The sequence below is a fragment of the Biomphalaria glabrata genome, chromosome 11 (assembly GCF_947242115.1).
Source record: "Biomphalaria glabrata chromosome 11, xgBioGlab47.1, whole genome shotgun sequence".
NCBI classification, from domain to species: domain Eukaryota; kingdom Metazoa; phylum Mollusca; class Gastropoda; family Planorbidae; genus Biomphalaria; species Biomphalaria glabrata.
In genome coordinates, this window is record NC_074721.1 from 3,139,082 (window position 1) to 3,262,500 (window position 123,419).

A 123,419-nucleotide genomic window follows, 5' to 3' on the forward strand; every position below is an offset into this window, starting at 1 on the left:
GCGCATTAAGGAAGTTATAGTGGGGGTGGAGAACTCGTCAGGGCCGGGCTTAGGCATAGGCAAACTAGGCAGCCGCCTAAAGCTTTCGATGGACGGGGGCCTCGCACAGGACTCAAAAAAAAAATGTTTAGAGAAGAAATAGCGAAACTTGTGCCCAATGTTATTGTTGGAGTATTGCGCTATATTTTTTTTTTTCGCAGATTGTTTATTTTTTTATTTTTCTTTCTGTTGGGGCCTCTAATGACTTATGACCGGCCCTGAAGTTGTTGTATTAAAGCAAAGCTTAGAATAAAGAACTATGACATTAACATAAAGAACTATGACATTAACATAAAGAACTATGACATTAACATAAAGAACTATGACATTAACATAAAGAACTATGACATTAACATAAAGAACTATGACATTAACATAAAGAACTATGACATTAACATAAAGAACTATGACATTAACTTACTCCTTCCATCATCATCGACATCAAAGTGTTGAATTATTCAGCATACATGAGTTATTTAATTCTTTCTTCTTCTTCTTCTCCGTTCTCATTGTTATTTTGGGTTCCACGACAATTCGTTCACTGACATTTCGTTCAACGACAAATCGTTCACGACTTTTTCGTTCACGCGACTATTCGTTCACCAGACATTTCGTTCACCAGACAATTCGTTCACGCGACATATCGCTCACGGACTATTCGCTCACAGACAACTTGTTCATCGACAACTTGTTCACCGACAGTTGGTTCACGACAAATCGTTCACGCGACTAATCGTTCACGAACAATTCGTTCACAGACAAATTGTTCACAGACAAATCGTTCACTGGATATTTCCAAAAACAAAAAAATTGCTAGAGATCGGGCGTGATCCGAAATTCTTTGTCAATTTTTGTTTGTTTGTTGTTAATATTTTGTTAACGAGGACAGTATGTAATAAAAAATTATACTTAAAAGAAAAAAGAGATCTTACAAGCAAGCTGAAACATTTAAATGGGCCCTCACGTTACTATAGGTAACATTTTTACTTTCAACATGAAGGCCTTCTTTTACACTCATGTCCGTCATGTAGTCTTGTTCGACCTACCCATATTTGCTTATCTTCTTAATAGCGGTCCAGATGTTTAATTTACATACCCATTTTATTGATATCTTATTAACAAAAACAAATCTTATCTTATATAATACAGACGTTTCTTCAAAAAAGAAGATGATTACGTCCTACGCGTCATGCATTCTGCCAAGTCACTGGTTTTCCTGGCTAGCTCAGACACACTAGTATTTTTTCCACAATCCTTTCAGTGTTTTTACGAGAGATAATTTAGATTTTTAACAATGGTACTAGATTTGGTACAATATATGGTTTCACTGTTCAACTCTGAACGTCACATACTAGATACAGATCTAAGGTTAATACTTATCAATTAAGACATCTAAGAAAAAAAAAACTAATTACATATAGAACACTAGGAAATATTTTGGTTCCCTATCAAAAAAATTATAATTTATTGCAAAACAACAAAATAAAAATGTTTCAATAAATTTGTTATTGAAGTCAAAGCAATCAAATTAGTCTACCAATGATTGGTCACATATAGAAACAAGTTAACTAAAATAAAAATAAAATAAAACTTCTTTTAAACTTGATGGAAAGTACTATACTAGTGTCTAGTAGATATTTTCAATGTTAACAGATTGAACATGTGTATAGGCAATGTCCAATAAAGTTTTATGACTTCCAGAGGAGCCAGTCTGTCTAGCACTCAACTAGGTGTTAACTAGAGTATCCAGATGAATGGCTAGATTCCCGGTAGATGAAAAAAAAAAAAGGGGGTGTAAAGGTATATTAAAGGTGAAAGTAAAAATGTTACCTATAGGAAAGTGAGGGCCCGTTTACATTTTTCAGCTAGCTTAAATTGTAAGATCTCTTTTTTAATATTTTTTTTTATTTTAAGTATAATTTTTACCACATTCTGTCCTCATTAACAAAATATTAACAACAACAACGAAATTAAATAAACTCGGATTAGACTTGATCTCTAGAAATTTTTTGCATTTGGAAATAATAGCTAAAAAAGTTTTAATGTAAATAAATTAAACACGCGACGAGAATATAATATAATATAAACAATATGTTACTATCCAGTGAACGATTTGTCTGTGAACAATTTGTCCGTACCGTGAACGAATAGTCGCGTGAACGATTTGTCGTGAACCAACTGTCGGTGAACAAGTTGTCTGTGAGCGAATAGTCCGTGAGCGAATAGTCGTGTGAACGAATAGTCGGGTGAACGAAATGTCTGGTGAACGAATAGTCGCGTGAACGAAAAGTCGTGAACGATTTGTCGGTGAAGGAAATGTCAGTGAACGAATTGTCGTGTCCCCGTCCTACAGTTACGCTGCACAGGACACGTATCCCGTATGGGAGACGAACGTATGCCAAAGGCAGTCTTTTTTTAGTGAGCTAAAAGGTGGTCCACGCAACAGAGGCGCCCCACGGAAGACAAACGCAGACGGCGAAAAGAAACTCTAAATCGACCACCTGCGGACAATGATTATGCTTGCCCTGGATGTGGCAAAATATGTAGGTCACAGCTGGGGCTGCGCAGCCACGGGAAATACTGGATTCCTCACCAATCTTCGGACTCGAAGACAAGCCTTATTATTATTGGTTATATTAATGGAGAGCGAGACATAGTTAATTGGTAATATATGGACTTCACAGCATTTATTATGAGGAGTTAAAGACTTAGAGACTGCTCTTTCTCTCTCTAATAAATACACATATTAACTTGGACACTACTCGAAAATAAAAATTGCCCGCCCTTTCCTATCTCGAATGTTTTGGATACGCTTGTCCATTTTCTTATGGTGCATAAATTATAAAAAGCACTGTCTTCTTTTAGCCAGCTTTTTGCTGCTGGGCTGTAAGCTCTTTCTGCAGACTGCCAAGAAAGTAGTGTGCTGTTTTCTTCAGTTGTTCAGCACTGCCATGCAGAGTATTGGTTATGTTGGGCTGTAGTGGTAGTAGGATCTGCCTAAGGTGGATTAAGATGGGGCATTCAAAGAGGATGTAATTCATGTTTTATAAGTGTGGGCACAGTGTCTATAGAGGGATGTGTGTGGGGGATTTATATTGTCAAGGTGGTAATTTAAATGTATGTGTCCTGTTTTTAGTTGGAAGATTGTAGATTGCTCTTTGCTGGGGACGAAGTAAATATTGTGCAGTTTGTTTGGCATGATCATTTCTTTGTAAATAGCCCAGTCTATGTTTCCTGATACTCATTAGTTGATCCTCTCTTGACCTTAGGGCGAGGTAGCACTGGGGGGGGGGGTCATATTTTTTTTCTTCTCTTATTGGATACCTCAGGTTTGCTTGTGACATCAGTTGTCCAGCTGTTTCAATATTATGACCGTTACCACTGCAGGGTAGTAAATATTGTAAGTAGTTGAACTCTGTATGTAATTTTAAAATGGTTCTCTAATTATGCATAAAAATTGTAGTGATGCGCTCTTTCTAGTTTCTGGAATTGTAATGTCATATCATATAACTCTTATACTGATATGATTGTCTCAGTTTTCTCATAATGTCATTACACTCTCATACTGATAAGACTGCTATAATTATATTTTCATAATAATATTTTTTTTTTATAAAGCGCTGTTAACAAACAAAATGTAGGCTCAAGGCGCTGTGATAATATTGCAAACAAAAACACGAGAGCTAAGATGACAGTTAATCTAAAAAAAAGTTTTTAACAGGTATGTCTTAATGTTCTTCTTGAATGTAGTGTAGCATGTTGTCTGTCTGAGATCAATGGGGAGTGAGTTCCAAACCTTTGGTCGTGCACTGAAAAAGCCCGCAGACCGTAGCTTTTAAGAGAGAAACGTGGCACCACTAGAAGCGTTGAGTCCATTGAGCGCAGGACTCTTTGAGGGACATGTCATAAACTCTTATACTAATACGATTGTTACAGTTTTCTTAAAATGTCATATAGTTTTTATAAGCAGCTCACCACAACAAGTCTCGGTCTTGTTGTGGAACGATAGCTGGGACCATTGTAGCACAAGACGGGAAGTCTGTAAGGTTCTCAAACGCCCAAACAGAAAGGACAAATTGTGGCAGTTAGATAGAAAGGATCAGGGGATTTTAGCACCGTTTCGCACGGGACACTTTCCAATAAGAGCCTACTTTCCGGGAGAATCACCATCACGAGCCCAGATGTCGACACTGTCAGACTGTTTGTGCGTAAACAGAGGTGCCGTCAGGAAGCGCTATAACGATCAACCCTGACCCCATTTTGAACCATCCTCTACGAATGCAGGGTGCTCAGAAACACAATCGAAGATACTAGTCTTGGAACAGATAGAACTGGTGCATGCTGGGGTCTTGCCCTGTACGGAGACAGGCAAACCATACAGAACACTGCAAGATACCTGGACCGTGCTATAAGGGATTAATCCAGCACGGAGCGCTAGTGCATGGAGGCTTACAAAAGAGTCGGGCTGTAAAAAAACGTGGACAAAACTAAGAATGAACATTTTCTGATTTATATAACGTGATTCCAATTTTCAATACCGTCCAACCCATATCATACTCTCTAAACGACAATTACATAATCAATGTTTCACTCAATTTTGACCCTCTAGTTGCTGTCTAGTCGAGTGGTATGCGCTCTGGACTGTCGCCTCTATGATTGCGGGTTCGAACACGGCCGCCGTCCTGAGGAGGTTTTGGTTAAAAATGTACCAACTCTAAAGGAACACCCGAAGCCTGTAAAACAACAAAAGTAATTACAATAATAAAACACAGTTACATTTGTGAGTAAACAGACGTGCCGTCAGGAAGCGCCATGAAGATCAGCCCTGACGCCATTTTGACCTCAATTTCTGAAGACAGCCCTAAATAAGGATAACGTCCCCCCCCCCCTTTTCCGGCCAACAGCTTCTTTGTCTGCATCAAATGTGGCCAAATGTCAATTATGCAGGTCACAGCTGGGTTTGCTTTATCACGTCAATTGCTACTTTTTGTAGACCGGTCGTTGACTAGTAGCACCAAACAGCTTATCTTATCTTATCTTATATAATACAGACGTTACTTCAAAAAAAAATGATTACGTCCTACGCGTCATGCATTCAGTCATACATATTAACCAATGACTTAAATTCTGCCAAGTCACTGGTTTTCCTGGCTAGCTCAGGCAACCCATTCCATGCTCTAATAGCACTAGGGAAGAAGGAGCCTTTGTACAAATTTGTCCTAGCATATGGGACGAGGAATGTGCCTTTATCTTTGTGTCTTTCTGAGTATTTTATTAGATTTTGTTTTTGTATTTGAAGATTATGGTTCAGTGTTTTATGTATAATTGCTACTTTACTTTTGAGTCTTCTATCCTGAAGGCTTTCTAAATTTAGTGATTTTACTCTAGTCATATGTGAATATTCGTTTGTTATGAATCTCACTGCTCTATTTTGTATCTGTTTCTTAATGTTTTCTTGAGTTGAGGGGTCCCAAACAGAGGATGCATATTCTATTATTGGCCTAACCAAGTTTATAGACAACTAAACCGCTGTAGACATATTATTAAATTGTATCTTTAAAAATAAATTGAATAACTTCTTTTTTGGAATGAAACTAACTTTTACTATAATACAGACAAGTTTAACTTAAGATGAAATAGAATAAACTTAAATTTTAAATAAATCTAACTCACAAAATGAGTATATAAAAATACATTAAAAAAAAAAACAAAGCTTATATTAAGCGTAGGTCTGTTCGACGTGGCAACAAGCTATTGGTCTAAACTGCCCCACAGCTTGTGACGTTGCACGTCAGTGTTGAGGCCTTCTGTAACAAATGGTCTCGACTCGATACGATAATTATCACCCTCAAGCTACGGGAGGGTACACATCACAATGGTCTTGAGTCCTGGCCCACTTGAGCTTTGCCCAGCTACAAATACATTTAAAAGGATTACAATTTTGGTTGTAAAGATAGTGTACGTCCAATATCGTTCATTCCTATTCGATTTCACAAATAAATTTAAACTGATTTGAACAGTCATTAAGTGTATAATGGTATATACTGTAGTTTCTGTAAGAATTACATATGGTGGGATCTGTAGAAAACAAAACAAGCAACAAAATAAAACTATAAACTGACACCAAAAAAAAAAAACACATCTTAAGAAATGTAAATGTGTACAGACGGACAGACATACTACACAAAATCAATAATTTCTTTTTCCGTGGATTTAATATTTACAACGCACTAACGTATAAAGGTACTTAACATTAAAGAGACAGATTGATTACATATTGATCTTTACAGTCAGGCAGACACTAACCTAGCAGATGGCTAGGACGTGCGGTTCTCGCGATGGACTGTCGTTCGGATTTATCGATGGTCCCGGGTTCAAACCCTGCCCGCTCCCATCCCCCCCGTCGTCCTACGGGAGGTTTGGACTAGGAAGTAATTATCTTCAACTCTGAAGGAACATCCGAAACATTGAAAACATTTGACAAGAGAGAAACATTGAGTAAGAAAGTAAACATTGAGTAAGAAAGTAAACATTGAGTAAGAAAGTAAACATTGAGTAAGAAAGTAAACATTGAGTAAGAAAGTAAACATTGAGTAAGAAAGTAAACATTGAGTAAGAAAGTAAACATTGAGAAATAATAAACGGCCCCAAATCAACACCATAACAGTAAACTCAGGTGGTACCTCAAGGAACAGTATTAGGCCCACTACTGTCTCTAATTTACATAAATGTAATACCAAATTTGATTAGTTCAGGAACAAAAGTCATATTATTTGCACACGATTGCATAGTATAAAGAACACTAAAAACAACACAAGATACTGAAATTTTACCATAACAATTAGACGAATTACAGAAAAAGGGAATCAAATTGGAAAATGTCTCTCCATCCAAAAAATTACGATATACTAAGAGTAACAAAAAACTAAAAGAAATAAAAAACTACTTATTTTATTCATGATAACTCAGTTGCACAGACTAAAAACTCAAAATATCTAGGTGTAATAATAAATGAAACGTTATCATGAAATCAGGGGCGTAGCTAGGAATTTTCCATCATTTGGGGGCCCGGGGGGGGCTTGAACTTTTAGAGGGCCCCTGCATTTTGCGTAATATTTAATATTTAATTTAAAAAACATTCTTTTGGGAGCCCCCTTAAGTGGGGGCCCGGGGGGATTTTCAGATTTTCACCTCCCCCACCCTAGATACCCCACTGCATGAAATCCCCATATTGATGAAATTATTTAAAAAAAAAGGGTTTATTAGGTGAAATTGTTGCAATGAGATGGGAGATTGGTAGTAGAAACTAGAGAGATTGAAGATTGGTAGAAGATTGCTACATTAATATTTCTCAAATGGTTAATTTTGAAATATTTACCATTTCTATGGGTAATCCAATAATCTGTGACTTGGTCAAGTTTAGTCATTAGTTGTCTCCATTTCAAATCACTATTCACGTTGTACAATAGTGCCCCGAGATCTAAAAGCAGATTTGTATCAAAAACGTATTACAAATCAGCATTTACGTTTACTAGGACATGTTGTAAGCAAAACATCTAATTCATTTGAATCATCATCATCATCATCATCATCATCAAACTCCATTTGAGTGAGGGCTAGAGAGGCTCAAATCCTCTCTTGCGAAAGCCCTGGACAGAAACCTTGCTGTCTTGCGTAGTGCATAAATGTCATCATACAGGTCGAGAATTTTTGGGTTCCCAGACTTGTCGAGACAAAGATCAGCAAGTCTGGGGCAGTCAAACAAAATATGAGGCACGGTTTCCTCTTCTTCCCCGCAGCGAATCGAAATTTGGCCATAGCCGTGAAAAATATTAATAAATAAATATTATTAATTTGAATAAACACGGGAACATCATCATCTGTCCCATCATCATCTGTCCCTTGACTTTCATCGTAGGTGTTAAAGGAAAGATCACGTGACTGTATTCCTCCACTTCTACTGTACCTTGAAGGATGACTTTTGACAGCAGGGGCGGGGAGGGCATCAAAATCGGATTGTATAGAAATCCCCGGGTCGATTTATTTAACTCGAGATCATACAACAACTCCACCAAAACCAATAAGAATTGGTTTGTGACTGGACATGTGATCTCTAGGACTTGGAACATTGTTGTTGGTCCCTTTATAGATTCATCTGAATATACTCAACACTAACTTCGATCTCTATAAAGAAATAAACGTGTCTTGTTTATCGTTTAGTATGTTTAAGGAATTGACGTCTACTAGAAGCACTATATATGGATGTAGGGTATATACGACAGTGCTTTATTAGAATTTAAAGTGTATAAGATTTTCTGTTTGTTTGTTTTTTATCACTGTGCTCAAAGTGTTGCTTTTAAAGAGAATATTATAAAATCTTAAAACAATTTACCGGTGTTCATGCGGCCCTTTTGATGGCCCTACACCCAATTGGGAACCAGCCAACCGGGCATTTACCCGAATGCCCATAAAGCCAGTCGCCACTGTACATGATCAGCTTTCGTTTCTTCACAATATTAACCCTTAAAGTGCTGAGCTGTTAAGTGCATACAACATGAAATTACAATAAATAAACTACCACACGCGTTTTAAGGGTTAAGGAGTTCCACCTTTTTGCCAGCCATAGTGTTAACTCAATACTAAGTCAATTGTCTTCTTTTCCTGGTATCTGATACCCAGCATTTTTTTGTAGCATTTACTCTTAAACAGGGGTTCTCAACCTGTGGATCGCGACCCCTTTGGGGGTCGATTGACCATTTGCCAGGGGTCGCCTAAGACCATCGAAATTATGGATTGTTATTGTCTACTCTTCTATTGCTGTATGTATGTGTGTGTGTGTGTGGGTGGGGGTCGCGGCAGAGTGGGGGATTGATTAAAGGGGTCGCCGAACTTAAAAGGTTGAGAACCACTGCTATAAAAGGTTTGAATTCTTCTTTCAGCCTCAGCGTTCAGTGTCCTACTTTCACAACCATATAGGAGTATAGAGACTAGCAAAAAAGTAAAGAAAACTGTTTACCTCTACAGAGCGACTTGGCATCAGTATAATTTGCTACATCGTCAGAGATAAAGATACACACTTTGTCATTGCTATAATTGGAAACAATAAAATTTGAGAACGGGTCACAGTAGAATCCTTCATTGTAGTGAAGAACTCCAAGACCAGGATCAAGTGCTGAGATTGAAGGATACAGCCATGTACCTGGAGATGAAAGTTGTAATACGAGACTTTTGTTGGCTAGAAATTTACTAGGAGCGTATCATGTGCAGGCAGTGGCATCACTGTGTAGAGGGCCGACATGTAATGTCCCACTTTAACAATATTGTTTTTTTTTACAAAGCTTATATTAACTGACTCTGTCTGTAAAATGTTTGCACACATTATTTCTCCCAGACCCAAACTCAAGTTCTAAATCTAAAGATATATTAGTTTGCTCAAGAAGTTTACGGAGTTCGTTATTCCGTTTGTTTATTTGTTTAACAGGTTCAAATATTCATTTATATGTTCCTTTATATGTTCCTTTATATGTTCCTTCATATGTTCCGTCAGATGATCCTTCAGATGTTCCGTCAGATGATCCTTCAGATGTTCCTTCAGATGATCCTTCAGATGTTCCTTCATATGTTTCTTCAGTTGTTCCTTCAGATGTTCCTTCATATATCAAGATTATTACATACTAGTCCAAACTTTCTGCGGCATGGTAGAGGGGATGGCGTGTGAATGTTCGAACCCGGGACCATCGAGAGCATCGAAAGAGTCCAGAGCGCAAACCACACGACCAGGCAGCCTTGACTTTGCGAATAATATCACTAAACGGCGAAATAAAATGAAGAGAAGTCTCTGCAACCTCAGTTGCTTTGTCCACTACAAGGCTACTGTTCTATTCCTTAGTCATCTTTTACGATCTTTGGACATTTCTAAGTTATATTTTAATTTTTTTTTTAATAAAGAGGAACTACATACCTGGCGTACATTGCCCGTTTGCTTCGTTGAACAGTAGACTGTGACATGAACGTAGACTCTGTGAACACAGCAGGGCGCAGTGTAAAAGAGACGACGCCTGGACAGTTGGACCCTGAAATCCCATGGCGACATTTGGGTTGGACGTTGGGTTGGCTACAAACGTCCGTTCTCTTGTAGCTGGCGCTGCAGAGATTTATAATTGAATTGACCATTATTATAAAGCTATTATCTGTGCTAGTAAGTCGAAGAATAAATGTAGGCCCTAGGAGTTAAGTTGGGTTGGGTATCTGTTGGGACAGACTAAATCGTAAAACGTAATAGGCAGCCATTTTTTGCTCCTTACATGGTACACTGTAGTACTTCTGACTTCTAAGCGTGATAATAAAAGTAAAGTACCCCTTTCAGATCTATAGGGCAGATGATGCTAAGGTCATCTGTTTTTATGGCCAATGGTTAACGAGCAGGGTGTATTGGTTTTGTTTGGTTTTGGTTTTAGGCACATCGGCACAATTTTAGGCCATGTCGTGCCTCAGGGTGTATTGTGGCCAGCACAACAACCAACCGCCTTTACTTTCCCCAACTAAGGTCAGGTACCCATTAGAGTTGGGTGGACTCGGGGGCGCCCTAAAAATCCAGGAATTAAAAATCCCAGTCTTCACCGAGATTCGAACCCAGGACCCCAGGTTCGGAAGCCGAGCGCTTAACCACTCAGCTTGATAATGACGTTAAAAACTTTTGTTGCCATTTTGTAATCAGTAATCTGATATGAGCTTATAAGAAAAACGGCAAACAAAAAGTGCAGGAAAAAAAAATCGGGAAACATAATAGCAGCAAGTTAAGAGGTATACAACCTTGACAAACCAGTTCATCATTCCTGGCGTATCCGGTTTTACACAAGCAGACGTAGCCGCCTAAATAATTAAGACAGTTCTCCACATCAGCATTGCACTTGCCGTCTTCAGTACACTCATCAATATCTGCAAACAGTTTCATGGAATCATTGAATAAAAATATAAAATAAAAAGTTACAAAGACAATTTATGTGGAAACACAAACTCAAAATCGGCCCCCCGAAGTGGTCCACCCAGGCAGGAAACAAGGCAGGTTTCAATATTTTCAGAAGAATATCGGTATTAAATTCTATCAGAAGTGGTCCACCCAGGCAGATAAAAAGGTTAGTATATATTTTCAGAAAGAATACCATAATGAAATTCTAGCAAAAGCAAATGACATGGAGAAAAAAGGTTTACAGATTCTGTTTGGTACCCCAAAGGTCCAGCAGACCAAGGGATAGGTGAATGTGAAGTTAGATGTGAACCTGGCCTAACTTATAATGAGTATCTAATTGAACTAATTGTTTTCTAAAGGGTCAATCTCTTATTCAAAGGCTCAAGAAAACATTTCCGTAAAAAAAAATAAAAAATTCCTTTAGTTTTGTGTTTCACTGCGGCATAGGAGCTCTGCTGTTCACGCGATAATATGAAAAACTACATATTAATTGTTGCTTTAAATTATGTCCAACTTATATGCATAGTAAATATATTATTTCTCTTAAAAAAAACATTTTTTTTGTAAATGTAGGCCTATCTTTATCTTTTCAGGCTTGTAGAGCATTGTCATAATGAGACATTATATTTGAAAAGTGTTTTTTGTTTTCTTTATTAAAAAGGGGGGGGGGTGTGAGATTTATTACAAACGAATACTCACATTTGATTATATTAATATATTAGTTGATTCACTAAATTTAGTGACACTTCAGGACAGAAGATCAAAAAATACACATAAAGCACAAATACTCATTCTTCCATAGTGCTATTAGAGAATGGAATGGGATGCCTGAATCTGCCAGAAAAACCAACGACTTAGCAGAGTTTAAGTCACTAATTAACATGCATGACAAGAATTGCATTAGACTTAATTATCTTCTTTTTGAAGTAACACCTGTAATTTGTTTAATAAGATAAGATAAGATAAGATTTTAAAAAGACATGCAAAGACAACCTAATAAAATAGTCAGAAAGACGCATTCATAAAGGTATAGCTCTTATTCGACAAAGTCAAACAAGTGCTCGTTCTTTCCTTGTGTCATTGGAACAGGGAAAGGGTTGCCAGTATCAGCTTTAAAAAAATGAGTTAGCAGAGTACAAGTTTTATATTAATATGCACCATATCTAGATTAACTCTTGGATATGCGTAAGACGTAATTAGATCTAGGTTCTTCTTTGAAGAAATGTTTGTAATTTAGGTAAGTCTAAGGGGAAGAAAGTTCTAGACAATAATGCTAATTGCACAATTTTTGTTGAAATAAGTTTTGATTGTATAAAGTATAAAAGTATTACTAACCTTCGCAATTGCCATAAGAGTCTGGCTTGTAACCATTATTACATCCACAGATGAAATATAATTCTGTTAAAGAAATTTCAGTTCAGTCAAAGTATGTAGTTATCCATTATAAATATAAAGGCTAACAATATAGCAAAACAATGTTTGATATCACACAAAATCAAGCACCCCCTGGTCGGTCATACAGCAAGAACCATATTAATATTATTAATAAGATTAAAGTATGGTTACCTCTTATCATGTACACTCAGACCAATCTCCCTAGAAGGCCTGAACTCGTCGCAATATGTGGGCAGTGTAGACCAATAGCTGGAGGCGCGGTGGCTGAGCGGTAAAGCGCTTGACTCCCGAACCGAAGGTCCCGGGTTCGAATCCCGGTGAAGACTGGGATTTTCATTTCGGGATCTTTGGGCGCCTCTGGGTCAACCCAGCTCTAAATGGGTACCTGACATTCGTTGGGGAAAAGTAAAGAAAAGTAAAAGGCGGTTGGTCGTTGTGCTGGCCACATGACACCCTCGTTAACCGTAGGCCACAGAATCAGAAGACCTTTACATCTTCTGCCCTACAGACCACAAGGTCTGAAAGGAGAACTTTACTTTACTTTAGACCAATAGCTCTTTGCCAAGTCGTACAGACGTGGCAACGAGCTTTTCGTCTCCCCTGCCCACAGGTTGCGACGTCGCAAGTCAGTGTTAAGGCCTTCTATTACGAATGCCCAAAGAACGAGGTCCTGCTTCTCGTCTGTCTTGTCTGTATACGGCCAACGTGAACATTGCGTGATTTTCTACATGTAGAGATGGAGATTAAGAGCGACACTGGAGTTTTTGTCAGTGTGTGCTACTTACGGATGAAAAGCCGATTCGCCTCTTAATGGACATTGCATGGGTACTATGGGACATCCGTTCTATATTCTTGTCCAATAAGATTGAAGTACAGACTGTTTTTTTTTTTTTACTACATAGATCTAGACTACAAGGAATATTCAAGCCATGGACTTGTTTTTTATTGGTAACTCACAGTAGTAATAGTATTATCGTAAAGTAATAATAGTAGTTTAGTATTGTTCGCTATCAATGTAATTGCCAATATTCATATAGGGAACAGATTGGGCCATTACTGCGCCAGAGTGTGTATGTATATGGCTTTGTGCCCTTACGAGTCTGTTTATACGTACTTGGCCTATTAAATCTATGTTAAATAATTGGGTAACAATTTGTTACAATTTGGGTTATTATTTCTTAAAAAAAAAATGGATAAAGATCGAAGTTTTCTTTTAAATGTGAATATCACAAAAATAAACACTCATAAAGTAACGTAGCTAGGGTTTTGGGGCGTGGGGGGCCTTGCATTTTGACCTTCGACATCATGAGATCACGTGACAAAGCTCAATTCAAATCGTCGTGTTTTCTGTAAAATGTTTGTTTTAAAAATGTTGTAAAATGTTTTACATGTTTCGGATGTTCCTTCAAAGTTGAAGATAGTTTACTTCCTAGTCCAAACCTCCCGCAGGATGACGGGGGATGGGAGCGGGCAGGGTTTGAACCCTGGACCATCGATAAATCTGAACGACAGTCCAGCGCGCAAACCGCACGACCAGGCAGCCATTTCTGTGCATCAAAGGTCATCTATAGCATCAGTGCTGTCTAGTATTTTTGACTCTACCTGGCAGTGGCATAATATTTAATGTAAACAACAAATTAGGACATTCATTTGCCCCCCCCCCCCCTTCAAGTAATATAATCTGACCGAGTAAGGAACGAACGAGCTTTTGTACCGCTCGGTTCTAGTCTTGATTGATAGAAGTCGCTCACTTCGCGACGGCTTGATGTAGTTATGATGGAGCGTGTGGCTGTTGTCTTCCAAGATTTTGCATTCTGTTTGCCCCTTTGCGCTATACTGGAACATCGAAGTAAAGAAATAATTTTACAATTCCTTTATTCAGGTCGCACATTCATGGAAACAAATGTCAATCTTGAGGTGCTTCATGTCAGGCTTACATACACCAGTGCATCTTGTGTGGACGACCAGCAGCTCTCCTGCCTTCTATCAGACCAGCATTCAATATATCCAGTGGTAGCTGACTGTGACAAGAGGGACAATAAGGGTAGCTACTTTTGTTTTCAATAAGAGTTAGTCCCCTTTAATACTTACTTTAAGTCCCTGTTAACTGTTTACATTCGCCACTGTCTTGAGTCTTTGAGCTGACCAGTGTAGTTTGAACTAAATCTCTATAATGTTTAACTAATTCTTGTGTTGTTGTATTATTACTGTGTTACTCAAGAGGAGTGTGCCACTGTCATGGGGAGAGTGCTTCGATAATGAGCTAAGTAGACTTTATTTATTTGTTAGTAATAAGTTGGTTTATGTAAATATTATGTCTACTTAGTCTCTTATCCTTTCCTGTTAGTTTTTTTTTTTTTAAAATACATCTTTTGTTTTGATACGAGACACTAGTGTGTCTCATGGATGAAGTCCTTTCATTGTTAGTGTATGGATGATATTATTGTAAACCATCGTTTTGGTTTTTGATCTAAGACACTACTGTACCTCTTTGGTGGTGGTTCTTTAATCATGTAGACCTGAACCTGTTTTCCTACTTTGATTTGTTTCATTATTTCATTTTCTTTTGTGAGCCTTTATTTCCATCTATACATTCCATGATCTCTTTTCTTTTGTTTCTAAATAAACTCTATTTTTTTTTTTGATTGCAACTGAAATCTCACTATTATTACTTGTCTGTCTCAGTAATTTTGTATATCTAGAGGCTATAGTTAATAGCCTAGATAATATAATTTGGGACCACAAAGTACCACTGGACTAACTTGCCAGTACAGCAGAGGTCACTGGTCTGATGACCTATCCTAATACTAGTTAAGTCACTCTGACCCTTTGGAATTCCGTGTATTTTTAAAAAGCGACTTTTTAAAAAGAAAATGTGGATACATACTGAAAAGTTAAATGAACTACTTACCAAAACAAAGCGCTATTACAACCAAAGTGAGCGAAACTTGCTTAGGCTGATACATGTGTGTGATTAAGTCTTGAGACACGTTAGCGCCATGAAGAAAACAAAATAGAAAATGTCAAATTACAACTTTTATATGCTGAAACATTTACCGCAACGACGTAGACCACAAGGTATAAATAGCGTGATGTTTGTTTTTTAACGTAATTATAGACAAAATTAGATATTGCTGTTAAATTGTAGATTTTCATGTAAAATAAAACAATGTCAAGGAGACTAAATTGAACCTTATTGCTGTCCGCTACATTTTTAAAAATCAGCTGAATTTCGAAGTATAATTATGTAAATGAATGCACTAGCCCAGTGGTTCCCAAAGTGGTCAATTTAGACCTTCAGACGACCTCAATGGGGTCTACGAAAGTGAAAATTAATTGGGTATCCATGGGATGTAAACATGGGGTCTATGATAGTGGATCTTATTTAATAAGGTCAAGACTTTATTTACCATCAATGGAATTAACTCACACACACACACACACACGTATTTCGTCTTTAGTTAATCCTTTCAATTAAAGGCACATTCCTCGTCCCATATGCTAGGACAAATTTGTACAAATACTTCTTCTTCCCTAGTGCTATTAGAGCATGGAATGGGTTGCCTGAGCTAGCCAGGAAAACCAGTGACTTGGCAGAATTTAAGTCATTGGTTAATATGCATGACTAAATGCATGACGCGTAGGACGTAATCATCTTCTTTTTTGAAGTAACGTCTGTATTATATAAGATAAGATAAATTTTAAAGGGTCATTAAAAAAATATTTGGAAACCACTGCACTAGCTTATTATTTTAAGATGTACAATTATATCCGAGTGAATTTGTTTTTAGACACGTTCTTAGTTGCGCCACTGTCATAGAGTGAATGTCTATTTCTTCCTTTATCTTAACTTTTTCTCTCCGCAATTATTTACCACATTCTGGTGGAATCAACGCTGGTATCGTTGGTTAGGAGAGAAAGAGTTAAACTTATTTGGTGCTACAAACCAAAAAGCTATTTACAGTTTTTTTTTCCTCCATGTATCTTCAAATGAACAACGAATGAATGAACTGGTCGTCTGTACTAATACTTTGTAGGAAACGTAGCCTGTTAGATCTAATGAACAAACACATCTGTGCTGCTAATTAGGTTACTTACTCTCTTTGGTGTGAAAACAAAAAAAGATCTGTTTCTAGATAGTGTCGTTCTGACTACAGATTCTACTAACAAATGTCGCTTATCACTAAAATAACGAGGGACAAAGCTTTGGGGAGAAAAAAATGAGAAGCAGTCCCGTTTTCCTAAAAAAAAAAGGGGGGGGGGAGAGAGGAGGATAGAAACGAAGGGAGGTATATTTTGTCTTTAAAAAAATGTAATTGCTGTATTCCATTTCATTTTGGTGACTTCCGCCTAACCTTACAAATTTAGGTTCCACGAGTGCAAACGTAACAGAATCAATAGAAGAATGCTAGGCCTACTTGTTCAGACCAATAATTAGACTCTAGCCATTTCTCGTAAAAAGTGTACCGAGAACAGTAACAATTTACACCTTTGTAAAAATAAAAAAAATAAAAAAAAATTATACATCAGATTTTTTTGTTTGGTTTGGGTTTCATGTCATTCAAAAAATATTTAAAATTTGAGTCGCCGCTTTAACTATTAATTACTGTACACTGTTGGTAGACATTTTACTTCACGCTTCGCTGCATTCTTCGTTTAGATTTATAGCGAGTTCTGAGTTTCTGAGCTCATGCGTTTGCTATAGCCTAGGTCAGGATAAAGATGTCTCCATGGATATTTTTTTTTTTTTTAACCAATTTATAGAAAGAGCAAAAGAAAAATAACATTATGTTGACTACAAGGGGCCCCCAGTGCTCCAATACCTTAGGGCTTTACGTCAAGTCTAAATTCGATCTTGAGCGAGTTCTGTGTTGTAGTGACCATAGCATCCTTATCTTATCTTATGAAATACAGACGTTACTTCAAAACGTCCTAGCGTGTTTCTGGGTCAATTTAGTCATACGTGTAAAACAATTACTTTAATTTTGCCAAGTCATTCGTTTTTCCTGGCTAACTCAGGCAACCCTTGACCCACAGGAACAAAATATAGTTTGGTACTAGGAATTTAAATTGATCACATTTAAATGAAAAAATTATTCTCTTTAAGAAGTCATTACTGAATTAAGAGTACTTAGGCTATTACTTGATAACGTTATCATCTTCTTTTTTGAAGTAACGTCTGTATTATATAAGATAAAGGAATTTGCTTAAAGTGCTAAAAATAGATTTCTAGCTATTTAAGAGGATGTGCGTATTTAAATTAAGGGAATGACGGGAAGTGGGTTGGTCTTTTTTTTTTTTTTTTTTCAAATCAGCTTATTGTGTCTATTTTGTGAATCCACTTGGGAAATTAAATTAAATTAAAAATTAAATTAGATTGAATTATTTTGTGTAATTGAAGTGTGTGTTCAATATTTTCGTGATTCCAAGTTGTGGAATAAAAGTGTCTTTTTTAAAACACTGTGGATTTAAATAATTTTTCTTTACATTACGATAAAAGGACACACACACACACACACACACACACACACAAACCAACAATTTATAAAACAACAACAAATGTTTGAAGAAAACTTCTATGGCACTAAAAGAAAAAGGAACAAGAAACATTTAAAAAATACATTTTTTTTAAACAAAGCTTATATTAAAAATAATTGTATAAATTAGTTTGGATCAGACTGTAATTAAATTTGCAATACAAACTGAACAGTATTAACTTCCTCCCCCGCAAAGAACAATCTACAATTTTCCAACTAAGAACCGGACACACACCTCTATTAAATTACCATCTGAACAAAATAAACTCCATACAACTTCCCCTTTGCAGACACTGCTCCCACCCTTATGAAACCTTAAACCATATCCTCTTTGAATGCCCCTCCCTAATCCAGCTTAGGCAGACCCTACTTCCACTACAGCCCAATATAACCAACACCTTGTACGGCAGTGCTGAACAACGGAAGAAAACAGCACACTTTTTTTCCTTGGCACAGTCTGCAAAAGAGCTCACAGCTCAGCAGCAATAAAGCTGGCTAGATAAAGAAGATGAAGAAATTTGCAATAGATCTAAACTACCCAGCGTCTCCCGTATGGGAGACGAACGTATGCCAAAGGCAGTCTTTTTTGGTGAACTAAAAGGTGGTCGAGGTAACAGATATGCGCCCCACGGAAACGCTTCAAAGACCAGCTTAGGCGTCAACTTTCCTTGGCTGACATAGAAGAGAGCTCCTGGTTGCATGCGGCCTCAGAACGAGACAGCTGGAGGTCACTCACGAAGGCCGCGGGATATACATTTGAGACCTAAAGAAAATCTGCTGCCGAGGACAAACGCAGGCGGCGAAAAGAAAATCTCAATGGACCTCCTACGGACAATGGTTATGCTTGCGCTAGATGTGGCAAAATATGTAGGTCACAGATGGGGCTGCGCATCCACGGGAAATACTGCATTCCTCACTAATCTTCGGACTCGAAGAAAAGCCTTATTATTAGATCTAAACTAAAAATAATAAAACTGTGCGATTAGCAATATGTTTACCTATTGTTTGCGTTTAGCGCAATTTCATTGCCTTTAGCGTGTTCAATACGCTATGATCCTATCTCTTGTCTGGACCAGTTGGGAAAGAAGGTGGGGTAGGGTAAAGAAGGGTGTGTCTGGGTGAAGGTTAACGTGATATCTTTGCAGATGCATTTTATAAAAATAAAGTTGTACTGTACGACTTGAATTAGAAATTGACGACCAATCCTGCTCAAGCCAATGCACTAACCACTCGTGCCAATAAAGTGCTTATTAAAGTAGAGTTCATATCTATCTATTGTTAGTTTCAAACTTTTAAATATAAAGGGGAATAATTTTACTTATACCGCGCCACATCTATTAAGTACAATGTTTCTTTCCCTTGTTTGATACCAAACAAAATAATTAATGACCAATAGTCAGTTAACTAATTGGTTAATTTTTTAAATTGATTTTTTTTTGTCAGGTACCAATTAATAATTGTGCAAGAATCTCGTTCTGAACCTATATTGGGATGTGGCAGAAATAGCGTGTACAATATAATCTTTTTTTTTACCTAAACGTGACTTATAAGTTTTTAATCTTACGAAGGCCGCTTAAAGAACTCTTTAATATTAGATGCAGGTTTGTTTGAAACACTTTACTTTTTAAAGGCTGATTAAATCAGATTTTCTGACTATAGTGTTAAGGTTTCCTGGTTTGACTTACACTATAGGCGGAAAATGTATTTTACCAGCCGTTAAAAAGTATTATTTTTTTACACAGACGTTCATAGTATTTTCCCTCTGTGATGTGAAAGAGAAGATATTTATCCACTATGAGTTTCAATGTTTGAAAGTATTTCAAATCTGTATCTATTTTAGGCATGGCTATATCTCCAATGATCCTTCAGGTAAATTGGTTTCACAGCATAATAGGGGCATACACAAAACTTTGTTGTTTGTTTTGTACAATGTTTTAAATGTTTCGCATGTTCCTTTAGAGTTGAAGATAGTTTACTTCCTAGTCCAAACCTCCCGCAGGACGACGGAGGATGTGAGCGGGCAGGGTTTAAACCCAGGACCATTGATAAATCCAAACGACAGTCCAGCGCGCAAACCACACGACCAGGCAACCATCCTCGACGAGGCAACCATCCATGTTGCATAAAAGAGAGATAGGCAATTGTTTGTTCGATTAGAATGGAAAGAATTCAAATAATCAACACTGTACAGTTTACATATTTCTTTTTAGATTCGGCCATGCTCATTTTTAGTATACCTATAGGCATTTAAGCTATATTAACTCTTTTTCTCCGTAATTATTTACCACATTCTGGTGGAATCATCGCTGGTATCGTCAGTTAGGAGAGAAAGAGTTAGGTTATTAAAATTAAAGTTAACGAATGTTCATTCATATAACAAGAAAAGAATAACCTAAGGTGGAAATTAATGGGATATAAAAAAATTAAAGTTACGTCATGCTAAAAAAGAAATCTACTATCATGATCATCCGCTTACATCTCCCCTCAATTCACTTTTGTAGACCCTGTTATAGCCTAATCTTCGTAGACACCTTGGGGTCTATATAGATCGATCACTTTGGGAACCACTCATTTAATTGCTTTAATTAAAGTATGAAGACTTGTCATGATATCTTTTTTTTTTTTGTTCTAAAAATAATCTTATCTTATAAAATACGTCAGAAGTTACTTAGCCAATGACTTAAATTTTGCTTTGGCTCTGTCATTTATGATCCACTCTTTTCAATAGGAATTAAAGAAGAAAAAAATATTAAAAAAATGAATAATCTATCTAATATCGATATAGAGACTTCTAGACCTAAAATCTATGTTCAAATAAGATCGATCGGATCGGCTCGAAGGGGACGTGTAGCCAAAATAATACTAATTAGGATAATATGGATGCCGTGTGAATATATAGTCCGTCCATCGTGGTTCGATGATGACCACTTTGTCATCCAGGGGGCTGAGGGCTTTGCACTGGGGTTTTATGCCTCCTCATGTGGCTGGTGAGACCTATGTGAGCCCGGAATGTTCGGCCGCACACTGGGCAGGTTATTCCAGCTGGAGCTAGTGTCATTGGCCTTGCTTTTCTTTTCTGGCGTTTTTCTTCTGCCAGCGTTGTTCTTTTTTCCTCAGCAACCTGTGCGCCAGTTTTCACAGCGCGACGCCATGATGCTCTGTCATGTGCCTTTGTCTCCCAGTTGCCTGGGTCTATGCTGAACGCCTTCAGAGAAGCTTTGAGGGTGTCCCTAAAGCGCTTTCTTTGACCACCTTGCGAGCGCTTTCCTTCACTTAGTTGGCCATACAAGAGTCGTTTAGGGATGCGGTGGTCTTCCATTCTGTAGACGTGACCTGCCCATCGCAGCTGTGACTGCATCAGGATTGTGTGGATGCTTTGCAGACACGCTCTTCGAAGGACTTCTGTATCTCGGGGTCTATATAGATCGATCACTTTGGGAATCACTCATTTAAATGCTTTAATTAAAGTATGAAGACTTGTCATAAAATCTTTTCTTTTTTTTTTTATTCTAAAAATAATCTTATCTTATCTTATAAAATACAGAAGTTACTTTAAAAAAATAATAATAAAAGTTGATTAATGGGCCTACGTCCTACGCGTCATTCATCTGTTATATATATATGGCTCCTTTTGTCTCGAAAGGCAATGGATGCGCCCAAATGAGTCACTGGTTTTGGCTTAATCTTGAGACGGGGCAGAATCTGGTGTGGCTAATCAAGCCAATTCTAGAACGGCAGACTTTGCCACAATTCGTACATGTGTATGCCTCTGATTTAGGGCTAGCAGACAGGGCAGCTTTCTTTTTATCCCTCTTGATTAAAGCCGCTTCAATTCTTTTGTGATACTGATCATACTTTAGTGTCCTGCCGGACAAGACTGCTGCCAACTAAGATCCACACATCACAGGGAAAAAGAAAATCACGCCTGAATACTACTAGCACAAAAAATCCTGATCTTTGCACCGAATTTGAGAACAAATTAGAGGAAGCTTTTAAAAACTTCTCTGTGACTGAGGTAGAAAAAAGCTGGACGTTTATGCGTGATACAATCTACCAAACATCATCACTGGTCTTTGGAAACAAAACCAAGAAAAGCGAAGACTGGTTTGAACCTAGTCTACCAGAAATGGAAACTGCCACTACGAACAAGAGAGCAGCCATGCTAATCTACAAGAAGGATCCCACCCCAAGCAACTTAAAAAGGCTCAGAGCTGCACGTAACAATGCCCAAAGAGTAGCGAGACAATGTGCTAACAAATACTGGCAGGAGCTATGCGAAGATATTCAATCTTGTGCCGACTGTGGTAACATAAGAGGACTATATGAGGGCATGAGAAAAGCCTTTGGACCTCACACCAGCAAGTGTGCTCCGCTCAAGTCAAAAGATGGCTCAATCATCAGCGATCGAGCGCTGCAAATGGAACGATGGGTTGAACACTATGCAGAACTCTACCAGATTGAAAACGCCATCTCACCAAATGCTGTTTCCAACTTCCCATCACTTCCAGTTTTGACGGAATTAGACGAAACGCCCTCATCTGTTATACATGTTAGCCAATGACTTAAATTTTGCTATGGCTCTGTCATTTATGATCCACTCTTTTCAATAGGAATTAACGATGAAAAAAAATATTTTAATAAATGAATAATCTATCTAATATCGATAAAGAGACTTCTAGACCTAAAATCTATGTTCAAATAAGATCGATCGGATCTAAGAGGACGTGTCGTGTAGCCAAAATAATACTAATTAGGATAATATGGATGCCGTGTGAATAGCTGTTGTTAAAAGCGTGTGTCACGTGACCAAAACATTCTACAACAAAGCAAAACATTGCACGCAAGAGACGAGTAAATAAATCAAGATGTCCTCCCCATCTCTTGAATATCTAAACAATGTATGGCAATATCTCCCACAGGGCCACGAAAAACCCCTGAAGCAAGCATTTTATAATGCAGTGGCCAATATTTTCGTTGGATTGGCTGCCGCTGTTGCTGTTGCAGTCTACTTTATCCTAGCGCCTTTTATTAGACCGTTATACTGGGCTCTTTTGTGTGGCAATTTTTTATACCCGTTCAAACGAAGTTTGACCAACGTATTGCGGCAATGGCTCAAAGGTTTACAAACTTCTGGAACGCCGTTTGCTGTGGGATTGATTCTCCTACCATTTCAAATGGGAAATACTGTAGCAGAGTCAATGACGGTCGCTATCAAGACAAATTTCAAAGTCATATTAGGTCTCTTGGTGGCCATACCAGCTATTTATACTTTGTACCACTTTTTGCCCATGCATATCATGCTGTATCTTCTGACCGGCTCTTTCAGTATCTTCTGTGATATCATGGAATACTTTAATACAAATTGGGTAGGTCATATGGATAATTATCTTAAAAACCTATCTTAAAAATGTAACTTACAGGCTTTCCTTAAAAACAGATTATATTTATTTATTATATATATAATATAGATCTATAAAATCTATCTATATATATAGTAGATTCTTATATTAGGCACACCGTATTCGGGAACTATGTCAAATTTTTATTTTATTTTTTTATTTGGTGACGGTTTAACTTACAAAAAAACTGAAAGCAGATTCTTATTCTGCAACCAAAGGACTATAAAAATAGCTGTGTTTCTTTGAATTACCACTCATAGTCAAGATTTTATTTTAAAATAAATCAGGTCACTTCATGCTCCTATAATAAACGCAGTTTTTTGTGCTTTCTCCTTTAGCGCACATCGAGCACCGTTAGGAAACACCACTATATTATTGCTAATAAATTATATCTGTGTTAATTAAAAATTATTTAGATTGTATTAAAAGAAGTAGATTCACTTCTGCAATATGTATTTATAGTATTTTGTCTCTTTATATATGCCTACCTATATAATCTATGTGTAGAAACAGACAGAAATAAATCTCTATAAATCATAGATCTATAAATTAATTATTATAATTTAATAAACATGATATTTTCAACTAGGCTACATGTATTCTCTCTTTCTTTTAATTCCCATCCAAGGACCCTCTTCTTTTCATATTTTGGATGTTCGTTTTGTTACACCTTAACATCCCCTCCCTCCCATAGATGCTTATAATTCTTTTCATGACTCTCTCCCCCTTCCCTCGACTGCCTGTATGATAGGTTGTGACACTACACGCTTAGTGTATACCTCTCCTCACCACCAGCTCTCGCCTGGTGTGATCACCTGCAGTGGGCATGGTCTCTGGCTTCAAATTAGCAGCCCGCACTTCTTCTTTCATTCATAAATTATATATTCTAGATATCTCGATCTAGGTCACTTTTATTCATTGAAAAAATCATAGATTTATTAATCCCAGTAATATTTCTTATTACGATTTTGCCTTGTGCACTATAGGAGAATATGTTAAATTCATTATTAATGTTGAAACACCTCCTTTTTTAATTTTATTTAACAGCTTACGGAATAAATGTGATTGAAATGTCTTTCTTAAGATGTTTGGAAGCTTATTTTGATAGATCCACCAGCCTACGATCAAACAGGCTCATAATATAGCCTTCATCCCTTATATGGGTATGAATTGCCGGGGGAGGTTTATACAATAGCTTTACATACTTGGTTACCGAGAATGTAAAAAACTGCCATCTGCTTTGGAAAAGCGGAACAAAAATACAGGAACTTATCTTAAATTGGACATGCACTGTCCCGAAACATCGTTTTTAGCTCCAAACATAAAAATAAGTTAATTATAAACAAAAAAAGCGACATGTTTCTTAAAGGAGAATTTGATGAGCTGTGCCTAATATAAGAAGCTACTATATATATAAAAATATATAATATATATAAAAATAAAATTAGGTACTTTGACTAAAAATTCAAAATAAATATAGAATCTTGAACTATAACAACAGAAAGTATATAGTTATGTAGAGCTTGCTGAGAGGTTTACAATGATACCAAGTGTATCTTTCTATGTTTTATAGGAGCAAAGTTATGCCGTTTTATGTGTAGAAAAATGGACTAAAGAAAATGTAAAAAAAAAAATGAATTTTCGTCTTTATCTCATCATAACTTTATAACCAAAATTTGGAACACAGCTACTCCATTATATTATTTTTAATTTGATTGTTTCATCTCACATGCAGCTAACATTCATTCACAGCTAATCCAATTGTTTGTAAATTGACTTCGATTCTTTTTCTAGAATGCCGTTTGGTAGAAACTTCCTCAGCTTTATAATATTAATAAATATAATGTAAAATAACACCTTGATTGCATTCTCTCCACTAGGTTGATAAGCCATTAAACAATGCATAATAATCATTTATACTTCATATTATCAATGAGAATTGCTAATGTCTGGCTCCACATGTTGCTGCATTATGGAGTAACTTTATTTAACATTATCAGGATGAACCCAAACTTGCCCTATAAGCTGATTTCCTTTTATATTTTGTGTACTTAAGTATAGAAAAAAAAGATTTCTAACACCAATCTATAATAGAAATATTGATTTTAATACTATAGTCATAGATTGTTATGGTATATGATCATATGGTAGTTATAATTTTTCCACTTACCCATTTTAAAAAATAGCCTAATTTGGCATTATTTATAATTGATAACAGCATGTTAGGGTAAGTTTTTTTTTTATTTTGGAGGGCAATATTTCATTAGAAAATAATGAAATAACAAACTTAAAGAATAAATCTATTTCTAAATACAATAAAAAAATGTAATATAAAACAAGTTTGCTTAAAAATGATGGTAAATGCAAAAAATCATTCTTACCTACGACTTTACTGTAAATTTTCTAAATAAATACGACTTTCATTTGTTGACAATGTGGTATCATTCAAAAGCTTAGGAATCCTCCTTTAAGATTATCACAAGGGTTTTTAAAAAATGAAGCAAATGTAAAAACAACAATCAACTAACACCATGGGTTTGGAAGTCAAGCCATGCTGTCCTAGACTCTAGACTTAGACAGTCTAGGTCTAGAGTATAATATAATATATATCATATTTAGATCTATAATTCTATATTTATATATATGCATATTATATTCATGTAGATCTATAATTGTAGTATTACTAGTATTAGTATTAATTGAATTAGTCTAGTAGTGCTGCCAGCATATTGTCAAACAGGAATTTGTGGACAGAAGGGCCTTGTAAACAAATCTCAAAATCCCAGTCTTTACCAGAAATCAATATCAAGACCCCTTGGCTTGGAAGTCAATTGATTCACCATAAAAAAATAAATTATTTAAATATTTAAGACTCCTGTCTCAAACAACAATGGATTTGTCCAGATGAATTTTACTGGTTTTGGTTTCTTCTTGAATAGGTGCATCAACATTATCAAAACAGCAGTTATATATTATAAGTAAAGTAACATTTAATAAAATCACTAAATTTAGAAAGCCTTCAGGACAGAAGACTCAAAAGTAAAGTAGCAATTATACATAAGACACTGAACCATAATCTTCAAATACAAAAACAAAATTTAATAAAATACTCATAAAGACTCAAAGATAAAGACACATTCCTTATCCCTTATGCCAGGACAAATTTGTACAAATGCTATTAGAGCATGGAATGTGTTGCCTGAACTGGCCAGGAAAACCAGTGACTTGGCAGAATTTAAGTCATTGGTTAATATGCATGACAGAATGCAAGACGTGTAGGACGTAATTATCTTCTTTTTTGAAGTAACGTCTGTATTATATAAGATAAGTACAATTATATATAGAATTAAATGTGCTGTATTAAGTTTTCAGAAATAATTAGGCCTTCTTATAAGCAAAAAAATATCCAATTCTTAAACTATGATTTATGCTTACATAACTATATTTATTTTAAAATCATAACTGTATTTTAAATTATAGTAAACCTTTATACTCTTTTTCCCAGGTGTGGACCTTCGTCATTGGCTATTTGATTTGTGTGGTTTTTATGTGGAATAAAGTCTCAGGATGGATTCAGTACCTATCAGCACCAGTTTGGGCCTCTGTCCTTTTCTACTTGGCCAATCTGGCTGGGCCACTCAAAGTACCTTTTGTCATTCTTATGTTCCTCCTGGTCATGGTTGGAGCTTTTGTGCAGATGAACAGTTCTCCAGTAACTGGTATGTTTCTATTGAAAATAATTATCTGATTTAATTAAATACATTTGTTTAAAATATAAGTTTCGAATATACTTTTTGAATATTAATGCAGTATGCTGAAAAGGTTATTGAATGATTCACAAATGTAGATAATGCTCATTAGTATCAATTTTATCATTTAAATCTGGTTGAACTTACAAAGGGCAGTAATTTTCCATTGTAGGTTTTAGTCTAATGGTGTACAACTTAGATAAAAACTGGCCTATTAATTACCACACATTCTAATTAGTTTCATACAAACTGAATTATCTAGGTCAGTGTCAAGTCATTACTAGCTCTTACTTTTAAAACACAACCTCAACACATGTTTGAAACTAATGGCTAATGTAAAGTAAAGTTCCCCTTTCAGGCCTTGCGATCTATGGGGCAGATGCTGTAAAGGTCATCTGTCCAACCGCCTTAACTTTTCCCAAACTAAAGTCAGGTATCCATTAGAGCTGGGTGGACTCAGAGGCTACCAAAGATCCCAAAATAAAAAATTCCCAGTCTTCACCAGATTCGAACCAAGGACGCCTGGTTCAGAAGTCAAACATGTTACCGCTCAGCCACTGCGCCTCTACATTTTAGATAGCACATTCTATAAATATAATAAGTTCCTTTATAAGACCCAGCCAATAAATGGGCTGGATTCATCTTGAAAGATGTCATGTGGTTAACATAGTCATACAACACTTTTGCTATTTACATGAAGTATCAGGCACCATTTTTACGAAAGGGACAACCATGAATAAAGGGCTGAAATAAATGGTGAATTCTGACATCAGTCATATCATGTATTTATTGTTGTTTTTTTTCCTAAATATATTTATATTGAATTTTTTTCATGTATTTATTGACAAGTTTTTTTTTATGTACTTATTTAAAATTTGAAATTTTTGTGTGCACTCAGAGATACACCAAAGTTTGCCCTATAGATTTCAGCCTTCACTGAGGTTTAAACTAAAGAACTAAAAAAATGAAAACTAGATGAAAGTTGTTTCTACTTTGGAAGTATTTTCCCTACATCACTTTTAGATAAGACAAAGAAAATGGGGGCATTATCGTTTTTTGGCATTAATTATTTGTTTTCAATTTCATCTCACTCCATCTTTTATATTTATATCTAATTTTTCTTTTTTGAAGATCCCAAAAGGAAGTCTATTTGTTTTAGGGTATTGAACACAATGGGGATAGGCTTCATACATCCAGGTCATGATATTAAGGTAAGCAAATTTTTTTATACCTATAGAACGTAAGTAATGAAAAGAAGAATGATACAAGACATTTTTTTTTACATCTCAAATCTGTAAAGAATGTTAGCTTTCTGACAGATGTTCATGGTTTAAAATTCATATTTCCATAGCTAGCAGTTATTCTCATGCCCATTGCAATGTAAATTACAGACACTCATTCCAAAAAAAAAAAAAAAAAAAAAGCACTTGTATGAATTAGTCCTAGCATGTGGAATAAGAAATGTACCTTTATCTTTGTGTCTTTCTGAATATTTTATTAGTTTTTGTATTTGTAAGTAATGGTTCAGTGTTTTATGTAGTATTACTACTTTGTGTTGTTATAGTTATAAATTGATGTTTGAGTATTCACTAAGTAAATGTTTTGTCAGAAAAGTCACATTTCTGATGGCTGTTGTACAACCATACATTAATGACTTGGTTAGGCTAATAATAGAATATGCATCCTCTGTTTGGGACCCCTCAACTCAAGAAAACATTAAGATACTGGAACAGACACAAAATAGAGCAGTGAGATCCATTACAAATGAATATTCTCGTTTGACTAGAGTGACACCTTTGGTAAAGTCACTTAATTTAGTAAGCCTTCAGGACAGAAGACTCAAAAGTAAAGTATCAATTGTACATAAAACACTGAACCATAATCTTCAAATACAAAAACAAAAGGTGAAAGAAATTGACTTATATATATAACAGTTGAAAAGGAAATACATTTCAGAAAACGTTTTTTTTTTTAGTCTGAAAGCATGTCTGACTGTGCCATACTTCAAGAGGGCCCAGTCCTTGAATATAATCCTGAGCTTAAACCCTTGTTGAAACCTCAAAGTCTAACTCTCGCTCCATCTTCTGCTGTGGACAAGTCATCAAAATCAGTATGTATTCTGTTTTATTTCTTGAATGTTGAACACTGTAACTATTATGTTAGGAGTTGCAGGACTCAATTTTTAAAACATTGGTTCTACATTTGGGCGTAACAATTTTTTTTTTGTTTGTGTTATCAAAGCCCTATACTGAAATGCAAATAGCTCAGTACTTCTGAACAACCAAACTGGAGAAAGTTTTAGGACATCCATAGGAGTGCGGCATGGATGCATTCTCTCTCCAGCTCTTTGTTACTGGTTTTAGGACATCCATAGGAGTGCGGCATGGATGCATTCTCTCTCCAGCTCTTTGTTACTGGTTTCTGGAACATATTGTGATGGAAACTCTAGAAGTATTTACTCTTATCTTAACCATAAATGGGTACGAGATTATGCATACAGTTGAATGGCCAAACATTAGAAGAAGTGGACTCCTTTAAATACCTAGGGTGAGACATAGGAAAAGATAGAAAATCTGGAAGAGTAACATCAGCTTCCAAATCAAATTGAAACTGTATTCTTCACTAGTGGTCTCTGTACTTCTATACAGTTGTGAAAGTTGAACACTGGATGGTGAGGCTGAAAGAGGAATTCAAAACTTTGAGAGTAAATGCTACAGAAAAATGTTGGGTATCAGATGCCAGGAAAAGAAGACAGATGAGTTTGTGCTGTTACAAGTTAACACTCTGGCTGGCAAAATGGAGGAACTCCTCAATACTTTGAAGAGATGAAAGCTGAGTTGGTTTGGTCATATTGTAGGATATGACTCACTATCAAAAGTCACTCTTCAAGGTACAGTGGAGGAAGCATGAAGAAAGGGTTGTCCAAAGAAAAACTGCCTGGACAACATAAAAGAACAAACCTGCCTCTTTCTTGATATCCTACTAAAAACCACTGCTGACCAGGAAATTTTTTTTTCTAATTAGCTTTTGTATAGAACACTTTACATGCTTAATGTCACTCGGTAACCATCGCAGTAAAAAAAAATTCAGTTGTCTTTTTTTTTTTTTTTTTTTTTTTGACGCGCTAGGTATCATATACACTAGCCTAGGTACGTCACTTGATCTAGATCTAGATATTTAGATTTTTCTAGATCTTACTAGGTCCAATGACTAATCCCCACTAAGCATTACAAGAAGCCTAGGTCATAGAAAGGATCCATGTCTACGTTTTTCAAACAAACTTACCTACCACTGCCATTTAAGATTTAAAATAATATATACATTAAAATTCATTATTATTGTTGAATAATTTCTGATTCTAAGTATTGCTTTTTATCTTTTTATTTTTGCAAAAGAATTTTCCATAGATTCAAAAGCTTTCTCACAGTTACCTGTTTAAAGATTGTTTCAAATTTGTTTTATTGTTTAATAAAAGCAGTTGGTCGTTGTGCTGGCCACATGACACCATGCTCGTTAACCGTTGGCCAAAGAAATGGATGACCTTAACATCATCTGCCCTATAGATTGCAAGGTCTGAAAGGGGAACTTTACTAACTTAATAATCTTAAATCCACAGCTTACCCACAATTTTGTCTACTTATTTGTGTTATTTTCATGAAATCGGATCAAATATCAATCATAGATCTGTGGGATCACATGAAGATCTGTAGGGATAAATTGAGGATATGTGGGGATCACTTGAGGATCTGTGAGGATTGCTTAATGATCTGTAGACATCAAAAGAAGATAGGTGGGGTTCTGAGGATCACATTAAGATCTGTGGGAATCACTAGGTGAAATGAGGATCTGTGGGGATCACATTAGATTTGGAGATTGGAATGTAGCCTAACAATTATGAGATAAATCTTTTTCTATCTTGTCTGATTGAAGATTGATTTTAACTTTTTGTTTTCTTTGTATGTGTTTTCAACAGAAAGAGGGAGTATCCTTCAAGGATGAACCAGACTCCATACCTCCACCACCTCCCGTAAAGTCCATGGTAGATCGCTGTTTTCTAGCACTTTTTTGGGGTCATGTTATCGTGAGGCTGTGGATGCATGTCTGGATTGTACTGCTGTTGCTGCTGGTACCTTTGCTAAACCATGCTGTGAAAAAAATCAGTAAGTTTCTTCTTGCATAGTTTGTCAATTATGTGATTAAAACACCAGTGAAGATAAGCTTAATAAGACCAGTAGCAATGTATGCAAGTGAGACCTGGACATTGACAAAGACAACCGAAAATCTACTAAATAGATCTACTTGGGAACAAAAAATTCTTAAGAAAATCTATGATGCTATACAAAATGAAACGAGGTGGAGGAAACAAACTAATCATGAGATATATCAATTGTATAAAGAACCACCGATAATGACTGAAATAAAAAAGAACAGACTACGTAGTGCAGGTCACCTTAAAAGAATGTCAGATAACCAGAGGAGCGAAAATTGTATATCAGCAGAAACCAAAAGGCAGATGACCCAATATTTCCAAATTTTTATTGCGGCCAAAATTATCTTTAATATGTTCAATTAGTTGATCTGTCAAAACTTTTTCAGGTCTCCTTTTTAATGACTATGTTTTCTTTCTCAGTTCATCAATTCAAGAGAGGCGGAATGTTTCATGGTTATGTAGTCAATGCAAAAAGTGCAGCGCTGAAATGGTTTAACGCTAGGGAGAATGTGTTGCTGCCTCAGTGCATGAAAGGACTTGCGTCTCTCTACCTGAAAGGTGACTGCAAGGTGAGTTAAACTGCTAGGAATCTGTTGGGAGAAATTTATAGGCTCATGAAAAATTTCAGCTATATGAATCACTGTATAAACTTAGCCCATGGACAAAGGAAAAATAATGCACAAAAAAACATATACATTCATTCCTTGATGCTACGAACAAAGCAAAGACTTAAAAAAAAATGAAAATAATAACATAGGATAAACAAATGACTTGGTTGTGCGTTATTCCTGATGGACTGTCATTCAGCCATCTCAATGGTCCCAGGCTCCTGGGTTTGGACTAGGAAGTAGATTATCTTCAACTCTGAGGGAGGATTCAAAACTTGTAAAACCTTTTACAAATAAAACATTTTTACTGAAAAAAAAAAAGGAAAAATATTAGAGCATAAATTTAAAACGTTTACCCTTTTCTTGCTTTTACCAATAGTACATCGGTCTCCATTGTTTTGTGTCTATTATGTTTTTAAAGTACCAAGTACCCAATAGTTCGTTAGTTGATGGTGCTGTACAAATGAAATTATTATATTGTGTCTAATTTTTGTTTCCTGGCAGATAATTTCGGTCCTGGAGAAAAGTCTCGATCAAGCGACAAGTATACTGTTTATATTAATGCTTGTTGTTGGGACTTTTCTTGTCACTATTATTGGCACAGTTCAGGTAATCACATTTTGTATTTATTTTCATTTTTGTTTGTCCCCCTTTTTTTGTGTGTGTGATTGTTTTGAACTTTCTTAAAATCTATTTTTTGTGTTACCTCCCTGCCCGAATTTCTTACTGGAAATCCTCTTTTCCTTTTGTCTTGACCGAGATATCAAAATAATTCTGACCATATCCCTATCTCTTCTGTTGTTATCTCACTGTGTAATAAATTCACTGTTGATATTATTTAATTTTGAATTCTAGACTTTAGATGGAAATATAGTTTGAAGTACAGCTTTCAAAGGTTTATTAATGTTGAAATATGCTTTGGCCCTTATGATAATGAACCATTCATTAGTCAGTAGTTTCAAATGTGTTGAAGTCGTGTTTTTAACGTAAGAGCTAGTAATAACTTGACACTGACCTAGGTAATTTAGTTTGAATAAAACAAATTAGAATGTGGTAATTAATAAGCCAGTTTAAAAATAAATTTTAATATTTTGCATACCGTTTTTCTGCACCTCAGCTCATAGATATTTTACATCAAAGAACAGCTTTAGCTGGGGGTCTAAAAGTGGTCTTTTTTAAATAAAATTTACACTGCATTTTTTAGTTACATGCTTCTTTCCTGTCAGTAATAGGTCAACCAGCTACATTATCCAATTCATAAGTTGGTAAAGTCAAAGTGCAAAGTTGTTGTGAATGAAGATCTTGCATCTTAGTGGCGAAATTAAGTTTTTGAATAAAAATTATACCACAGGCTATAAGAAAGTCTGCTAGAGTAGTATTGTCCAGTTTTTGTAATTAAAGCATTTTTGATCGAGTCAGTCTTTTTTATTGAATAAATCAATACATGTATAATGGAGATACAGGCTTCCATACTCAGAGCACCATGGTCTTTTTTAACACAAGTAATAGGAGTTCTTAAATAAGTAATCATTGATCTTTAAGGGGAAGAATGTGCCCTTGGCATAATAATAACATCTTCTGCTAATGCCTCATCACAGTATTTCAGCCCCAAAGATGGTTAATAGAGTAGAGTAACCCATGTCTAGGATCTTGGGATGAAGACTAGCTTAAGAGAGAAGCCCATTTTTGTATAGCTTTTTATGCCGGGGGGGGGGGGGGCTGTTTTTAATCTTTGTAAGTTTCAACATGCAAATAAACAGTGTTTGTACAGATATCTTAATTGGTTTAAAAACAAGTTTTACTTATGCATTTTCATTGTCTAATGTTGAACTTAAGGATTTTCAGTTTTTGTACCACTTATTTCATGCACTTGCTTCTGTTAATGAAAGCCACTGTGATAGAGATGGTAATTGTTGATTAAGGTCATATCTTTTCTGATTGATGTTTGAGTCATTTGAACCTGATTAAATTTTATTTTATCCATCATGGTCTCATCATCCAGAGGGCTGAGAGTTTTAACAGCCGTTTTGAGTCTCCTCTCGTGAATGTTAGGCCTCCTCATGTGGCTGGTTAGACCTCCTCATGTGGCTGGTTAGACTTCCTCATGTGGCTGGTTAGACCTCATGTGGCTGGTTAGACCTCATCACATGACTGTTAGACCTCCTCATGTGGCTGGTTAGACCTTTGTGAGCCAGGAATGTTTGGCTGCATACTGGAACTGGTACATGTCATTTTCCTTGATTTTTTTTCTCTGGCACTTTCTTTCTTGCACTGTTCTCTTGTCATCTGCAATTTGTGCACCAGCTTTCACACCTCAATCATGTGATTCTGTCTCCCAGGTGGCAGTGTCAATGTTGAAGACTTTTAGAGATGCTTTGGAGTGTCCCTGAATTGTTTTCTTTGTCCACCTTGTGATGGCTTCCCTTCCTTTAATTGACGAGATGCGGGAGATTTTGCATACGTGGCCTGCCCATAGCATTTAAATGTGAATAGATATTAATCCAATGGGAGCTGAAACAGTTTAATGTTTACCAGCCATAGTAGGATCATACTTGGAACAGTAATTGTTCAATGTTTAACTTTTAGATTCTACTCTGTAACAATGATTTGATTTTTTTTTTGAACAGGTGCAGAGAGAAAGTATGTACATGATTACATCTTCTCAGGACATTCTGAACAAAACTGTCAACTCAGAACTGTCAGAGTAAGTCAATTCTAGTTAACTTGTCTGAACCAACAGAATCCATTTTGATGAGTAGTTTACACTGGGGGATAAGCATTTTTCTGTTGTTTTTTTTTTTTTTTTTTTTTTGTAATAAAGCAATCACAAATCTTAATATATATTTATGACTAAACAAATGTGAATTCAAATAGTTTAATTTGTTATATAAATACATAAGTAAAGTTTTGATTATTATTTTTTTTTTTTTTAGATTTACACTTTATTTTTGTTAATCATCAAAATTCCTTATCTTAAGGGTATTCACTGACAGTAAGATAGGCTGGTCAATACGGGACTTAAAAGAAACAATAACTATTAATATAAAAGTTTGTTTCTACATCAACAGGTGGATGCCAAATGCTGAAGAAATGAAGAAAACTATAAACCAGGTCCTGCAGAAAACTCATGAGCATGGACGCAATTTTATTGCTTCTAAGGTAGGAAATGTTTTTTTTCCTTTGAACTTGTTAATGAAAAGCTTGAGAGGTTCAAATCCTCTCTTGCTAAAGCCCTGGACAGAAACCCTGCCGTTTTGTTATGCTAGGCATGTATGTGTTTTTGTGATTTCCCAGACCTGTTGAGACAAAGTTTTGCCTGAGCCATGTGAAATATGAGCCAATAGGACAGTGGCCCATCCTGCACTGTGCTAGATTATCTTGTTCATACCTGGGCAGCCCTCATCACGGGTAGGCACGGTCATGTGCTTACAGATGCTGAAGATTTTTGGGGACTTGTCCCAGCACTCAAATCATTTTTCCTTTTCTTTTTTTTTATTCTTGCCAGAGCCCGCTTGGTAGTTGGTGTTAGCCCTCCCTGGTGGGCCAAAGGGTCTCCAATGGTGTTGCCAGTCACACCTATGTGACTCAGTACCCACTGCATTATTACCAGGGTGCCATAGCATCGTTTATATTGTGTGAGGCCAGGATAAAAGTGTTGATATTGGGGGGCCATGGTGAAGGGCTTTGCAGGCTCAGATTCAGTCACCACAGCAATCTGTGCTACCCTCAAATGTCCCTCGCGGGTTAATGACTTTTTAGGCCCGCTTTCGCATCAAAACTGCAACACTACCACATGGTTCAAAGTTTGTTTCTAATAGAAGTAGAAGCATTTAGTTAAACTTTGATAACACATTTTCTTTCTGACTGAACTTAAAATGTATACCACAGATTTTGTGCGCTATCCGAAATTGTAATTTATTTGTTTTTGGAGGAATTTTCATAAGTTATAAGACCGGCCTTTCTTAAACTGTGAGATGCTCCCCCTTAGTTAGTTTGAAGTCAGTCTTTTTTTTTTCCAAGGACCTATAATCTTTTGTATTTGTGATTATAAATTCATTAGTGAGCATTAATTATTACAAATGTTGAATACATTTCAATTAAAGTCTAAGTAAGACATTTCATACTCGTTTCATAAAGAGTAGAAATAGTGCCAGGGGAATTAATAATCGATGAAGTTCAGATTGCAGGGAACGCTCTGTTTATATATTTATATTTATATATTTTTGGCTACAGGTGGCACCACTTGTAAAAGTATGTGAAAAAATGCTGTGACCAGTTGTAACACCTGTATAAACTTGGATCTTTAAGTCTGTAAATATTAGCTGGGCTTCAGTTCTATAAAACAGTTTTGGATTTCATTTTCATGTCTTTAGCCTTTTTTAACATGAAATTAATTTGGCTTCTTTGTGAAGTTTCATACAGTCATATTTACAAAAGTACTGAGTATGGCGATGTATGGGCATAGTTTGAACTTTCAGTGAACCTGTATCTTTTGTCTAATTTCAAGAACATGAATGTCAGGGGTCCAGTAAACTAGCAAACATTTAATGCCTTAATGGTGCATTGTGTTTGGTATATTGTGTGTCATTCTTGTTCACTTAATTTGCAATTTACTCTTTGCATTCTTGGGTGGCTGCCTGGGCATATGGTACACGCTTTGAGCCTTTGTCATAATGGTACATGGTTTGAACCTGCCCACTGTCATCCCCTATCATCCTGCATGAGGCTGTTGACCTTATTAAATTACAGTTCTTTACTAACTTGACTATCGATATAAAGGAGAAAATATATCAATTTATTTTTTGTTGTTTTTTTTTTTCCTTTATAAAAACATCCACCATGTGTACTCTAGCTGCAAAGTGTTTTGTGTATCTGCCAAAAAATGTCAATGTTTCAGATGCGGAGCTTAGCTCTAAAACTTGCCATGTTATTGTGTTCATTTTCAGGTCAATGAATTCCTTCCTGTCGAAGGTCCTCAAGCTGATAGAGATGTGGTAGTCAAGCAAGTTTTGGAAGTTTGGGATGAGCTGTACGCCTCAATGTTTTCTATGAATGAAAAGGTAAATATTTCTATGAGCTCTATGTCTCACTAGGTGAACTGAACATTTTGTGCTTCAATCATTGTGAAAGCAACAATTTTTTTAACATATCACTCTGATTATCCAGTTGTAACGGGTACTTGAAATTTCTTTAGTTAAGTTTAAAGAATCCTTTGTGTCTTGACCCTTAATGACTTCTGGACAGGGTTACAAATAAACTTTAAAAATTTCTTTGTTTTAAAAGCATTCTTGTTACTGACTTTTATATCAAAGTGTGTGTTTGTCTTAGTCAACTACCAAATAACATGCTACACCACTTTTAAGAAGAACATTAAGACCTATCTATTTAAAACTTTTTTAGATTAATTGTCATTTTAGCTGTTGTGTTTGTGTTTGTAATGTTATTACAGCACCTTGTGCCTACATTTTGTTTGTTAACAGTGCTTTATAAATAAGACTATTATTTTTACCATCATAAACCATTGGCCTAAAACATGTATGAATCCTTTTTACCATGCATGACATGTGTTGACAAACTTCCCTTTTTCTGAAAAAAAATTCATAAAAAAAATAATTTTCAAATAAAATATATGAAAAACATCGTATTGTTCAAATGTTTTACTAATATTTAAATCTTTATGTTTGTTTCCTGTACATACAGCACAGTAAAGGTCCGGTGTTTCCTGCTGATATGAATTCTCTTTGGGAGACCATCAGTCAAGGCAAGAACATGCTTCGGATTTCGGCTATCATAGAATTTGCCAAGGCGAACTTAGGAATGCTTGTATCGGTAAGCCTGTATGTTTCTAGTACAACTTTATGTCACAGACGTTATATTTACTGGAAGCATGCAAACATATTTTTTGTGTCCTTCAGATAGCTATTTAATGAACATATTAAAAACTAAAAAATCAAAGAATAATATAAGATCCGTAAGTTATGTAACCTCTTGAGCTTTGGTCACATTCAAACAACTTATTTATATAATCATATGCAGATCACTATGTACTTACATAGAGTTTATTTAGGATTATATATTACCTTTACATAACATGTCTGTGAGTTTCACGAATTAAAATATCATAACTTAATTAACACTAATTTTTCCAGGTAATGGATTCTGTATGGCAGATCTTGAAAGGTAACCTGACCTTACTAATCACAGTAGTCACCTCTGTACTCTCTGCTCTGTTGGGAGGAGGTACAGCCATTCTCAACTTTCTCATCTCAGCAGTAAGTAATCACATTTGGGGCTTTGCAATAATACATTTTCTTTTTGTTTAGTGCTTCTTTCATGCTTATAACAATCCTAGTGAGCTCTGATCCTTTTCTTTTGTGGAAATATGGGGGAGGGGGTATCTGGCATACAGTTTCCTTGCTGCATTCGGGCATTCAACTGGAGTCAAATCTCAATTAAAATCTACATCTGTATTCAAACTTCCCCCCCCCATGCTGGAAAGCCAAGTGTTTTTACATCACTTAGCCACATATCACATTAGTCATTGATTCTTTAGAGTCGCCAAATTTGATATTCTGAGAATATTTGAATGTTTCTTTATTACCTACCTAGTTCCATAAAGAATAGCGTCCCTGTCATGAGACAGGGTGTAGTAGTGTTATTGTTTTCAAATTGAATGTGACACACATCATCATCACTCCTTTGAGCTCCTCATGGAACATAGGGCCTCGACAAAAAACACGCCACTCTCCACGGTCTCTTGCTAGCTTTTTGATGGTGTCCCAGCTCTTCCCGGTCCTCTCTGCTTCTTCAAGTACACTGCGTCGCCATGTTCTTTTTGGTCTTCCTCTGCGTCTTGTTCCCTGGGGGTTCCACTCTAAGGCCTGCCTAGCTCTGTTGCTGGTATCTTTTCTAAGGGTTGACCAATCCATCTCCACTTCCTCTGCGTCTTGTTCCCTGCGGGTTCCACTCTAAGGCCTGCCTAGCTCTGTTGCTGGTATCTTTTCTAAGGGTGTGACTAATCCATCTCCACTTCCTCTCTAAGATCTGCCCCTTTATATTTTTCTGCCCACTCATCTCCCACAGTTTGGTGTTTTCTACTTTGTCGTACCAGTGTATTTTTAGGATATTTCTCAGGCATCTGTTGATGAAGGTCTGTATTTTTTTGTTGTGGCTTCAGTTGTTCTCCATGTTTCAGAACCATACAGTAGGAATGTGACACTAGCTGGTAATAAATGCTCTTAAGCACATAAATAATAACTTGAATGATTATTAAACTTAAAACACTTCACAATCAAAATAACAGTCAATGCTAGTACAATAGTCTTAATGAAACACTGTAAAAATATTAGGGCCAGAAAACTGGCTACCTAATTATTCTCTTTTTATTCCTTTTTTCTAGACTAGTCCATGCATTTCCTATCTATATAGATACCAATATTTTAGTCAATGAAAAGTTGGGCATGTTTCCGGTTAGTTTTACTGTTCTAGAAATATTTTTGTTTCTTGTGTTACACCAGTTAAATCAGTCAACTCTTAAACTCTGCCACTTGACCCAAGTTTGTAAGCTCTTGCTCATCTATGTATTATTCGCTTACTTGTCTTAATCATTTTGACTCCCAGTGGAGCATAGGGCCACAACTTTACTTCATCATGTACTGGGCTATTCCCGTTATTTGGGTCCATGTCCATCCTGCCTGCCTTGCTTCATGGTCTACGTGTTTGCTAACGGCTGTGGTGTGCAGCTTTTCTATTTCCTGTGGGTTCAAGTCTTGGGCCTGTTTTGCAGTGTTTCCTGTTGTTTTTACAATGTGTGCCCAATTCATCCCCTTTAGTGTTGTTTGATTTCTTGCTCTAGTAGTGCTTGCTTGGTTGTTTCTCACAGGGTTTAATTTGAGATTTGTTTGGCCATCTGACACCAATTAAATGTCTCAAGCATTTATTGGTGAATGCCTGGAACGTGTCTGTATTTTTGTAATTTTTGTTGTTATTCTCCAAGTCTCTGTTCTATATAAAAGAACCGATTTGTCTTTAAAGATGCAGATTTTATTGTGTATATTTTTTGTTAATAAAGTTTGTGTAGATAAAATGTGGCTGTATATAAAACTTATTTAGATCTTTTGTTTTCCTTTAGATTATCTTCCTGACAACATTGTTCTATCTCCTGGCATCTAGTGGAGATATGTACAAACCTGCAGAGCTGTTTACTAACTTTAGTCCTGGAACAACTGGAAGTCGCTTTGGTCAAGCTGTAGAGAAAGCCATCAGGTAGATTTTCATTCTCTGCACAGGTGAAGGTTTGAAAGGCGCCTATCCTTCTTTTTAAAGTTCCTGCCAGTCTGGATCCTGCAACTATAGCAGTTGACATGAAAATTAGTGCTGAAAAAAGTGAAATGCTAGTTTGTGGTTGAAATAATACAAGATGCTACATACATTTGAATGGCCAAACATTAGCAAACATTAGAATTTTAAATATTTTTCAAATGCCTATGGTAAAATAGAACAAGAGATGGAGGATCATTTATATAAGAGAAAGGGTCGTCTAAAAATATCAACTGGTTGGACAATGTGAAAGAATGACCCCACACCTCCCTTGGTATTCTGATAAGAACAGCTGCTGATGAGAAACAATAGAGAGATTTGAGATTTGGTGACATAAACCATCACACTAAACTTATGATGCAAATCAAGAGACTAAAGATGAGATGAAAGACACAAAATAAAATTTTAATTGTAGTTACTAATTATGTATTTTATAATAATAATAATAATAATAATCTTTATTATCCGTAAGGAAATTTGTCTTACAATTTGTGCATTACACCAAACAAAAAACATTAACATTGTAACTATAAGAAACCAAAGTGTACATTCACACCAGACTCACTCATAATTTACATCTGCATAACTGATTACAAAATAACATTCAGTATACATCCAGCAAAGAAATAATAATGAATAATGAAAGCACAAATTGCATTTCGCCACAGTGCAGCGCCATTTTGAAAAAAAAATAGTCTAAGAGTTGGTGGCTTTCCTGACCTGTCATGTCAAAATGTATTTAGTTGGGGACATGGGATAAAGTCCTCCCTTCATCGGTATGAACTGAATTGAAGTTTGGTATGAAGTGTTTATATTTAAGAGTATTATTGGTTGATTCATGTTCCGCCTTTTGAGTGCAAAGTGGCATTAAATATGTTTGACAGCCACATTCTAGATCTGTTGTCTTTTTAAACTTACATCATTGATTCAAATTTCTCCTGTAACTACAAGCTTTATTTAGACAGTGGCCACATGAGGAGGCATAAAACCCCAGTGGAAAGCCCTCAGCCCCCTGGATGACAAAGTGGTCATCATCGAACCACGATGGACGAACTATATATTTAGACAGTAAATCTTTATTCTTTCTCTTTCATTCAGTGGTGTCTTCAAGGCGTCATTAAAAATGGCTACATTCTATGGCCTCTACACTTGGCTTGTTCATTTGGTGTTTGGTCTGGATGTTGTGTTTATTCCTTGTGGTAGGTTGGCTTTTTTTTATCGTTACCTTAGAATGTAAAAATTTTCCTAAAATAAAATATACCTAATTATTTCCTATTACCATTTTTTTTTGTCTTTAATATATATAAGTTAATCCAGTTATTTTTGTGACTGAGAGATTATGTTAGTGTAATGTCTTATGCCTACATTATGTTTCTTTGTATTGTATATAAATTGTGTTTTTTTTTCTTTTTATTAATAAAATTTTTTTGTCAATTTATAGCTTGCTCCTATATACATAAATGGAATATATTTTGAAAAAGTCTGTTGTTTTATAAGATGTTAACTTAACTTTGTATATTCTGTTTTAATGCTTTTGTTATTCTGTTTTAATTTTCTTATTTCAACTTTTATATTTTGTTTTAGTCTTTAGTTGTCAACTTTTTTTTTTTTTGCACACAAAAATTTATTTATTGGATGCCTTTTAATTGTTATCAAATAAAGAAAAAAAAGTTTTGCAATTTAGTTATATCTAAGTTATATTGTTATGTGGCATTAAGGTTCCCCTTTCAGAACTCGTGGTCTATAGGGCAGATGATGTAAAGGTCATCTGATTTTACGGTTAACGAGGGTGTCATGTGGCCAGCACAATGACCAACCGCCTTTACTTTTCCCCAACTAATGTCAGGTACCCATTAGAGCTGGGTGACTCAGAGGCGCCCAAAGATCCCAGTTTTAAAAATCCCAGAATTCGAACCCCGGGCCCAGGTTCGGAAGCCCAGCGCTTTACCGCTCAGCCACCGCGCCTCCTGTGCAATTTAGTTATATCAAATTTATATTATGTATCTGTGGCATGAGATTGTCTATTTTAAAAAGTCCAGACTTAGATTATACTTAGACCATCCAAATGCTTATATTTTGTTTGTTTGTCTCCAGTGCTTGCTGCTGTGTTTGCAGCCATACCTTTTCTTGGAACCTACTGGGCGGCAGTGCCGGCTGTCATCCATCTGTGGCTGGTACAGGACAAAGGTCTCAGTGCTCTTCTGCTGTTTGTTGCCCACAAGCTTCCGTCCTACGTGGTGGACACAGCTATTTACAATGAAATAGAAGGGTAGGCTTTCTTACAGTTTTTCTTTTTGCTTCTTATGTCATTTTGTGTTGTCCTTGTCAAATTTGCTGGCTGCCTGGTCACGTGGTACGTGCTTTGTTGGTTGGAGGTCTCAATGGCCCTGAGTTCGAAGACTGCCTGCTGCCATCCCCCATTGTCTTGTGGGAGGTTTGGGCTAGGATGAACTTCAAATATCCCCCATTGTCCTGTGGGAGGTTTGGGCTAGGATGAACTTCAAATATCCCCCATTGTCCTGTGGGAGGTTTGGGCTAGGATGAACTTTAAATATCCCCCATTTTCCTGTGGGAGGTTTGGGCTAGGATGAACTTTAAATATCTCCCATTGTCCTGTGGGAGGTTTGGGCTAGGATGAACTTTAAATATCCCCCATTTTCCTGTGGGAGGTTTGGGCTAGGATGAACTTCAAATATCCCCCATTGTCCTGTGGGAGGTTTGGGCTAGGATGAACTTTAAATATCCCCCATTGTCCTGTGGGAGGTTTGGGCTAGGATGAACTTTAAATATCCCCCATTGTCCTGTGGGAGGTTTGGGCTAGGATGAACTTTAAATATCCCCCATTGTCCTGTGGGAGGTTTGGGCTAGGATGAACTTCAAATATCCCCCATTGTCCTGTGGGAGGTTTGGGCTAGGATGAACTTTAAATATCCCCCATTTTCCTGTGGGAGGTTTGGGCTAGGATGAACTTTAAATATCTCCCATTGTCCTGTGGGAGGTTTGGGCTAGGATGAACTTCAAATATCCCCCATTGTCCTGTAGGAGGTTTGGGCTAGGATGAACTTCAAATATCCCCCATTGTCCTGTGGGAGGTTTGGGCTAGGATGAACTTCAAATATCCCCCATTGTCCTGTGGGAGATTTGGGCTAGGATGAACTTCAAATATCCCCCATTGTCCTTTGGGAGGTTTGGGCTAGGATGAACTTTAAATCTGAAGGAACATCTGAAACATGTAAAAAAATATTTTATTAACTTATCAGTTCAAACAGCCTTACATCTTTACTTGCTTTTCTTGATTTATCAGTTAGTTGGTTTTTGTTTTATAGTTTTCATTGTTTGTATAAATTTGTCTTTGAACCATGGAATCCAATTATCTGACACTGCTTAGGATTTTGAAACTCTTAAGTCACAATTTCTAGAGCTTTACCGAACATAAGCAACTTTATTTGTTACAGTATGCAGAACATGCACAATTCTACTTTACACAAGGTGGGAATCAGATCAGCAGAACATGTACAACTCTACAAAATGTATTGAATAAGCAGTGCAGCAAGAAAGATAACTATGCTGGACAGTATAGAAGCACTGCTTACCATTCGACAGCTGCTTTATTTTAAAATAAGAAGTCATGTTCCAGAAGTCTCCTAATGAAATTTCTCAGCTCCATAAATCAATATGAATGGCCAGCCCCTAAATGTGGACAACCTTCACTGTCTAGAGAAATAGACAACCATCTTGCTAAAGCCAACAGTACCATTGGTCAAATGAGATTATAGTGGGATAGGTCTCTTGGTCTACGAACAAAAAATCAGTGTCTATAATGCAGTGGTCTTCACCATTCTTGTATGGTTCTGAGACCTGGGCTCTCTAAAGGAGGCATCTAAGTGGGCCTCTAATAGAGACGGCTGGAGAGATCTCATGAAGGTGTCATGAAGGGTCACTGGACACACTTCTGAACCCAAAGAAAAGCTCTAGCTGAAGACAAGTGCTGAAGATGAAACGAGGACAAACATTGACCCCATGTGGACATTGCCTTTTCTGCATCAGATGTGGCAAAATATGTATGTCGCCACTGGGCATGCTTGGACTTGTAAAATACTGCACACTCATCATAAATTTTGGAATCAAAGACAATGCCTTATTAGTATATTAAACAGTATGCAGCTCTACTTTGCAAACTATGTGGAGCTTATATAGCTGGACATGAGCTGCATTATTAGTAGGCCTACATTGTTGAATAGTTTTCAAGAAATTGTTTTCTGAGAAAAGGTTAACATATTCACAGTTCTTTGACTAACGACACATATGTGTCTGGTTCAACTTTTAATGATTAAAAAATCTATCAGTGATGTTATTAAGTCTTTTTTTTACATGAATCATATAATGTAATTTATATATCAACAGGGGCCACCCCTATGTGACTGGCTTGGCTATTGCTGGTGGAATTCTATTCATGGGCCTAGAAGGGGCTATCATTGGGCCCATCATCTTGTGTTGTCTCATCGTTGTGGTCAATATGTATGGTAACATGCTGCAGAGCTACCCTTCAACACCAGCCCCAGGTTAGTAGTCATCGACTTTCTTACCTACATCTCAATTAGCTAATTTTAACCAATTTTACCTGATTGAAGGCATTGAGGGACACCATCGCTGGGCTATATTAAAACCATTGCCCTGTAATAAGTATACTTATACCCATTTTAAGTTAATCCCTAATGCATTTGGGATGTTAAATAATGAAATGAAAAGAAAGTTTATTTTTTATAACTATTTATTTATACATTCCAACAACGTGTCAATCTTTATGTTTTTGTCTTTCATTTGCTGAATAAGGATTATTTAATAATTATTCATCACTATTTATTTTGTTATATTTGACATGTCAGCAGACTTAACAGTCTACATGTCCTTGACATTCTTAGCTTCGATGTCCCCTTTTTTTTTTTTATTGACCATGGTTCCTGAATGTCTGCCTTTTTAATACTGAAACTAACTTTTGTTTTTAAACTGCCCTGGATTAGCCCAGCGCTTCATCCCTTACTACAAAGTCCCTGACCTTACGCCATTTTATCCTGAAACTAATGTTGTCAAAGTGTTAGCTACAATATTGTCAGGAGAATATTCTCACAGTAGCATTGGCTTCAAATTAAAGGTTGAAGATCTTTCTGTGCTTCGAGTTTTATTGTGTGTTTAAAAAAATGTGTACCTTAATTATGCTTTTAAGTAAAAGTTAATTTACATTTGTAGATGCAAGACACTTTAAGACAAATTCTCTTGTGTTGTTCCATAAGAAATTTTACCTCCTAAGAATGAAATGCACAGAAAAAATAACTAGCAAAGAAAAACATGTTAATCAGTACTCTGGAAATCATTAAATTTATCATTATAAAAAACAAACAAACACTGAACAAATTTTCACAGATGACTTTTTTTGTAATACAAAAAATGGACCAACTTTCACTTGGCAATGACATTTTATTGTAACTGATGTCCAAAACAGTTTCATTTTAATTTAAAGAAAATGTAAAAAATTTTGATTTAAAAAATTGAATTCCATTAGTTTGTTGAGAGCAGGCTTATAATGATTGTCTTTTTAAAAGTTGTCAACTAAGTTGCCAACTATGGAGCTTTTTTAGTTGAGCTTCTTTTCATACATATGTGCTTAAGAAATTTGTTATGTAAAATAAAAAGTAATATGACAATCAAATCATGTGGTCTTTCACTTTGAAACTTGAGAGAATAATGCCTTACCTATAAAAGACTGTTTGTCATGTTAAACAGTCTTGTTTCCAAACTGAAAAGAAGAATCATGTTATTGTTAAAGCAACAGAAAACGTTGAACAACTAATAACTTCTTTACTCTACACCACCTTGCTGAGCATTGTGTTAGCGCCACACATGGAATGCAACTCTCTCTTAGGTTTTAATTAGTGTTATTTCTTGTCTATCTCTTACAGTCATGTGGTCTAAGCGACTGAGGTTTTTATTTATTTTTTTTTTTAGAAATTGTTTTGTTTATTTTTCAGAGTTCTTTATTTTATTGCGTGGCTTTGTATGATTTTTTTTGAAGATTCATTTTGTTTTTTTTAACTTCTTTATGTTTTTCAGTCTTTAGGTTTTGGGTTTTTCAACCTGCCAATAAATCTGAAATAAGATACATTGGAAACAATAACTTTTTTGTGCGTAACAAATTTTCTATAGTAAAAAAAAAAAAAAAAAAGATACCCAAGCTTTAAAACTTAAAATTGTCGCAATACAGTTTATGTTAAACTAAATCTAGTTGTGAGCTGTAGACTGTACATACAAATTAAAATGTTTGCAATGAATTATTTTCTTTTTCTTGTGTGTTTGACTTAAGAGATCAATGACAAAATCTTTGACAGTAATTGCACTCCAAGTTCATGCAGAAATAAATGTGTCTTTAAGCAAAACAAATATTCTTGACAAAGTTCTACTTACTTGTGCGTCGTATATAAAATAATCTCTTTTTTAAAGTCTTCTTTCATCCTTTTTGTAGCTTTATTTTATTACAATCATAGTGTAACCAAATCAGACTGGATCTTAATAACATTATTATCTCTTATTTCTAAAACTTGATTTTAAACCATTATTTGTTACTAATTTGATTTCTCTATATATATATATACTACTATTCTAATAAAACTAACTGACTTACAATAAACTGAAATTATTTGGTCTCTGGTATTTCAAATTAAATTTATTTAATTCATTTACTAAAATTTAGCCTGAGAAAAATATCATATATATGTACCATTAGTTAAAGTGACATTATCACTAAGTCTGATCTAATAAAAACTTTGCAAATAAAGATATAATTTCATATTGTACTGTCCCTAAACAAAATTATGATCATTGGGTTTCGTGAGAAGTCACTCTTCAAGTAGAACATGCCTAGTCATTCCAAACATTCTTTCATCTACAAGTTTTACAACTTGGACAGGTGGCAGCGACCAAATGTTCTTAACGCATGTATCATTCTCAATTACAGCTCCCATAAATTTAAGCCTACAGAGTTATCTGATGAGAAAACAGCAAAGGGAGAGCGATAAAGGCACTCGGTGAATTTAGTGACGTTTTGAATATTGTTTTCACTTATTTACTATAAAAATATAACTGTTTCACTTTGTTGTTTTAGGCTTTATACCTGCCCTCCCCCGCTTATATCTTTCTCCAGAAATTATAATATGTGTTCAGCCTTTCAACCCTACGGTTAAAAAACATAAAAATTCTTAATTAAAATGTATGTTTTAAATGTTTTATTTGATACCATTTCCTTAAGCTTTTCAACCATTAAATGTGAAAATATTTTAAAGCCAGCATTAGAAGTTTGGTATCACCCAGTTATACATGTTTTTGTTGCTTGAATTCTAATCTATTGCTGGATTATTGGCTGTCACCTCCTAAACATTGATGTAACTGTTGTTCCATAGTTTTCTCTCTTATTTATCATTAATAACTAACAAACTTCTATACTTTTCTTTTTGTTTATAAATATTGAGTAGTCTATAGTTACTGAATGTCCATTAACTAATCATAAATCAATCTTAGTTAATTGGCTTTCTCCTTGGATGCAATAAGTTTAAATTTAAACATTTTTACGGTTGCTTTTTCTTTTTAGTATATTAATAGAGCATCCTTTTACAATGTTATTGATATCTATTTATGTTAGCTATTTCAATGATACACACATTTAATAATTTCACCGCTGTTTTGTTTCTGCTAGCTACATCCTTAGTATTATTTTGTTAAAAATTACTTTGTTTATAATCATGTATTATCAATTAATGTGCTTAATATTCTGTTGGCTTTATGCATGAAACATTTGTGTCTTTACTATTAACCATCCCCTCAAGTGATTAGTCTAAGTCATATTCCGAGCTAGGGATTTGGTACACAGAAGTAAATGAATTGATTATTCATTTGAGATTTGTGTGTCGACATCCTGAAGTAATAGAGCTTATTAGTACTTACTTGTATACTGCATAACTGTTCAAGTATGATTACAATTCATCATTATTTTTTAAATTTTTGTGCTATTTATTAACCTTGTATTTCTATTTCTTTTCAGGTCCGTAAGTTCCGATTCTCTTCATGTCCACTAACTCTTGTGACAGCGTAGATTACTTCCCTTCCTAACCTTCAACTAGTCCTGGACAGACCTAGTCATCTTTCTCCCAGCTGTCACTCGGCTCATCCCTGCGTAGGCTCAGTCTCCCAGCACTACAGAGTATACAAGTCATGCTGATGCTAAATGAATCTCAATATTTAGGACAAACTCAGTATTTAGGACAAACATGTGTATTAGATTGAATGCCCTTGCATAACTTCATCATAGTTTGTTTTGTTTTAGAAACCTTGAAAAGATTATGGTTAGGAATTGAGAGAAATAAGTTGACTGTGCAAACACATAATAATGCACTAGTTATGATGCAGTGTAGATTTACTATTTTTAATCCTAGATGTTATGTTTCTAGTAGCCAATATGAAGAGATTGGTATGTCTTTGTCTATAATCATATAAAACCTGTTATCATTATGTGAATCTTAGAGATTCAGTGTTGTCATTACTTGAATGGTAATTTTTTTTTTAATCTCTTCTGGGTAATCAACGTGTTCATTTTTATTTCCGACACAATCCTGTGTTCATTGATTTAGTGATAATACTTTATGTTTTTGTTTCTTATGTTGGATTCCCGCTAATCTCAAGTGTCAGAAAATACTCTTCAATTTAAGAGCATGGTAACTTTCCTTTGACAGAATACAAATATGCCAACTTTGAATTGAAACAATGATTGATGACTGCCATGGGCATCCGTTAAGTAAGGAGATGCAAACTGTGACATTAAATATCGATGCTGGCAGGCACAGCTTCATACCAACAAAAACAAAAGAATTGATAAAATCATTTCAATGGTCATTGTTCACATTATCACCATTATTATCTGCTCAGTGACTGAAAAAGCTGCTTGATTAATTGTATCACAAGTTGATCCTTTTTAAAAAGTTTTTAGTCCACCAAGTCATATATTGTGTGTGTATGCATACATGGAGATGTAATAGTGACAGAACCACTGTGACATTACTCTAACTTGTATATTTGAAACTTAAGCATATCCAGAGTACTTCCATCTCTGTACATCTTAGGTCACACATGGATTAGTATGCTATACTTTTTTTTTATTGAGATAAAATAAAATTATAAAAGTTTGTTTCTTTTTTAATTCATGTGCAAAATCTAATAAATGAAACATTTATCTAGCTCTAGATTTATCTGCCCCAGAGTAAAGGTACATTTTCTAGCTGTAAACAAAAACATTTTTAAAAGGTTTTAGTTTTTTAATTTATCATCATCAAACACATCTTGTATCTAGTAAAATTGATATTTATATACAATTTTTTAAATTGTCAGATTCTTTGATTTGTCATTACATTTTTTAGTCTGTTTTTGACAACAAAAGAATATGCCAAGAGCTAATGTCAAGTATAATTCTTTTGAGTTTTATCTAATTCCAATTCTGCATTCATTTGTATCACAATTTCCATTAGAAAGGCTCCAGGAAAGCACGTTGAACTAGTTCATTCTCTCGGTTCAACAATATCCTGGCCACTCTTACTTGAGCCTAACAGCTGTCAAGGTTGTTACCTTACAGTTAATATCAAGACATAGAAGTTTGACTCATGTGATAATGACGCTATAATATCATGCTCATGAATCTTGGTGCTTTATTTATTAAATCCTTTAGAGGTTTGTCTTGCTGTCAGATCACAGGTTTCTTTACTATCTGTACTTTGAAGAACTTTTTTGTTTTCTTTCCAACATCCTAGTTATCCTTTCATTTTTAAATTCTAATAGTTCTGCTTTTAAGTTATGCATAAATATTTGGATACAAAGTCTATGATAGAATTTTAAGGAAGCACTTTGTTGCTCAAGGGCCTTGACGATGTTATTTAACCTATATTGTTTTAATCAGATTATATTCCTACATGACAAAGTTTTTAAAATCTAGGAAAGAAGCGTACAGAAAGGAACTCGGATATCATTAGAAAAAACTATTGGCCAAACTGAAAGTCATCGGCTCAGTTCTTGATTGAGGCTTGTGTTTAATTTTTGTTCTAAGGATGTTTTCCAATCTGGCAGACTGAACAATTGGGGAAAGTATTTTACGTCATTTTGTGTGCTGCCCAATAACAGCAGAGAATCAGATAAGCTTTATTAGCACTAAGGCCTCTGAAAGAACTTACATTTTAACTTGTGTCTCCCTCAGTATTCATTGACTGGTATTTGACAAGCCCTATACATTGGATGTTTGTAAATAGTATAAACACTCATTTGGGCAGTAGCGATAGTAGATGTAATGATAATAATGTAAATATTCAATTTATAAGTAGTTTTGTATTTCTATAGTTGCCTAGCTGTAGCTTTAGCCAATCCTTCCATTAATGCTTTATGCTCAGGTTTGATTGCTATATAAATTATAAATGGTAATTTGGTGCTCAGTTAAAAAAAATTATCAGAAATTTTCATTGACTTTTTTTTGCAGTTTCATTTCTATTGTCCGTTTCACCAATCACCTCGTACACTTTCAGTTCAATTCTCATTTTTTTAAGATGTGTCCGTTGTGAAGGTCTCACTCTGCTGACAATGTCTGGTTGTGAATGTTTGTTGCGGCGCAGACACAATGTTTAAACACATGATTGTTTTGGTCATTTATTTTTTAAAAATCTGTCGATTCCTTAATCTTGTCTTTGTCGCCATCTCGACTTTGAGAGCTCTACGTGCAATATTATTTTAATATTTGAATTCTTCTCTCGCTGCAATCCTAGTCTTCATACAATCCTAATTGTACAATATTTTCTTCCTGAGGCCTACGTCTGAGGTCCTGTTCAATCTAAAATTGGTCTTTCTTCTCTCATTAGCTTCTCTTTTGAAGTAATGTCAGCCATTTATAAGATAATATAATTTTTAATATGTCCTTGATGTAATATATGAAATATGTAGTAGATCTTCACTCTGTCCCTTTATTTGTTTAAACACTTGACTACCTATTCCAACCTTAATGTGACACAGTTTTTGTCTTTTTCCTTTTCAGCGTATCAACATATTTTTGTTTTGGTCACTATAATTATCTGGCTCACCTAAAATAATTTTTGGAATATTTCTTCAATATTTTTTTTTTCTAAAATACTACAGTTTTTTATGAAGATTTATTTTGAATGATGACATGTTTGTGGACAGCAGTTCATTGCTGCACTATTTTTACTTCTCACTCTAATGATTGTGTGGCCTAGTAAGCCATGTTTTTTTTTTTATATTCTTTAGGTCTTTTGATTATTTTGATAGCATCATATCACTCATGCTTTTGTATTTGCTTTTCTGTGTTTGTATTCCTACTCTTATTTGTTATGATAGCTCAAGGAGTCATATGGAAATCAGCACAGCTAATATCTAGAAAGCTTTAAGCACCAAATGTTTTAAATTTTTCTTTTCTATGAATCATAATATATATATAAATCTTTTTTTTTTTTTTTTGCTTTTATCTTATACTTTTTTATATTAAAAAAAAAGGTTTGCTAGAATCTAATTAGTAATGAAATGACATATTTATTGTCAGTTTAAATAATGTATAGTGAGGCTGTTGGTCATGTGGTATGTGCTGTGGACTGTCGTCTCAATGACCCTGGGTTTGAGTGCTGTCCGCAGTCATACCCCCATCATCCTGGAAGGGGGGGGGGAGAGACTGGGCTAGGATGTAATAATCTTCAAATCAAATCTGTTGAACATCTGAAACATTAACAAGCAAATTGCTATTTTTTAAAATATATTAGAAACTATTACTGAAATCATAAGTTTAAATGATTTGAATTCTTCTAGGTTTTCTTAAATGACTTTTAATTAATTCTAGGGTTTTACACAAGCTCTCTATTCTAGGTTTATTTCCACCTATTTTCAGTAGATTTTAAATAATTTGAAGAGGCTTGTGAGACTAAACTTACTATCATTCTATAATTGTTCTCCCACCACTGTTAATTTAGTTTAGAGATGTGTTTTTTTTGGGATTTTTTATGCTGTCATGCTAGTTGTAAAGAGTATACTTAGCACTAACCTATATTGTTTTTCTTGGTTATGCTTTACACATAGACCTATAGAAAAGAGTTTGACTACACTATTTATTCTGTCTTTTATTGGATTTAGTTTTAAATTTAAATAGTAATAATGAGACTGTTTTTAAAGTTTACTAACAGTCCATTAGTTAAAAGTAGATTTATTTTGTTTGCATTGTTATCTGATTTTTTAGTCAAAGGCTCTCTGTTTAACTCAGGGGGTGTTTCTGTGTTTACCACACAGTGGACACTAGATTCTGAGAAATAGGAATTTTTAAAAATTTATTTAATCTTTGTTTCCGGTGTGTAGCTACATTTAAAAAAAACAAACTTGTGTACAATTTTTTCCTGCAATACTTTTCTTGATCTCATTTTTCATCTGGGCTTTCTGAATGTTTACGTAGAAGAAATATACAAGTACTTTCAAACAATCATGCATATGTTGTTGTTTATGTATTTGAATGACTGTTGACTCCCACATCAGCTCTGCCTACGTGTGAAATTAATACATTTCTTAAATTGTCCATTTACTCAAAGCAAACAGTGAATTTATTGGTGTGTATAGTCGAGTGAAAAGTCTAGCAGTAATAAGTAATGTTACAATGTAAGTTAAAAGTTAAGTACCTCTATCAGACCATGCTAAAGGGCTAGATCTATAGGGCAGATGATGTAAAGGTCATCTGTTTCTGTGGTCCACTTAACGAGGGTGTCATGTGGTCAGCATAACAACCAACCTCCTTAACTTTTTACCCCAACAAATGTCAGGTACCCATTAGAGCTGGGTGGACCTGGAGGCGCCCTGAAGATGCCGAAATAGAAATCCCAGTCTTCAACAGGATTTGAATCCGAAACCCTCTGGTTCTGAAGCTTAGTATTTAACCACTCAGCCACTGCGCCTCCTAATGTTGAGGTGGACACTCATTTTGTTTTTCTTGTCCTTCTTTTTATCTTCCTCTCTCTCTCTCTCATTACATCATCTCTCTCTCATTACATCATCTCTCTGTCTCGCTCTCTCTTTCTCTGTTACGTCCTTAGTACCCCAATATGATGCTTTCTTGGTGACCTGCAGTCGTAGAACCTGTTGAGATGAAAGCCTTGACATTGGTCGGAACTAATTCGCAAACACAACTCCCCCCCCCCTTTTTTCTCTTCCCACCACGCAACCGATGTGGCCAAAGTAACGGTTACTGCCAGATACAGTTTGAGATCAGTCGCAGGTTCTGACAGGATGTAAAAGCAAGCTGCCAAAAGTGTCACCGGCTCCAAATTGTTTTTTCAGAGTTGTCTCAAAGTCTTTCCATATTTAGGTAGACTTATAGCCGTACGGCAGCAGAGGTTTGAATTCAGAGTTTTCCTTCTCCAAGGTGGGTAACCAAGCAAGGCTAACAAGCTCCTCCTGCACGAAGCGTACTGCTTGTGTGTGTAGTGGAACAACGAAGTGCTTTTAAAAACAGCCGAAAGTGAATATGTTTTTGTTATGCAGTCGTAACAATTGAATGAATAAAAAAAGATTGGAGAAGTCTTCTGCCTTAATTACAATCTCACATATAGATTGAAGAAGTCTTCTGCTTTAATTACAATCTCACATATAGATTGTAGAAGTCTGCTTAAATTACAATCTCACATATAGATTGAAGAAGTCTTCTGCTTTAATTACAATCTCACATATAGATTGAAGAAGTCTTCTGCTTTAATTACAATCTCACATATAGATTGAAGAAGTCTTCTGCTTTAATTACAATCTCACATATAGATTGAAGAAGTCTTCTGCTTTTAATTACAATCTCACATATAGATTGTAGAAGTCTTCTGCTTTTAATTACAATCTCACATATAGATTAAAATAGTCTTCTGCTTTTAATTACAATCTCACATATAGATTGTAGAAGTCTTCTGCTTTTAATTAGAATCTCACATATAGATTGAAGAAGTCTTCTGCTTTTAATTACAATCTCACATATAGATTGAAGAAGTCTTCTGCTTTTAATTACAATCTCACATATAGATTGAAGAAGTCTTCTGCTTTAATTACAATCTCACATATAGATTGTAGAAGTCTTCTGCTTAAATTACAATCTCACATATAGATTGAAGAAGTCTTCTGCTTTAATTACAATCTCACATATAGATTGAAGAAGTCTTCTGCTTTAATTACAATCTCACATATAGATTGTAGAAGTCTTCTGCTTAAATTACAATCTCACATATAGATTGTAGAAGTCTTCTGCTTTAATTACAATCTCACATATAGATTGAAGAAGTCTTCTGCTTTTAATTACAATCTCACATATAGATTGAAGAAGTCTCCTGCTTTAATTACAATCTCACATATAGATTGAAGAAGTCTTCTGCTTTTAATTACAATCTCACATATAGATTGAAGAAGTCTTCTGCTTTAATTACAATCTCACATATAGATTGAAGAAGTCTTCTGCTTTAATTACAATCTCACATATAGATTGTAGAAGTCTGCTTAAATTACAATCTCACATATAGATTGAAGAAGTCTTCTGCTTTAATTACAATCTCACATATAGATTGAAGAAGTCTTCTGCTTTAATTACAATCTCACATATAGATTGAAGAAGTCTTCTGCTTTAATTACAATCTCACATATAGATTGAAGAAGTCTTCTGCTTTTAATTACAATCTCACATATAGATTGAAGAAGTCTCCTGCTTTAATTACAATCTCACATATAGATTGAAGAAGTCTTCTGCTTTTAATTACAATCTCACATATAGATTGAAGAAGTCTTCTGCTTTAATTACAATCTCACATATAGATTGAAGAAGTCTTCTGCTTTAATTACAATCTCACATATAGTGGAGTGTGTAGGGAAATAAAACTTGGGGGTTGAAATATAATAGAGTAGAAAATGTAAATTAGATCCACCTTTGCAACTAGCCAAACGAAAGCAGGAAATAGTTCCAGGGAAAAGTTTTAGAGGCAGGCAAAAGAAGCGATGGAATGAAAACCTATAAGGAATGGATAAACCTGTCAAAAGAGGTTGTCTACTTTTGTGGGGACCACACTGACCAAAAGACTAAATCACTAAGGTGAAGATGAAGTAATAGCTGACCCATCCAGACTTGTCAAACTTTGCAACTCACAACACTATCACGAATTTTTTTTTTGTCCTTTGGTTATCTCCCTTTCCAAACACATCATAATGAAACATGATTTTAGTATTCACAAAAAGATGAACTTTATGCACTGTCAGAGGCTCTATACCACAGCTTGTGGTTATAACTTGAAACAGGATCATTTAAATGTATTGGACTACAACAATATATAAAATATTGAAGTTTATATTTTCACGTAGTCAACATTTAATTTATCACTAATTTTTATCGTATAAATTACAAACGTTCCTTTAGAAGAATATCACAAATGCCACATTTTCAAAATAATAATAATAAAATGTGCACACTATAACATGTATCAACAAAGCTGATTTTTTTGTTTCTTTTTGAGACGGTTTACAGTAAACAAAAATTGATCTTAGAAAGAAGAAAAAAAAATAACTTTCAGGGTAAGTGTGTTGGCGATTCAAAGCTCAGATCACAAAGTGGATTAAAAAGACAAAAATAAGAGTTGGCTATTTCATTGTTCCAATATTAGATCTCTGTACTCCCTTACAAGTTCTGTAACAGAGAACAATAATTAGCACCATACAACATTTATTTTTAGAAAAGATAATCGAAGATGTACTTGAGGGCAATGAAGCATTGGAGGAAGAAAAATGACTAGCTTGGTGTTTGTGGATGACATAGATGGTCTGACAGAGACAGAAGAAGAATTAGCAGAATTGATGCCCATTGACAAGACCTCGGCAGCATATGGTATGCAAATCAATGCCAAAAAAAAACAAAAAAACACCAATTATGAATAATAGCCAACAGGGCTTTAAATATAAAAGGGACATCAGTCTTGGAGACGAAAAACTCACAAGTGGCAATAGTTTTAAAAACCAGGTAAATATTATCTCAGACGAGGGAATCAAACCTGAACTACTGACCAGAATTGCACAGTCCACAGCAGCAAAACTCAAAACAGTCTGGAAAGATAAAGGCTTAGCCCTCGACACTAAAATCAGACTGATGCTCTCCCTGGTCACATCCACATTTTTATGGCTTGCGAATCTTGGACGCTGCAGATCTCGAGAAGAAGATCCTGGCAATGGAACTTAGATGTTATAGAACAGTGATGCCCAAAATACGGCCCGCGGGCCAGATCCGGCCGGCGAAGTGGTTCCATCCGGCCCGCCAAAACGTCGGCACAAAGTGTAGAAAACCCCTCTCCAAAAAAAAAAAAAAAAAGGTTGAAAGATGAATCTTTACCTACGTTAGGGTCCTCATTTTTTCTCTAATGGGTTGGTACCATGACCTTTAGTAACATTTGCGTGCTTATGAAATGGGACTCTACCAGGAGAAGTGAATGTACCGTAACTTTTTTTGTGTGGAACATGATGATAGGCCAGCATGTTTGTTTCATAAGGAAAATTTGGCTGTCGATAAAAACAAAATATAAATGGCATTATAAAACAAATATGGCGGCATTCTTGATTTGAGCCGCGAATAAAAGATTGTTAAACTACGGGTACTACGTGTTTCTAATCAAATAATTTCAGGTAAATTATATTTAGTTTTTTTCTTTTTTTTTTTGTTGATGTGGCCCGCGACTCGAGTGTTGGAAATAAAATGGCCCGCATGTCGAGCAAGGTTGGGCATCACTGTTATAGAAAGATCCTAGTACCACTTACAAAGACCTCATCATAAATGAAAAGATTAGAAACAAAATTAATACAGCATTTGGACCCCACAATGACCTGCTAACAACTGTCAAAAATATAAACTTATAAACTCTATGACTACACCACAAGTTCCTCAGGGCTTGCAAAGACCTTCCTTCAAGGAACAGTACCAGGAAAAAGAAGAAGAGTTAGGCAGAGAAATCGACGGGAAGACAACGTAAAATAATGGACAGGCCTGCCATTGAATGAAATTCTATCACGGCGAAAGACAGAGAGGAATGGAGAAAGACTGTCAACAGATCTTGTATGATGCACGAGCTGTTTCCTATCACAATGGCCTACTGTCATGTAAAACATCAGATGTCTTATGTGCAATGCATCATTCAAATTAATTTGTAATTTGATCTGTTTCAAAATAAAAAAAATCAATAAACATCTCCCACTCTTGAAACACTTAAGTCGTAATTAAATTCATTGATTAGTGCAATCCAACCCCCCCCCCTTTTTTTTTAAATGTATGCCTCTACCCCCCCCCCCCCTTTCCGTTACATTTTAAAAACCTTCTTATACTTGTAACATCCCTTTCTACACACACACATACACACATACACACATACACGCAGACACACACACTCGCGCACGCACGCGGACACATACATATAATACTCATCATTCAATGAAGATCTCGTTTATTTTGATAATTATGTAATGGACTCAACAGAAATTATTGACGTTTTCAGATGCTATTTTTTGTTTTTGTTTTGTTTTAAGGATACTATTTCTGTGAAGTGGTTCCCATTTATCTTTGGCGATGTTATTTTATTAAACTTGGAGAAAAAGACTGAAATGGTTTTCATTTTTCAAGTTGTATTGTAGGTACAAGAAATAGTTGTTTTAAATTATTGACAAGGCGTGAGGGAGAAATAGAGTTAACAGGGGACTAAACCCAACAAATTTAGCCATATCTGTGACTACTGAAGTATTAGTTTCTCTTGTTGCTATTAAACAAATAATGAATTGCCAGTATAGTTTGTCCAACGTGGTTCGATGATGACCACTTTTGTCATCCAGGGGGCTGAGGGATTTGCACTTGGGTTTTATGCCTTCTCGTGTGGCTGGTGAGACCTATATAAGCCCAGAATGTTCGGCTGCACACTGGGCAGGTTATTTCAGCTGGAGCTAGTGTCATTGGCCTTGCTTTTCTTCTCTGGCGTTTTTCTTCTGCCAGCGCTGTTCTCTTTTCATCAGTAATTTGTGCGCCAGTTTTCACAGCGCGACGCCTAAATGCTGCTAGAAAGGCCATTGCCAACAAACAAACCACATTTGGCTAACTATTCGAAAAAACAAACATTTAAAAAATAAAAAGAACAGCCTTGATGTCACCTCCTTTATTCCCCTGGCAAAAAAAACCATTACACACAATATAACTATCTGATAAAAACATTTCACATTTAATGCTGTAGTGAAACTGGTCTGAACGTAGCCTTCGTTTATAACAATTTGTTATGTTAATCCACTAATAGTAAGACGAAATTCCTCACTCATACTAAAGATATCACTATTTCTATGTTCGAAGCTAACGAGTAGTCATTCTCTGGCTCTGCAAGGTTCAAGTTTCGTTAAAGAGAAACAAAATTCATCGTAGTCCATTTATCAGTGATGAATTTTCTGGCGATGTGGCAGGTCTGCAGCAGTACCACCTTCTGACAGGTAAACGATAATCTTCTTAAGAATGTTACCTGTCAGGCAACGATAATCTTCTTAAGAATGTTACCTGTCAGGCAACGATAATCTTCTTAAGAATGTTACCTGTCAGGCAACGATAATCTTCTTAAGAATGTTAACTGTCAGGCAACGATAATCTTCTTAAGAATGTTACCTGTCAGGCAACGATAATCTTCTTAAGAATGTTACCTGTCAGGCAACGATAATCTTCTTAAGAATGTTACCTGTCAGGCAACGATAATCTTCTTAAGAATGTTACCTGTCAGGCAACGATAATCTTCTTAAGAATGTTACCTTTCAGGCAGCGATAATCTTCTTAAGAATGTTAACTGTCAGGCAACGATAATCTTCTTAAGAATGTTAACTGTCAGGCAACGATAATCTTCTTAAGAATGTTACCTGTCAGGCAACGATAATATTCTTAAGAATGTTACCTGTCAGGCAACGATAATCTTCTTAAGAATGTTACCTGTCAGGCAACGATAATCTTCTTAAGAATGTTACCTGTCAGGCAACGATAATCTTCTTAAGAATGTTACCTTTCAGGCAGCGATAATCTTCTTAAGAATGTTAACTGTCAGGCAACGATAATCTTCTTAAGAATGTTAACTGTCAGGCAACGATAATCTTCTTAAGAATGTTACCTGTCAGGCAGCGATAATCTTCTTAAGAATGTTACCTGTCAGGCAACGATAATATTCTTAAGAATGTTACCTGTCAGGCAGCGATAATATTCTTAAGAATGTTACCTTTCAGGCAGCGATAATCTTCTTAAGAATGTTAACTGTCAGGCAACGATAATCTTCTTAAGAATGTTACCTGTCAGGCAGCGATAATATTCTTAAGAATGTTACCTGTCAGGCAACGATAATCTTCTTAAGAATGTTAACTGTCAGGCAACGATAATCTTCTTAAGAACGTTACCTGTCAGGCAACGATAATCTTCTTAAGAATGTTAACTGTCAGGCAACGATAATCTTCTTAAGAATGTTACCTGTCAGGCAACGATAATCTTCTTAAGAATGTTACCTTTCAGGCAGCGATAATCTTCTTAAGAATGTTACCTGTCAGGCAACGATAATCTTCTTAAGAATGCTACCTGCCAGGTCAGTTGTCATTATTATTATTTTTTCCAACTGGATTTTTCTTAAAACAATAAAAATTATAAAGTCTACACTAGTCTACAGTCATTTTGATGTCATCATTGCATATCAACAAATTTGGCCACTTCACAGATTTGTTTACGTGACGTTTCCCAAACAGGGAATCCTCATCTGAGTCAACAAGTACCGGTAGCCTCCCTTAGTTGTTGTTTTGGTTTGTATTTAAATTTAACCTTTCCATAAAACGATATTTAATAATTAATGGCAATACTGATTTGTTGTGATATTAATTAGCCCTATTAGTGTATTTTATCTTGCAATATGGGGGAACATCTTAAAAAAGTTTCATAAAATTATAGCGCATTTTGTTGTTTCAAATTGTTAATATTTCCTTCTGAAATGTAGATTAAAATAAGCCTACGTCATAGACAAACCTTCTGTAGGTCAGCAGAGGATGATACTGCCCAGGGTTCGGACTTGAGAGCAGTACAACAACAGTACGAAGCGCTTATTACAAGACCAGGTATCAATCATCGAAATATTTGAGTAATGGTTCTCTGAGAAATAAAAAAAATGTACCCATGCTCCAGTTTGAGAACCAAAAGTCAAGTCTTTACTTGTTTCAACCTAGCACACTTAAGACGTGCACTACATAGTCTGCTGAATTTTGTAAGACACGAGTCGATACTGTCGTGATCAGAGGACGTACCTTTGAGACAGGGTAAATTCATTTATCAGTATTAGCTTTCATCATGTCAGATATTGATGGTAACTAACATAGCACTTAATGTATACTGATACCAATATGGTTGTGGTAACATTTCCTTTTGTTATTCTGGACCAGATTAGTGATTTTGTTATTGATAGAGATTCTTTAAAAGAGCAACGTAAGTGCATTTTGTATGTATAGGCCTTGGTCTATCGCATACCTTTAGTAAAATCACTAAATTTAGAAAGCCTTCAGGATACAAGACTTAAAAGGGAAGTAGCAATTATACATAAAACACTAAATCATAATATTCAAATACAAAAACAAAATCTAATTAAAATACTCGGAAAGACAGAAAGATAAAAGCATTTTCCTCGTTTCATATGCTAGCACAAATTTGTACAAATGCTCCTTCTTCCCGAGTGCTATTAGAGCATGGAACGGGTTGCCTGAGCCAGCCAGGGAAACCAATGATTTGGCAGAACTTAAGTCATTGGTTAACAGGCGTAATCATCTTCTATTTTGAAGTAACATATGTGTATTTTTTATAAGATACGAAGATAGTATAGACGTAATAGCAGACTACTATATAAACTGGCCGACCAGGAAATTTTTACTGGGTCAACTTATCATGGGAAACGTGGTCGAGAGGCCAAGTGCGCTTGAACTTGGCTTGGTTTGGCTACCTAGAAGGCTCGAGGTTCGACACCCGACTCGGGCAGAGTTGGGTTTACTGAGCGCCTAAAGGCAGCACGGAAAACCAATTCCTAGATACCCCCTTCCCCCCCCCCCCCCACTGGTCCACAAATGAGATTGGACCAAAAGCGCCCTGAGCATGCTATAAGCATGAAAGTAGCGCTATATAAAAGCTATAAATATATAAATATATGACATCTAAATCGATAGTAAAGACAAAATGACCATCAAGGATTCGCTCTTCATCCAGATGAAATCTTGTGATGCTCAGCGTTAAGAATCTAAATTAAATATCCAAAACATCCCATTTCCCTCTCGATCGAAAATTAATAGTAAAAAAAAAATTTAATTTCCCCCCCCCCCCTTTCAGACCTTGAGATCTATGGGGGGCAGATAATGTAAAGGGTATCTGTTTGTGTGGCTCGCGGTTAACGAGGGTGTCATGTGGCCAGCACAATGACCTACAACCTTTTACTTTCCCCCAACTAATGTCAGGTACCCATTAGAGCTGGATGGACTCATAGGCGCCCCAAAGATCCCTAAAATTAACAAGGCTCTTTACCACTCAGCCAGCACGCCTACCGGACATTACTTATCAGTCACTGATTATCTTATATTATAAATTACAGACGTTAGGTCCCCCCCCCCCAAAAAAAAAAAGATGATTACGTCTTACGCGTGTCCTTAGGTCAATCTAGTCATAAATGCTAACTAATTACTTAAAATCTGCCAAGTCCTTGTTTTTCCTGGCTGACTCAGACAACCCATTCCATGATTGTTTGTGATCATTCTGTTCAAATTTTGCCAGCTCTTTAGTATCTCAAAAAAAAAAACACCTCTCCTTAATGTTTTTACAATACCTCTATTTAACTTGGTGGGTGGGCATGGATCTCAAAATCGGCTCTGACAATTTTCCTAGAAATGTAACAGTTGATTAATATCGCTGAGGTAAACATTGGCCACACTCGGAAAACTGTGGAAAAGAAATAAAATTTAAAATTTGGCTACAGAACGAGAAAAATATTTATCCTGAGCAGACTGCACGTCTTCGGGTATTTCCGCATTCATTGAAGAGTTTAATAAATTAATGTTCAGCGTATCGTCGTCTGGGTCTAGATCTATGGTCTTATCATTGGAATATTCTTATGTCTATTATGTATTCATTTAACCATGAGGCCCTGTATGTTGTGTAAAAGAGGTATTATTGTTTAAAAAAGTATTTTTGGGACCCCACAACTCAAGAAAACATTAAGAAACTGGAACAGACACAAAATAGAGCAGTGAGATTCATAACAAACGAATATTCACATTTGACTAGATTAACACCTTTAGTAAAATCACTAAATTTAGAAAGCCTTCAGGATAGAAGACCGTAAGGTAAAGTAGCAATTATACATAAAACACTGAACCATAATCTTCAAATACAAAAACAAAATTTAATAAAATACTCAGAAAGACACAAAAATACAGGCTCATTCTTCATCCCATATGCTAGGACAAATTTGTACAAATACTCCTTTTTCCCTAGTGCTATTAGAGCATGGAATGGGTTGCCTGAGCTAGCCATGAAAACCAGTGACTTGGCAGCATTTAAGTCATTGGTTAATATGCATGACTGAATGCATGGCTCGTAGGATGTAATCATCTTCTTTTTTGAAGTAACGTCTGTATCTATAAGTTAAGATAAGATAGGAAGTAACGTCTGTATTATATAAGATAAGAAGATTTTTAATGTTTTTCTTGTTATATTCCCGAAGAGCAAATCCAAGTATTCAAACTGATTTTAATTGAACTGGTTGTCATCGGTTCAGACGTTGACCACTTCACATCTCGTCATATGATGATCTCGTGAACAGCCACAGAAGGATGAACTTACAATCTTCCCATAGTTGGGTCTCAAAGGGACTCTATTCACTTTATCCAAAGATTTAAAAAAAAAAATCCAATAATGATTTTGAGTGATTCGCTTTGTACAGCAAAACATGAACTACTAACTTCCTGATTGACATTAATGTTAAAAGATAACTTGAATTCTCCCGTCATGTTCATAGTTCGTAAAAATCTTTAAATGTTCAGCATTGCTTTATCCATTTTTTAACAGACCCCTACGTGCATCTTTCATGTATGTAGTCACATTTGGCTAGCGTGTTCCACTCGTGAAATCAAAGGTTATTGATTCTACCACTTAAAATATCAATAAATAGTATACAAATCTGTGTGTGTGTGTTTTTATGAGCACACAGACCCAATTTATCTTATCTTATCTTATATAATACAGACGTTACTTCAAAAAAGAAGATGATTACGTCCTACGCGTCATGCATATATATATATATATAGGCATCAGTGAAAGTATGTGGGAAAACATAGCCAAAGACCGGAGTGCATGGAGACAGACTGTGCGTGCTGGGACAACCCTTGCTGAGAACAAAAGAATTGAAGCGACTTTAATCAAGAGGGAAAAAAAGAAAGCTGCCCTGTCTGCTAGCCCTAAATCAGAGGCATACACATGTACGAATTGTGGCAAAGTCTGCCGTTCTAGAATTGGCTTGATTAGCCACACCAGATTCTGCCCCGTCTCAAGATTAAGCCAAAACCAGTGACTCACTTGGGCGCATCCATTGCCTTTCGAGACAAAAGGAGCCATATATATATATATATATATATATATATAACTTAAATTCTTCCAAGTCATTAGTTTTCCTGGCTGGCTTAGGCAACCCATTCCATGCTCTAATCGAGTTTAAAAGTATTGTCCACACCAGAGGCGTAGTGGTAGTGGGGGGGGGGGGCAAAAGTGCAAGATGCCCCGGGCGCCACCCTCAGGAGTGGGAGGGGCGCCACACGCAGCCTAAGATGTAGGCTAATAATCTTTTATGAAGGAACATCCATGATGTAGGAAATTGTCGAAAGTGAAGTTATTACCGAGTAGCAAAGTTATTACTAATTATTATTTAGTGTTCAGTTGTTCAGATAACAACTTTTTCAGACCTCCAAATGAAAAAGTCTATATCTTGTAGAATCAATAATATTGCAATTACTTCTTCAATATATTCTAACGATACGGACCCTTGCAAGCATATATGTATTACCGACCCTGGCACTAGTCAGTAGGGATGTTGCTTCAGTGAATGGAATTTAAATACCTTGCGTGTTCCAAGATAAACTCCTTGTCGCTGATTGTAGGCCTAATCTTTCTACCCGGGTGTCACTGCCACGTCGCGGTCGAATAGCGCGGCCCCGGGGCCATAATAGTCACGAACATGAAAAGCCAACTTCACTTATAAAGTTTTCATTTAAAGAAAAGGTTTTATAAAACTATTTCCTTTACTCGGATTCATAAGACAAGTATTTATATCTTCGTTACATCTTACAGAAAACACGGCCCTTCACAATGATACCATCAAAAACAGTCAAACTATAGTTAGACTTACATCTGTGATACCCGCCATTATAACGACGCTATGACACAGAGAATGGCCAATCTTTTAGTCTGCATGATTAGTTTCTTAGTGTTGCATTTGGGATGCTGTCAATCAGGTGAGATAACATTGTCTCCTTCCAGCTCTTGTGACATTTTGAACAAATTGTGCTACGGATGGCTGCCTGGTCGTGCGGTTTGCGCGCTGGACTGTCGTTCAGATTTATCGATGGTCCAGGGTTCAAACCCTGCCCGCTCCCATACCCGTCGTCCTGCGGGAGGTTTGGACTAGGAACTAATTATCTTCATATTTGAAGGAACATCCGAAACATGTAAAACATTTCACAAAACATTTTTACGGATATGTACAGAACCAGGGCCGGTCTTAGGCATGGGTAAACTAGGCATCAGTCTTGGTCCTTCGACTGGTAGAAGCCTCGCACAGAAGTCTTAATATTTTTTTTAGAGAAGAAATAGCGAAACTTGTTTCAATGTTATTATTGGAGTGCACTTGCTTTTAATAAAATGCACTATCTTATTTTCCCTCTGGTTCTTTATTATTCTACTTCATTAGAGGTCATCAAATTTAATTTGCCTAGAAGGCCGGTCCTGACAATACTAACAATTATAGGATCATTTACTTAGTGGTATATATTCACAACAAACTAAAGAAAGCTCTGGACTTTGTTTTCTATTCTCACAGAAAGCTTTCTAAAAATGTACAGGAGTTAAGCATAGCCCTTTTGTGAGGCGCAGTGGCTAAGCGGTAATGCGCTTGGCTTTTGAACTGGGGGTTCCGGGTTCGAATCCTGCTGAAGACTGGGGGTTTTAATTTCGGGATCTTCGGGCGCCTATGAGTTCACCCAGCTCTAATGGGTACCTGACATTAGTTGGGAAAAAATTAAAGTGGTGGCCACATGACACCCTTGTTAACCGTAGGCGACAAAGACAGATGACCTTTACATCATCTGCCCTATAGACCAAAAGGTCAGAAAGGGGAACTTTACTCTTTTTTTTAAAGCTTAGCCCTTTACATGTACAGACTAGACCAATACACATTTCTCTATGACGATGGGCACAAGTCACAAACACACAGGCTGAGACATATACAAATTCCTATTTTCATGGCCTCGACTCGTTCATATGACATCTTCCCATTGGCCAACATTTGAGGACTGTTGTGTTTATAACAGAAGGAAAAGGGGGAGGAGAGGAATTCTATTAAAGTTTTTGTTACAAATCTTATATCAACTATGTCTGTCTGTTTTGTCTGTCTGGTACAAATCACGTTAATTCTTCCACTTCCTCTTCTCGGATCGAGTTCATACTTTGCACCATTACTTATTGTCGAAGAAAATAGAAACAAAATTAACCAATTAGTTAATTATTAGTAATTAATTAATTTAGTTATATATAGAAAAAGGGTGACAACTAGTATTTAGATATGTGACAGTAATTGTGCGGTTCTTTACGTTCTATATAATCTTTTTTTTTTAGTTTTTATTTTTATATTCTGCGTTTTTTTATTTTCAAAAAGCGATTCCATGTGCATTTATGAATCCACGTGTTCTGCTGAAAAGTTGTCCAGAAACGCTAAGGTTTAAAAAGTCACATCTGTATGTATATGGTTAGTATGGAGACTGAATGGGTGTTTCATTCCAAGAAATATATTTTTACTACTGCTAGCTGTGTAGTTGTTGATTTGAATGGAGAATTAACCTCTTGCAGTACAAGACACAGAATGCTCCAATTACCTGACAGAACCTTCTGGCGTCATCTTCAGCCCAAACTATCCGTTGAACTATAGTGTACTGTTGAACTGTTTCTGGTCGATAGAAGTTCCGGAAGATAACTTTGTCATTCTCAAGTAAGGTAGATTTCTTTATTGACTTATCTTGCAAATAACTGTAATACTTATTGTAACATTTAAACTATTAAAAAAAAGGTATTAACCTACTAAGTAAGTCAGGGTGACCAGGCTTAAAAGTATGAGTTTAATATTGTTGCAAATTGGCTAAAACTGACACATTTTAAATAGATGAGAGAGCTGAGCTACAGACTCTTGAAATGCTAGTCCAGCAAAAAAAGCTTCCTTTCGCCTGCATGACCGAACTATTGTTCTGTCTGGGAGAGGTCCAATCAAATATGAATAGATGACATCGCTAATTCCAGTGGCTCGAATCTCAAGATTCTCGGGGCTAGAGGTGAGACCAAAGGAATCCCCACCCTCTTCCTCCCATGTAGCACACTAACCAAGTCATAAAACATCCTTTAAGGAACGGCGTGTGGATATTGACAGGGTTGTTGGACTTTCAATACCCGACCAGAGCAACGAACAAAGCTCTTGGGCTCCCCAACGGGAGTCTTGTTTTCCTTCCCTATCGGTCTAGTCGCCCCTTATCACAACCGTGTCCACCCGGGCGCCACTTTGCGGCTGTGTAACGTAGCACGGGCGCCACGTCCCGATCACACAAGGACTAATGACATTGTGCATACGATTGATGTCAAACAGACTAGCGAATATACACCACGATACAATGGAACCGTTTTAGGGCACTTGGTTTAATAGTTATTCATATGAAAAAGTACAGACGTACGAACAAAGGGAAGTAATACAAAGAGAAACTGGGATGACGGATAAAGTACAGAAAAAAGGATTGTGGCCAGAAGATGTAGATCATTACTAAACAATTTAGCTTCAACCAAATCCTGCTTGCAGAAAATCATATTGAAAGATCACTGCTGCTAACTCTAAAGTCTGGAAAAATACAAACATTCTCTACATTTAGTACTGAAATGCCCACACAGTTTGTTTTTTTTAAATTGTTCGTTACACGTGGTCAAGAGGCTTAGTACGCTAGTACTTTACCTGGCTTGGCTACCTATGAAGGGGGTTCGAGGTTCGACACCCGACTCGAGCAGAGTTGTTTTAACTGAGCGCCTAAAGGCAGCAAGGAAAACCTTCTCCCAGATACCCCTCCCCCACCGGTCCACAAATGAGATTGGACCAAAGCGCTCTGAGCATGCTATAAGCATGAAAGTAACGCTATATAAATGCTAAAATTTAATTTATTCAATATTTCCGTATTCTGTAAACCAGGCACACTATAAAGCCTGCTATAAACATAATCTTCAAATACAAAAAAAAAAACAAAATCTAATAATATAGGCTACTTATGTACTCAAATGCCCCTTCTTCCCTAGTGCTATTAGAACATGGAATGGGTTGCCTGAGCCAGCCAGGAAAACCAATGACTTGGCAGAATTTAAGTCATAGGTTAACATGCATGATTAGATGCATGACGCATAGGACGTAATCATCTTCTTTTTTTTTGAAGTAACGTCTGTATTTTATAAGATAAGATATGATAATATTTTTTATAATATATAGCCTATATGTTGATTAGGGTCTATGTATTAGATTATAATAATAATTCTAATTTTAGAGTGGACAGGTCAACAAATGCCCTGGTTTAAAATTGTGTTCACTTGCTGTCCCAGCTTTACCTCCATCAGAACAGAATGTGGCTACGACTATGTCACCGTCTACGACGGCTCCGGAGCCCTGTTCCCGCAGCTGGGCTGGTTCTGTTACCAGCCGGACGGGATCGTGGTGAGGTCAACTTCCAACACCATGCACGTCACGTTCAGCTCGGACAGCGTGGTGACCGATCAGGGCTTCTACGCGACCTACACATCCATGGGTGAGTTACACATTTGTTTATCTTTCAGAGTGATACACGAGATCAAGGGTGATAAGTCATACATTCAAGACAGATTAGAAAAGATGTAAATGAGTTATAGCCCTTGCTTTTCCCCCTCTATATAGAAGACAATATTTTTTGTTTTGTTTTGTTTGTAGTTCTGTTTATGTTTGAACGTATACTAGGAGTGGCGGAAAAAATAGTAATGAAACTGATTTTTTTTATTTACAAAGGTAATTATTTTTCAAACACGAATGTTATCTCCCCTTCACTATAGTTTCCCATTGGGGGGGGGGGGGGCAGCTACACATTGGTGCAGCGGTTCTCAACCTTTTAAGCTTGGCGACCCCTTCTTTATAATCCCCCACCATGATACTACCCCCCCCCCAGCCGACACACACATACAGCAATAAAAGAGTAGGCAATAATAATCCATATTTTCGATGGTCTTAGGCGATCCCAGCCAAATGGTCAATCGGACCCCAAATGGGTCGCGATCCACATTGGTGGATCCTTATTTTTCACTTTTGGTAGCAGTGCTGTAGGCCTAAGTCTACAACCGATATTGTCTTTAGCATGTCCTTTTCATTCTTTTATTTGTTTTCCCGAAATGACGTCGTTTTTCAGTTTAGTAATAACACAAGGGTCACAAGGGCTGAGAAGAGATCAATCATTATAGAATGCCTGGACTTGAACCTACACCCCATCAACTTAGCACTTCTAATCTATTGTTTGTTTTTAAAAAAATATATATTATTTTTTATATTTCTTTTTCATGCATTTTTTTTTTGTTCAGCAATTATCATGTAACTATTAGAATAGCATTAAGTGATTGAGATTTAGTGTGTTCTTGAAGTAAGCCACGCACAATGTGTAGAAACGCTGAGTGATCTAGAGGGCAGCCTTCAAAGTCCATTCTATCCATTCAACTACACCAACAACCTACTCTGCACTTGGTTGATTCAAGTTCCGGATGAATACATTCTACAATTAAGGTAAAGTAGGGAAAATAACGGTTATCCTGGGTTTAATTTAAGCGTCAAAGTTAGCTTGGGTTTTTATCGGCAGCACAATCTGTTTCTATTACTAAACATGTGAAAAATTAATTTCAATAAATCTAATTTCGCGACAGGTTAGTCAAGAAATAATGAATAAACCAATTGGTTAATGACCTGTCCTGCACTGAACTATATTATTAAAAGCTGATTTTGTGTCGTCACTACTTTGTGGTTATTAGAGAAGTAGATCTAGCGACACTAACAGTATAGCGACACTAACGCTCTAGCGACACTAACAGTAGAGCGACACTAACAGTATAGCGACACTAACAGTATAGCGACAATAACACTCTAGCGACACTAACAGTATAGCGACACTAACAATATAGCGACGACACTAACAGTATAGCAACAATAACACTCTAGCGACACTAACGCTCTAGCGACACAAACAGTCTGGCGACACTAACACTATAGCGACACGAATACTCTAGCGTAATACGGGTTATTTTGATCAGAATTTGTTGAGGGCAAATCCCAATTAGAATACAGAATGCTTGAATCTTAGAATAAATGGACATGAAAGCGCTTAGCTCGAGGGATAGTACCAGCACCCAAGGCGGACCAAGAGTTAACATTAGTTTTGTCATTTAAACATATGTGATTCAGTAAATGCTGCAGCCTCAGTACATAGCTACGTTTAAACAATGCTACAATATACGTAAAATCACATTGAAAGTAATGATTGGCAATGTTTTCGATTCCGAAGCTAAAGGAGGAGTGCAGTGTTTCACATGACTACGCTAACCCAGTTGCGACCTGTATATTGTCCCGCAACTCATGCAGACAAAGCCGTTGTCCGAAGGTGGTCTATTTAAGTTTTCTTTTCGTCTTCTGTGTGTCCCTCGGCCTTTATGAGAACTCACGTCTCTCTGAGAGGCCATCTGCTGCCAGCTATTTTCCTCTGAGCAAGTGAGAGGAAACTGGCACTTTATTTGATCTTCATAGCGCTTACGAGGGAAGGGGGGGGGGGACCTCTGTTACGCCGTCCTCCTCTAAGCTCGCCAAAGAAGAATCCCTTTGGCTCGCGATTTTCTTCCAAGCGGGATAGGTGTCCGACCCAGTGCAGCTGTCGAGTGGTAATTAGTGTTTCTATTCTATCCACACCGACCTCCAGCAGAACATAGTTATTTGTAATGTAGTCTTGCCAGCGTATGTCCATTATGGATCGAAGACGCAAATGATGGAAGCGTTCGAGGAGTCTTAAATGCCTTCGATAGAGCACCCAGGTTATACACAAGCGTGTTGAGAACCACCAATTCTAATAAAACATTGAATAATCTTTCTTCATTTCACTCAAAACCTTTTTTTTTTGTTTTTTTCTTTCCAGATTTACTAAAATAGAAACTGAATGTTCACAAGATTTCGTCTATGTCTTTGACGGCAGTGATTCCGCGGCACAGCTCATGGGTCGATACTGTGACACGCCCAGCGAAATGGTCCTCGTGTCCACGGCTAACCTTTTGTATGTTGTGTTCACATCTGACACCGCCATAACTAAGCGAGGCTTCTACGCTAATTACACAGCATTGGGTAAGCGAACATTGAAAATAGCAGTGAAGGCATACACAGCACTGTGTTATGGAGTGTGTGTGTGTGTATAAAAAGTTTTGGGATGATGCAATAGCATGAGTTTAGAATGACTTTGTGGCGATTATATAAAGTAGTGCTCGAGTGGGGCTTATAACAGCGGTTCTCAACCTTTTAAGCTCGGCCACCCCTTTTTACAATATACCACTCTGCCGCGACCCCCCCCCCAATAGACAAACACAGCAGTAGAAGAATAGACAATAACAATCCTTATTTTTGATGATCTTAGGCGACCCCTGGCAAATCGTCAATCGACCCCCAACTTGCCCAAGGGATCGCGATCCACAGGTTGAGAACCCCTGGCTTATAAGGAAGGAGGAGCTGATGTAACAGAAGACGATTGTAAAGACGAAATGGATACAGCAAGTAGATTTTAGTGGGTTGAAGGTAGCAACTATATTTTTAAAATACTTAAAAGAAAAGTTTTCTTATCCAAGGGGAAGAACTCGAAATTTGCACCCATGTATCAATACCTTAGGATTATTTCCCTTTTCCATCTAAACTAAAATTAATAAATTAGCACTATTTATTTTACGAATTGTTTTTTTTTTAAATTCATTCGTGTGATCAAAGTGTCAACTTGATCCAAGACTGGAAAGTGAGAGAAATCACGTGTTCAAAATTTGCACGAGACAGACAGACAGAGTTGGTTTATATAAGCCTTGTAGAAATTTAATAACTTCTTGCATTCTAAAGAATATTTTCATAATTAATACACTGATATGGAATTCAAGTCATTGATTAACATACATGACTACATTGATCTAGGGATACGCGTTGGACGTAATCATCTCTTTTTTGAAGTAACGTCAGTATTTTAAAAAGATAACATCTCCAGAGTTTAAACCACTGAGTTTACTTTGAGGGACCAAAAAAACAATGGCAACAGAACGGATTGTGAGGGGAAAAGGGAGAGAACTCTAGCGTCTCTTTATTGCATCTCAAGCTCAAGCGGGCATGTTTGACGCTAGAATCCGATTTTTATGGACTACATGTGAGAAATTTCTGGTGTGGCCAAGAGGAAAAGGTGAGCGGATGTTTTGGTTGTGTAGGCTGAATACATTCTGATGAAATCACCAGGTGGTCTGTCCTAGTTCAAGTTAATATATACTGAATTAAAAGTTGAGAGGGTTACGAGCAAGTCAGGAGAGATAAAAAAAAAGTGTACTTTTAGTGAGTTATAACTTGTTTAAATGATCATTTCACATATCAACTTTCAAGTTCAATCTGTGTATATTTAAAAAAAAACAAGCAAAATAATAATAATAAAAAAAACCTTAAAAAATAAAGCTAATCTTAGGGGAATAATTCCGCACAATGTCTCTTTCTAAAATATAGAAGTTTGTTTTTTCCTTCAAACAAAATAATTAATTGAACTTATTGGTTAATGTTTTAATTGATTCATGTTTTGTTAGGTATAATGTATAGTTGTTTAAAGTTTCAAATTGATCCGATAATCGGTGTTAATTGGTTAATTTGTTTTATTGATACACGTCTTGTCTACGCATCTGAATAATTGTGCAAAGTTTCAGCCTGATCCGAGAATGTGTGTGGGAAAATTAACAAGTACAACAGGCAGAGTTGATATAAGCTTTGTAAATATATATTTTGTTTTGTTTCTACAAGATGCTTGTTTATCTTTATCTCAAGCTCTACATTAAGAATTAGATACGCCTTAATCAATTTAGTTGTACTAACTGATTGGCGCTACAAAGCAACGACCGAGTGTCAACACGACTTCATAACTTCTCTTGCCTGATTTTAAAAATCAAAAGGAAATCAATTAGATTAGATTACAGATCATTTAAAAAAAACCAACAGGTCATACTTTCTACCTTGCACTAAGAACTCTGTGATATAAAACTATACTTTAACTTTTACTTCAAATGGTCGAAAGCTAATTGATATATACTTGAGATATTAAATGTCAGTACTAAATATTTCTTGGAGGCGCGGTGGCTGAGCGCTAAAGCGCTTGGCTTCTGAACAGTGGATCCCGGGTTCGATCCTGGTGAAGAGTGGGATTTTTAATTTCGGGTGTGTTGTGTGTGAGATATGTCTATGGCAATCTTGTCAAATAAAGCAATGGTATTGGTAGTCTAGTAGTTGTTATCCCATTACAATTCGACAACACATCTCACACGACATTCCTTAACTACTATAAACACACACACACACGCACTGGACATGACCTTCTGATGCGCTGGACACACGCAGAATAAAACAACTCAGTTACACTACACTTTGGGCACCTCTGAGTCCACTCAGCTCTAATGGGCACCTGACATTAGTTGGAGAAAAGTAAAGGCGGTCGGTAGTTGTGCTGGCCACATGACACCCTCGTTAACAGTAGGCCACAGAAACAAATGTCCTTTACATCATCTGTCCTATAGACCACAAGGTCTGAAAGGGGAACTTAACTAAATATATCTCGGTGGCTCTTAGCTTAAGCTTGTATAGGTAAATCCGGTCCTGATTTTAACAACAGTTAAGGTTATAGTACCAAAATCAGACTGATGCGATCATTGGTTATGGCCACATTCGTATATGCTTGCAATTCATAGGCGCTGACTGCAAAACAACAGAGGAGGATCCTAGCAATGGAATTGAGATGCTACATCAAGATCTTAGGTATCACATACAAAGACCGCATCACATATGAGGATATTAGAGAAACGATTAGTACAGCAAACGGAACCCGCGATGACCTGCTACTAATGTAAAAAACAACAACGTAAACTAAAAATCTATGGCCATATTACAAGCGGGGCTCTTAAAGACCTTCCTTCAGGGAACAGTACCAGGAAAAAGAAGCAGACAGAGAAACCGAAGGGAAGACGACATTCAAGAATGGACGGGCCTGCCATTGAAAGAGATTCTATTTAAAGCAAAAAACAAAAACAAAACAGAGAGAAATAGAGAAAGAAAGTCGACAAATTTTATGTTCAACAGAATGAAGGGTGATAATGAAGAAGGGTTATCGACTATTTCTGAAAGTTCATAAAAATGATGAGTCTAGTTATATTAGATACTATAATATACTATCTTATCTTATGAAATACAGACGTTACTTCAAAAAAAGTGATTAAGTCCTACGTGTGTTCCTCTTATTAATAAATTAGTTTCAGTAAACTTATTGAACTTATTGACATGCTTTTAAAATCCATTTAGATCTAGCCTATATCTTTCTTCTTCTTTCTTTTTAAACTTTCAGGTAGAGTTGAGCCTTCGGCTCTTAGAACTCTAGGCCAGCAAAAGTGAACAAGAGCTCCCTCTCACCGGCCTGAACAGTGTACACTGTTCTGTCTGACGGGTGGGTCAGACTCGTGGCAAGAGACCGCGTACACTAATACCCCCGTCATTTTCCTTTTCTATACCAGGCTAACTGTGCGGGACACGCCATTTATGTAAGGGCCCCTTGAGGAACAGCGCTTGGATTGTGACAAGGTTGTGGGAGCTTTTTTTACAACTCCGCAAAGTGCAATGAGGATGCTCTCGCACCCCCTTAGGCACCCCCACAGGAGTCTTGTTTTGCTACCCTTTAGCCTAATCGTTTCCTCTTACGATCGTTTCCACCCGGGCGCCACTATGAGGCAGGGTAGCATGCCCGGGAGCCTATATCTAAGCCTATATCACGCCAAGACCCCAAAATGTATATCAGAGTCTATTTAGTTTTCTTGTTTCAGAAAAGATCTCCAGTTGTAATGAAGTCTTGACCAACTTGACTGGTGAGTTCACCAGTCCTTACTATCCAATGTACTACCCGAATCATGCTGATTGCTCCTGGCTCATTGAAGTCCCAGTTGGTTACTTTATATCTCTTAGGTAAATTACTTTGTTAAGGAGGAAAGTGTGTGCGTATGTGCTGGTGTGTCTATGTGCATGTGTGTCTCTGTGTATGATGTATTATGTGTACATGTGTACATGTGTGTATGATGTGTGTCTGTGTGTATGATGTTTTTCTGTGTGTATGATGTACGACGTGTGCATGTGTGTATGTGTGTATGATCTGTGCCTGTGTGTTTTTGTATATGATGTATAATGTGTGTTTGTGGGTATAATGTATGAAAAGTGTCTGTGTGCATGATGTGTGCATGTGTAACTTTGTGTATGATGTATTATGTGTGCATGTGTTTCTGTGGGTATGATGTATCATGTGTGCGTGTATGACGTGTGCATGTGTTTATGTGGGTATGATGTATGATGTGTGCGTGTATGACGTGTGCATGTATTTATGTGGGTATGATGTATGATGTGTATGACGTGTGCATGTGTTTATGTGGGTATGATGTATGATGTGTGCGTGTATGACGTGTGCATGTGTTTATGTGGGTATGATGTATGATGTGTATGACATGTGCATGTGTTTCTGTGGGTATGATGTATGATGTGTGCGTGTATGACGTGTGCATCTGTTTCTGTGGGCGTGATGTGTGTGCGTATGATGTGTGCATGTGTTTCTATGGGTATGATGCATGATGTGTGTGTGTATGATTGATGTGTGCATGTGTTTCTGTGGGTATGATGTGTGTGTGTATGATGTGTGCATGTGTGTCTGTGTGTATGATGTATGATGTGTGCATATGTTTATGTGAGTATGATGTGTGCATGTGTTTCTATGGGTATGATGCATGATGTGTGTGTGTATGATTGATGTGTGCATGTGTTTCTGTGGGTATGATGTGTGTGTGTGTATGATGTGTGCATGTGTGTCTGTGTGTATGATGTATGATGTGTGCATATGTTTATGTGAGTATGATGTGTGCTCCTCCTATACATTAAACTATTCACTCACTATTTAACTCCAATTCAAGTACCCCTGTTCCCTCACACCTCTTGCAAGAAATTTCCCACATTCCTAATTTCTCTGTTATTTGCTTTACAAGCACAAACCTCCCTGTGGGGGGAGGGGGGGAAGGCTGGCGGTGTTCGAACCAAGGACCGTTGGGTGACAGCTAAGAGCGCCTTCTACTTTATCTTAGATCCCCCATTAACTAGGCATTAGATATACAATACAAGACACTTGTGTGACTGTAAAGTGTTTTATAAGTGCTGATAACGTGAATGTTCCTTGTCTTACAGTAATACCTCTTCTGGTATTATTAGAATGTTCACGGTGTATTAATTAAATGTCCTTCCTCACGCTGAACTTGTTGTTGCGTATGTCTACTAGATCTACTGAGTAATATGACCTCAACATATGTATATTTAGAAACAGCTCTCTAGCAGCAGACGAAATATAATAAATCACATAAATGCATATCATACTCCAAAATAGAATTTCATTAAACACACAACTAGCAATACTTCAATACTTAAACATAAGACACGTCTGTCTTCCTTGTATTACATGGTGTAGAGTGTAGACTGCCTCTGACCATGTGGTCAAAAACCCATAATGCACTTTGTGACCCCTTGATTTCTCCGTGCGAGATCATATTTTCCATAAACCAGCATATCTCGTGATCCACAGCTAATAATGTGACTAACTATCAATCAGTGATGCGACACTGACATAAATATTTATAGGCTTTCTCTCTCTTCTTTATACATAAAATAAACCTTTTTGACCTTGACCTCTACTTACCCGCCATGTCTCTAGCTTCCCTTACCTAGATACAGAGTGTGGCCCAGACTTCATCGCAGTCTATGACGGCAGCAGTTCCAGTGATCGTCTGCTGGGCACATATTGCAACGTGACCGGCGGCCAGCGGTTGACCCTCGATTCCAGAAGCAACAGTTTCTACATTACCTTTATATCGAACACGTTTGTCACAAGGAAAGGGTTCGAAGCTTACTACGAAGCGTGTGAAGGTGGGTGACGCCTATTTTTATAGATTTGGTAGGGTTCAGGTCTGCGCGATTATCTTATCTTATAATATACTGACTCCCTAAGATAACACAAAAAGATACTTACGTCTTTCATGTGCTGATATTTATGTATTCTTCTACTCGTGATGATATTTATGTATTCTTCTACTCGTGCTTATTTTTTAGAAACCTAAATTCTGCTAAGTCATTGATTCTTCCTAGTCAGTTCAGGCAACCCATTGCATGCTCGAATGGCACTTGAGATGCACCAGTGGCGTAGTTATGGATTAGATGGCCCGGGGGAGGGAGGAGCTTGACCTTTGAGAGGCACTTCCGAATCTTTTTAGGGTTGGAGGAAAGTAGGCTACCCGACAGCTAAATAGAGGATCTGGGTCAAATCTTATTGATGGTTGTACATTTGATTTGGAATCTGAGACACAAGAGTACTATTGAAAACCTGGTTTGGAATCTGAGACACAAGAGTGCTATTGAACACCTGGTTTGGAATCTGAGACACAAGAGTGCTATTGAACACCCGGTTTGGAATCTGAGACACAAGAGGGCTATTGAACACCTAATTTGGAATCTGAGACACAAGAGTACTATTGAACACCCGGTTTGGAATCTGAGACACAAGAGTGCTATTGAACACTTGGTTTGGAATCTGAGACACAAGAGTGCTATTGAACACCTGGTTTGGAATCTGAGACACAAGAGTACTATTGAACACCTGTTTGGAATCTGAGACACAAGAGTACTATTGAACACCTGCTTTGGAATCTGAGACACAAGAGTGCTATTGAACACCTGGTTTGGAATCTGAGACACAAGAGTGCTATTGAACACCTGGTTTGGAATCTGAGACACAAGAGTGCTATTGAACACCTGGTTCGGAATCTGAGACACAAGAGTGCTATTGAACACCTGCTTTGGAATCTGAGACACAAGAGTGCTATTGAACACCTGGTTTGGAATCTGAGACACAAGAGTACTATTGAACACCTAATTTGGAATCTGAGACACAAGAGTACTTTTGAACACCCGGTTTGGAATCTGAGACACAAGAGTGCTATTGAACACTTGGTTTGGAATCTGAGACACAAGAGTGCTATTGAACACCTGGTTTGGAATCTGAGACACAAGAGTACTATTGAACACCTGGTTTGGAATCTGAAACACAAGAGTACTATTGAACACCTGTTTGGAATCTGAGACACAAGAGTACTATTGAACACCTGCTTTGGAATCTGAGACACAAGAGTACTATTGAACACCTGGTTTGGAATCTGAGACACAAGAGTGCTATTGAACACCTGCTTTGGAATCTGAGACACAAGAGTGCTATTGAACACCTGGTTTGGAATCTGAGACACAAGAGTGCTATTGAACACCTGGTTTGGAATCTGAGACACAAGAGTGCTATTGAACACCTGGTTTGGAATCTGAGACACAAGAGTGCTATTGAACACCTGGTTTGGAATCTGAGACACAAGAGTACTATTGAACACCTGGCTTGGAATCTGAGACACAAGAGTACTATTGAACACCTGCTTTGGAATCTGAGACACAAGAGTACTATTGAACACCTGGTTTGGAATCTGAGACACAAGAGTGCTATTGAACACCTGGTTGAAATCTGAGACACAAGAGTGCTATTGAACACCTGGTTTGAAATCTGAGACACAAGAGTACTATTGAACACCTGATTTGGAATCTGAGACACAAGAGTGCTATTGAACACCTGGTTTCGAATCTGAGACACAAGAGTGCTATTGAACACCTGGTTTGGAATCTGAGACACAAGAGTACTATTGAACACCTGGTTTGGAATCTGAGACACAAGAGTACTATTGAACACCTGGTATTTGTACGTATAGGGTAAACGTGATTGATCGTTACAGCATCCTCATTATATAATGTCCACAAAATGATTTGGGAAAATGGATAACTTTCCTACTGTACTGAAGGGTATTCTTGCATCTGACCATGAAATAATATCTGCTTTTTTAAAAATGTGTAGCATTGACCTTAGTATCTTTATCAATACGGATAAACAACAACGCGTAATTTCGTGCTGGTGCTTATCTATTGGCTTACTCTGAATTTAAACCTTTGTAAAGTCAAATTATAGTATGTAACTTTAATTGTATTTGTTAACTTTATGCTCTATAATTATAGATATTTTATTTTTTCTGTTTTCTTCCTTTATTTTGCAGAGTTTCAACTATAGATTGTATCAGCCGTCAGCCAATCAGATAGGTTCTACATTTCAGCGGCGGAGAAATAATAGAGATACCAACAATAAATTTAAATGTATATCTTGTTTTTTGTTTTAACCAAGTGAATTTTAACCAGAATAGAAATGATATTGTTACAAAAGGAAAACGTTAAATAAAACTTTAAAAAAATCAATAAAAAAAGAATTAGAATAGTGCATGGCAATTCTCTGACTTGTGTTTCATTTCGCTAAAGTTGTTAGAGGCAGTGCTTTGTTTAACAAACGTGTATCAGACTACGAAGTTTTGCCCCGTGAGGACGAGTTTTGCCCCGTGAGGACGAAGTTTTGCCCCGCGAGGACGAGTTTTGCCCCGTGAGGACGAGTTTGGCCCCGTGAGGACGAAGTTTTGCCCCGTGAGGACGAAGTTTTGCCCCGTGAGGACGAGTTTTGCCCCGCGAGGACGAGTTTTGCCCCTCGAGGACGAAGTTTTGCCCCGTAAGGACGAGTTTTGCCCCGTGAGGACGAGTTTTGCCCCGTGAGGACGAAGTTTTGCCCCGTGAGGACAAAGTTTTGCCCCGTGAGGTAGATCATGACTAGCTGATCGTGGCGTATCGAGACAAATCGTTGTAGTGACGATTGGTCTCGGTCGTATGCGCTGTGGACTGTTGTTTGATGGTCACGAAGGTCCCGAGTTAGTGGCTTGCCTGGACGTGCGCTACGCACGCTGGACTGTCGTTCGGTTGTCCGGATGGTCCTTGGCTCATACCCTGCCCGCTTCCACCCCACGTGGTCCAACGGCTCTAGACACTGGTCATGACGTCCATAAATATCCGAGACATTGTTTGGTCAATGTCATCCTTCCTGGACCAGGACTAAAGAACAATAAGCAGTGACCCACGTAGTCTATGTTCTAGTCATGGAAAAAACAAATCAAAATTTAAATCAAGCAATAACAAGCAAAATATTAAAAATAATTTATGAAAACAACAACAACCCTTATTCAATGGGAAGAACTCCACATGCACAGCCATATATCTAAATATGTACGATTTATTTCCCTTTTTGATATCATACAAAATTAATTAATTTCAATTATTTAATTTACTAATTGTTTTTTTTTTTTAATTGATTCGTGTTTTGTTTGGGACGATAAATAATTGCCCAAAGTTTCAACTTGATCCGAGAATGGGAAGTGGAGAAACAACTTAGAAGTCGAACAACGTCCCTTTACCTTTAATGTTTGAAACACTGCTGGTAATAATGACATATTTTTTTTTTGTTAAATAAGTATAGATTTATAACCACAGCGAAAATAATTTATTTTGTCCCTTAAAAAAAAAATTGACCGGTATCACGCCCCCTCTTGTCAGGACGTCGCGCCCTACTGGTTAAGACATCGGGCCGGCTAATGGGCAACGCCCCAAAGGTTTGTGGTTTTTACGTCTATGTAGTTTGTACTAATGCACCTTCTTCCCTAGCGCTATTAGAGCATGGAATGGGTTGCCTGAGCCAGCCAGGAAAACATGTGACTTGGCAGAATTTAGGTCACTGCAACCTATGCGACCTCAGTGGGCCTCGCACTTTCATTGGCCTCGCGCTAATTCTAGGTCATGCATGACTAGATCCATGACGGGTAGGACGTCATCATCTTCTTTTTTGAAGTAACGTCTTTATCTTATAAGAAAAACGTCAAAAATAACATTTCTAAGTACCTAGCTATATATGGTAATATATTCTCACTGCGTGTTATTTCCAATGATGCTTAGTTACTCAGAAGATGCATGTGTGTTTTATTCGGGTGGATTCAGAGGAGTTATTTTAACTCTTTTACTCCTAACTGACGATCATCATCATCACTCCTTTGAGTTTCTCATGGAACATAGGGCCTCGACAAAAACACGCCACTCTCCACGGTCTCTTGCTAGCTTTTTGATGGTATTCCAGCTCTTCCCGGTCTTCTCTGCTTCTTCAAGTACACTGCGTCGCCATGTTCTTTTTGGTCTTCCTCTGCGTCTTGTTCCCTGGGGGTTCCACTCTAAGGCCTGCCTAGCTCTGTTGCTGGTATCTTTTCTAAGGGTGTGACCAATCCATCTCCACTTCCTCTCTAAGATCTGCACTTCTATATTTTTCTGTCCACTCATCTCCCACAGTTTGGTGTTTTCTACTTTGTCATACCAGTGTATTTTTAGGATATTGACGATACCAACTTGGATTTGACCCCATTAAATTAAATTAGTGTTTGGTTTTTATAAACTTTAATTTGTATTATATAAAAAGAGCTTGCATTCTTCTATAATTCTATACCTAAAATAACATTTCCTGAATACAGACACAAAAAGTTATTGAAGTTTAATCATAACAGGGGAGTGAAATATAAATGAGCAAAGTGAATAATTCCGTCGGAACGTGGAAAATAATTACGGAGAGAAAGAGTCAACACGGAAAGATATCAAAATATAAAATGTGGATACAATAAGCCCGACAAGAGTCAATGTTTTAACAAAGAATGGGCCACGGTCGAGCCTCTGTCATTTACGATCTTTTCGTCCTAGAAGCTATCAATCCCCAGGGCGTCTTTGAAGTCTGCTAGTCACCTCATGCTCCTATTAAAGGCAGGGCAGGCCTTAGGCTACTGCAACCTATGCGACCGCAGTAGGCCTTGCACTTTCATAGGTCCCCCGCTAGATGTAAATTATTACATTAAACCATTTTATAACTTATAACAAATTTCTCGCGGCCTACTGATTTACCAGGATTTACCAGGAATTCCTGGAAATCTGAAATTGCAAAATATACGAACAAGTCCTAAAAATCTCTTCATATGTAAACAAAAATTGTTATTTTGGGGTGTCATTTAATATGGAAAACTCAAATCCTATTCGCGATAAGAAAACGGCATTTAGCGATAACCGTAATTGTGGAATCTGATGAAAGAAGCTTCTCGCGTCTCAGACTAATGAAGAGTTACTTGAGGTCAACAATTCTCAAAGATAGATTGAAACATTTGGTAATTCTTGCTATTTAGCGTGATCTATGTAGGAGACCACTGAATGATCTATGTAGGAAATATAATTTTTATGATTTACTGTTTGACTTCGCTACACGCAAGGCTCGTAAAGTAATTCTGTACGTAGTAAAGAATGAATAAAATGCAAAGACGAATTTATTTTCTAACACAAATTTTATTTTTTTTTATTTTCAATTATTACCCGTATCCCTATCCAAACTGGCCCCCGCGAAATCTGTTTCGCATAGGGCCCCGCAATGGTTAAGTCCGGCCCTGATTAGAAGGCGACAGCAGCCAGAAAGCAACATCCTATAAACTTAAGCGCTCTGTGCCTTTTGTCATAAAATAACGGTATATTAGTACATTTTCTTGTGGACGAACTCTTGAAATATTTTAGATCTTTTATCAATTTAATTATATCAGATCTTGCATATCTATTCATATAACTGACATTTTACGATGGGGCGAACACCTATCCCGCATGGGGGGGATGACCTCATAGAAAGGCCATCTTTTTTTCACTAGTTCAGGATGTCGTATCTTATCTTATATATTACAGACGTTACTTCAAAAAAAAAAGATAATTACGTCATACGCATATCACGTGTCAGTCTAGTCATGCGTGTTAATTAACGACTGAAACTCTGTTAAGTCGTTGGTTTTCCTGGCTGAGTCAGGCAACCCATTCCATTCTCTAATGGAACTAGTGAAGAAAGAGCACTTGTATGGATTATAGTTAATAGAGGCGCCCCGTGGGATCGATCTAAAGATCAACTCAGGCGCCGTTTTGTCATTGGCTTATTGAAAAGCAGCTTGCAGCAGATGGCCTCAGATCTGGAGGGATGTCGCGGGACACATTTAGGGCCGCTCCAATGACATGCGCAGAAGACGAAAAGAAAATGTAAATAGACCCACTGCGGACAACCGCTTTGTCTCCACCGTAGGCTCATATTAAGCAAAATATATAGGTCACAACTGGATTCACAGTGTCCTATGAAACACTAAACAAATCCTTAAACTTTGAAGTCGAAGACACTTCATTATTACTACAGCCAATCAAGGAGAAGCATATATGTAGATCTAGAAACCTGCCTGGTCGTGCGGTTTGCGCGCTGGACTGTCGTTTGGATTTATCGATGGTCTCGGGTTCAAACCCTGCCCGCTCCCATCCCCTGCGGGAGGTTTGGACTAGGAAGTAAACTATCTTCAACTCTGAAGGAACATCCGAAACATGTCAGTAGTCATTGCTTTTATTGCAAGCCTAGCTCTTGAATGTCCTTGTTCTACCTGGGCGCCTCTCGGCAGGCGACCTGACGACATTGTGACATAATCAGCATTCACGCTGAGGTGATCAATTGTAGTCACACTGAATTCCCTTTTGATGGGACCAATAACAACGATCTTATCCTAGTTCTAGTTAAAAGTTTAGATTTGTAATGTTGTAGTTGCGATCACAAGTCTTATCTAACGTCCGATCTCTTAAAAATCTGAGCTCACAAATTATTTTCACTCACGTGTAGATGTATAACGTATGTTGATAGGTGTAAATGATGTTGAATGGGGTAAGGTTGCAGAATGCGAATGTCGTGTAATGCTGGGTTCTTGCTTCCTGAAGTACTCTTGACACGTGACAAGACAAATACTATGAACTGACTGAAGTCTGTTTCAGCAGACAAATATAAAGTTTATTTTACAACACAATAATAATAATACACTGCACTCCTTGTTAGTGCTACAAGTAAAGAAATAATAAACAATCCTATCCGCATGACAGCGGTATCAAATGTATCCAATATATGTTAGTTACAAATCACGTCCGCATCTCAGCGGGTAACACTGTACAGAATAATCCTTAATAATAATACATATCTCAAAAGTAGCACTGGCAACAACTGCCCACAAGTTACTTTCTAACTGCAATTACTACAGACTTTTCTAAGTCGCTACTGTCCGTTGCGGACTAAAATATACTAGACTGCCTCCTACAGAGGATAACACTTTACTTGACCACCCGGTCCAAAGTATACCACTTGACTTCTCTAACTTGACTTAACTTGACTGCTTGACTTGACTGACTGAACTCAAAGTCAACTTCATTCATTCTACTTCCTGTTTTCTACATCAGGAATCCCACGTGTCTTTTAAACTCTTAACATGACGTGAACTTTAGATCATGCAACGTCAAATAAGACTGTGACAATAGGTCTATGTAGTCTTTCGGGGGCTTTGTGGCTGAGTGGTAAAGCGCTTGGCTTCCGAACAGAGTAGTCCCGAGTTCGAATCCCAATAAAGAGTGTGATTTTTAACTTCGGGTTTTTTTAGGGCGCCTCTGAGTCCACCCAGCTCTAATGGGTACCTGACATTAGTTGGGGAAAAGTAAAGGTGGTTGGTCGTTGTGCTGGCCACTTGACACCCTCGTTAACCTTGGGCCGTAGAAACAAACCATCTACTCCATAGATCGCAAGGTCTAAAAGGTGAAATTTGTGTAGTATTTTTTTACTACTCTTGCTCGGTTTCTTGCCTTAGCCCAATATTCTACACTGGTGTCGACAGTGGGTGAATATAAATTTTGGATTCCTCTGTGTTTTGTTTCGTCTGCTGTTTTGTTTTGTTGTCGCTAATATTTTTTTATCGCGCATCTTTTCACTCCGAAATAGTACGGGCAAACATCAAATGAAAATAAGCTATTTTGAAGTTCTCACTATAGAACGCCATTTTTTCAGTTCACTAATGGCGCCCATCGACTTTACTGGCAACTTCACTAGTGATGAGCTATTTACCTGGCCAAAATGTGTCTACACAGTTGACGTCAGGGCATGCAAGGTGAAGGCTAAATGCCTTACAGGTAATCGACTCTAAAGTGTGTGCTTGCAGGAGGGAAACTAAAAAAAAAAAGGGGGGGGGGCGCTTGTAAAAATGGGTACAGAAAGAGGGGGGGGGGGAAGGTATATAATATTTAATATTTAAATACACGATATTGCGAAGCTTTAAAAAAATGAAGCAAAACAAAACTGAGTGGCTAGCTGGTTGCCCATGTGTTCTTGCTAGAGGGTGTTGCCCAGTCAGAGGTCCGTGTTAAGTACCTTGATCGAAGATGTGCCCTTATTTCGCCATATTTGATTCAGCATTTCTCTCCCTGGCATAGAACAGAGCGCCAGCAGGCGGCTTCCAAACGAAACAGCTGGAGATTTCTCACAAAGGTCGTGGGATACACGTTTGAGAGCAGTAGAAGCATTAGGGGCATAAGTGGGGCAACGGCGGCTTAGGGGGGTCCCGGCGAATGTAGATTTCCTTGTCACCTTCAGCTTAGCAATCCAAAACAGTTCTCATTAATAAGGACTCGTTATTCAATATTTTGGAAGCCTTTCCGTTATATTGACTTAATCCTGTGCACTCCCAGGGGAGCATAGGGCCGCAACCACACCTCTCCACCGAACTCGGTTCTGAGCAGCTTTCTTCATTTGCTCCCATGTCATTCCAGCACCCTCAGCTTCACTGATGACTGACCTCTTCCAGGTTTGCTTAGGTCTGCCCACTTTCCTCTTTCCTTGTGGGTTCCAGTCTAGTGCCTGCCTTGTAACATTGGTGGCTGGTTTTCGCAGGGTGTGTCCTATCCAGCTCCATTTTCGTTTTGTGATGTCTTGGGATATGGGCTTTTGTCTAGTTCTCTCCCACAAATCGATAGTAGTTATCTTTTCTGGCCACCTAACTCCTAATATCCGGCATAGGCATCTGTTAACAAAAGTCTGGAGCTTTTCCATTTTGTTTTAGAAAAGTCTGGAGCTTTTCCATTTTGTTTTAGAAAAGTCTGGAGCTTTTCCATTTTGTTTTAGAAAAGTCTGGAGCTTTTCCATTTTGTTTTAGAAAAGTCTGGAGCTTTTCCATTTTGTTTTAATGACTCTCCAAGTTTCCATCATCTCTATGACACCAATTACCATGGAAGTTCTTAACATGACATTTTTGGTTTCAAATACTGTTTAGTTTCGGTAAAGACGGCATCTTATGACCTGTCGATTCAACGAGGCTAGCATTGTTTAACAGTTCACTTTGGCATCAATAAAAACAAGTTGCTGAAAGCGACCAATTAACATCGTTTATTTCATTAAAAAAACGACATCCATCGGATTTTATTAGGAAAACGTTTGGTGATCAACTATGAACCAGTTGCGGAGCTATAGTGATTTCAATATTAAAGTCATATGCCATTTATATTGTGACATACATGCAATTGTTGAATTTAAAAAAAATTATGTTATTCAAATTAATCAAGAAATGTTGAAAAGCAAGGCAAACGACACTAGCTCCAGCCGGAATAACCTGCCCAGTGTGCGGCCGAACATTCCGGGCTCACATAGGTCTCACCAGCCACATGAGGAGGCATTAAAACCCCAGTGCAAAGCCCTCAGCCCCCTGGATGACAAAGTGGTCATCATCGAACCACGATGGACGAACTATATAATCAAGAAATGTTGTGTTTTCTTGACTTTCGATTAGGATTCGATCGAGGAAATTAAAATTTCCGCGGTATTTAATTTCGTATACGTAGACTCTATATTCAAATTAACCAGTGCTCATTCATTCACAATGTGACGTCTTATAGACATCAACTAGACTAGACTCTCAAGTATTTCGTGGTCAGACAGTCACAGTTTGTATTTGTGACCTTTCCGTGTTTTTTTTCTCTTCTCCGCAGGACCAGTGCAAGGAGATCCAAGTCAAAAGTTAATTTTAGACGCCCGAAACAAAGCGGGTGTTGATAATAAAGTTTAGAAAGTATTGTCTATAATCTTGATACAAGGAAATTATCCCTCATCTCTCCCTCTCTCTCTCTCTCTCTCAGTGGTCTCGTGACATCATGGTCTCGTGGCAATATCTCTGACATCTGCTGCTCTAGATCTACGTCTGGCTAGAACACTATTGATAAACACGCTGTCACGTGACTGAAATGTTCCCGCCTTCTTCGGCAGACGTGCTGTCACTTATTGGAATGTTATCGCGTGCTCTATTACGTAAGAACACAAACAAACATTAAAATGTATAGATGATAATAAGAAAAATGTAAACTTGATACAAATGAATTTATAGAAAAATGTTCACATTTTACACAAGACTACAAATGGTAAAAAACATATATTTCATGTCACGACAATTTGACTTAATTAAGATCGCTTTTTTAAAAAAGTTCCCCTTTCAGAACATGTGATCTATAGGTGCAGATGATGTAAAGATCATCTGTTTCATTGGCCGGCGGCTTACGGCGGTGTCATGTGGTCAGCACAACAACCTCCTTCACGTTCATTAATTAATGTCAGGCAGCCGTTATGGTTGGATGGAATCATGGCCTTTAAAAAAAATAAAGATATTCAAAATCCCTATCTTGACCTTGATTCGAACCAGAGACACCTCGATTCGGAAGCCAAGCGCTTTACCACTCAGCCACCGCATTGAAAGTTTAATTTCATGACGCTGTAAAACGACATGTACATCTTTACTTTCAAGTGACCTAAAGAAAAAAAAAAGAGAGAGAGAATACGCAACTAACTGACAACAACAACTAACTGACAGCAACAACTAACTGACAGCAACAACTAACTGACAACAACAACTAACTGAAAGCAACAACTAACTGACAGCAACTACTAACTGACAACAACTACTAACTGACAACAACAACTAAACTGACAACAACAACTAAACTGACAACAACTACGAACTGACAACAACAACTAAACTGACAACAACAACTAAACTGACAACAACAACTAAACTGACAACAACAACTTACTGACAGCAACAACTAACTGACAACAACAACTAACTGACAGCAACAACTAACTGACAGCAACAACTAACTGACAACAGCAACTAACTGACAGCAACAACTAACTGATAACAACAACTGACTGACAACAATGTTTTTTACAAATGGAATAGATTTTCGTGCTTTTTTGAGGGTCCGGGGGAGATATGTTCTACCAGAGGTCTCCAATCTTCTTTGACTGGAGGAAGGGGCATTGTGGTATCAGTTACGCGTCTAACGACCAGTATCACCGAAAGAAATTGTTGAGTGCACTAGCACTAAGCCTTCTAGGGACGTGAAGGATCAGATAGCACCATGTGAAGGATCAGGTAGCACCATGTGAAGGATCAGATAGCACCATGTGAAGGATCAGATAGCACCATGCACCATGTGAAGGATCAGATAGCACCATGTGAAGGATCAGATAGCACCATGCACCATGTGAAGGATCAGATAGCACCACGTGAAGGATCAGATAGCACCATGTGAAGGATCAGATAGCACCATGTGAAGGATCAGATAGCACCATGCACCATGTGAAGGATCAGATAGCACCACGTGAAGGATCAGATAGCACCATGCACCATGTGAAGGATCAGATAGCACCATGTGAAGGATCAGATAGCACCACGTGAAGGATCAGATAGCACCATGCACCATGTGAAGGATCAGATAGCACCATGTGAAGGATCAGATAGCACCATGTGAAGGATCAGATAGCACCATGTGAAGGATCAGATAGCACCATGCACCATGTGAAGGATCAGATAGCACCATGCACCATGTGAAGGATCAGATAGCACCATGTGAAGGATCAGATAGCACCATGCACCTTGTGAAGGATCAGATAGCACCATGTGAAGGATCAGATAGCACCATGCACCATGTGAAGGATCAGATAGCACCATGCACCATGTGAAGGATCAGATAGCACCATGTGAAGGATCAGATAGCACCATGCACCATGTGAAGGATCAGATAGCACCATGCACCATGTGAAGGATCAGATAGCACCATGCACCATGTGAAGGATCAGATAGCACCATGCACCATGTGAAGGATCAGATAGCACCATGTGAAGGATCAGATAGCACCATGCACCTTGTGAAGGATCAGATAGCACCATGTGAAGGATCAGATAGCACCATGCACCATGTGAAGGATCAGATAGCACCATGTGAAGGATCAGATAGCACCATGTGAAGGATCAGATAGCACAATGCACCATGTGTTAGACACCTTATTTATAGTTTAGTTATTTAGCGACGCACCATAGAAGACGCATATTGAACGGACTAGTGACGTTTGGGATATGTTGGATTAGAGACCGGAAAATGAGTTAGCGATATAATCCTCTAGGGTAACGACGTGTTTAGTGACTTTTACTGTGGCCTTTTCTTAGAATAAATACATGGTACATTGTTCTTCAGCGTTGACTACATCTCTTTACTAGTTAAAACCGATGTGTTTGTTTTGTCTGGATTGTTGATCAACTACACGGAATACACCCGAACAATAACACCCAAACGCTTGCAGAGTAATTGGTTGAAATTCAACAGTCATCCATAGTTGACCTCAAGACAGCCTGAACAAGCAACATCACACATGTGAAGGATCAGATAGCACAATGCACCATGTGAAGGACCAGATAGCACCATGTGAAGGACCAGATAGCACCATGTGAAGGATCAGATAGCACCATGCACCATGTGAAGGATCAGATAGCACCACGTGAAGGATCAGATAGCACCATGCACCATGTGAAGGATCAGATAGCACCATGTGAAGGATCAGATAGCACCACGTGAAGGATCAGATAGCACCATGCACCATGTGAAGGATCAGATAGCACCATGTGAAGGATCAGATAGCACCATGTGAAGGATCAGATAGCACCATGTGAAGGATCAGATAGCACCATGCACCATGTGAAGGATCAGATAGCACCATGCACCATGTGAAGGATCAGATAGCACCATGTGAAGGATCAGATAGCACCATGCACCTTGTGAAGGATCAGATAGCACCATGTGAAGGATCAGATAGCACCATGCACCATGTGAAGGATCAGATAGCACCATGTGAAGGATCAGATAGCACCATGTGAAGGATCAGATAGCTGTCACAGTCTTAGTTGACATTGCATGATCTAAAGTTCACGTCATGTTAATAGTTTAAAAGACACGTGGAATTCCTGATGTAGAAAACAGGAAGTAGAATGAAAAGTTGACTTTGAGTAAGTCAAGTCAAGTCAGTAAGGTCTTGCTCCCGGTACAGGAAGGTTGGACGTTTCCTCCTGGACTGGTGGATATGTATGCATATAGCATGAGAGTCGAAGGACTAGTCATTGTTGCTTAATAATATTTGAGAGTTGATTTCATAATGTGCTTATTGAATATTAAGGTATTATTCGTATTTCAATGGATATCTATAGTTGAAGCTCCAGTGTCACTAGTAGTAATTGTTCTTATTGTTACCCGCTGAGATGCGGACGTGATTTGTTGTTAACGTATTGGATACTTTTGATGCCGCTGTTATGCGGATATGATTATTATTTCTTGACTTGTAGCACTAACAAGGAGTGCAGTATATTATTATTATGTTGTAAATAAAATCTTCATGTTGTCTGCTGAACGGACTTGAGTCAGTCGTATAGTGTTTGTCTCGTCACGTGTCTAGAGCACTTCAGGAAGTAAGAACCCAGTATTGCACCATTCAATCAGTCTCTAATATTCAACCATTCATTTACATTTTTGGTGGACAGTATGTTGTGTGCTAGACACGCACGGACTCAAAACTCAACACCACTCAAGCGAAACCAGTCACAAGTATTCAAGTAGATCATCATTGAACTAACCTGAGCCTGCACTTTTTCACCAGTTGACCTGACCCGTATTTACTAGAGTCCACTTTATCATTGACCAATTCGAACTTAACATCTATAGCTTGTATATTTCAAACCTGGTCAATGCTTATTTCTCCACTATTGTCGACATCTTGAGATTTAGCACGGCGTGACATCACCATCGGCAGAAACCGAAGACAGTTGATACATTTGTGTGGATGAAAAACTGAAGGCGTCGCTCGAAGACAGCTGATACATTTGTGTGGGTGAAAAACTCAAGGCGTCGCTCGAAGACAGCTGATACATTTGTGTGGGTGAAAAATTCAAGGCGTCGCCTGAAGACAGATGATACATCGTTTCCACGTGAGCGCTCGTCACCAACTTTTGACACGCTCTTGCATTGTCGAGGTCTCACCTTACATTGCTATACAGAAGGTCCTCCATTTAGACCTCTGTTCACTTATGGTCATTCTATTTTTTCAGAGACTTTACATATTTGGATTATCTAAGCTGAAGTTTTCCACTTAAGTACTGTTGGATTATTTATACGAATGTTCAAGTACTTTTGGATTATTGATCTTTGACGTTGAAGTTGGACTAACTTGTACCTATTAGCGTTCTCCTAGTCATCGTTGTACGCCGAAGAAATAACACGTGCCTGCATTACTACACTTAACTCTTGGATTATCTTATTGGATTATTTGGATTACCTGTTGGACTTATTGTAAAGGTCAAGCGGAAATATTTTTTGACATTACTTGAGCATTTGAGCCATCCTATGGCATATGACTGGATTATTTTACTACTACTTTGATGCTCACATTGATGTGTATTCTCAATTGGATTACTTAGTTACCTTACCCATGGATTATTATGGAACTACTCAAGCTGTATTTGTATTTGACAAGCTACAAGAGAGAAGGGGATGAATCTACACTAGTCTACAAAAGAAAGAATCTGTAAGTAATAATTAAGAATTGGATATATGATTAATAAAGTACATTGATTTTGCTGTGGTATAGCAGTAATTGAAGTTGATTATATATAGAGTTAGTGATTGATAACTCTTGGAATCATATTAAATTGTTTTTCATTTTGATATTTGTTACCTTAAAGGGCGGTCGGCGTGGGTCTGTCTTATGTTTTGAGACTGGAGCGGCACAATTTATTTGTTCCGTTCCATTTCACTTCATCTGATAGGGATCTTTAGGGATTTTCTTTTTGTTCTCTTAGTCCTAATAAGGTCCGAGTAGACCAACCTTGTTCGGTAGGGACTTCTAGATCATTTAGAAATTTTTGTTTAGTCGTATTTAGTTTTGTTTGTACAATCGTAGTGTAATTTCTCTTAGTATTCATATTGTTTGTTTGTGTAAGTCTTGTATTTACATATCTGTGATTCTCCTGTCAAAGTCTTCTATTTATTGATTTCTTTTAAAGCAGACTGTATTGTTATCTATATTGTTTTTGTGTTTGTCATTTATCCTTTAATATATCTCTTTATTCTCTTATTAATTTAATTTTTTTTTCATTTCATTTTTTTCACTGCACATATAACATGTTACAAAGATATATTTGAAATAATACTATTGTGCACATATATACTATCACTTGAATTAGAGCCTTATTTTTTGAGCTCTTGTACCTATTTTGTATTGATACATTTCTCATACTATGATCACATTTTGTGTTGATACATTTTGACGCAACACTTGTTACTATTGACTAATTTGTACATTACATCTAGCACAAATTAACAACAAGGTCTACTTTGTTTTGTTACATTTTTTGAACTTGATTATTTTGTGAATATAATTTTGGCACAGCATTTGTCACTATTAATTATTTAGTACATTGTATTTGGCACACATTGATTACAAACTCAACACATTTATTGGCCATCTATTATTTAAATAGCAAAGATACATGCAAAGTGAGACATTATTATTTGTATTTCCATAACTAAGCACTCACTACACAGTTAAAACTACATACAGATTGGAATCCTATATATTTGTTGACTTTATACACGTTGAAGATTATTTAATATTTATTGACATTATACACACTTGAAGCCTTAGCCCATACCTATCAACAATGTCTACCTATGATAAAATCTTGGAGTTGGCCAGAGAAATGGAATTGAAGGGTGAAAAGAAAAGAGAGTTTATCGAAAGAGAATTGGATGAATTAAAGAAGAAAGAACGTGAAGTAGCGGAACGAGATGAACGAGCTGCAGAAAGAGCGCATCAGAGAGAAATGAAAGAAATAGAGGGAAAAGTTGAGTTAGCTAAACTGGAAGCTGCAAAAGTGAATCCGAACATATTACAACCACTGACACAGCAAGCCAAACCATACGTTTCAAAGTTCCATAAGTTCAATGAGAAAAATGAAACTCTTGAAAACTACATCGTGCAATTTGAGCACATAGCCTCAACGTATGACATGTCTCCCAGAGATATGGCCAAGCACCTACTCGCCAATCTCGCAGGTGAACCGCTGAACATAATAGCCACCCTGACACCTGAACAAAAGACTGATTACAAGGCTGTGAAAAACAGACTCCTCGAACATTTTGGCAAATCCGAGGACCACTACAGAAAACTCTTTCGAGACATCAGATTGCAAAAGAACGGTGATTACAACAGAATTATCTTCGAAATTAAGCAAAATATCTTAAAGTGGCTCGAACTCTCCAACTGTGACATGAAGAAACCAGACGAAATCATTGATATGTTCTTAATTGACAGTGTACTATTGAATGTTACAGACAACGTTTTCACTTTCCTGAAAGAGAAGAAAATTAAAAACGAAACAGAACTCATAACTAACCTGAATTTATTCAAAGACAGCCATCCCAATCACACCATCGACAGAAGAGACCATCAAATAGCTGCCACCATTAACACTGATTCAAGTAAATTCAAGTACAGCAACAATAAAACCTGCTTTAACTGCGGCATAAAGGGTCACATAAAGAGCCAATGTAGATCAATCAACAGAAGCACTTTCCAATATCGAAGTGGCACATATCGAGACAATAAATATGACAACAGAAGGAACACCAGAGCAACCCAAAGTTACAGCCCTAATGATAGAAGAAGGCAATACAACACCAACAACGATAATTATAACTTCCAGAACTATCAAAGAAGACAGCAATACAATACCAACAACTTCCAGAACTATCAAAGAAGACAGCAATACAATACCAACAACTTCCAGAACAATTACAGACAATCCAGACGTGACGGCTACGAACGAAACAGATACAACAGAAATACTTCAAACAGATGGCAAAGTAACAGCAACACTAGAATCCATAGACGCCCTAGCAGTTATGACAACTCAGCCGCAACCCTCGAAACTCACGAACACGAACATGTAGCATTCATGAACTCAACTCCAGAAAATAATTCCTATCCAATACTTACAAACGGGCTGGACAACGCATCACGAAACAGTAACATTAGAACTGGAAACACACATGACACTAGTAGTTAGCAAGCTAGACATAGGGCAGCACAACATACAATTTTGTTTATTATACAATAGGATACAACACCATCACAAAATCATTAAATATCAGTAATATAACTAAACAATGACACTGTTCACATAAGTCAACAACTGTAATTATCACACTATTTTACATAACACTAGCACCGTTAAGGACTCATTAGCCAGTACAAGTGTAATTTATTGAATCTGTTGATGCCATATTCTACATATAACTTTGATTGTATTAGTACACATGACACTTCAAGAGGTCATATGTGTCCAAATTTTTTTTTCCAAGAGTCCATTTGAACAGAACGCAGTCATATTAGAACCTGAGTATGTGACACTATTTATTGAACTATATTTTTCATTTTTTCAAATGTACATAACCTTTGTAAATTGTATAGATATGATTGTGACATTGATCTTCACTGATGAATTTATTTTCCCACATATCAGTTTTGAAGACTATTTGAGCTTAATCTATGGCTTGAAAAGATATACTTGATGACATGTAATACAAACAATGATTTTTTGAAAAGAATATTGTATTTAATTAGTAAGATCTATTTGAGCATTACTGATGGCTTGAAATACATTTGATGTGTGTCGTAGACATGATTTTTTGAGAAGATTATATTTAATATGAGAAACTTATTGGAGCATTATTGATGGCTCATGAAGTAATATATATAAAGTGTGATGTAATCACAGATTTTTTGAGGTGAAGATTGCATTTAATGAGAAAACTATTGGAGCATTATTGATGACTCGTGAAGTAATATATATAGTGTGTGATGTAGACACTGATTTTTTATAAGAATATTGTATTGATATGAGAAAATTATTGGAGCATAATGGCTCGTGAAGCAATATATTTGATATGTGTGACGTAGACACTGATTTTTGGAGAAGATTGTATTCAATGAGAAATTATTGGAGCATTATTGATGGCTCGTGAAGCAATACATTTGATGTGTGTCGTAGACACTGATTTTTTGAGAAGATTGTATTTAATATGAGAAACTAATGGAGCATTATTGATGGCTCGTGAAGTAATATATTTGATGATGTGTGATGTAATCACTGATTTTTTGAGAAGATTGTATTTAATAAGAGAAAATTATTGGAGCATTATTGATGGCTCATGAAGTAATATATTTGATGTGTGAAGACACTGATTTTTTGAAAAGATTGTATTTCATATGAGAAAACCATTGGAGCACTATTAATGGCTTGAAGTAATATACTTAATTTTTGAAAAGAACATTGTATTTGATCGATGACGACTATTGGAGCAATATTAATGGCTCAAAGTAATATACTTGATATTGTGTAATGTAAACTAATTTTTTGAGAGAAGATTGTAACTTATACATTTGTTAAAGCAACCTGAGCTCACAGCAAGACATATGAGCCAAATGAATATCATGATAACGACCTTCACGCTTTAATATGCTTATGACTTTGATGATTTAGATATGTTCCTCATATATCATCATTAAAGAATATATTTTCTTGACTTTCATGATTTAGTAGCATTGTCATTCACATTGCCCATTATTTTTGTACATAAACCATTGAGACATTATTATTTATTATAGATATATTTCACTTGCATTGATTTATTTTAAAGAACATTGTCAATATTTTTTCATTTGACCATGTAACCATTGTCAATATTTTTCATTTGATTATGTAACCTGATTGGATAAACTAAGTATATTAGTATACGAGCATTTTTCACGGCTGCTCTCACTCTGTTGTAAAATTAATATTGAAAGCATTCTTTTGATAAATTGAGAATTTACTTTGAAATTTTGTGTAAAGAAGAAACATAGTATTGTCTACACAGACAAATATTTTTTCAAATATTGTAAGGTCAAATGAGACCATATATTAGTCTCATCAAAATTTTTTGATAGCATGATAAGACATGTGCAAGATGTTGTAGAATAAATTCTACATTTGTATAGATTAGATTTTCTCTCAAAAGATGTGACTATACATATAATAGTATTATTACTTAAATTTTAAAAGATTTTTACAAAATCTTTTTTTGAGGGAAAGGGCGTAATGTCACAGTCTTAGTTGACATTGCATGATCTAAAGTTCACGTCATGTTAATAGTTTAAAAGACACGTGGAATTCCTGATGTAGAAAACAGGAAGTAGAATGAAAAGTTGACTTTGAGTAAGTCAAGTCAAGTCAGTAAGGTCTTGCTCCCGGTACAGGAAGGTTGGACGTTTCCTCCTGGACTGGTGGATATGTATGCATATAGCATGAGAGTCGAAGGACTAGTCATTGTTGCTTAATAATATTTGAGAGTTGATTTCATAATGTGCTTATTGAATATTAAGGTATTATTCGTATTTCAATGGATATCTATAGTTGAAGCTCCAGTGTCACTAGTAGTAATTGTTCTTATTGTTACCCGCTGAGATGCGGACGTGATTTGTTGTTAACGTATTGGATACTTTTGATGCCGCTGTTATGCGGATATGATTATTATTTCTTGACTTGTAGCACTAACAAGGAGTGCAGTATATTATTATTATGTTGTAAATAAAATCTTCATGTTGTCTGCTGAACGGACTTGAGTCAGTCGTATAGTGTTTGTCTCGTCACGTGTCTAGAGCACTTCAGGAACTAAGAACCCAGTATTGCACCATTCAATCAGTCTCTAATATTCAACCATTCATTTACAATAGCACCATGTGAAGGATCAGATAGCACCATGCACCATGTGAAGGATCAGATAGCACCATGCACCATGTGAAGGATCAGATAGCACCATGTGAAGGATCAGATAGCACCATGCACCTTGTGAAGGATCAGATAGCACCATGTGAAGGATCAGATAGCACCATGCACCATGTGAAGGATCAGATAGCACCATGCACCATGTGAAGGATCAGATAGCACCATGTGAAGGATCAGATAGCACCATGCACCATGTGAAGGATCAGATAGCACCATGCACCATGTGAAGGATCAGATAGCACCATGCACCATGTGAAGGATCAGATAGCACCATGCACCATGTGAAGGATCAGATAGCACCATGTGAAGGATCAGATAGCACCATGCACCTTGTGAAGGATCAGATAGCACCATGTGAAGGATCAGATAGCACCATGCACCATGTGAAGGATCAGATAGCACCATGTGAAGGATCAGATAGCACCATGTGAAGGATCAGATAGCACCATGCACCATGTGAAGGATCAGATAGCACCATGTGAAGGATCAGATAGCACCATGTGAAGGATCAGATAGCACAATGCACCATGTGTTAGACACCTTATTTATAGTTTAGTTATTTAGCGACGCACCATAGAAGACGCATATTGAACGGGACTAGTGACGTTTGGGATATGTTGGGTTAGAGACCGGAAAATGAGTTAGCGATATAATCCTCTAGGGTAACGACGTGTTTAGTGACAGAGACTTTTACTGTGGCCTTTTCTTAGAATAAATACATGGTACATTGTTCTTCAGCGTTGACTACATCTCTTTACTAGTTAAAACCGATGTGTTTGTTTTGTCTGGATTGTTGATCAACTACACGGAATACACCCGAACAATAACACCCAAACGCTTGCAGAGTAATTGGTTGAAATTCAACAGTCATCCATAGTTGACCTCAAGACAGCCTGAACAAGCAACATCACACATGTGAAGGATCAGATAGCACAATGCACCATGTGAAGGACCAGATAGCACCATGTGAAGGACCAGATAGCACCTTGTGAAGGATCAGATAGCACCATGCACCTTGTGAATTATCAGATAGCACAATGCACCATGTGAAGGACCAGACAGCACCATGTGAAGGACCAATTAGCACCATGTGAAGGGCTATATAGCATCATGTAAAGGGCTATATAGCACCATGTGAAGGACCAGATAGCACAATGCACCATGTGAAGGACCAGACAGCACCATGTGAAGGACCAATTAGCACCATGTGAAGGGTTATATAGCATCATGTAAAGGGCTATATAGCATCATGTAAAGGGCTATATAGCATCATGTAAAGGGCTATATAGCACCATGTGAAGGACCAGGTAGCACCATGCACCATGTGAAGACCAGATAGCACCATGCATCATGTGAAGACCAGATAGCACCATGCATCATGTGAAGATCAGATAACACCATGCATCATGTGAAGACCAGATAGCACCATGTGAAGTGCTAGATAGCACCATGTGAAGGACCAGGTAGCACCATGCACCATGTGAAGACCAGATAGCACCATGCATCATGTGAAGGATCAGATAGCACCATGTGAAGTGCTAGATAGCACCATGTGAAAGACCCGATAGCACCACGTGAAGGACGAGATAGCACCACATGAAGGACGAGATAGCAACATGTGAAGGATGAGAAAGCACCATGTAAGGGCCAGATAGGACCATGAAAGGGGCCAGATGGCACCATGTGAAGGGCCAGATAGCACCATGTGAGGGGCCAGGTAGCACCATGTGAAGGACCAGATAGCACCGTGTGAAGGATTAGATAGCACCATGTGAAGGACCCGATAGCACCACGTGAAGGACGAGATAGCATCATGTAAGGGGCCAGATAGGACCATGAAAGGGGCCAGATGGCACCATGTGAAGGGCCAGATAGCACAATGTGAGGGGCCAGATAGCACCATGTGAAGGGCCAGATATATTAATATTAAGGGGAGGTCATTCGTCTGATGGACTGCGTTGGACAGAGGTAGCTTGCCCAGTAATGGAATGTCTTCTCTTTTGTTTTCCACGATTCGAATGGCTGGAATTTCAACTTCTCTAAACAAAAACTAAGTTCTCAAAGGACTTAATACGCCTAGCATGAAACTTTAGCTTCAATTACCATCCGTGTCCGAATAAAGCACTTATCATTTATCGTTGGACATTTAATAGCCCCTTACATACCATTTCAATACTACTGTTAATCTTATAAATTTGTATCGTTCATTCAACTCATTAAAATGTATACAATGAAACTGTATTTAAGGTTATTATATTTAAACAGGCTTCGGCCATATTGAAAGAAGTCTAGCCACCATTTTGTGACCTGGATTAGATTGAAACACACATTCCTGCAAATTATCTCTATTCTATTGTCCGTCTCGTAGTCTCCTCTTTGATATTATCTCCCCTTGTACATTTTTCCTAATTGTCTAATTATTGGTCGCTTAACCCATTATATGCGTGCCGGCGATTCGCGCTGATTGACCACCTGTTGTCTCTGCTAATTCAGGGCATTGTTTACGTTCTATACCCCCCCCCCCCCAATTGTATGTATTAGTGGTATGTTTGTACACATGTTATGACCTCGCATGAATGTGAGGTACATTCAATCGGAAGGCAGGTTCAGTCGTCACAATATTGTTATATTTATGAACTTATGATTATTTACCAATAATTACTAATATTTCTTTTCACTCGAATGGTACTGGACAGAACAATTTATACATGATAAAAATGACTATGATAGGCTAATATTGACATTTTGAGCCTGTGCTAGATTTTTAGTAAGTAGGGACTTGGGCTGGGTTTTTGTGGAGGCTCTTGCATCTTCAAGCTTCGAGACTATGGTTAAATCTTAAAGCATGTTCTAGTTCTGAAGAAAGAAATAGATCACTTGTAAATTTAGAGAAATCCATGGGAACACAAAGTAATGGACTTTTGGTGACTCATTCTGTTGAAATTCAGACCAACATACTTCAATACTTGGGGGGGGGGGCATGACATTTCGTTCACCCCCCCCCTCAAATTAAACACGCGATGAAAATATATGTCGGTAAACAAGTTGTCGGTGAACAAGTTGTCTGTGAGCCAGTTGTCGGTGAGCGATATGTCGGGTGAACGAATAGTCGTGTGAACGAATTGTCGGGTGAACGAATTGTCGTGAACGAATTGTCATGTCCCCCAGCCCCCAAGTATTGAAGTATGTTGGCCTGAATTTCAACAGAATGAGTCACCAAAAGTCGCTGGAACTCAGTTTGTGATTCATCGTCAAAATGGTTGTAACGAGGACGAAATGTCGGTGAACGAATTGTCGGATGAACGAAATGTCGGTGAATGAATTGTCGTGGAACCAATACTTGGAGCACCATCTGTCCAGACACCACTAATATTATTCAAAACTATTTGACACTTTTCCAAAAATGAACTAATTTTCGTTAACGCGTACACATAATGTCGTGGATTGCGAAAATCTTGAAATGGCCACAACATTTATATGCCTAATCATTCCTCTAAGATACTGGGTATCTATGACGACAAAGTTCGGGACCTAGCTATCAAAATGACATGACAGTTCTTTTGCCTCCATTGACTTAAAGTACTTCGTAACAAATGGCGTACTGGAGGTGTTCAATTCCTGCTTTAATGGGGCAGGCAGAGGAAACAGCGGTGCTTGGCTTACAACAGTGTCCAAGAGCTGCGGGAAGACAACTAAAGGGTCACTTGAACTGCATGGGAGCTATGAGGCACCGCCTTCAACAACAGAGTTCCTTACCAGAGCACTAGGGGAGGCCCACAACATAGTTACTTACCAGAGCACTATTGGAGGCCCATGCTGTCCTCTCCTGCTACCATTAGGAGTTCATCGAAGTTTCATGCTGTCCAATACGTTATGTATTTCTATACAAAATTTACGAATTAAAATTGAAATATTATGGATGCGTTGTTCCACCTTTTTCAAAACATACACATTTTAGTCCACATATTACAGTTTTAACACATTTGTTTAGATGGTTTTAGAAATGTTTAAGCTTACTGGCGCACCTAATACTTCACTAATATCTCAATATATTTGTGACCATAAATAATGACTCTTGACCTTACAGACGAGAGTCCAGAGCTTAACAATACGACCAGACGAAACGAAACGTTATGCCAGCGGTTCTATACCTTTGAAGCTCGGCGACACCCTTTTTTACAATCCCCACTCTGCGGCGACCCCCATCCACACAGCAATAGAAGAATAGACAAAAACAATCCATATTTTCGATGGTCTTAGGCGACTCCCTAAGGGGGTCGCGACCCACAGGTAGAGAACCCCTGCATTATGCTTTAATGCTTTAATGCACATTAACTGACACTTATACTAATTAAAATATTTCAGCTTCGATCATTAATTTTCTTCAAGGTTGACCCACGAAACCTTTCCCATGTTTGGATATAGCCACAAGGCAGCAGAGGTTCGAATTCCTATTCTAGGCTAATGAGTCCCTCCTGCCGAAAGCATACTGCCATATACGACCCATCTAGGGGTGAAAGTGACCGTGACACATATGTCCGCAATCTCTATGACCCTCAGACCTAAAAAAAATTGGGCAACACCAGTGGCGTCACTAGCGTGGGCTTCACCCCTCGCGTTTCGCAGCCCCTTAGTGACGCCACTGAGCACCTTTGTTAAAAGACAAGATCGAAAGAACCTTTAGATATCCATAAAGTTGATTGTCTACTGTATATGTCGCGCTGTTCTTGTCTCGAGTCCACTAATTGAAACTTCTAGTAGCCCCTCTTATTTACATTGGTTAAATTATAGTTTTTACTTCTGTTTACAAATCTAATATCAACTCACCCCGCATGTCTGACTGTCTGTCCGGTACAAATTTTGTATACATTATTTCTCCTACTTCCTATTCTCGGGTCAAAGTTTTAATCTTCGTACAATTATTGTCTTATCTTATCTTATATAATACAGACGTTACTTCAAAAAAGAAGATGATTACGTCCTCCGCGTCATGCATTTAGTCATGCATATTAACCAATGACTTAAATTCTGCCAAGTCACTGGTTTTCCTGGCTAGCTCAGGCAACCCATTCCATGCTCTAATAGCACTCGGGAAGAAGGAGTATTTGTACAAATTTGTCCTAGCATATGGGACAAAGCATGAATCAATCAAATAACTAACCAGTTAATTCATTAGTGGTAATTTTATTTTTACCATTACCTATCCCTTAGTCTGTTGGACCGTAGCACGATGGTTGATACTAAATACAGGGCAACTCAAACTGTCTTTTTTTTTTTTTTTAGAGATTACGAAAGTGGAATAGCCGCAATTAGTTTTGTGTGGTCTGTCTGTCCGTCCAACTGTCCCGTTTAGATCTCATAAATTAGAAAAGACATTGAAAATCTGATATCATGATATTTTAGATCTTTCAATGTTCTAATGGAACGGTAATTTTTGTCTTTTCTGAAAGCGGAAAATTTAATTTCTAAAATCAGCTATGCAAGGAGTTCTTTCGTAAAAAATACACAACTGTTCACTATTATTAGTACAAAAACCAACTCGGAAGTTTCAAAACATATATACACGGGAGGTTTTTTGTCAAAAACAAGTTTAACAAAAATGTGTATTACTAAATTTAGTATTTTCTTTTATACAGTTACTGACAAGTAAAAATATTTTACTACTTTCTTTTTATGAGAAACAATCTATTTTGAATTCAAAGTAAATTTGAAAGTAACAATTGTTAAGTAGAGTTTCATAGTATACATTAGTACATAACTCGTACACTTGTGATAACAATGTAATAGTGATGATAACATTAATACATTTCCATGTTCTGTGGTATTGAGTCGTTAGTCAAACTATTACTACAACAGTATTTGTGGTAGTTTTGACATGAGTAAGTATCTTGTTGTATCGACGGAGATAGGGTTGTAACTTGTTGATAGTTTGTAGTTCATAGTTTCTGGTATTCTTGCTGAAAATATTGAAACCTGCATTTTTACCAACCTGAGCGGACCACTTGGGGGGGGGGGCGATTTTGAGTTTGTGTTTCCACACAATTTGTCTTTGTAACCTTGTTATAATTTATTTATATTCATATTGATTCTTTTAATGCAATAGTATGGTAAGTGCACTATGAACCTCTCTTTTGTGGGCATGTGGTGTGTTTGTGTGTGTTGGGGTATGTGTGTGTGTGTGTTGGTGTGATATTTGGGAGAAGGTGCCAGTGCTGCCTTTAGGCGCTCTGCAAACACAACTTATCTCTACTTGGGATTCGAGCTCAAGCCCGCTCTATAGGTAGTTAAGCAGGTTATCCCACTCAGCCAAGAATATCTCTATACAACAGGACAATATAACTTAACTAAAGCCTTCTCAATGTAACGATATTGCGTTGTTTATACGAAACCCGCCTTTCTACTGTTTGTCTACATCTGAATGCAAATAGAAATTACAAAAAGGGAATTATTTTTTGTACGAAACTTTTGTCGCCGATATTTGTGTAAGTGTTGGCGAATCTGTCGCTCTAACTGCAGACTTAGAAAGGATGATCCTAGCCATGGAATCGATTTGTAACAGATCCTAGCCATGGAATCGATTTGTAACAGATCCTAGCCATGGAATCGAGTTGTAACAGATCCTAGCCATGGAATCGAGTTGTAACAGAAGGCTGATATGTGTTAGTTATAATAGCGACCCGAAACCGAGTTTTAAAAAAAATGGTACGAAACTTTTAGAGTTGCTCTTTAAAAGTCCAGCAAAAAACACGGGTTTTAAAGGCCAAAAAGAAGGAGAAGCAGACAGATGAAGACAGCATCATGTGTGGTGCCCCAACGGTCCAACCAACAGACCAAATCACAGATGAAGACAACATCTTGTGAGGTGCCCCAACGGTCCAACCAACAGACCAAATCACAGATGAAGACAACATCTTGTGTGGTGCCCCAACGGTCCAACCAACAGACCAAATCACAGATGAAGACAACATCTTGTGTGGTGCCCCAACGGTCCAACCAACAGACCAACAAATCACAGATGAAGACAACATCTTGTGTGGTGCCCCAACGGTCCAACCAACAGACCAAATCACAGATGAAGACAACATCATGTGTAGTGCCCCAACGGTCCAACCAACAGACCAAATCACAGATGAAGACAACATCTTGTGTGGTGCCCCAACGGTCCAACCAACAGACCAAATCACAGATGAAGGGAAAAAGAGAGGAATGGAAAGAGACAGTTGTACCCCGACTGTCCAATAAAACCAAGAAAAGAGGAATGGAAATAGACAGTCGTGCCGCAATGGTCCAACAGACTGAAGGACGGATGAAGGTAAAATGGATAAATATAGTCGACAAATCATCTGCGGTGCCCAACAGCCCAACAAACTAACGGACAGGTGGAGGGGAGGAAATAGAATGGTATAGAGTCTCCCTTATGTCCCCCCTGTCTCTGATCTTGTCCCTTGCCTTGATCTATTTAAATAAGTCTGTGGAAATATTAAATGTCAAAATGCTATCACTTCACTGGATTATGACATTTCAAGTATATGAAATCTAGTTTTCATCTAAAACAAAGTTAAACAATTTTAATGTAGCCTTCATGAAGACACTCTATTCATATCTATGTCCTTTTTTTTTTTTTTTATAGTTTTTGATTCAAAGTTAGTTGATATATTTCAGTGTGAAGAAAAACAAAATTGTCTTGTGTTACTTAAGAGACTATTCCAACGTACTAGAGACAGACAGCGTGCCAGTGTTCCATTCGCCACTTCATAAGTGAATTGACGTCAATCTACTTCATGCATGAATTCGGCTGATTCAATGAACTATTAGCTGATTTACTAGTGTGTCAAAGTTGACTCATATCTTGACCAATGCATGTCTACTTACAACACTGACAAATAATAGTAGCAAGGAAAAAAAATGTTGTACTTGAAATTAGAGAGTTCAAGGCATAAAAACGAATAAACTTAGCAGCTATCAAATAATCAATAAAACAGGAAATACTTTAGATTTAGCATGTATAGCCATAGAGAAGTATAAGTGAAATAAGAGAGAGACAGACAGAGAGAGAGAGAGAGAGAGAGAGCAACAGAGAGAAAGAGAGAAACAGAGAGAGAGAGAAAGACAGAAAGACATACCAAAAGAGAGAGAAACAGACAGAGAAAAAGAGAAACATAGAGTGAGAGAGAGAGAGAGATGGACATACCAACAGAGAAAGAGAGAGAGAGAGAGAAACAGTGAGAGAGAGAAAGACATTTCATCACACAGAGAGAGATAGAGAGAGAGAGAGAAGGGAGATATATAAAAAGGGATGGCCAGAGAGAGACTCAGAGATAGTGAGACAGAAAGACAGAGAAAGAAAGAGAGCAGTAATGAGATAGTAAAGACAGAGATAGAGACAGAGAGAGAGAACAATAATGAGATAAAAAAGAGAGGTGGAGACAGAGAGAACAATAATAAGAGAGTAAAGATAGAGACAGAGAGAGACAGAAAGAACAAGAATGAGAGAGTAAAGACAGACATTAGAAGAGAAAGAGTCATTGGGACGCAGTGGAATGAGAGACGAAACTATTGTAAAATCTGTTCGCTAACCATTACCCTAACCCTAACCTTAGGAATAGAAAGGGGCGTATTCTACATCTCAATACCAAACAAACAAACGAACAAACACAAATCTTTCTTGTCTTTCCACCATTCGTACCAGAAACTAAGTACCCACCCCACTCCCATTTTATGAAAAAAAATTGAACTAACATCGCTGGTTAGGATACTAGGTTTAGATATAGAGACAATCTAGGTTGAAAATGCGATTCAAGTAAAATGTGTTATTACGCCAAAGTTGAACATGCTATAAGCATGAGAGTAGCGCTATATAAAAGCTATAATAATAATAATAATAATTATTATTTTAAATGAATAAACTTTGATACTTGGACGGAAGTGTCTCTCCAAACTAGGGCCCCAAAGTTACACGAAAAAAGTGTTCGAGATGAACCCTAGTCGTTTTACGACTGAAGGAGGCCAACAACAGATTACTAAACTTTGATACTATACATTTATTTAAATAGTAGCTCTATCCCTCTTGCCAATGCGCAGCCATCGTAGCTCTAATGGGTTTATTGTGCCCGGGCCCATGACCCATACGAGTCCAATCAGGCCTTTGTAAGGATTTTTTTTTATGTCTTGACTGTAATAATTTAAATGTTTCAAATTATAGTACGTACGTTCACTTAAAACCTTTTGATACTTATCGTACTTATCGATCTTAATTTAAATTTCTCGTATATTTATCAAAAGAAAAAAAAACACAAATCAATGTGAATCTTATTACTGTAGTATACAACGAAACTTATCACTGACATGAGAAAGGGCAAAGTTGAGTAACAAGTGCCTAAACCAGTTAGCTTTTGGGAAGAAGGGCTTGTTAGTCTTGGCTGGCTACCCAATTAGGAGAAGGGAAACTTTGAATTCAAACCTATGCTGCATTGCAGCTTTATCCAAACATGGAAAAGGTTTAGGGAGTCAACCTCTAGGAAAAATCCGAAGCAGGCAAAACGGCAGCACACAGCACACAGTGCTACACCCTGGTAGAGCCTACGACACACAGTGCTACACCCTGGTAGAGCCTGCGACACACAGTGCTACACCCTGGTAGAGCCTGGGACACACAATGCTGTAATCTCGCCTACGATACGCAGTACTACACCCTGGTAGAGCCTGCGACACACAGTGCTACACTCTGGTAGAGCCTACGACACACAGAGCTGCAATCTGGTAGAGTCTGCAACACACAATGCTACACTCTGGTAGAGCCTACGACACACAGTGCTACACTCTGGTAGAGCCTACGACACACAGAGCTGCAATCTGGTAGAGCCTACGACACACAGTGCTACACTCTGGTAGAGCCTGCGACACACAGTGCTACACTCTGGTAGAGCCTGCAACACACAATGCTACACTCTGGTAGAGCCTACAACACACAATGCTACACTCTGGTAGAGCCTACAACACACAATGCTACACTCTGGTAGAGCCTACAACACTCAACGCTACACTCTGGTAGAGCCTACAACACACAATGCTACACTCTGGTAGAGCCTACAACACACAATGCTACACCCTGGTAGAGCCTGCGACACACAGTGCTACACCCTGGTAGAGCCTGGGACACACAATGCTGTAATCTCGCCTACGATACGCAGTACTACACTCTGGTAGAGCCTACAACACACAACGCTACACTCTGGTAGAGCCTACAACACACAATGCTACACTCTGGTAGAGCCTACAACACACAATGCTACACTCTGGTAGAGCCTGCAACACACAATGCTACACTCTGGTAGAGCCTACGACACACAATGCTACACTCTGGTAGAGCCTACAACACACAATTCTACACTCTGGTAGAGCCTACAACACACAATGCTACACTTTGGTAGAGCCTACGACACACAATGCTACACTCTGGTAGAGCCTACAACACACAGTGCAACACTCTGGTAGAGCCTGCAACACACAATGCTACACTCAGGTTGATTGAGCCTACAACACACAATGCTACACCATGTTAGAGTTTGCGACACACAGTGCTACAATCTGGTAGAGCTTGCGACACACAGTACTACACCGTGGTAGAGTCTGCGACGCCACTGTTCTCAATCTGTATCGACACTGGCGTTCCTTTTGGAAACATCAGCTGCGTGGGCGACATCGTTCAGACCATAACTAATAACTACCGAAGAAGGCCACACAGCATCAAATCTATTAAAGGAGGATAACCCTTGAATATTAGATATATCGTTTTTATACAATTCTAACGTTATCATTTTATAAAATATTAATAATAATAACAATGAATCAATATAATAATGATATAATAACAATTAATATGTAAACAATGTAAAAGTACTCTACTAGAAAAATTATGTTTGTTTCTATTTAGTTGACTTTCTTTAATATTACGGATTATATTGACTTGTTAAGATGCATCAATTTTAAGTATGAGTTTACAATAATCTGAAATTAGTTAGTCCATCCACAGACCGTTGTGAAGTTTAGATATTTACATCAATACTTTCAATACTTGTATCTCTAGCAGACCCTAGAGTATTCCAAATGATATAAGATGGAGGTCCCTTGTCTTAGGTTTTAAAGGGAAAAAATTGTTGCAAAAATAATAATAATAAAAAAATAATAATGAATTTTAATAACTCATAAGTCTTTTTTTTTTTAAAATTGGGAGGGGGGGGGGTATATTTATTTTGAAGAACATTTGAAATAATTTTGTGAATGGATTTTGCCATTATTTTCTGGACTTTTGCTATCATTATTTTATGAAACTTTGCTGCAGCCTACTCCACGATCATGCTGGAAATCCTGGAATGTGTTTTTGAATCTATCTAACAAGTAAATTGTTAATAAATCACTCCCTTAGTTCGAGTATTTGTTTGAGAAGGTCAGTTCGCCAGGGGTGTCAGCTGTCACCATTTCTTTACACGCTTTGTTTGGAACTTACACTGAGCGCGCACCAGACATATTTTTTAACATCCGCCTAACCCCTGGCACCGCTTCTGAGATCAACATTGACACCTTGTCTGGTTTCTCTAACCTGAAAGAACATTGACACTTTGGTTTCTCTAACCTGAAAGAACATTGACACTTTGTCTGGTTTCTCTAACCCGAAAGATCATTGACACCTTGTCTGGTTTCTCTAACCTGAAAAATCATTGACACCTTGTCTGGTTTCTCTAACCTGAAAGATCATTGACACCTTGTCTGGTTTCTCTAACCCGAAAGATCATTGACACCTTGTCTGGTTTCTCTAACCCGAAAGATCATTGACACCTTGTCTGGTTTCTCTAACCTAAAAGATCATTGACACCTTGTCTGGTTTCTCTAACCTGAAAGATCATTGACACCTTGTCTGGTTTCTCTAACCCGAAAGATCATTGACACCTTGTTTGGTTTCCTAACCTGAAAGATCATTGACACCTTGTCTGTTTTCTCTAACCTGAAAGATCTGGCTGGTGAATATGTCTGTGAGAATGGAGTCCTATCTGGCTGTGCCCTCCACTACGACAACGGGGGGAACAGAAACTGACCGTCAGTTACAATGACTAGGCCGAGGCAACCACGTGACTTAAGATCGACATCGATTTCTGATCAAAAGTCGACTTTTTTTTTTTATACAACCATTTGAAAGATGAATGTAAATGATATAACACTAGAAGATTGTGGGAAGAAAATGCTCATAAAATATATTCAAACATTGAAATAAACAAAGAAAAAAAAAGTAATGAAAATTCCGGCACTATTACTGGATCTAATAAAATTTAAACTGCAAGGTTTCGGTCCCAATTTGAGCAATTGGCATAAGGCTTGCCTTGGCTCTTACTAGAATTTACACATTTTTAATTATCCCACCGTTTTGGTTATTATATAAGGCTTGTCTTCGAATCCGAAGATTAGAGAGGAATACAGTATTTCCCTTGGCTGCGTAGCCCCAGCTGTGACCTACATATTTTTCCACACCCAGGGCAAGCATAACCATTGTCCGCAGGTGGTCGATTTAGATTTTCTTTTCGTCGTCTGCGTTTGTCATCGGCAGCAGATTTTCATTTGGTCTCAATTGTGTATCCCGCGGCCTTCGTGAGTGACCTCCAGCTGTCTCTTTCCGACGCCGCATGCAGCCAGGTGCTCTCTTCTATGGTTATTAGGACATATTTAAATTATTCAAGCCATTTCCAACTAACTAAGCTCCAGATCGCAGTTGACTCTTTAGTGATTAGAAATAAAAGAACGATTTCAACAAAGTTGCTTCAACAACTTTTATCTCCTTTGAAGTTGTAAAATATTCAGTCAGGGCTATTGCACTTTGGGAAGTCTCCAGGACTTTGTATTTGTTGTCCTGAGCCCCTTAAGACAATTTCTATTGGTTCCTATACTTGTGACGACCAATACACATTCTGGACATCGGAAAATTCAGCATGTGACTTGAAATCCTAATGAGCTTATATGGTTGAACGATTGCATTGACCTTTCAAATGACCCGAAATTTGAGGAACTCTTTCTTGCTCACCCCATTAGGAACTTATGGCTGCCTGGTCGTGCGGTTTGCGCGCTGGATTGTCGTTCAGATTTATCGATGGTCCAGGGTTCAAACCCTGCCCGCTCCCATCCCCCGTCGTCCTGCGGGAGGTTTGGACTAGGAAGTAATTATCTTCAACTCTGAAGGAACATCCGAAACATGTAAAACATTTTACAACTTAGTCTATTGTCCTCTATTATGTGTTGTTTTTTTCTTGTTCTTATTATACTAAGCGAATCTTATGATTTAAGATACTATTAACTTGGTAAAGAAAAATCGAGAAAGTGGTGCGACGGACCATTAGTCTTGTGTGGTCTGTCCGTCCCGTTAAGAAAACGGGAAAAAATTCCAAATCTTGATATTTTAGAACTTTCACTCAAAGTTCTGATGCAACGGCTACTATTTTCTTTTCTGAAAGAGAAAAATTTAAATGTTAAAATTAACAATGCAAGCAGGTGTTGTTGTTTTTTTCATAAAATTGTAACATCTATTCAGTATTTAAAAAAAAAACCGAGTGACTATTTAGTAAAAGAGGTGAGTTTTCAGCATTTTTTCTAAAAAAAATTATGCAAACGTTTTTGATTTTTTTTTTTTTAAAAAAAAGTTTTTTTTTAGAAAATAGTATTACTACAAAAAAAGTAGTTCCCTTCATACAAGTTACCTAAATTTTAAAGATAATTTTTACTATTTGTTTTAAAAGAAAAAGAATCGATTTAAAATGCGGGGCCGGTCCTACCTTCGATGAAGTCCAGTAGGGAATCGGCGCCGGAGGCGCCATTATCCCGTTGATGGTTAGAAAGGCTTTTATCCAACCACCAGGCCTGGACATGGGGCTCTTCACCCCTGTCCTGTCTGAGGGCACCCAACGGTAGGCGGCCATATTGGTTGACTGACTGGTAAAACCGGGCCGTGCCGTGTACACAGCGCACCGTCCCCGCTCTCATACCACTCGCTATAAGTGGTCGAGGACAGTACTAACTGCGGGGAGCTTGTCTCATATTCCTATTCTGTAACCGCCACAATTCCGTGCGGGAGTCGCCACTCCAGGCTCCTGGTACTGATGACGACCCCCTTTGTGGAACGGCGTGGCGGACTTTTTGGACTGGGTTGCAGGTTACTTGTTCCATCCCCACCCCGAGTGAGATAAAAAAAAACAAAAGCTCACCCAGGGAGACCTGCTAGAAGGCCTGGTTCGCTACTCGTTCTTAGCCTGTCCAGATCCACCTCTGGATGTTTCCACCGGAGGGCCACGCTGAGGCGACGGGTAGCTAGAATATCCTCCGGGGGCCGGTCCTACAGATTGCTAGCCCAGTCTGGGTAGGGATAAGGATAATGAGTGAAAATTAAGATTTTGTATAGAAAATAAATCGTTTTTGCATTTTATTCATACTTTACTAAGTACAAAATCACAGCCAAATTAGCTTTACGAGCCATCTACAGTAGATATAGTATTTTTCTAACACAACGCCGATAAACATTCAGATCTGCCTTTTACATATACTATCCATTAGCAAAATATCGTGTTTTTTTTTAAAGAGGTCGAGATAGATTTAGATCTATATTTATATGCCAGTGACTATTAAGGTAAATTAGGCACTTGAAATTTTGGTTTTGGTTAAAATTCACATTATTATTACATTTCTATTAAATGAAAGCTGACAAGGCCCTTTAGTTTTGAAGCGATAGTAGGATTGACGTTTTCCATATTGAATGACACCCCGAAATGACAGTTTTGTCTGTTTTAATGACATTTGCCAGTTTTCAGAAGATTTGAATCATTTCAGGAGATTTTCATGCCTTTTAAAAAAATATTTTGCAATTTCGGCAGAATTCCAGGAACCCTTTAATAATAAGTTAAAATGGTTAAATTTAATAATTTATACCTAGAATTCGCACAGGACCTATGAAAGTGCGCCCCCCCCCCCTGCGGCCGCATAGGTTGCAGTGGCCTAACACCGGCCCTGTTAGCATGCGTATACAATTTTTACCATTTGTTTTAAAAGAAAAAGAATTAATTTAGTATGCTAATGATTTGGATATACTTCAAACAAGTTTCCTATTATGAAAGTATATCACAAAGGCCCGCATACAAGGATACATTCCATATATTCGACCAAAGGGAAAAGTTTCTTCCTTGGTGTCTTGAATATGAGATTGGCCCTTTACAAAAGAACTAAATCCTTTAGGCCAGATTCACATTCAACTATATATTTATAACTATCGGTTCAGTGAATACATATAAATATTAATAATTTAATAATAATAAATCTCTGTATTCTATGTTATCATGTCGTTAGTTGAACAAACACCACAACAGTATCGGCAACACTTTCGGAACACCCGCGTCCATGGGCGGACTGGCTATATGGGCATTCGGGCAAATGCCCGGTGGGCCGGTACCCAATTGGGCCGGTAGGGCCAGTGAAATGAACAGGGCCACGTGAATGCCACCAGGACTCGAATTAAATTGTAAAAAGATTCTATAATATTCTCTTATATAAGTAGCACTCAGAGAGTCATGATTGACATACTCTACAGTGTACTAGGACTACCTATGTAATGCACTTTCCGATATAATTTAATAACCTGCATATGTATACAGTGCTTTTTATAGGCTTCATCCGTCATGGTGGCCTACACACTAAGCGAATAACAAGCAACATAAGGCATTTACTTCTTTTAAAAATATAAAGTTCACGTTGGTGTGAATATATTCGGATGAGTCTATAAAGGGACCAATCACGATGCTTCCAGTCTTATAGTTGGGATGTCCAGTAACATACGAATTGGTATGGTTAAGTTATTATTATTATTATCTTAAGGAGAAAGTGCAGATGATGCTATTGTTGCTGTTAAGATACATAGTTTTAAAGATGTACAATTTATTGACAGGGGTGTATCTTGTAATTATGTTATCTTGTACGCAAGGAGCTTGTGAACGAAGTCACTGCATATTACAGATGTGTAAAGAAGTGGCTGAGAAAAATCATGACAAAAGGCAGAAAATTTCATGGTGACGGCTGTTGCTGAAGACGTTCTTCGAGTAATCCTTTGGACACAATCGAATAGTTTGTTGATGGGGGTTCTTAACGAGCCTTGTATGTGAATATCAAGTAGCCTACATGGTTATGTTAATATTGGCTTGTATGGTAGCATGATTTTTTTCAAGTTATATAAAATCGAATATAATCATTTAGTAATACCAAATAGTTTTAGAAAATCATGAAATACACTAACTAACCATGCAGGCTACCTACTAGTAGAAATGCATTTTGTTATGTAAACCCAGCTTTCGTCACATTCTCAAACTTAGCATCATAATATGATTTTTAGGAGATTTATAATTCAACGTACATCATATATAACATGTTGGTGGCCGGATTACATAGAAATGCCCGGGCCGGTTTTGACACCCAGTCCGCCCCTGCCCGCGTCTCTTCTTGTTGTATCGACAGAGATAGGGTTGTACTTGTTGATAGTTTGTAGTTCATAGTTTCTGATATTCTTGCTGAAAATATTGAACCCTGCCTTTTTACCTGCCTGGGTGGACCACTTCGGGTTCGATTTTGAGTTTGTGTCTGCACCTTGTTTATTTAGCATTCATTAGTAATAAAGATCAAAGAAATCGCTCTTACATAAATTGACCTGCTTCTTAAAGAAGGAATTGTCTTTTTAGAAATACTGAAAGGCTTTAATTTGCTGTTTGTTATTCAGCTCTTAACAACATTCTAATGTAGAGCGTTTTATCGTGATTAAAGTAATTAGCATGCATTGTGTACAGTAACACAATTTGTTTTTTTTTAAATGATCAAAGAAAGGCTTATATTAGTAGTGAATGCCTTTCAAAATTAAACTCAAATTCTAAATGACTAAATGACCTCAAACCGAAGATTACCATTTAGTCCTGGGAGACGCATAATAATGAGACCATTAATCATTATATCTTTAGATTATTTAAACTTCCTTGAGCAATGCTGGCAATGGGACAAATAATGTTCACCAGGGGAGACAATAACTAATTAAGACGCCGACAGCGTCATCAAAGCGAGTGGAAAATCACCAAGGCAACTTCCCTCCCTTTACATACATCCCATAAGTGTTCTAAGATCTGCGGATTAATTCTCTCCCCCCCCCCCCGCCCGCACCTTAAAACTCACCCCAGCCCCCTTTATTTTTTTTTTTACATAGATGTTTTCAACTAATTCGACTTAAGGGGAAAAAAAAAAAAGTAGACTCTATGAATTTCTTTGACGTCAGAATCTTCTCACGCGTGTGTGTCAGGATAAAAACCCGGTGAAACTGGTAAGGGAATCCGTGACAAGGGACGCGAAAGCCACACATAGACGACAAGTTTACCTGTTCGGACCTTCTTACACTAGAAATACCGTGAAGGTAGAGACTCTTTTTTTTTTATGCTTCTATAAGTTTAGTCTATTATTTATTTATTGCGGATGTATCGTGGAGTTTAATTCGGCTATTTACGTTTAAACGTGTAAGTAGCTTCCGTGAGATCGTGTGTGTGTGTTTTTTTCCCCATTTATAGCTTTCTAAACAAGGATTGTTTGCCCTCAGTTTTTTTTTATTGTTGAAGGACTAGATCTATTAGCATTGAGTGAATAGTTTAAAAATAAATGGTTTATACGCATCTTTTTATCTTATCTTAGATCACAGACGTTAAAAAAAAAAGAAGATAATTACGTCATACGCATTTCATGTGTCATTCTATTCATGCTAAGTCGTTGGTTTTCCTGGCTGATTTAGGCAACCCATTCCATTCTCTAATGGCACTATGGAAGAAAGAGCATTTACAGGAGTGTGGAAAAAAACAACTAAGGTCTCTCTCTCTCTCTCTCTCTCTTTCTTTCTCTCAATATACATTAAGAGAGAAATAGAGAAGAGATAGTTAGAGAGATTGATTGGTTGATTGATTGGTTTTACTATTTTGAGAAATTCTATTATTCCAAAAAATGAAACGTATAGATTGCCTCAGTCTCTCTTCATCATTCGGTTTAAGTGCAAGCGTTAAGTTTAGCAAAGTTTGGAGTCAGAAGATCACAAATGAAATAACCAAAACAAAGTTTCGTAAACAAAGATTTAGAAAAGTGAATAATAGTTGGATAAATCTACAGCACTCATCATTAACTGAGTGTTAATTATTTAAATTAATAGAGCCAGATAGGGGCGGACATTTTTCATTTAAATTAATGTAAAATCGGTAAATATAAAGTTTCTTTTTTATTCTAAAGTTTTTCAGGCTACTAAGTTTACTTCTGATTGACAAAGTTATTAGCTAACAATTATCACCAGTACATAAAAATAATTAATAAAACACCTTATCACCCCCTAACACTATACTGTCATACTTCTCAGCTTTACCGTACTGTGTCTTTTAGACAAAGTCAAGGCTGGAACAAAAAATTAATTAACAATATAATTTGTCTGATTGATAGGTATTATTTAAATAGCGCTAAGCTGTGGACGTTAATGTCTAGCAGCAGGGGCGGACTGGCTAAATGGGCATTCGGGCAAATGCCCGGTGGGCCGGTACCCTAATGGGCAGTTAGGGTCACCTGAAGGGTCTCATAAATGCCACTATATAATGCATTAAATTGTAAAAAAAAGTGTTATAAATATTCTCTTATAAAAAGCCTTTTGAGCGTGATGTTTTAAAAAGAAACCTTTTTACAGACTCTACGGTGTAACGCTAATTTAATCTAACACATTTTACGAAATAATGTAATAGTCTACCTCCGTAGACAGTGCTACTAGTAGGCTTCATCCTTTTAGGGCCCACACTTTAAGCGATTAAAAAGCAACATAAGGCCTACAATATTTCTTTAAAAAATATCATTGTATCATGCGTTCAGTTATCAATACAGGACGTAATCATCTTCTTTTTTGAAGTAACGTCTGTATTATATAAGATAAGATAAGATACATTATCAAACTTAACAGAATGATTTTTTAGGACAGGTAGACCTAGAAATGGATGTCAATCATATATTATACGATTTGTGGGCCGAATGTATAGAAATGCCTTGGCCGATTTTAACACCCAGTCCGCCCCTGTCTAGCAGGTAGTGTTACACAAAAGTCCTAAATATAATACTCAATTTAATGAATACAATCACAATTAGACAATAATATGTCGACTTTAGGAATTCGACCCTTCAGCAGCTATTTTCATCTATATGCTTGTTGCATTGTATATCCGCTAGAGTAGAGCACCTTTCTCTCCGTATTTATTAATCACATTCTGGTGGAATCAACGCTGGTATCGTCAGTTAGGAGAGAAAGATTTTTAAGAGTTCAATGAAGCAGAGCGGCAAGAAAAGATAATCCAATTTCCTTTTGTGAAGTATTTTTATCCTTTTTTTAAAATATATAATCAGAGTAAATGTAGGCCCCTATGTATGTAATATAAGGCACATGCAGCTACAACTCTACAAATAGTAATAATATCCATAAGCAAATAAATAAATAAATTATTATTATGAACTTCACATGTTTTGAATGCTCTTTCAAAGTATAAGATTATCCACTTCTTAGTCCAAACCTCCCGCAGGACGACTGGGGAGGAGGATCAGCAGGCAGGGTATGAATGCGGGATCAACGAGCAGGCATACAGATTTTAGAAAGACGCAATATATATATATATATATATATATTTAATCCAACATTAGGTCCTTTAAGAATGTAGCGGCTCTTTATTACGACGAGACTTGTTTGACCTGATGCCCATTTAGGGCAATGAAAAATCCGACAGTTTGGTTTTAATTTCATATTTCTAATCAACATGCAGTTGTTTTTTTTTTGCTTTTTTTTTCCCCACCAAGATTTGAACCCACGACTTTCTCATCCGAAACCTAGCATTGAACCATTTTTTTTTTTTTTTTTTTTTTTTTGAAGTAACGTCTGTATTTTATAAGATAACGTCTGTATTTTATAAGATAACGTCTGTATTTTATAAGATAACGTCTGTATTTTATAAGATAACGTCTGTATTTTATAAGATAACGTCTCGGTGTTTGTAATATCAACCAGAACAATGCTGCCTCTGCCCTTGAATACAAAGTTGAACTCGGTATTCCTTCGTGAGTGAATTAAGCGTCATCACGTGACATAGCACAATGTTGGAAGGTATCGCCTGCGCGAACCCCCTAACTATAATTAATGAGTCTTTTTTTTTTTTGTAACGGTCAAGCTAACCAACAGGTAGAATGTTCTTAAAGTCTCTGAAGTATGGTAAGGATCAAACAATAGGTGTGTAGAAGTGTGCGTGTGTGTGTGTGTGTGCCAATGTATTCTTTGGCGCGTTTATTGTCTTCTATACACTATATAGCCTCGACAAGCTTGCAAATATAGTCGGAGAAAGCACGGAGTGGGTCACGTGACGTATATGACCTAGATTGATGCGGCTGCCCTGGTCACGCTTCAGGAGTTCTGCCGCTCTTTTATTTACCTTTGAGTGTCTCGACGCCTGTTTTGTCAGTGACTGTCACACCCCAGTCACTACCTAGCAGGGGGCTATAAACAGATACACCTTTTTTTAAATGCTTAAGGAGGATGGGGTATAAAATGGCTTTTAATAATGGAGGTATTTGGAAGGGGGTGAGAAAGTTTAAAAACAAAACAACAGGTAATAAGGAAAATGAAAGGTACTTCCGCTTTCGTTTTAAATGACTTGGAAAATATCTTTACAGGATAGGTTGTTTTCTCTTTTCACTGGAAATTTCCAACTACCAAATTTATTATATAGGAAAAAAAAAAAAAAAAAGCTAATCACTCTGCAGAATTCATTATAAATATACGTGCCCTATTTGTGTCAGTTTGTTATGACTCTAAAACTACATACAATAAAGGCACATTCCTCGTCCCATATGCTAGGACAAATTTGTACAAATACTCCTTCTTCCCTAGCGCTAGTAGAGCATGGAATGGGTTGCCTGAGCTAGCCAGGAAAACCAGTGACTTGGCAGAGTTTAAGTCATTGGTTAATATGCATGACTAAATGCATGACGCGGAGGACGTAATCATCTTCTTTTTTAAAGTAACGTCTGTATTATATAAAATAAGATAAGATAAGATACTACTCAATACTACATAGACTATTTGATGTGACTATTATACCACATCGACTATTTGTTATGACTCTTTTAACTCTGCTGTACTATATTGACTATCTGTTAAGACTCCATTGTACCATATCAACTAGTTGTTACGACTCCACTTTTCTACATAGGCTAGTTGTTATAACTCTTTTATCTCTACTGTTTTATATCGACTATTTGTTATGACTCCACTTTATCACGTCGATTATTTGTTATGACTCCAGTGTACCATATGAACTAGTTGTTATGACTCCACTGTACCATATGAACTAGTTGCTATGACTCCACTATACCATATGAACTAGTTGCTATGACTCCACTGTACCATATGAACTAGTTGTTATGACTCCACTGTACCATATGAACTAGTTGCTATGACTCCGCTGTACCATATGAACTAGTTGCTATGACTCCACTTTACTACATCGACTAGTTGCTATGACTCCACTTTACTACATCGACTAGTTGCTATGACTCCACTGTACCATATGAACTAGTTGCTATGACTCCACTTTACTACATCGACTAGTTGCTATGACTCCACTTTACTACATCGACTAGTTGCTATGACTCCACTTTACTACATCGACTAGTTGCTATGACTCCACTTTACTACATCGACTAGTTGCTATGACTCCACTTTACTACATCGACTAGTTGCTATGACTCCACTTTACTACATCGACTAGTTGCTATGACTCCACTTTACTACATCGACTAGTTGCTATGACTCCACTTTACTACATCGACTAGTTGCTATGACTCCACTTTACTACATCGACTAGTTGCTATGACTCCACTTTACTACATCGACTAGTTGCTATGACTCCACTTTACTACATCGACTAGTTGCTATGACTCCACTTTTCTACATCGACCAGTTGCTATGACTCCACTTTTCTACGACTCCACTGTACTATATTAATGATTTGCTATGATTCCACTTAACGTCTAATTTTTGTTATGACTCCACTGTTGTACTACGCTGTCAGTGTCTTGTGACGCCAGTGAAACTAGCCATACGTGTAAACAGGTTGGAAGACTTTGACGGAGACAGTGTTGACCATAAGTGTCATCACGTCTGTAGCGCTCAACAGTATTCACAGTTTTGTGTATCCACACAACAGTGAAAGGCAGCCACGAAAACACTTTGAAATGCGTCGTGCGTTCTACGTAATGTTATTGATGTGACGTTTAGGGCCGGAGCTAGAATTATGAGTGCCCTGGGAAAAAAAAATAGACTAGAGGAGGTCTTAGGAAACCAGTACTAAATAAATAGCTGTTTGTCAGTCGTTGGAGAGTAGCTCCGGACAGATAGTATAACTAAACGGATGCAGGAGTATTATATTGTTAGTAAAATAAACTTAAAATAGCTTGAACAAACTTCTTTAGTGAAGAAAAACTCAATATAAATGTATTCATAATGTACACTGAATTTCCATTTGATTGGACTAATAAAAATTATCTTATCTTATCCTCTTATCTTCTCTTCTCTTCTTATCTAATCTTATCTAGCTCTAAGAGTTACAAAATGAAATGTTATTTTACACAAAATCTAGCTCACTACAAATACACGTCTTTACCCTTTTGCGTCTCTGATCCGTCTCCCGTTCAATTATCAGCTAACTTCCTAACATAAATTTTGACAGACAGGCTCATGGTTTTATCATTCGACGCTACCAAAAATCAACACTTTCTTTCCTCATTGTTACCTTGGAAACAGACACATGCACTCCATAAAAATGGCCTATATTATAAATGTCGAGGGCGGGCAGCATGTACGAGTACTAGTGGTGTAGCCCCATTTCGCTTTACCCTAGCGTTAGCTCTGTGAAATGAAAACATGACCTATGACCAATGATGAGGGAGAAAACTGCGTGATGGAGAAATAAGTCTGAATATTGTAGCAATACATACAACTTGAAAAAAAATAACACAAACATACACTTTTTCACCATTCCTCTTATCAGCTTGCAAATTTTTCATGGGTTAAAAAAAACAGGATCTTGAAAACGGCTCTAACGATTTTTCTCAAAATTTAACAGTTTATATATATCTTAGGAATTTAGCCAGTCTACCCCTGACTCCTATTACATAAGGGCCGGCCCTGCAGTTACACCACAAACGATGAAGGTCTACACTGGTGTACTTACAGACTCCCTACCCCCTCCCTTCTCTCCATAACAAAGTTATCAGACATGTTAACGCTAAGAAAGGACTAATTTTATATCTTAAACTTTTTTTTTGTTTTCAGAAATGGTGAATAGGGCCGCTTTAGCCCAAAGATGGTTTTGGCCAATCCTAGCTTTTATATTTGCCATATTTGCCGTGGCGTTGGCCTTGGCTCTCATAGTAGTGACCAAGCAAAGAGATGACCTGAGGTCAGGGACCACCACAACTGCTGCCAGCACGAGCAACGACACCGCCAAGGTCTGTGGCGCCACCAATGCCAACGGGAACACCATCAGTTTGGCTGAGCCCAGCAGCCCAGGACCGTTCCATGATCTGACCTCGTCAGAAATCAAAACTGTAGGTTTTCATAGAATGTGTTTTAACAGACTTGTTTTTTATTAGCCTCTTCTATGTTATTCTCTCCCTCTCTTTCTCCGCATCTCTTTGTTTATCTCCCTCTTCCCATTGTCTTTCTCCAACTTTCTCTCATTCCCTCCTTCTCATTATCTCCTCTACTTTCTTTCTCTCTTTCGCTCTTTGTTTCTCCCTCCTTATTTCTTCCTCTCTCTTTCTCTCACTCTCTTTGTTCTCTTTTTTCCCCTCTCGCTGTTTTTATCTTTCTCATTCTATTTTTTCACTAGGCATTTCAACAGTCTATTTATATATTAAAAAGCAATGCGCTAATATTTATTTCTAGAGACTTTCTTATGTCTAATACAAAACACACAATAAAAATGCTTTTAGACTGATACTAGAATATGTATCCTCTATTTGTGATCCTACAAGACACACCTATACACATTATATACATTAAACTTACACAAAGAGAAAGGATGTTTATGCAAAAAAGTTAACTAGAGTAATACCATTGGTTGGATCACTAAGCTCAGAAACTAGGGTTACCAGACACCTATATGCCAAAGGAGGACAAAAAGAAGGACAAAGCTTTACAAAGGAGGGGAAAAAAATGCTAAATAAACTTTAAAAATTAGACTTACTTTTTTTTATCTAAAACTTATAGTAAATTAATAGCTTAAGTGTGACTTTATTACATATAATATTTTTAAACAACGATGAAAAAAGCCGGACATATTCACACTTTAGGCTAATGCCGGTAGGACGGAGGACACGTCCTCCTTTTGCCGGACGTCTGGTATCAGAGACGCACCAGGACAAGACTAAATTGACAATGTTTTTTTTTTAACTAGTTTATGAGAGATACTTGATATGTCAGAGCGACAATAGCTCAACAAAGAGGAGATAAGACACTTCAGTTTTCTGAAACATTTCTCCTTGACTCTTTCAGCTGAGAACGTTCCTGGAGAACCATCCAGACATCAGGGCAGCCAAGGCAGGGGCAGCAACTTTGTCCTCCAGCTACATTTTCATGATGGATTTATTTTTACCCAAAAAAGCGGATGTCTTAAATTATCTCAACGGAACAATAGGTTTGTTTAAAACCTTTTTTTTTGGGTCTGTCTTTATCGTCTGGCACTAGAGAGACTTTAAAGTATTGGGTTCATATATGATAGCCTGTATGCGAGGGTGATTTGGAAGCCAACACAACTTAGAGCTAAAAAAATACACTCAATTTCTTCTCTCTAATTAGTCCGTCGCTTTTTTTTCCATACTCCTATTGTTTTCAAGAAATGAAGATTACTAGCCTTCCCATCATGCTGGGGATGGTAAGGGGCAAGGTAAAGACTTACGACCATCTTGACGATAGTCCGAAGCGGATACCGCACGACCGGGCTGATATTTTTTTTTCTCATGTTGTCCATGTTCTTACGTCAAACTCCTTGTATAATAGAGACCAATCGTCAAAGAGGGCCAGAAAACTTATACCCCCTTTTCCTTACTGGTCCAGACAAGTGATAGAATCATTGCGTATTGTGAAAGCTAAAAACGTGACATTGCGCTAAACAAAAACAATTGGTAAAAATATTTCTAATCGCACAGACTATTATTGTTTGTCTAGATCTATTACAAAATTTAATTACATGATTGATTCAAAATTAATGATACAAATACACTTAAAATAGGCGTTTTTTAAATGTTTGTGTTTTCTTTATTCCACTTCTCCATTCAGCGTAGTTTTCACAATTTTAATAGTACAGAAACCATTTGCTACTATTATAATTTTCAGAACCTCTTGTTGTTGACGCCCATGACGATTGCTTTCGTTTTTTACGGTGTTGCCTCCCATGCAATATTTTATTCTTACCAGCTACAGATTTGAACCGCAGCGCTCGGGTAATTATGTTCAGAGGTGACAAGGTCCCAGCTGTTGTAGAGGAATGGAAGTGCGGACCTTTACAGAATATTTATTCGTGCCAACTTCTGAGCTCGACAGAGACCAGCACTAAGAATCCAGTGGAGTTCTCTTTGAGGTACAAATATCTGTTTTAAGTTGTGTACTACTGATAAGGCATTGGCAATGCTAAACACTGCAGGACATCCAGCCTGTTTTAGGTACTTTTATAGTGGAGATCGGAGTGCAGTAGTCGACCACAACGTCTTAGTAGTGTGAAACAGCTGTGAACAACAGATGGCCGTGGGTTTTATGTTAGAGACAAAACTGGCTGCTGACCAAAACTAGAGGGCCCAGTCAGCCCTTCGGCCGCGAAGAGAATTTCTTATATCTGTCCTAGTGTAATGACTCTCTTTATAAGATTGCGTGACTTATTTATTACCAAATGTAAAAAAAAAAAATGTGAGCCCTCTCGGCAGGCTTTTTATCGAGGCCTCTACACTTTTCAAAAGCTCTAATAATAATACTTATATTTTAGAATGTTTTAGAATAAAGAAATGAAGTACCTTTAAATGTATTATCATTTTTATTATTTTTTATAAAAGAAATATGCATATTTTGTGGAGCGTAAGGCCCTGGGTTAACTCACTTAAGTAAATCCACAGGGGCATTTAAATACAATGAGCATCCTACAAGTGTGCAATTCTTAACCGCAACAGTGTTGGTAACCATAAAATTTTAATGAAGTAGGCCTAT

At 37.3% G+C, this 123,419-nt stretch overlaps 4 protein-coding genes across 11 annotated transcripts in view; 3 read left to right on the forward strand and 1 right to left on the reverse strand.

Annotated features, from left to right (window-relative positions):
* Positions 1-5,638: 5,638 nt before the first annotated feature.
* Positions 5,639-89,237, reverse strand: LOC106079871 (latent-transforming growth factor beta-binding protein 1-like). Of its 4 annotated transcripts, none has more exons than XM_056003947.1 (8): positions 89,171-89,237; positions 15,315-15,992; positions 12,344-12,406; positions 10,852-10,977; positions 10,001-10,183; positions 9,056-9,238; positions 7,418-7,519; positions 5,639-6,117 (listed from the first exon to the last, which is right to left on the reverse strand). In XM_056003947.1, exons 2-8 carry the CDS (start codon positions 15,367-15,369, stop codon positions 6,020-6,022), a joined length of 810 nt encoding a protein of 269 aa, XP_055859922.1. In that variant the 5' UTR covers positions 15,370-15,992; positions 89,171-89,237; the 3' UTR covers positions 5,639-6,019. The 4 variants fall into 4 exon arrangements, with proteins under 4 accessions (XP_055859922.1, XP_055859921.1, XP_055859923.1 ...); XM_056003946.1 differs by lacking the exon at positions 89,171-89,237 and adding an exon at positions 16,502-16,601 and having other exon boundaries at positions 15,315-15,383; XM_056003948.1 differs by lacking the exon at positions 89,171-89,237 and having other exon boundaries at positions 5,639-5,951; positions 15,315-16,476.
* LOC106073050 (transmembrane protein 245-like) lies at positions 22,755-51,714 on the forward strand. Of its 3 annotated transcripts, none has more exons than XM_056003941.1 (18): positions 22,755-23,306; positions 26,845-27,058; positions 28,220-28,299; positions 29,064-29,198; positions 31,062-31,248; positions 31,719-31,867; positions 32,411-32,515; positions 34,534-34,610; positions 34,975-35,065; positions 36,853-36,966; positions 37,607-37,735; positions 38,056-38,178; positions 40,038-40,171; positions 41,324-41,424; positions 42,320-42,494; positions 44,630-44,787; positions 46,183-46,204; positions 48,315-51,714. In XM_056003941.1, the coding sequence occupies exons 1-18, from the start codon at positions 22,806-22,808 to the stop codon at positions 48,346-48,348; spliced, it is 2,529 nt and encodes an 842-aa protein (XP_055859916.1). In that variant the 5' UTR covers positions 22,755-22,805; the 3' UTR covers positions 48,349-51,714. The 3 variants fall into 3 exon arrangements, with proteins under 3 accessions (XP_055859916.1, XP_055859915.1, XP_055859917.1); XM_056003940.1 differs by lacking the exon at positions 46,183-46,204 and adding an exon at positions 47,235-47,304; XM_056003942.1 differs by lacking the exon at positions 46,183-46,204.
* On the forward strand, positions 60,561-79,362 carry LOC106062808 (deleted in malignant brain tumors 1 protein-like). 2 transcript variants are annotated; one of them, XM_056003944.1, is made up of 9 exons: positions 60,561-60,652; positions 64,713-64,876; positions 66,486-66,624; positions 68,259-68,461; positions 69,318-69,456; positions 70,850-71,052; positions 74,796-74,934; positions 76,712-76,923; positions 79,137-79,362. In XM_056003944.1, the coding sequence occupies exons 2-9, from the start codon at positions 64,801-64,803 to the stop codon at positions 79,148-79,150; spliced, it is 1,125 nt and encodes a 374-aa protein (XP_055859919.1). In that variant the 5' UTR covers positions 60,561-60,652; positions 64,713-64,800; the 3' UTR covers positions 79,151-79,362. The 2 variants fall into 2 exon arrangements, with proteins under 2 accessions (XP_055859919.1, XP_055859918.1); XM_056003943.1 differs by lacking the exon at positions 60,561-60,652 and adding an exon at positions 60,742-60,818.
* Positions 89,238-114,388: 25,151 nt separating the features above from the next.
* LOC106075572 (putative amine oxidase [copper-containing]) overlaps positions 114,389-123,419 on the forward strand; it is a 31,963-nt gene continuing 22,932 nt past the window's right edge. The window contains exons 1-4 of one of the 2 annotated variants that reach the window (XM_056003980.1): positions 114,389-114,521; positions 120,495-120,769; positions 121,719-121,860; positions 122,640-122,802. In XM_056003980.1, the coding sequence (XP_055859955.1) occupies positions 120,497-120,769; positions 121,719-121,860; positions 122,640-122,802 (578 nt within the window). In that variant the 5' untranslated portion in view covers positions 114,389-114,521; positions 120,495-120,496. Of the gene's footprint in view, positions 114,622-120,494; positions 120,770-121,718; positions 121,861-122,639; positions 122,803-123,419 lie in introns of both variants that reach the window. The other variant, XM_056003981.1, reaches the window with a different exon arrangement.

Excerpts from the sequence above, each read along its gene's own strand:
- LOC106079871 (XM_056003947.1), bottom strand. The coding sequence starts at position 15,369 with ATGTATCAGCCTAAGCAAGTTTCGCTCACTTTGGTTGTAATAGCGCTT. Across the intron at positions 12,407-15,314 it reads TGTAATAGCGCTTTGTTTTG|AATTATATTTCATCTGTGGA; the intron begins GTAAGTAGTTCA and ends TTTCTTTAACAG. Across the intron at positions 9,239-10,000 it reads AAACGGGCAATGTACGCCAG|GTACATGGCTGTATCCTTCA; the intron begins GTATGTAGTTCC and ends TTTCATCTCCAG.
- LOC106073050 (XM_056003940.1), top strand. The coding sequence starts at position 22,806 with ATGTCCTCCCCATCTCTTGAATATCTAAACAATGTATGGCAATATCTC. Across the intron at positions 31,249-31,718 it reads CCATGCTGTGAAAAAAATCA|TTCATCAATTCAAGAGAGGC; the intron begins GTAAGTTTCTTC and ends TTTCTTTCTCAG. Across the intron at positions 37,736-38,055 it reads ACTTAGGAATGCTTGTATCG|GTAATGGATTCTGTATGGCA; the intron begins GTAAGCCTGTAT and ends TAATTTTTCCAG.
- LOC106062808 (XM_056003944.1), top strand. The coding sequence starts at position 64,801 with ATGACACAGAGAATGGCCAATCTTTTAGTCTGCATGATTAGTTTCTTA. Across the intron at positions 66,625-68,258 it reads GATAACTTTGTCATTCTCAA|CTTTACCTCCATCAGAACAG; the intron begins GTAAGGTAGATT and ends TTGCTGTCCCAG. Across the intron at positions 74,935-76,711 it reads GGTTACTTTATATCTCTTAG|CTTCCCTTACCTAGATACAG; the intron begins GTAAATTACTTT and ends CCATGTCTCTAG.